Raw genomic sequence first — 144,179 nt, 5'->3', positions numbered from 1 at the left:
TTCACATTAGCATTGATTGGGGTAGTTATTTTATCAATATCAGATGTGGGGGGCTGTCATTAAACTAGCCCCCCCCCAAAAAACATTTCATTATTATTTTAACTAATTATCTTTATATTTCCTTAACGAGTGCGGTGCGATGAAATATCTCTGTGGTGCATGGTAGTGCATCATTGGTGCATTCTTTTAGTGACGTTTTAATTATCGAAATCGAAAGTGGTTGGCCTGTCGTTAACTTAGCCCCCCCAGAAAATATTTTCATTTTTTTAAAAGCTTGGAAAGAGCAAATACTATGATATCTCATAAAGGGGTATGGTGCAATGAGAAATCTCTGCGGTGCACGGCAGTGCATCGTTGGTGCAATCGATTAGGCACGTTGTTATTATCGAAATCGAAAGTGGGGGGGCTGTCGTTAACTTAGCCCCCACATGAATAATTTAAGATTTTTTTATATGGGAAAGAGCAAATTCAATGATATCTCATAAAGGGGTATGGTGCAATGAGAAATATCTGCGGTACACGGTAGTGCATCGTTGGTGCAATCGATTAGGCGCGTTTTTATTATCCAAATCGAAAGTGGGGGGCTGTCGTTAACTTAGCCCCCACATGAATAATTTTAAGATATTTTTTTAACTTTCCCGCCTTTTTTGACGGTGCAATAAAAATTTTGCTGGTGCATGCTGGTGCACCATTCGTGAATTCGATTAGACTTGTGGTTTTTATCAATACCGAATATTAGATATTACGGTCATTTTAGGTTTTTTTTTAAATTTCACACCTTTCATGACGGTGCAATAAACGATTTTGGTGGTGCACGATAGTGCACTCTTGGTGCAATAGATTAGGCACTCTATTATTATCAAAATCGAATATGGGGGGGGGCTATTGTTAACTTAGCCCCCCACTTTGATTTTTGAATTTCCCGCCTTTCCCCGATGGTGCATAAAATATTTTTGGTGGTGCACTAAGGTACATGATGGGTGCAATAAGGCGCACTAACTAATTTTAAATTGCTTTCTTGGGGGGGCTAACTTAATGGAGCCCTATCATTGGCAAAATAATGTCGTTATACGGCCTGGGCTAAGGCTTAACTTCTTATTCGAATGCCGTTAATATTTTGAATGGGAAATTCGCTTTCTGCCCGTTGAAGCGGTGCTAAAATTATTTGGCTTTTCGGAACCCCTCTTATCTCTCAAGAATTTTGAAAAAATGGAGAGCCAAGGAAGAACGAAAGAAAACTAAGAAAATGGGTTTTCCTCCTTTCCCGAAAAATCTGATTTTAGGAAATGAAAACACGACAGATAAATTATGCATTTTGTTTCATATTTCTTTTTTTTTTTTCGTTTTTTTCTTGTTTGGAACGTAAAGAAGGAATATCTTAAGCGCTAATAGTTTTAAAACTATTTGATTTCGGAAGGAAGTTCGTAATAACTTTTTCTTATTCTAGTTCCGGTTCCAAAGCGAACATTTCTCAATGATTAAAACCACGTTCTTCAGGTTGACCAAGCTTTATTTTAACTGTTATATATCATTGCTTGTTCCCCTAGCCTTAGAAAACGTTTCTATTGACGTTTTATGAAACCTTATCTAAGTCTATAGATTGTCTATATCATAAAGAAAATCTATTTAAAAATATACATCAAAATTTAAATATTTTTAATGGCTAATTAAAAATAAATGTCTATAGATTTTAGATAAATATTTTTAGAGAAAATGTAAATAGAAATTTTGTGTTATTTTTCTATTTAAAGATTTTTATTAGAGTTTTATTTAATTTCTAAATTAGGGAATCTTTTATAGGTTCCCAATTACAGTTCAATAATAATATTCAGCCAGGCACCTCCCTAGGCCCAAGTCATCTAGCGACTTTTAATGCCTTTATCTAAGGTTACCGTCTTATTTATAAATGGAAATTAACAAAACATTTTCCATAATTAAATTTAGAAAAATATTTATTTAGAAAGAAACAAAAAGAAATTGGATAATTTGATTATCTTAAATGCAACTTTTGGTTAATAAGCTATATTACTTTGATAAATTAATCATCGGGTAATTCGAACTCAAATTGATTCTCCCCTAGATTTACAAGCTCCATCACTTGGCTTTTTATAATTACATTTTCCCGCCGTTACGGTTGGTAGTATTTTTGAGGGCGTTTTCTCAAAATATTCGGTATTATTTTATTTAATTTAATTTAATTTAGTTCAATGTAGTTCAATTTAATTTAATTTAGTTCATTTTAGTTCATTTAAGTTCAATTTAGTTCAATTTAATTAGGTTAATTTAATTTAGTTCAATTTAATTAGGTTAATTTCATTTAGTTCAATTTAATTAGGTTAATTTATTTAAGTTCAATTTAGTTCAATTTAATTAGGTTAAATTATTTTATTAAATTAAATTTAATTTTATTTTATTTAGTTCAATTTAGTTTAATTTAGTTTAATTTAATTTTATTTTATTTTATTTAGTTAAATTTAGTTTAATTTAATTTAATTTAATTTAATTTAGTTTAATTTAGTTTAAAATAGTTCAATTTAATTTAGTTCAATTTAGTTCAATTTAATGTAGTTCAATTTAGTTCAATTTAATTTAATTTAATTTAATTTAATTTAGTTTAGTTTAATTTAAATTAATTTAATTAAGTGGCAGTTGCTATTTTTAAAATTTAAAGAATTCACTGCCAGAAATCGCGTTAGACTAGAGGGCACACGGGCATTCCGAAATACGAAATTTAAGGTTTAATTTATTTCTAAAATATTTTTAGTCACCTGTATGTCCCATTCGAACGGAAATCGCTGATACACCACTGCTTTAGATACTCAGAATAATTAAAATGGTATACCGTTATTCGTATAGATTTTCTTAAAACGAAGAGAGAGTTTGTTTGGTGTTGGGAGACTAAATCCCAAACAAGCGCGGTAAACACGACTTCGATACTGGCGCCCAATCGCATTAACAAAATACGCCATTTAAAATTCACCATATAATACGGTACATTTTAAATTACTGCATCGCGCATTTGAGATTACTATAGGGACGAAACAAGTCGCGATCGGGAGGCCCAGTCTATGAATAAAATAGTTACAGTGTAAACGGATTACTTTGAGAGTAAACAAAACCTCTCTCAACACGGCAACCTTTCGATATAATTCAAATTAAGAGTGTCGTTTTAACATATTTCGCCTCTCATCGGGAAATGAATGGCGTCAACAAATTAGCGAGACATATATAAAATTAATATCGAAATTAAAATATTCGAACGTGCCGTCGCTGTTTTAAAGATATTCAATATTTAATAAACTGTACCATTAAAGCGAGAGGTAGCGGGAGAGAGTTAGTTTTAGGCACCTCCACCAGGAGGCGTTTCATCATCTTCCCGACACCCGCCATTCATCAAGCTTGTCAAAACCCTTTGTTTGACCTTAAAGGGAGAGGACGACACCTACACCGACGCGGCGACAGTCATTTTAGTCATTATTATACGAAGCTCGTTGCTCGATCTCTTCCGCGAAAGGTCAACGAATAAAAGCTCTTGTTATTATCCATTGAAAACTTTGTCTAAAAGCCGATTAAATTCGTTCTTCTATAAATCTCTGTTAGATCTAAAACACTTTGTCGTTGTTGTTTCGATACGTATAGTAACGGATTTTATAACTTTAAAGGATTGGGACGATTTGAGAAAATTGTTTATTTCTTAAATGGATTTCTTGGCTAGAGTGAAAAACAGAATAACGAAAGCGCCGACGCCGCTGAGTCATTTATTTTTTAGAAATAGCGATGCCGAAAGGTTTTCGATTTTTTAAGCAACTTGTATTTTATTTTTAAAACAAAATCTGGGGAAAAAATAATTCTTAGAATTTTCGAAATGGTGAGAATATTATCCAACCCCCTCTCTCAGCTTATAATAAATACTCTACAGTCAAAATGTCGCTCGGCTATCCTCAAAGAATTGTCCCCATTTATATTTTATCTGAAATTTATTTCTTGTTCCGTTATAGATCATGGCAAGAATTTATTTATACTTGGGGTGAATCAGAACCAGAAGGGGAAGGAAAAACGTCACCGACGTGTGTCGGAAGACGTAAGCTGTATAGGGAACCAATGAAGTACCTGGCTGATTTGATTTACCTGAATGTTTTACTCCTATAGAGCTCATAAAATTAGTTAAATACCTAAAGTTGAAAACGATTTCGTGTTTACAAGAATGAAACCTATTTTAAAATTATCGTGAAGTTTTCGACCCGAAAAATTATTTCAGTAATCACATGCTTATGCTATTTTCCAAATTGTAAAAATTAGGGCGAGTGAGTTTTGGTAGTAACGAGAAGCATATTCGCATAAAAGAGTGTCAAATATTTATTATACAGGGTTTTTCAAAAGGTTATGCAAAAACTTGAAGAAGTTGTAGGGGGTGAGTTGAGGAGTATGCTTGTTTTTTTTTTCATTTTCCTACGATGAGTTAAAAGAGCACCAGAGAGCTTCAAAGTGTGGCCTACTAGCCCCTGGAAGTAGGCTGCATCAAGCGCAAAACCAAGCAGCAGGGACTTCAAATACTGTTTAATTTACCTTTTTACGCTGGTTACCTTTTTTACCTATCACACGAACCCAAACCCTAATGTTCGCGTTTCCCTGCTGCTTGGTTTTGCGCTTGTTGCAGCCTACTTCCAGGGGCTAGTAGGCCACACTTTGAAGCTCTCTGGCGCTCATCGTAGGAAAATGGGAAAAATAAGGCATACTTCTCAACTCACCCCATACAACTCCTTAAAATTTTTGAATATCCTTTTGAAACACCCTGTATTAATTTCCTATATTATAGAAAGTTCCATCTTCAAAGGTACTCCTCTTGAAAAACCTCCGTAAGAAGTCTTATAAAACTCTGCTTAGAATGTTTATCTTAAATTCATAAGTAGTATAGACACGACGCCTACTGTATTTAGTCACGAAATAAATATAATAAGTATCTCAAAGAGGCGGAGAGAAAGTTTCGGGCGTCGCGGAAGCGGAATTCTGTGCTAAAAGGATTAAAATGAGCCGCCGAAAGGTAAAGTTCTTATATCGTTCGTTTCCTTATCAGGGCTTAGCACATCTCGGTGGGCGTACGGCACCTCCGGGGGAGATCCAGAGAGACTCGAATCTGCTTAACACTATTGATTTCTAGCGAGAAACCCCGCAAAGGGTCAGCCCGGCTCTGTTCCTTCAACGGAGACTCAAGTTGCAGTACATAGCGCCTAGCCTGGATATGCATATATTTTTAATTTTCTCCCTGCTTTTTTTTCTTATTTTCACTTTTTTCTTTACTTTGAGATATAGTAGAGCCTGTTTAATTTTAGCCTCTCACCGCCAGCGTCTAAAAAAGATTGAAAAAATTTCTAAGAAAGGATTATAAGGGGGCCATGTTCGTACCAAGTCCCCCCGTTGTTTTTATATCGCTCGCTCCTAATTAGTTGTTTCTGACCCATTTGTTGTGCCTTTTTTTAACCCACGCAAAACAATGGGAGTTAATGCGTGACCTAAGAAACCGCAATGCAACGGGGAATTTGTCTAACGATGCTCCGTTGAAAGAGAATATTTTTATTTTAAAGGATAATGGTTTTCTCACTCGCTGAAGACTTTATTTCCTTCGAAACCGCTGACAGAATTTTTCTAAACCAGAAGCAGTTAGTCAAAGTCAGAATTCTTCTACTTCTTATAATATAGTTTAAAATGTTCGGAAATTATTTACCGTCTATAGGATGCTCCGTAGAAAATGGCACCAATTTAAGAGAGTGTTCGTTGGGTCATTTTGTATCTAACAATTGAGTAAGGACACGGACTCTGAAGCTTTCCATCGCTGAGATGAATCCGCAAAACCTAACTTCGCAAATTTCTTATCTTTAACACAATTTGGTTAACGGTAGAATGCGGTGCATCGCGACACATGTTGATTTGTTTTTTGATTGGTGTTGATATCTTGGGGATAAAATCTCCTCAATGGAAGCCCCATCAAATATTTCTTATAGATATATTTGCCATACTTGTTAAATAAAGTTAATGCTCAGAGCTATCTTTAACACCTAAATATGGACTTTGTCCCAGGAAATTCACTATCAAAGTTCCCTTTCCAATTTCACTACTCAAATTCATTATCCAAATAGGTCTTTCTATAAATTGGCATTCGCCTTCTGTTTTTGATGTTGCTGCGGCGTCACGGGGGACGTATCAATGACGTTTCACTACAATACGCCCTGGGCATAAGGGTAAATTTGACGAGGCACCAGGTGGGGTGGCGGAGTGGTTAGCACTTTCGCCTCGCAGCAAGAGGAGCCGGGTTCGATCCCAGCTTGTGGCACTGGGTGGAAACTCGGAACAACTCCTTTTGCGTTGAGTTTGCAAGTTCTCTCCCCACTGGTTTAAGTGGTTTTCCCCCGAGATCTTCGGTTTCCCCTTCCACAAAAACTTGTTGAGGTTAACGGTAATAGTTAGTGTAGGGAGCTGTTGGCTCGCGTGGCTTGCAGGGCTTGCCACCACCCTCCTACGCATTGTAACCTGGCCACCTGAATTAAAGGCTTTAAAAGTCGCTCGATGACTTAGGCCTAGGGTGGTGCCTTGGGTATTAGCCTAGCTGATTATTATTATTATTATTATTAAATTCAACGTTTTTCGTGACGAATGAGCTACAAAAAAAACAAGTTCAGCAAGCTTAGCTTATTCACTATCCGAAATTGCAAGGCCCGATTTAACACGAGTCATCTCAACAAATATTGTAATTAAATAGCAGCAGACTAATCACTAGTTTTCAAAGATATAAAACGTCACACGTGTGAGGCCATCTCGAGTATCACGCTGGAAACATTCCGCCTTTCTAAATAATCTCGTATTACTGTAAGAACACTGATTATTTAAGCATCTCGAAAGAAAATTATCGCTTGAACCTTTTATTTGATATTTAAAAAAAAATACTAACAGCCGATAATATATATATTAATGTTTCCAAATAACATCCTATGAACTAGCTCCCTCTAAATGTGAAATGTGGGCTTTTCCCCGGACACCAGTGCGCGACGGGTAGAACACTTCTACAGGCTTCTGTAGGTAACAAATAGGCCTATTCGTTCAGGAATCCATACCTCTACTTAGAATGCTTATCGCGGCAGATTTTCGTCTCGATGTGGCTGACGGTTTTTTTGACGTCACTATGTTAACTTAACAAACAACAACGTTAGAGGGGAGCGCGCGCAGAGGGGATTTGACTCTCGTAGGCGGGGCCAAAGCCGTCAGAGTGTTCCTACCATACGCGATACGGTAGGATAAGCATTCCAAGTAGAGGTATGGATTCCTGATTCGTTGTATAGCAATTAAACAAAACGAAGAAAAACCGCGAAAACGATAAATACACGCTTAGATGTAGATTAGTTGCATTCATTGGTATTACACGATGGCGGAATGAGCCAATGAAGTCGCCCGGTAATAAGATACAAACAACGAACTGGGAAGACGAACAGAGAGGGCCTACCCACCTAGTATTAGATCAAACGTAATTCTACGCCTCATAGACTCGGAAAGACATTTGGTGGAAAACCCCTGGCGTATTCTCTCTTATTCAGCGTAACACTTTCACCGTCTCATCTCGTTTGATTCCTGCTAGATATTCCCTTTCTGCCTCCCCCCCCCTCGTGCCACTGCTCTATCCTATCCCCTCTCCTGGCTAGAGTAGAGGCTAGCTGGCTTTTTGCCCTCTCTCTCTCTCTCTCTCTCTCTCTCTCTCTCTTCGCATCTCGTTCAGTCTTCTTTCTTCGGCGCTTCGTTCTTGTGGAAGGCCATGATCTCGAGTGCCAGCAAGAAGGGCGGATGCGAAACGCGCCGAAAGAATGAGCGAGGAGAGAAACCGGCGTCAGGGGGCGTTAAAGGAGGAGAAGGGAAGGGGGGGAGAAGACCCCCCTCCTTTTGGTGGCTCCGCTATTTAGGCTATAGATCGATGACCACCGCGAGTCCACGACGTCCTGGCTGGTTTTATTTCGAAAACTGATTTCGGGTAACGCGCTGAGTTTGTTAGAAAAGGGGACTCGGCCCGGTTCCTCTCCGATAATATCCGTCGCTCAAGCCGAACATTAGGGCCATTCGAAATTTGGCAATTTTCCGCTCTCCATTTGTCCGTCATCGCGTATTCTCCGAACGCGAACTGGTGAAGTGGCGACCCCGATGCTCAGTCTGCTCCCTTTCTCCGGCAAAGCGTTATTGCCGCTTTATGCTAATATCGTGCCATCTCCGAAATTATTCCGCTAGATGAGCGGGCATGTTGAGACGAATATGCCTATAACCCGCGGGATGGTGCCGAAAGCCGGCAAATGCAGCTCGTCCGCCCAAAATGACAGTGCCGCTATAACCGCGTGAGCCCGGCCGGATTAACACGCTTTAAAGCTAGATGAGCCTTGAATTATATAGGATATATAGTTCCGTAGCTCAGAGGGTGGGCATAGTCCCGGAGAATCTCGCGTGATTAAAGGGAGAGCGAACGAATTGGGCGTAAACGAACACACTGCGTTGCGCGCTTATATGATAGCCCCTCTATGGACTGACAAGCTGCGGACTCTCTCTAACTAAGACTGATTGAAAGGCGGCCTCTGTTCAATGGAACTACTATGTTTCGCGGCCCATTGGAACAAGTATTTAGACAAATACACGAAGTGATGTAAAATGCCCAATAAGACTCCTCCGCGATCAGTCTGTCGGATACTTTTTTAAGGCCGTTGTTCCTCTTGAGTTTTGGCAACTGGAACTTGCCGTCTTGTTTGGAATTTAGCAGACTGATTCAAATGAATATTCTCTATTGGGTGCTTGCTCGTTGCGTCATAGGCATACGTCAAAATTAAGCCCCGCCTTAAAACGGCCGCCATGACATTAATTTGACGTCACAGTTCAAGAGGCAAAACGCCACAAGATCCCGCGAAATAATCACGTGACCACCATGGGCGTCTTGATGTCATGGCCAACCTTTCCTCTTCACCATGGCAACGAACAACAACCACACTCACGAGCAACCTACGAATTGTTGCTAATGTAATTGTTAATACCTCGATTTATTAGGGAAATACGTAAAAATTAATATATATTTACAACCTACTGTAAATTACCATCATAGCAGCACCACTCCATTTCATTACTAGATCAGCAAAATTATATCAGTTTATTTAAGTCTTAAAATTTAATTTGCTTCCCAATAATTAATAATTGACGCAATAACAGAAATGTGAATTACGTGACTCTACCTATTAACGTTTCGCGATCGTATTGTGACTTTAATCTCAGTGCTGCTAATAATAATTGTCAAACCATACTACATATATATTACTTTACCAGATGTGATTGACACTAAAGAGATAATAAAGTAGAACAGTTCCTACTATCTACCAGAAAGTCACTAAAAACATCTTTATTCACATCACGCGGGTTCATTTTTGTGTGCAAATTCTATTTATTTCGGTAAAGACAACAAAGGTATCTTAACTATAATTGTAAGTGTAATAGATAAAACAGTTTTTGTAAAATTTACCTTTAGTCTAACTGACGTATAAAGTTAATTTTTAAGCTTGTTATTTATTTGTTTCATTTTAAACCCGCGCTATGTCAGCTTATTTCGGTATTAATATTAATTTAATTTAACCAAAAAGGTCATTACATTTCCTAGTAAATTAATAAAAATTGAACACTTTGATTTATGATGTAACATATATTACATACAACCGCCATTATCAGAAGTAAATTAACCGAAGTTATCAGACTGCTACACTCTTAAAAAAAGGGTTTATTTTCAAACCTTTAAGGGTATTTTCTTGTCCCATATTTAACACCTTAACAGGTTTATAAAGGATGTTATTCTACACCTTAAAAAGCAGTTTTCCTGCTAGGGTGTTTATTTACACTGTTTGGGGTATTTATGTCCTCCGTTTTGGTTCCTTTGTTAACAGTTTGTGGTATAAAACTATTCCCTTCAGGGTTATTATCTACTCCCTCTAGGGTACAAGACCACTCCTTTTAGGGTACCAAACGACTCCCTTCAGGGTTCTACAATACTCCCTTAAGGGTTCTACACTCTAAGAAATTGGGGTGTTGATTCAAACCGTTTTAACACTATTTGTACACTTTTTCATGAGTCGAAATTTGACACTGCTAGGGGCGTTTTATTACACAAATCAAACCCCGTATTAACACCTTCAAGATTTTTGTCTTAAAAATACGGTGTAAAAAATGAGATTTAAAACTCCTTTTCCACACTATTTAAACACTGTTTTGTCATTCTTTGTTTGTGACACAAAATATTTCCAATAACCATGTAATAACACACCTTTAAATAGTCATTTTGCAACTTGTAAGCTTTAAATCACACCTTTAAAGGTGTTAATACACCCATTTCAAGAGTAAAAGCCCACCCGTGAAGGAGTTAAAAGTAACCTTTAGAGGTGTAAATAAGCCATTTTAAAGAATAAAATAACACTCTTAAAGGTGTAAATTCGCACTTTAACTATAAAAATTGTACCTGATGAGAGTTGAATCACACCTCTAGAGGTGTAAATAGGTTCGTATAAAGAGTAAAATCACACTTTTAAAGGTGTAAAATCAGACCTTTAAAGGTGTAAAATGAGACTTTTAAAGGATTAAAATCACTTTTAAAGGTGTAAAATCAGACTTTTAAAGGTGTAAAATCAGACTTTCAAAGATGTAAAATCAGGCTTTTAAAGGTGTAAAATCAGGCTTTTAAAGGTGTAAAATCAGACTTTTAAAGGTGTAAAATCAGACTTTTAAAGGTATAAAATCAGGCTTTTAAAGGTGTAAAATCAGACTTTTAAAGGTATAAAATCAGACTTTTAAAGGTGTAAAATCAGACTTTCAAAAGTGTAAATTAACTTGGTAAGAGATAAATAATACCTATATAGGTGTTAAAATGCCTTTTTGAAAGGTACATTCCACCTACAAGAGCTCAATAACAATTTTAATGGTGTTACTATGACAAACCGGGCGCAGCGGTAAAATTATGCAGACAATTTTCAAAAACGTTAAGTATAACTAAAGCAACGCCACAACGAACATGCTTTGCCTAAGACGTAATTTTAACTGCGACAAAGAGCAATAATTCCCGGGTGTTTTATACCGAAAACCAAACGCGACAAAAAGTATTCTTATCTGCTAAAAAACAGAAGGACAGAGAGATAACATATGCATAAAAAACTACTGATTATTGATAGTTTACGAACAAAAAATGCCTTCATCTCATTTTTCTTAAGTGATCACCCTCGATGAAAATATCGTCTCGGACCAGGTCGGTTGTATAGAATTCACGGATGTTGATACGCTTGGCGCGATGGTGAAATTCGGGGTTATGGATCATTTCATTGGCCCAGGCGTTGTAGATTTAATATTGTGTGATTTAACTCTTAATAAAGGGCGTATTAACACTTTTAAAGGTATGATTTAACTCTAACAAAAGGGCGTATTAACACTTTTTAAAGGTGTGATTTCACTCTAACAAAAGGGCGTATTAACACTTTTAAAGGTTTGATTTCACTCTAACAAAGGGGCGTATTAACACTTTTAAATGCGTGATTTCACTCTAACAAAAGGGCGTATTAACACTTTTAAAGGTGTGATTTCACTCTAACAAAAGGTTGTATTAACACTTTTAAAGGTATGATTTAACTCTAACAAAAGGGCGTATTAACACTTTTTAAAGGTGTGATTTCACTCTAACAAAAGGGCGTATTAACACTTTTAAAGGTTTGATTTCACTCTAACAAAGGGGCGTATTAACACTTTTAAATGTGTGATTTCACTCTAACAAAAGGGCGTATTAACACTTTTAAAGGTGTGATTTCACTCTAACAAAAGGGCTTATTAACACTTTTAAAGGTATGATTTAACTCTAACAAAAGGGCGTATTAACACTTTTAAAGGTGTGATTTCACTCTTAATAAAGGGCGTATTAACGCTTAAAAGATGCGTCATAACTGATTAAAAGTGCGTTTACATGCTATTGGATTTATTGTTTCACGAACTGTGGAGAGTGCTTAAAACCGGTTTAATTGTTTGGTTAAGGTGTTGAATCTGGGTTGGACTTATCAAATTGAGTGGAAATGGTGTTAGAATGGTGTGAAATGAATCCCAATTTCTTGGAATGTTTATCTTATTTAAACATTTGTCACACTATTTTTACACCTTTAAAAAGTTGCTCCGTTTTGTAAGTGTTAAAACGGTGTGAACGAGGTGTAACACTTTCTCTTTTAGACACCCCTATTTCTTAGAGTGTATAATACTCCCTTTAAAGTTTTTAACTACTCCCATTAAGGTTCTAAACAACTCCCATTAAGGTTCTAAACTACTGCCGTAAGGGTGCTACAATACTCCCTTTAAAGTGTTAAAATACTCCTTTTAGGGTACTAAACTCCTGCCTTAAGGGAGCTACACCCTTACCAGGTGTTAAATCACTCAACTTACGGTGAAATATAACACCCTTTATACACCTTTTCAAGTTTTTAATTTGGGACAATAAAAATCCCTTTAGGGCGTTTAAATTAACATTAAAGAGTTTTTTTACAGATATTACACCCTTAATATACCATTAAGAAACTCTTTTTTTTTAAGAGTGTATACTCCCCATGTTGGAGGCGTTTTCCTTATGAAGTTACATGTTGACCTCGAATTTGAAATTTTGCGCACTCCTAGGCCAAAACAAAACGTTTTGGTTTTTATGAAACCATTGTTTATACATAGAAATAGCTATACCCACAATTCCCAAGTGCAATTTATCACGTCAAAAGACGGGGATGGAAATTCGCTTTTTCTTACTCGATTTTCTCAACATTTTCATAAAGAAAACGCCCTCCGATTCTGAGCGCTATTTCGATAACTTCGGTTCATTTACTTCTGCCATTATGAAATTTGGGTTATTGTTTCCTACGTCATTTATTCACAATGGCACCAAATAAAAATTTTAATGGCCAACTCTGGCAATTTCTTGAAAACCGACTAGTAGTATTTAAACCCCTTATTTATCCATGACGTCACGAAATTGCGCTAGTTCTATTGCGTCTGCTTTTCAAATTTACAGACAATTAGGTGATATAGTCATTGAAAGTCGCAAATCAGAGAACGTTATTTACAAATCAACGGAAGTTACCAAAAGTCACTTAAAAGTGCCACTACAATTCCTTGGAGCCATCCTCCATTAGACAATTATGAATTACTGTAACCCAAATACGAGTAATTAAAATAATTTTGTATCTTTTTCCTATTTGATTACCTATTAGTAGTGATTTATTTAATAAATTGTAACGTCTTATTTGTGACTTTTAGTTAGTTTGAAGATACAAATATTACTGAAAAACATGATTGGTTACAAATTATTTTGAAGAGTAGTGTTTGAGATCTTCGAAGGAACAGATTTTGAGAAATGGTTTAGATAAAAGAAATATTTCTTGAATAATCTTCGAAGACTAAATATATACAGAAGTTCATAATAAACCCCTTCGGGGGAAGTATTCCATTTCTCATTGAACCCATGTTAATTTGATGATACATCATTCTGCGACAGTTCAAAGACTGGCATTTTCCATTGTTTCTTAGTATTATGACGTTTTTTGAAAATAAAATTAGTACCGGAGTTAGGCCCCGGGCGGCTTTGGGGCTTTTGGGCGTTAAAAATAAAATGGCGCCTTAAGAACGAGCTGGAGGCAAAAATTATAAATATATTTACTGTTTTTCATGTAAATTAAATTGACAAGCTAATGTAATGTAATTTTTACGTTAAAGATTCAGTTAAACCATTAATATGAAACTATGACAGGGATCTTTGTCAGAAAAGAAACTTGAGTCAGCAGTCTGAAGGATAAAGTATATTTTTTTTAACTTTGGCTTGCTAAAAGGCCCATAAGTAGTCCATTATGAAAAGGGATAAAAAAAATAAACCAAAAACAAATTTGAAGAAATTTAAAAACTTACTAATAGCGCGTACCGATAGGTCTTCGAGCGAACAAAAAGACGCGAAACTCGGACCAAATAGATCTTCGAGTGAAAAACTAAATTAAATTAAATTAAATTAAATAGCCAGAAATTCCAACAGTAGACCGGTTTCGTCCTATTTGGGACTCATCAGTACCGTGCGGGAATTTTGGCTCGCGACTATAACACGCTACCTGAGAGCAAAAGTCAAGTAAGTCGAGATACGTGACTTTTGAAAGAAATTCAAAATAAGAATCCTTGAGTGTTTTTAAATTAGGGTGTCTCAGTACAAAATTTACAACATATATTTTCACTCTATTTTTATCAATTTTCATTATTAGATTATCATTGTTATTATGCTAGATTTCGAACTTAAAAATGGTTTTTCTCAAATAGGGGTTTTCCGACTTGCTTGACTCTTGCTCTAAGGTACACCGAATAGAGAAACTAAGCCTAAATATTAAAAATTTCAAAACGAGTTGCATAGCAACGGAAAGCCGAATAGGGGGAGAGTGGCGGAGATTAGTATATACGCAATGTTAAGTTAAAAGGAACCACCTATGGACTGCATAAAAGGCAGCCTACAGGTATTATATTATTAATTTTAACTTGTTTTCATTAAAAGAATGCGATAAATTTATTGTCTAGGAAATAAATGTTATTATTGAAGACTGTTTCGAAAAATTACCATCTCAATCGACTGAAGTAAAATAAATTAACAATATTGCGCTACCCGAGGAAAAATCTTAAAAACTCTTTTGGAAACAACGAGACCCGTTTCTGTTTAGTATCCAGTATAATGACAATGATAATCTAATATTGGATATATATTTCAAAACATTAATTCTTATAATATAAAAATTAATTATCAACTTCATGTAATGCACAATATGTTATTCGTAATTTACAAAAACAATTGAATATCATGTGACCCCACCTACCTAAGTATCGGCTTGTATTAGGAGGGGGGTTAATGTATCTTATAAAATATATTATTAGAGACAATATAGTTTACAGTGATCGGGTGAGTATATTATTAAATTGAATTTTCAATAATGGTTATAAAATTAGCAGATTTAAATAATGAGTGAATATCACAATGGAATTTGTCAAAGGATACTATTTTTCTCAACTCACAAGGAAACGACCCGAGGTGTAACCCACCGATTTTGCTTAAACTCGGTGAATTAGTAGACCTTAACGTAACTTCAAAATTCACAAAGGGAAAAGTTACGCTGGGCTTTCGTTTTGCCATGGCAACCGAAAAGGTTTTAACAACACAAATGCAAAATTTCTCTATGTGATTTAACATGGGAAAATCACATATTTCAAGGGTCCCCCCCCCCCTATGAAAAATCAAAGAAATTTCAAAAAATTAAAATTTCAAAATAAATTGAAAATTGGGAAAATTTTTGTATTTTTGGGTAGGAGAGAGTATTTTTGGGTGAATTGGTACGTCTTTGGGTAACAGCGAGCGAGGTAGGGTAAATTGAGGTAAGTTCAAATATTTGTGAATAATTGCTAATTAAACTAACAAAATATAAATTTATTTAGATAAATTCGACGAAATTGGACCAATTTAAAAAAATTGGGTAAATCCTAAAAACACAATAAATTTTGGTATATTTATGTTAAATACGAGAAATATTCGGCAATATAAGTAATAACGTGTAAATTTGAGTTAATTCGTCTGTATTGGACCAAGTCGATTAAATTGGGTAAATACTGATAATTTAAGGTAATGTTAATATATTACGGAAAATCCGAGAAAAATTCGGTAAGAGATAGTAAAGTTCGCTAAGTTACGACTAATTTAAGTAAATTTGTCTAAATTGGACAAAGACGATTAAATTGGGTTAATACTATTAAATTAAAAAATATTACTTTAGGTAAATGCGAGTTAAATACGATAAGATGAATAACTAAAAATATATAAATTGGGAACATTTTAGCATTTTTGGGTGAATTATTCTATCGTTGGGTAAATGCGAGCGAGCTAGGGTAAATGCTCATAAATTGAGGTAAGTTGAAGTATTTGCAAATATATGAACAAAATATAAGTTAATTCAGATATATTTGACTAAATTGGATCAATAAATTGGGTGAAACCGAAAAATTCAGTAAAATTTGGTAATTTTGCCTTCTGTTCAGTTTTAAATCTTGTGGATGTTATAATAGAACTTATTACATTAGAATTGTTTACTAGTGATTTAATTTTAAAGTAAATTAACAATACAGTTCTATAAAATAAGCGCTTTAAACGCAAAAACATTTAGTTCTTTATACAAAAGAGTAGTTGGGTAATGCCATGTTTTTTTAATTTAAAGGGGAAGGGTCAAGCTTTAACCAGTTAGATAGCCCTATAGCCCATTAAAAACTAAAATGTATGGCGAAAACCGCATCAAAAAATATTGAGTGGTTAATTTTTAATAAAATAAAGAAATTTCGGGACACCTGGTGAGAAGTCGGTGAGACAGAAAAACAACGAAAAAGCGCGCGCGCTGCTGAAGACGCAAAAAATATGTTTTGCACACGCGGCGCGTTCCAGTTATAAGAGACCTAAGCCTAAATTGCGCGATTTTAAAAGTTAGGATAGTTCGCAAATCGCTCATACGGGGTTAGGGGCGCTGGCGGCACCCCATAAGATGGCGGCGAAAACTCAAACCCAAACACCTGGCGTTATTTTTCGTTTCAACTTTTTGGGCCAAAAGCTATTTTTTTCAAGACAAAAAAAAAGGTACGTGTTGAACGTCTTGTTAATCTTTTGATACGGAAATAAGGCCATATTTAGAAAAGCTTGGCCGTTCCCCTTTAAGTTTAGTTTTGTAATACTTTTAAAATTTCTAGGTGCGAATCGTATGCTAAACCCCCGCATATTAACCCGTAATTAATAATAGATTAAACTAAACAGAAGTAAACTATTCGCGTAATGGAAGTCTCTAGAAAGTCCCGTAGTAAACTTAACCCAAATAGGGTAGATCGCAATCGTTTTGATAATTATTTTATATGATCATTCCATTTTAAATGTTTATCTACAATTAAACCAAGATATTTTACTGATTCTGCTTTCATAATTATGGGGCAAATCATTATTAATAAGTGACACACAATTTATATTCTCATGTAGTTTTAGATTATCGATTGATGTTTTATCAGTTTTAGTTAGGGAAAAGGTAATATAATTAGATTTATCACCGTTTAAACTCAGAAGGTTTATATCTATAGTCTGACAAATAAAAGAAGGCCCTGAGAATTTTTCCCAAATTGGGGTCGCTACCGTCGATTTTTATCTCTTTGTTTTGTCTGATCTTATGATTTCATGACTTTTGATGAATTAGTAGTGGTTATGTAATGTATTATTTATACGTTATTCAGAGAGAGGACTTTGCTGTACCACTAGCTTTGATCTAATAAAAAATTATGCTTTAAAAAATGTAATATCATTTTACTTTCTGGTTATGTAAATATTTCGACATAGGTAAAGGTAGTTCAATTCTTTGACAAGGGAGAGTTATAATCTCAAATATTCTTTGTATAGTTTATTACAAACATGTAATAAAAGATAATTGGACTAAAAAGCAACTATGAATCCTTATTGTTTTAGGAAAAAGTAAATTAGACCATAACCCCTAATTGCTCAAAAGTCGTAAAATGATAAGAGCAGACAAAAAATGAAGTGACAAAACAAAGAGATAAAAATTGACGGTAGCGACCCCAATTTGGAAAACATTCTCAGACTATAGTCAGTTTTTCGTATTTATTAGTCCTAAGTTAGCTTTTTTAAATACGTCTAGCTTCGTGTCACCGATGAATATGTGAACCGTGTCATCCGCAAACGCTACAGTGTGATCAGATATTTCTCTATCGGGTAAATCATTCAAATATTTTCCAAAAGTCACGTACAATGTCTCTCGACTTTAACTCGGATAGCGATTATTTGTAGTGTTATTTTGTTGGAAAAATGTTGAACACGGAAGCTATATTTATAACATTGTTGAAGCTTTAAAGATTTTTTCTATAAAATATTATATTCAGATATAATCATGTCAGAGCTGTTTGGAGGTTATGCAAATTTATTCATTATGGATGCAAATTTTAAAGAGCAGAAATAAATATTATTATTGTCATGCTGAAGTTCAAGACAATTCCAAAAAATAAGAAATAATTTAACAGTGTGTTTTAAGTTTATTTTACTTTCAAAATGTATTTTTGTTTTAATTAAAGGAAAAGTTCAGGTTGGGTAAGAGTAGGATTTATTTGAAAGATCATGTTTAAATATACTCAAAAATATCAGTCGTAAAATTGTATCTTTTTTTAATGACGGGAAAGTAATTTTTAAACGAGCCAAATTTACCCGCCAAACGGACTGCCATTTTGTTTCGCGGTGACGTTGTTCGCGCTATAACAGCGCTCTGTTCCCTGCGCGCGCTTGCTCCGCGTGCGGTCTGCGGAGGGAAGGCGAAACAAAATGGCAGCTCGCTTGGCGGGTAAATTTGGCTCGTTTAAAAATTAATTTCTCGTCATTAAAAAAAGATACAATTTTACGACTGATATTTTTGAGTATATTTAAACATGATCTTTCAAATAGACCCAAGATTTACCCAACCTGGACTTTTCCCTTATTAGAATTTATAAGAAAACAGACTAATGTAATTAAAAAATGACAGAAACACAATTATAGTCAGTGAAGTACGAATGCCTAGGTCATCTGGGCCTTTTTCAACTGTTTTTGTTTGACATAAATTTAAAATGTATCTCTTTATCATAGTTGTTCTAGTAGGATTAGAAAGATATATGTACAAACTAACTTTTCAAAAAATATGTATAATTCATCTCATAATTAAAGTAATTTTCTCAGCTGCATTTTCAGTCCTGGCTGTAACGTATTCACATTTTAAATCTTGAATTATTTAAATTGTCCATTCTTTCATTTGCTTATGATTCTTTGAAGTATGCTTTAAATTGTATTTCGACGACGCAAGTAGAAATTTGTAAGAATAATTTTAGCAGTGTTTATAAAACAACGCAATTTTAAGAGATAACAAATATTTAATTTACAATTATATTTAACTTATTAAAAAGGGTACCTTTCATAATTTTATCGCCAATGTTAAACGTCATCACAGCCAAGACGACTATATAAAAGATCTTTATGCATGCCGACAGCAGACGACGGGTGAGGATCGAGGATCTGGTGGAATACTACCCCCCAAAGGGTTTATTATGAACTTCTGATATATGTTAATAATTTCCATAGAGATTTCTCTCTTTCTGCAAACTAAAAATCATTTTTCTTATTTGGAAATGCATATATTAAATATATTTAACAAATTTGTTCTTAAATTCTGACTCTTCAAACTGTTACATCAAATATTTAATTGTATTCTACCTTACGTAGAGTACAATTAAATATTTGATGTAAAAAAGAAAATTAATTCAAATACCATAGTAATACTACTACTATTATAATAAATATTGCTATTAATAAATAAAAAGCAATAATTATTTCATTGTATAAATTAATATTTACTTCAGGGTGGTAAAATTTATGAAATCAAATTGCACGTTTAGTTAAGCTAAACAAAACTCAATAATATTACAATAGTATTGTACACAGTCTTATTGTGAACGCTATATAAACATTTTCGCCGAGCGTTTATTAGCGTGGGCTTAAACAGACACCCACAATGCAGAGTACTGATTGCAAACTACGATCTAATATAAGGTGCAGATGAAAATTATAAAAACAAGGCTTAATAATAAATACATCAGTTTTTTAAATTACTTAGCTAAATTTTCTCCGTTTACCGCAACAATTTGAATAGTCAGAATTCAGAAAAAAAAGGGTTTTAAATGTATGCATTTCCAAAGTAGAAAAATCAGTTTCCAAAACGGAGATAAATATCAATGGAAATTATAAAAAATATATTATATATTACAAACATTTCTCAAATGATTGATAAAATATTTTATTTATCTAAACAAATTTTTAACTTGATGCCAGGGCAGGAAATTAGAAATTAAAGTTATAGGACATTTGTCCAGTGAGCCCCCTTCATTTAAAATATTTTATCGGACATTGCCCAATAATTTTACATTTTTTTTATTTTGTAGAAAAAAACATTCCCAGTTTATTGAAAAAGTTATCGGACATTTGCAAAATTTATCGAACAATGTCCAGTGTCCTGTGCTTATTTCATTCCCTGCTTGATGCTACCTTTCAAACTGATTTGTAAAGAATGAATGGTTTTAGCAATAGACGATTGAGCTGGAAAAATGAAGACTTTTTGCTCAGATTCGGCCTAGACTACAGCAGAAACACGTTACCAATATAAACAAGAATATTTGAAGAAAAATTACCAAAACTATGAAGTACTGGAGGAGTAGATCTATAGAAATCTCGATTACTAGACACATGGGGGAAAATGTATTTTAATTTTCGAGACTGACTAGGAGATTAACTTTTTAGGAGTTCGGCTCTGCCAATACCTTTTTCTTATATTGGTAAGGCACGGCGGAAGAGCAATGCATCAGATAGGGATATAAATAGCAATAATGGCATACGCTTATCACGCGGGAAATAAAGCAAAAAAAACTACTTTCCGGAAACAACAAGCCAATATCTAAAACCCGGAAATATACCGTAACAATCGAATTACGACGAGAAAAACCCGACAAAAACAGGGTGGAAAACATCAAAATGTTTTTATATAACGCGGAGAACTACCCAATATTCATAAATCTCTTTTACGACGACAGAAATACACCGTCGTAGCATAACCAAAAAAAAAAATCAGTCCAGTATATCGGGAGACTAGACTATCGATAGATTTACAGCGTGTTTCAAAATAGCTCGTCGTTCAATCTCCGCGTCAACTCGGCATCGTATTCTGGTCGATTCATCTCACGCAGCTCCCTGTACACGTCGCAATACATTTTTCTTATTAAATTTAATACGCGAATTTCGGAGCCTTTTATTGTTTCGAAAGCGACTCTCTCCTTGTTTCATTTTGAAAACATTTATTGATTGGAAGCCTCGCTAAAGGGAGGGGGGCAAAATTAGGGGGGTATTTTAATAAAGCGAGGACTCTAGCTATTCACTGCTGCCTGTTCGCTCCGACGAATTCTTCAACCAGCCGGAAGCTAGTAATCTATGTTTTCCACTATAATATAATGGAGCCTGCCGCTTTGCTACTTTCATTTTTTATGCCCAGTATCACTCCGCGTTTTCGCGCAAAGACAAAAACGAAGCCCAACAGTTTCGGTATTCTTCAGACCCCGCAAACTTTACCCTAGTTCCCCGCTCGGTATCGAATCACCCGGTCAGTAGCCGTCCTCCACCTCGACTACCATCGAGTTTTGGGTTTTCTTTTTATACGCGGAGAAATAATAAATTGATGACATTTTTTCGGGTTTCTTTTCCCTTCTATCAATAGAAAAACAATTATTGAAGGCAACGAACAAATATGATTTTAATAAAAGGCACGCTTGTATTCAAAAGCCGATTATTTATCTTGGAGAGCCGCCCGAGATTCAGACAGGATTTGGTGACGTTAAGAATCACTCCCGTAAGAACTATGTTTTAGTTCACATGACGAAATAAGAAAATTTAACGCGAAGCCCCTCCGCCTCGTCCTCGCAAATTTGTGACCGTTTTCAATCTCGTCGGGTATTGCGAAAAAGAATAATTTGCATTTAAAATTTAATATTTTAGAAAAAGAGTCGACGTAATTAGATTTGAATCTCAGATTTATACAATAGAAACATCCCGCGATATTAAAGCCCTCGAAATTTTATACGCGAGCCTTTTGTATGAGGAGTAGGAAATTAAAATGAGAAAATGTGAATGCCATCGTGGCTTAGCTTAAAAATAAAAATGAAAAATATTATTAATTATTTATTTATATTCCCAGAGGATATTGCTCGCCTACTTTGGAGATAAACTCTGGCAGGAGGGACAGGTTTAAAGGTAGAAAGCCGTAGCGAGGGGCGTGGTTTGTCTTCCGAGTCTAGATCTATTAAGCGGAATACATTATTGATATTAGTCCGAGAATTTTTAAATATTAATTTATAAAAGAACAAAACTTATTCGAGTCCAAATTACATAGAATACAGAAATAAAACGGTCTAAAATAAACGTATATAGCTTCGGAAAGCCTGTTGCTAATCGACAATGACAGGAGTCCAGTGCCGATATTTTACCACAGGAAACGGCAGTGCTTTGCTTTAACAATAAATGGCTGTCCTTTATTTTGCAGTGGCTGTAAACAATGAAAACCCTCTATAGAAGAGCGCACTTCAATCTTTAACGTAAACGCCCTAACACTGCCGTATGAATGGAACAGAGCTCTAGGTCACGTGGTACGCTTGTTAATTTTTAACTTTCAACTTCCACTAATGTTTGTTTACAGTTTCGCGCAAACTTTCTCAATTACAACAACTACCCTAGTTGGAAATAAATAAAAGGTAACGCGTTTGGCGAAATAGACGCTCCGCGATAAAATACCCTCCGCTATATTTCGTACGGTAATCCTTCGCATTTAATATTTAAATGACTCGCTAAAATTATTCAATCATTGAAGCGTTTACAAATTGTCCGTCACCTCCACAAAAGGGGGCGCTTCGGTGGTGGGCGAGTTGCCAGCGCTTTTAACAATAAAACCTTTCCCTCCAAACCACCGCCGATGCTTCTAAACGAGTATTAATAATTCACGAAAACGCTCCGCTATAGCGTACGACTAATACCACCGTTACAGTTTACAGCGTATCGACGGGGGGACTGTGTCTCTACAAAGTTCAGATTCCTGTCTTAGACTTAAAATGTATGGTTTGTTGGAAAGCTCCCCTCGAAATGATTTATATTAGCAATTGCAGCGCGCACGGCTGCCTCTCACTCTCGTCTGCAATTTCATTAGTTTGGCCAATGCCCTACTTTTGCTTAATTGCCGCCGAGATCCGAAGCTTCATCCCTCCGCCGCGGAATTCTTTCTCGCGTGCATTCAAACCGCTAATTGTTTGGGGTGAGTCTTCTATTAGGTGTGTATGAAGGCCTGGGCGGAGCCTCAGTCGCCCGAAAGCGTCGATTACGTATACGCGCGTATCCCCCCCCTATTCCCTCCCCCCACGCCGATACTGAACGTATACGTACGCGTATTCCCTTCTACGCCGGCCATTATACGCCTGAACTGTATAATTCTAACGCGCTCGATCACCTGGAAGAGATATTTCTACGCGTTACTCTTTACCAAGAAATAGCCGTAACAGTTGAGAGTTTTGTAAAACGCGCGACAAATCCCATGACATTCTTTAGTGTCGGAAAGACACACTGTTATTTCATATTTTACGACAATCAAATTGAAGAATATTAAGCGATAATTCTAAATCCTCACAAATGTCAAATACGCTATAACGTTTTCTAGTTTATTTTTATTTACAACAAATTGAATGGTCTGTTCCATCTTACAATAATAATAATAATTAACTTTCAAATTCTTAGAACACTTGTTGGTCACTTTTAATAAATATTAATATGAAAAAACAACGGTAATAGATGATTTTATAATACTATATCGAGTATTCTCGTGACGTCAGGATTACTAAAATTGAAGGCTAAAGTCATCCATCCTGCTTTTGGTCTATGGCCGGATTTTGTCAAACATTTTCGTGAATACTGCCTACATTTGTATTATAAAATAATATATAATATAATACCTAGGAGCAACAAACGCAGCACCCCACACAAGGAGGACGCAACTCGTCAAAAACGGTGCATTTTATGGATTATGGTGTACATTTTTCATTGGTTAGACGCTTTAGCGCCTGCTGCCGTCGGAAGGGAAAAATTCGGAAATTATAAAACGTTCCGCGAAAAGGCTCGTCCAATGAAATTTGTACACAACACTGCGTTAGCGTGTTTAAAGGCTAGCTGCGTTCTCCTTGTGTTTGTTGCTCCTAGATAATACAATGTAATGTAATATATTATATTATATCAAATATTCTTAATATTCTGAAATACGTTGTTTTAATTTTTTTTAAATGTTATGAAATTGCGCAAATATTTACCCATAACTTAATAAATACGAAAATATACAGAAAATAATAAAATTTGCAAGTTCTTAATTCGAAGGGAGTTCATCGCTTAGCCGTATCGCAACCGGCTCGATTTTGCGAAGGAGCGGTACGCCTTTCGCCTATTGAGATACGTAGCTCGGTTCCATTTTGATAAAGTGTGGTAATTTACCAAAGAGTCAGTTACGTCTGACTTTTAACAAAGGGATAACCGCGTGGTGGCGGAAAGAACCGAGGGGGGGGGGGGGAGAGTTGAAACTATAGGAGAGCTCGTGTATATATATAGATTAAAGAGAGCCGCGTTTTATATTTATTTAGCCAATACGGGGCTTATAATGGCGGGAAATTGTAAAGGAGACGCCACCAACAATGGGCTGAAGCAGCGGCAGCGTGAACAAGGAGAGGGGGGCAAAATAGTTTAAGCCCATAAGCTTCATTTATTATAAGGGAATCGATTAAAGTTTCCGGAAAGTTTTGTCTATAGCGACGGCAATGCTAAGGGTCGAAAATAAATATAAATAGATGACAATGAGATTTGGCGACAATTAAAATAATGAGAAGCCACTTTACGGGGTTTTGGGGCGAGCGTTATTAAGAGGCTTTTAGGCAATTAGTTTGAAGGCCCCTTTTATTCCGCGAAACCGCCATTCCATTTAGTGTCCTCGACACGCGCTGTCACTTTTTGTCACATTGCGCCGAGACCAAATATACGTATATAAATAAATGTTTACTCCAACATTCATTTGTTTTTGGAGCGTAAAGAAACCTCTGTCTATCGCGAACCCTTTCGGATTAATCATCGAGAGAACGACTCCGGAATATGTGTATTAGGCTGAGATAAACGTTCAGTGTATGAGGATTTTCCGAGACATTTCCTAAGCCTAAAGACTTATAGCTCTAGACGCGTGTATTAAAATATCTCGTAAAATGGACGTAATTTGTAGTCGGATATCATTATTCTAGACGTATTCCTATATGGACGTAATTTGTGGTCTGATACGCGTAACAGTTTAATTCCCAAAATACAGTTTAAGAACCACGGTTCAGTGAACAATAAAATGACTGCGCGTTTAAAAAGTTCCAGTCTGTCTTTTGGATTTTTTCCAACGTCTAGTATCATTATTTGCTTTGGAACCGCTTTCCGCTGTTACATAGCTACGGTAAAGTGACGTTATAGTTGCAAATGAGTTGAAGTACAAATTTGAAGTGATGTAACACCGGGTGACCTACCCACAACTGTATGGATTGGAAGGAACAATTGATATGGTTTTTTTTAGAACGTTTTGTACAACAGTTGAGCGGGTGCCACAATATTCTTTAAATTCTTTACATCAATTGCAGCGAGTACATTCATTGGTAGTGCTAAATCTGTAATCGATTACGTAACTACTTTAATACAGTGAAAGCTACAGACGTATTCACCGATTACGGAGAGTGATCAGCACCTCGGGTGCTGCGCCTATTTTTATTTTATTTTTCCGCAGCTAACAAGTAATCTCCATCTATACATATTTTATATACACCCCGTTCAAACATATACATAAAATAAAATAAAATAAAATAAAATAAAATAAAATAAAATAAAATAAAATAAAATAAAATAAAATAAAATAAAATAAAATAAAATAAAATAAAACCAAGTTAATAGAGAATATTTAAGTGATTTCCTGGAAGAAAAACCAGGTCTTCTTCCTTTCCCAGTTTCCCTGTACTCTCACAGGCTCCATCTGTGTAAACCTAGGAGCAACAAACACAAGGAGAACGCAGCTAGCCTTTAAACACGCTAACGCGGTGTTGTGTACAAATTTCATTGGGTGAGCCTTTTCACTGAACGTTTTACGGGCGGGGGGGGGAAGACAATTTCCGAATTTTCCCCTTCCGACGGCAGCAGGAGCTAAAGCGTCTAACCAATGAAAAATGTACACAAGAAAATGCACGAGTTTTGGCGGGTTGCGTTCTCCTTGTGTGGGGTGCTGTGTTTGTTGCTCCTAGGTGTACACGAAGAATATGTTCCTCGAGTTTTCCAGGAATCGTGAAATCGAAGATAGTCCATACCAAGATTGCATTTAGGTGGATAGACAATATGTGGGCGTCAATGGAGGTGGAATAGGAGGTTAGAGGGGTATAATGTTCCCTCCTATATTTCAGGCGATGGTACAATCAGTGTATTGGTTCCCCCTCAAATTGCCCTTCCAAAAATTTCATAAATCAGATTTTGCTCTATAATTTTCCAAACTACACCGAAATAATAATTATATTATACATAATAGAACTATATAAATTAAGAAAGTGATTAAATTAAATACTGAAATAGACTTGTTATTTGCTAAAAATTGCTCTATTATGGTGAAGCCAACAAAACCCAAAATCATCAGCGTTTTTGGCTTAACAAATTTATGCTTTTGAACCAGGGCTGTGGATTTATGCAATCGAGTCGGGTTTCGCGTATTAATAAATTTTTCATCGGGTAGTCTAGTCGGATAATATTTTGATCTATTTGGGTTTTTGAGTATTCGATTATTTCAAAATTTTCCTTGTTTGAGTAGTCGAGTAGTCAAGTAGTCAGAAAAACCCGTTCGGATACTCGAGTACTCGAGAAGTTTGAAAAATCATTCGGGTACTTGATTAATCAACATGTTCTGTTCGGGTAGTCGAGTAATTAAGAAGAATTTAAAATAGCCTACTAGTTACTACATAAATGGATGTTATCATCATTGGCGAAACAGACTATCGTTAAATAAATAAATAAATAAATAAATAAAAAATAAATAAATAAACAAACAAACAAACAAATAAATACACAGACAGACAAATAAATACATAAACAAACAAATAACTAAACAAATAAATACATAAACAAACAAATAAATACATAAACAAACAAATAAGTAAATAAATAAATAAATAAATTTATTTATTTGTCAGACTGTTACATCGATTTCCTATACTTTGTTCATAAGTTATGGTATTCCACTACCGTTAAAGAACTTAGGACGTGTCATACTTATGTTTAATATGTTACTTATGCTAATAAGAAGAATGTTCTTATGATTACCGGGAGATATTCTCCTACTACAAGGAGAGAGAGAGAGCGCTTGCAATCATACCGGAGTGTCTTACTTATGGTGGATCAACGAAGTTTACATATTGGTCACCAGGTTTAATTGAAGCTTGGGGTGATTACGTTTAAACCCAAGTTAATTAATTTTGAGAAAGAAAATCAATTAACAAAACTTATATACGTATCTAGCTAGCCATTGAATTTATTTACCCCGTTTTTCTACACGTGCGACTGGCTATGACAAAGAGAATATTGTCAAGTACCCGATGAGTGGTCGATTACCCGAATATTGTCGGCGCGAAAAACAATTCGGTGAGTTTTGCAGGTGGCTTATTGGAGTATTCGAGTACCCCTTTAAGGTAAATTTCTAATACTCGATAATCTACGAGTATTAAAATTTTTCTTATTCGAGTTCGGGTTCCAATATCGGACCTCAAAAGTCTTCGGGTACTCGATGCTGCACAGCCCTATTATGAACCTAACTGATGGGCATCCTTGTTCCAGAAACAGAAACCACACACCATCGTCTTTCTGCTTCCCCCCTTTATTTTCAAAGAGGGGTGGGGGTAGATTCTCCCGTACGATCACACGCTCCTTTCCGTCTAGGAGAATAATATGAAGGCTGTTATCGGCAGTGATGGGCACCGCTCCTCTCATTGTGAGCGAAATTGAGCGGCAAAATGTTTTTTAAAAGAGCGCGAAACGAAAATGAGAGGAGTGCCAATTTAAGCGCTCAAAAAGATCGAAAAGAGAGGAGCGCTTATTTTACCGCTCAAAAATACGTGAGCGTGAACGGATATTATGCTAGCGAGTGCGAGCAGTGAGTGAGCTGAGCGGCTCTTTGACGAAAATGCCCAACACTGGTTGTCGGATCTACAAATTATCTGTTCACCTGTGTATATTCTTGGTCATACCCATTCAATATGAAACTATATGGTTCATCGATGGATGAGTGTCGCCTTTAGCGGGTTTACACAATAGGGCTCGAGTAAGGTTGAGAGTAAGGTATTGTTATTGTCGGCTTGGATTGCTATTTTGTCACGGGTTTTTCATATTTTGGTTGGGATTTTGGTAACTTTTTAATAGGCGAATTCCCATTCCCACTGTTTTCATTATAATGGCAAATTATTGGATAACAGTTTAAACACAGATGGCACACAACGAAACGAAATAACTGTTAAATAATTAAGAATTTCGGTTAAGGTATACGTTTTGGCGAAAAAAAGGTTTTGACCGAATGATCGAATGCTGTTTGAACGAAGGTTCATTCAGTAGTAGTTGCATTTGATAGAATTTTTAGTTGATCGAATAGTTGTTAAATAACGGTTTTAGGAGGAAATAAGAGGAGTTAAGCTGATGAAATTCTGCTAAAGGGAATAGTTGTTTGGGTTAGCTTAGTTTAGGTTTTAATTTATAGGTTTTTCCTTAGTTTAATTTAAGGCGTTTCTCGTGATATTAGTTTGCGGCCGAATTGTATTATAATTTTAAAATATGTGTATTTACACGTAGTACTGTCTAATCAATTATAAAATCATTTGAGATCATTAGATTAGATACACCTTCTAGCTTAAAATAGCAGGTTTATTAGTTTCCCTTAAATGTATTTTCGATCATTTAACGTTTGATAAAATTAATTTCGATAATAAGTTGATTCGATCAGTTGAAACAGTGTTTCATCACTTTAAATTCGATAAGACCCGTGTCAAGAATTTCAACCGTTTTTAATCGTTCCAATATCTACAGTTATAGACAAGTGAGGACTGAACGCAATAAAGCTACGCCTACACTCAGCTGCAAGTATCCTCTTTATTTTTACTTAAACTGTCTATTAACAAATAACATAAGTCAGGAATCCATACCTCTACTTGGAATGCATTATCGCTTCAGATTTTCGTCTCGATGTGGCTGACGGTTTATTGGGCGTCACTACAAACAACAACGTGAGCCGGGAGTGCGCCTAAGGGAATTTTTTCTCTCGTAGGCGGGGCCAAAGCCGTCAGAGTGATCTTACCATACGCGATACGGCAGGATAAGCATTCCATGTAGAGGTATGGATTCCTGCGTAAGTATGAGACTGAACGATTTCGGTTAATGATAGTCGGTCGTAGAGCTATTGGGTAGTCGAAAGTCACGTAAACCGGAAACTAGCTCCTTATTTCTCTCTTTGCTGGTGAAATAACTGATAAATTAGTTTGATGGTTATAAATACGAGTGAAAACGCGTTCAAGTGTCAAAATTGAAAATATCTAACTAATATAATAGTAAAAATAGTCAATTGTTTTGTTGGTCCTTAGTTACGTAATGATTTATTTCATCATTGGCGAAACAGACTATCGTTAAATAAATAAATAAATAAAAAATAAATACAAAAATAAATAAACAAATAAACAAATAAATAATAACCAAACGAATAACTAAACAAACAAACAAACGGATAAATACATACATACATAAACAAACAAATAACCAAGCAAATAAATAAATAAATAAACTTATTTATTTTTCAGACTGTTACGTCGATTTCCTATATTTTGTTCATAAGTTATGGTATTCCACTACCGTTAAAGAACTTAGGAAGTGTCATATTTATGTTTAATATGTTACTTATGCTAATAAGAAGAATGTTGTTATGATTACCGGGAGATATTCTCCTCCTACACGGAGAGAGAGCGCTTGCAATCATACCGAAGTGTCTTACTTATGGTGGATCAACGAAGTTTACATATTGGTTACCAAGTTTACGTTTAAACCCAAGTTAATTTTTTAATTTAGTTCATAATCCCTTTAATATGGAATAGACATTTTTCCCTACGAGATTAATCCATATTAATTAATGAAAATATGAAATAAAGTAAACTTTTTAAATAATGTTTAGTGTAGGCAATTTGTTCTTAAAGTTTTTTCGGCCTAGATTTTCGCCAAAACAGTTTTAATTGCTGAAAAATGTAAATGGTCCTAAGAGGCTATTACACGTTTAGCGCTGACATAAAGGTTAAAAATAAAATAAAATAAAAGGCCATAGCTCGAGGGAAATTAAAAAAAGACGAAGAAACGGAAAGAAATAAATTCTTGATGTATTAAATCACGAGAAGAATAATTTCCAAGAAAAAGAGAGTGAATTTAATTTCATTAGGAGGGACTATTTGGGACAATGTCTGGAAGTGATAATGCCCAGCGAAGGGAGAAAGGGTGACCCTCCTTATCCGCTCTTTTCCCCAGTCCGGAATATAGGCAATATTTTAAGGATTAGGAGAAACTTTTGCTTGTTTGTCGAGTACGAAACGGTCCCTAAAATATGAAAAAGAGAAAGTTTTCCCAAATGAAGCCCATTAAATGGTGGCAGAGAAACGTCGGATGGAAAACGGGTCGAGCGGAGTGTGAGGGGGGCAGAGAGAGGGCGCGGTGCTCATCTGTTTTCGTAAAGCAGAATTTATTAAGAATTCAGTCACCGTGAATAATAAATGTCGCCTTTTTGGAGACGCTTTTTACTGAGATATTTCGCCGAAATTAAAAGCTTCCGATCAATATTATACGCGCTTTTATTCTGGTGCCTTGAAAAGACGACATCGTGGTTACATTTACAAACATTACATATTTAAAATGATGCGGATATTGCTTTGGAGAATACGTCCTTTTACCGATCCGCGTATGTATTCTACATTCTTTTCATTCTATTACGCTCGTGGATTTAGAAATTGTTACGGAAAACGCTATTTGTACAAAGAACCGCGTGAAAGAATATTATATACAATTCGTTATTAAATTTAATTTAAAATTTGTTTATCATAGAGTATCTTGACTTTTCAGTGTACTGTTATAATTGGATTTTGTTTCTGCACTATTTGTTCATTTTCTGGTGATACTAAAGTTTCCAAGGAAGTTTTCCTAAACTAATCAAAATTAATAATTAATTATAGTTTATAATAATATAAATAAATCTAATAATAAATTACCAAGTATCAAAACAGGACCTAAAGCAACATTTACTAAGATTAGCGTAACTATTTTGGGAATATTACAAATTTATAATTTAATCATGCTGTTTCTTGATTAAAATTAATATTCCTAGATTAAGGTTAAATTTGAGCCTAACAAATAAAATTAGAGATAACAATATTTATGTATGTCATTTCCCATAAGCTTCCTTTAATTAGTGTATTTTACTATCTCTGGGGGGGGGATTAAAATTTAATACAGTCAAAGCAGGAGTGGCTCGTCTACACAAGGGTTCCACGGAAGGGTCACAGGGGTTCCGAGAATTCGCAGGGCGCCATCTTTGTTTGTGTCAAGAGTCTTTTAAGATAAGTAAAAAAATTAAATGGGGCTCCGCAAGAATTAGGCGGATAATTTAGGGTTCCATAGCAAAAACAAATTGGGAACCGCTGGTTCTACCTACACCACTGAACAGAACGAAATGAACTAAGATAATAAACTAAATATTTAAAGATAATACCACCATTGCTCAAGGATGGGTATACGAAAATTGGTTGCAAAAGGCGGAGATTTACATTTCGGCCAAATGGCAACGAATGGTTTTAAAGTCGCGCTTTTCACGGAAATCGCGAATGCAACGTCAAATCGGCATAAACTGAAATAAAAATTTAGTTTTGTAATTAACTATCACAGAAAAACATGCATTTATGCTTATCGTTCCGAAAAATGTGGTTTGTTCTTCGAAAAATCGTACACCGCTTTGTCGCGTTCACTAATTAGCGTATACACCCTGAAATGGCGTAAACCTATTTTTCGTACACTGAAAAGACGCGTACAACCATTTTTCGCTTACATCCGGAACCTCTTATCGACATACACCTAATTTTCTTACACCGGAAACACGTCTACACCCCTTTAACGTATACCCCCTGAAATCGTTCAACCAATTGACGCGTACTTTTAATTTACGTACAACAAATTTTCGTACAACGGAAAGACACGTACACCAATTTTACGCAGACACCCATAAGTCGTTCGGCCAAATATCGCATACACCTAATTAACGTACATCGAAGTTTCGTACATTGAAAAGACGCGTACAGCCATTTAACGCATACAACTATTTGTCGTGCGGTCAAATGATCAATACAACGGAAAATCGTGCACCCAAAATACTACAACTATTTTTCGTACATTGAAAAAGTTTTTAATAATAAGAGCTGTAGCGGCACTTATACAATAATTACGATTAAAGATAAATAAAAACCACTGTATGTATAATAAAACTTTTATTTTATTATACATACAGTGGTTTTTATTTCTCTTTAATCGTAATTGAAAAAGTTTGCAACCAATTTTCGTATACCCCTCAAAAAATACCTTTGTACTTGCACAGTCGCTATTGCGCATATTTTCCCCCTTAGAGGGATAGTGTTTCGCGTCGCTTGCTAAAGAAATTATACGGTACCGAAACCTCCTAGATACTAGTAAAAGGTGGTTACTTGGTTGCTATACGAGCAATCGGTGTAACTAGGAGAAAAACGCGCTTGATTGAACTTAATGATAATTTGTTTGTTGCATCAAATTGGGTTGTCCAATCTACGGCAACAAAGTCACACTTTCACGAATTATTTGGTCGCATTCTGACGGAATCTTAGAAAATTATCCTTACATTTTCCGAACTAAGCCAAATGTCCCGGTTGGGGAATAAATTCCTGCTATAGTATCAGTTCCCCGAGCCGTTCGAAATGAAAGACTAATCGCTAACAAACAAAAAATGTCACGTCTTGGAATTCCGAGAATAGTTAAGCGTATCTCGAAATAGTTGGTGGTTTCGAATAGATCGAGAGGCCGGTGGTCAAATGAAATTGGGACGATTTCCTCCACGATGGCCGTAGCACCGATCTATTAAAATGAATTATAGAATTCAAAGTTTAGGAGTTCCGATTTCCTAGTAGCGGGAGAGAGAGCTCTCGAAATCGCGGATTTGAATATGAGGATATATACTGGCGTATTTATAATTGTTAGAATTCGGGAAATGCGGAGAGATAGAGGGCGATAGAAGGCCCCTGGAATAGTTGAAATTGGTCCTTTGCAGAGGCTCTTTGATGGCGAACCTCGAGCTGTGGAGAATGCGCCGCACTCATCTTAAAAGCCGCTGTACAGCCACGGTTCTCGATGCGGTTTGGTTTCCAATAATATAAGCGAAATATCAAGTGGTTGCGCCATATCCCCAACCAAGTTAAGCAAACCGACCTAAAAGGGAGCTATAAGGAAAACGGAACCCCTTTGGTAGATTAGCGACACGTACCAAATGATGAATTTAAAAACTGAAAACTTGACAAATCGCGGACCTATGTTAAATGATAGAGGTCGGGGATGGTTAACTTTTATTCAATAGATAAAGCTCTCAAAATTATTCGTAAAACGTTTTAATCAAGTAATTTATATTTCTGTATTATCCGATTAATTTTTTGATAAATTTTTAAAATTAATCGGAAAAACACGTTTTTTTCGATAAAAAGCTCAAATTTTACGAATAATACATGTTTTTAATCATTTTCCGAAATATTAACCGGTAAATTTCTTTGTTTACATTTTTTTCCCGAAAAAAAATCAATTTAAACATGGTTAATGATTAACCGTCCCCGACCTCTATTAAATGAGATCGGAATTTTTACGATGCCGTGTATTATTATAAAACTCACCACTGATAATTTTAACTGGAACTGTAATATTTGAGCAAATGTATACGTATAGAATTATATAATATATTAAATTATCTAGCGACCATTTCGCGCTGACGCGTTTTGTTTATAAATGTGACATCCCTTATTATTTAAGCTCATCACTAATGCTGGAAGTAGTGCTCGGATTTCGATTAATTGTTATCCGTGACTAAAATAAGCTCGGCGATATTTAAATAATATTTATTTAAATAACCAATAGTTGAATAAAAATTGTAAAATGTTTAAATAATCGAAAGTGAATAAGCCTATTATTTAAATAAATGCCACTTTTATTCAAATAAATGCTTGGTTGCGAAAAAAAACATAATTAAATAAGTTAAAATTATATTCTTTTTACCTACGTTTTTTAAATAAATTGGAAAATTTGTGGATAATGAATAAACAATTCCGAGCACTAGCTGGAAGCTCGTTTCGCGTGTCATTGTAACGTAAAATTTTAATCCAAATTCGCGTACACCAGCGCTTTTTAGAAAATTGAATTTACATATTTCAACGCGTGTATTTTCTAATTTAAATACTTCGATGTTGACGTATACTGTAAACGCGATATAATAGAGTTCATATTCTCGGGAAATGCATTTTAATAAAAGTAAAAAAAAACATTTTTTATAAATTAATATAATAATGTAATATCAACAAAAAGTCACGTTCAGCATTCCGGGAAAAAACTGAACATTCCCTTAAAAAAATTACCTTTATATTCAAGATATAACAGCCGGGAAATTTTATAATCAACTACGTAATACATCCAATATTAAGCAATCTTAAATATATTCTTCGTTCTAATTTACGATTTAGAAAAAGAACTATAAAAAAGCTGCCATAAAAAATCGTTCCCTCTATTCTTTCCGAAATTTAATTAAGATTCTACTTAGTAAAATGAAAAATATATTTCGCGTAGCGATCCTAAGGAGAAGAATGAATTTATTAATAGCTTTATCAATAATTTTCCCCTTTTTCCGCCTCTCCAGCATCTGGACAAATTAGAATTGTTAAAACGAGAAGGGAAAAAAATGTGGAAACGGCCAAAAAAATTACTAGGAAAAATTTATTTTCAAAGGCCGATACACGATGTGCATTAAGGAATTGAGGTGGTACTTTTTCCCTCTTTCTCGCTCCCCCCCCCCAACCCCCTCTTTCTAGGAGCAAAGGGGTCTTGGCCCCTTCGTTTCTAGAGCCGATATATCCCGAGAGCGGCGCTGCGGAGTGGATCAGTCCAAAAATCGAAAGGCATCTCCGTGTCGGAAAGAGGTATTGCGGGGAAGGCGAAGGAGAGAGACAGAGAGAGAGATATCCTCCGTCACGTGCCCCCCTTAGGCCCGCCCCCTCCCCTTACGTACGTCTTCCCGGCACAGGCCGAGTATCGCTCACATTCGGGGTAGACCGTCGTACGCGGCGAGGTATCGCGACCCATTTGTTCCGTCAAAAACGTGACTTCCATGGTTTTGTTCCCCGGCCAGTCTCTTTAGTCCCCTCCCCCCCCCCGCATTCCCTCTTCAGCCATCTCTCTTAAGTCCACAGTCGCTCCGAGGGCCGAACGCGAGTTTACACTGGCCAGCAGCCGTAATTAAAAGACCCTTTCACAATACACGCCCTATCTCTCGACGAGCGAATGACAATTACATTATTGTCCCGGTACATTTTCGTCATGTAAAGCCGGCTCCCACCAAGATGTTGACGGACGAGAAACTCTCGTTATGGACTCTTACGTGTATCATCTTCGCGGCGCTACGAGGTATGTGTGCTCGGTGTCCGCACCGCTAATTTCGTACTCTACTCCTATTCTCTCCCATAGTCCCGGGGCACCGTTCAATTAGACATTCGGACACTCGACTTATCCTATTATAAGCCTTTATTGTTCGTGCAAAGATTTCGTGTACTACGTGTCATTTGAAAAGCCAAGCGCTTTAAATAAATTGTTAAGGGCGATCTAGCTTCGTCGTATTTCATTTATATATTATTAGCCATGAACGATTTTCGAATTTCTGGAGGCGTTTCCATATAGATTTCCGTCGTGCGTTAATATCCACCGACGGGAAATTGTAACTGCCAATTTAATTAAATAAAAAAAAATGTTTTTAAATTAAATTTTAGTAGACGGAAAATGACTATAATCATTAAAGTGAAATTTAAAGTCGTCTTTAAAGGGAATATAACCTGCAAAGCAATCTTTATGGAAGATCCCTTCAATTTTTCAAATTACCCTGTACAGTGGCGCCAAATATTTCTAAAGCCAAAGGCAAGAGCGGCCAGAGCTGCAAACGTTGGTGTTCCACACCAAATACCTGAGGTTATATTCCCTTTAAAGGGAGTATGAAATCAACGAATTTCATATTTTAGCCACCAGGTTTAACGGAATATAGGGGTGATTGGCGCTAGTTACGTTGAAAACGAGTTTATTTTTCGATTTAGTTTCTACTCCCTTTAAAGGTCATTTATAGCAGACGACATTTCCTAGCGGCGGAGGAAAACCCCAGCTTTGTTTGGGAAAGACTATCGCTTTTTCAAAGATCTATTGTTATAGTTCTAGATTTGGAAAAGGAAGGATTTGAAAGTAAATAAAAAAATTAATGAGACTGCTTAGACCTCCTGACCTTTTCAATTCGAAAATAAAACATCTTGAGATTAGAGGAAAGCGAATTACAAGAAAGGTTATTTCAGACAGCAATTTCAATTTAGTAACAGAATTACAAAAAAAATCGCGTTTAATTACAAGCGCTATTATCAGTAAATTATTTTAAATAAATTACCAAATAATATTAAAAATAACTAAATTATAGACTTTTTTGCAGAAATAGAAAATTAAAAATATACTAAATATAGAAGTTTAGTTCTTTATTTAAAATATATTACAACTTGTAAATTACTAAAGTTAATCATTCACTATTTTACGTAATTAAGAAAGTTTGAAAATATAATAAAATAATAAGTTAGTAAATTACTCTAATAAATAATTTAGCAATTTACTTTTATTCTACAATAACATTGCGTAAGTTGAAAATAATTAATATAATTATTTATTTTATTAATATAATAATTTGATTGCCAATAAAATAGTTTCTATGTAATTATATCGAAAATAACTTATGCGGTGTATGCTGTGACTTTTTATGCCTAATACTGTGATTATTCATTTGAAAAATTTTAAATAAGAATTTAAAAAAATACCAAATAGTAAGTTGGTAATTCATTTAAATAATAAATTAGTAATTAAATTGTTATTTATTTACTTAAATAGTAAATTCATAATTACATAATTAGTTAACTTATAATTATCGTAATTAGTAAACATATAATTATCGTAATTAGTATATTAAATAACTTGTAACTTGCTCAATTAATAGTTTTATTATTACATGAATCACTTGATGACTAAATTAATAATTTGCTCAATTAATAGTTTTATTATGAAATAAATCACTTGATTACGAAATTAATAATTTGCTCAAAAGGTATTTTTAATATTAAATAAATACCACTTGATTACGAAATAAATACTTTGCTCAAAAGGTATTTTTAATATTAAATAAATATCACTTGATTACGAAATTAATAATTTGCTCAAAATATATTTTTAATATTAAATAAATATCACTAGATTATTAAATTAGTAATTTGAGTAATTTGAAAGTCAATGAACCGAAGTTATCTAAGAGATTAAAATTTTTAATTCCTTTTCCCTATATTGTCCAATTCATCGGCTGTATCCCCGGCATTTCGTAGAGAGAGGGTCCCTTGTCATCCCCATTTCTCGCATGCAGGGACGTACACAGGAAATTTTACACACTCAGCTAGGAGGGAAAAGTTATAGAGGGAAAGGATATCGAAAATGCTATAGACTGATACGTATTTGTCAAGGGAGAAGCCCCTCTCACGGACGTAACGCCAACTGTGTCTTACCGAAAGTCTTACCAGTTGCCGAAATTCTAAAGTATCTAAAAACCGCGAAAAATAATAGTTTGTTTTGGGTTTTTTTATGCCTAGTTTTCTCTGTGTTGAACTTTTGTTAATAGTTCGAAGTTGATTTGTAATAAATCCGTAATTATTCTCTTACCGTTAAAAAGCATAAATTAGCTCAAGGTAGTATAAATAATAACAATAAAATCGTACTTAAATGTAAGTTTAGATGTAAATTTTACACAAAATTGTAATTACTGTTTATTTTGAATGGATTTTTTGCAAGATGATAAATATACTAAATCTATAAGTCAGATAGCTGTACAGTTGTGAAGCCTAGAAATTGATATATATATATATATATTTTACTAACTGAATATATCTAGATATCTGAGAATAGCGACCTGATTAACCCGGTTTAACTAACTGAATATATACAGATATTTGAGAATTGCGACCTGATTAACCTGATCTGACTAACTGCATATATCCAGATATCTGAAAATAGCGACCTGATTAACCTGATCTGACTAACTGCATATATACAGATATCTGATAATAGCGATCTGATTAACCTGAACTGACTAACTGTATATATCTAGATATCTGATAATAGCGACCTGATTAATCTGATCTGACTAACTGCATATATCAAGATATCTCAAAATAGCGACCTGATTAACCTGATCTGACTAACTGCATATATTCAGATATCTGAGAATAGCGACCTGATTAACCCGATTTGACTAACTGCATATATCCAGATATCTCAAAATAGTGACCTGATTAACCTGATCTGACTAACTGAATATATCCAGATATCTGAGAATAGCGACCTGATTAACCTGATTTGACTAACTGAATATATTCATATATCTGAGAATAGCAACCTGAATAACCACTAATATCAATACACCGCCATAAAAACACTTTGGAATAAAGGAAGAATGCCCCATTCCCGTTAAACTTGTAACAAAGCGTTGCTTAACCATACTAATACAAAACCAAATTAGGCTTACATAACGGCATAAGCATCTCTCAAAAAAGAAACGGCGTATTAGCAGACGAAACTACAGTTTTTTAAATTAAATATCCTGAAGCGGAAATAAAGTGAAACTACTACGTGGAAACCTCTTTGCCTTGGCCTCCACCTTTGAAAACTTTTAACGTGACTGCCGCTATCAAAGAAAATGTAGGTCAAAAACCCGCCTTGTACGAGCGGATGATTTTCCGAGATTGCCTCTTGCCTACTTATTATTATTCAACTCGTACATTCGCGGCGGGTCAATTTAAATTTTCACGCGTGCACCGTTAACCAAATTACCGTGTAATTTGGCTTCGGCGGAACGAATCTTGGTAAAACCGCCTTTCGTAACTTATTCGGACCATCTTTATAGTTCAATCGCGTCATTTTCGAGGGTACATTTTGTCTTAAGAAATAATTTAGCCACTACAAAGCCTAGTTCCCACTTGGCGAAAAAATCAGTTTTCGCGCTGTAAATTGAGGCGCACGAATAAAATTTGCGGAAATTGTGAAATTCACCACCATAATCGCGCCTCCGCGGTTCAAATCAAACGTTCCATTTCTTTCGTTGGCATCTTATCGAAATAACATTTCAGCCAATCAGAGAAGGTATCTGACGGCACATCCCGAAATCTGGTATTTTTCTTCTCAATCCTATTTCTCACTAGATTGAGTAATACATCGTATTTTTCTGGACTAATTCGAATGAACCCACAAAGCAAATAAAATTTTAATTTCATAATCTGTCAAACATTGTTTATTTCAAAGTATCCCTTGAAAAAACTTTATCGGTCACAATTCCTCAAGTCTTGTATAAGGTTATTGAAATAGCCTGGTTCGTGTCATTTTAGAAATATATCTCTAATCCAAAAACGTCTTTGATTTTTTTAGAAAATTTATAAAATATTGTACAAACCAATAAGAGATTAAGTAAAATTAAATTTAATTTATTGAAATTCTCAACATTACTCTTCATTTGGTTCATTTTGAAGCGATATTAGGCTTAGCGTTTTTAAATATTCGCGCCAAATAAGAACCTACACCCTAGCGATTAAAAAAATCGCGCTTTTTTTCTCTACGCGAGAAATTAATTCATCCATATATTTCGTCAAGTGGGAACTAGGCTTTAGAGGAAGAATATAAAGTTAAGAAAATGGCGACTGTGGCGTACGTCGAAACGCTATAAATATAGACTTTTCCCTCGAAGCGACGAAATATCATGCTCACTGCCCGGTTAAAAGGTATAAAGTTAGGAGCGGAGAGAAATTTTGTTAGCGAATAATTTAATTAGAGATGCGCATAATCAATCAAACGTTACGGCGCAAATATTCACTAAAACGGTAAACGACCTCGAGTTATTCTTCCGAAAATGATGAAGACCCTCGCGGGAATATAAATGTCCAATGCGTCTATAGCGTTAATAATATATAATAATAATAATAATAATAATAATAATAATAATAATAATAATAATATACGTATAATTAGTGTTGTAAGTCTGAAAATTTTTTTCCGAAAAAAAGTTACAATTCCATGATTAGTCTAATATATTGTTTGCATATTTAAATAAAGCAGCATTTTCACCTATTTTTTCTAATCTAAAAGTAAAACTAAACCACTAGACAAGTTTAAACTAGATAACAATGTAACATTTTGAATGTTTTGTAGTATATTTACTGATATTAGACATTTTATATCGATAAAAAATTAAAAACCTTAAAAACCCTTAAAAAGTAAGTGGTTTCAATTTTTAATTTTTCCGCTTTGCGGAAAATATTTCCGCATTTTATTTTGCCGGAAAATTAACAACACTACGTATAATATTGTATACGCGCCAACTTGTAAAATTGAAACAGAATTGAAGTTATAATGGGATATTGGAAGAATGGGTTACTTTAGGACACTCGCGTATACCAACGATGTACATTGAATGATTGATAGAACTAATATTTCGTTGGAATTTTTGGCCAGAGGAGGGGTAGGGCTACGTTGCGGGGGGGCATAAGGCTTTTATTAAAACAAACCCCAAACTCTTTACTCTGACGTGTGTAGCCCTTATTTGCCGGCAACTGCGAGAAGTATGTAGGCGTCAGCTCCTATGAAACGTTCTTTTCACCCGAATAGTCCCGAGCTTACGGCGATAAACAGGGACTATGGTAAGTAGACTGTACACTCGGGGTAGCCTCGGAAAGGATAACGTGGTGAGGCCGGACTGAAGCATAGGGGGAGTTCAGTCCAATCGGGCGATAGTCGCGCGAAACGGCTTGTGGCCGCTTTTTTCTGTGTCAAGGGTTTTGATCAATGGAACGCGGCTGGTTCGAACGTGCCCTGAATAAGACGCCCTGGAAATTTTATCCTCGATTCGCGCGCGCGGGGCTCTCCAGGGGTGGTTCCAGGAAGGGGAAGGGCATTTCCTATTTAAAGCAATCTACATAAACACGGTTGGCTTCGAAGATGGCGTGTAGGCGCTTATGATCTTTCCGTCAACTGTCGCGTTGGGACACTGCCGCCGTAAAACCTCATTCGTAAACACACACGCTGAATTTCAAAATTCTAAGCGTGTTCTTTTATGTTGCGTCCGCCAAAGAGGAAGCTAACTCCGAAGATATAATTTTAACGATTTATACCCTACCGGGACTTTCACTTAGTATCTTCTTGCGGAAGAAAGTTTAGTATGTTTACTCCGTCGTACCAGGGTATATGCCGAACGGCAGACTCACTATAATTTGGTTATAGACGCCGAGTTCGTAAAACCCGTGACTTATAATTCTTAAAAGTTCCGGAAAGACCCCCTGGTTTCATTTCACGCGTTTCCCGCCCATTTTAATAGCTCCCCGTTAAATTGTAGCTAGGGGTACACTGAACCACTAAATACGTTAAGGCCAAATTCATGAGTTTCCAAAGTTAAGATAGTAGCGAAAGTAAAGCGCAACTTAAATAAAAATATTCGTATAGGACTACAGTCAAAAGACTGTTTGACAATAAAAGTATAATAAATAAATTAAATAATGTTTTAATATTTATTTCATCTCCAATTTGTTTAGGATTTAGTTCAATTTATATATGTAACAGGATACCTAATCTTAATCTTCAACGGCTTATATATATTTTAAAGATATTTTTCTGTCAACAATATTACAGGATTATTTACTGATTCATTAACCAAATTTTCCCGTTGTACTTAATTATTATATTTAAATTACGTGGGAAGTTGCAAAGGTAAATGTTTGAAGCGAGAGGTGGATATGTATTATTTATACGACATTTTACGTACTTTTATTTATTAATATTTTTTTACGGTGCAACAGTTGCATTTTAGTATTAAACTAATCTTTTAGTAAATATCTCTTGTAAGTATAAATTAAGTCTAGCGTTTATTTTCCAAGCGTACATTTTAGAAGAAGGCCTTTATCAAATTAATTTTAATAGGTCATCTCCAAGCTCATCAAATTGCACCATCCGGGGAGTAGTCACAGCGTAAAATTTCATAAGGTATAAACCACTATTTCATCTATTAATCATAACGTATAAACCACGTTTTTCATCTATTAATCATAACGTATAACAATCACAAATAAGAAATTCATAAAATATAAAAATAATTTTAATAAAAAGTATCAATGTTTTTGGCCTTTCAGTCATAAGATATAAATTATTTTACCCATTTTATTCAAATTAGCAAAAAGTGCGCATGCTACGGCTGATACCTTTTCGAAAACAGGACATTTTTAGAAGTATTGGAAATCGTGTCTCAGCACAACTGGAAAATTAAACAAGTTGGCAAGCCAAAATATACCTCTCCTCGGAAGAATGGTCCCTAGTGGTATTAATTTCTCGACACGATCCCCAAAGATATCTCCGCAATTCAGAGTTATTTACGAAAAACGTATTCTTGGTTCCAAACCCTGCCCGGTATAAAATTTTAATTTTAATTTAAATAATTGAGACGAAACAATCGAGTTTAATTTATTCAGAATATTATAAATTAAGTAGTTACAACAGCGAGTTAGACTTACTAAAACAATGCACAACTGAATTTAACCCTTTTTACAGTACATGTTTATCAGTTGAATATAATACTAAGCAAATTTTAATGAAAGAAATATCTACAGATGGTATTTGTATTTTTCTCGCTTACGAAATACTTGCCGCATCTTTAACGCTCATTTTATTTCAACGCTCGTAGACTTCCAGTTGACGTTGTGACACATACCGCATGAAAAAGACCAATGCCGTCCAATTTCCAATATCATATAATGACTCGCACACCCAGGAAATCATTGACTGCGTTAGAAATCGTGGATATCCAAATATCCACACCAAATATATTTACAAGAAGCAAAAACCTTACCATCAACAAAGCACAGAAAGCCACTTGACTAACCGCCAGCTCTTAAAGCAATAAACGTTAAATTATCTCCTTTGAATTAACACAACTATATATAGGTCGTTAAAAATACCCGTAAATAAATAACAAAAAAACTAACAAAGTGGACCACCCACAGGGTCTACCCTTTAACCCTCTTATCTCGGCTGACTGCGCTAAAACAAGATTTAACCTTTAAAAAAACCAGATTAGGCCTTCATAAATTCATTAATAAAAAAAGACTTTATTACCTATTATGCTTACGATGCGTGTCTTAATTTCAGTGAATCTAAGGAGCTATCGGTGGTTCTGTGGTAGAGCGCGCGACTGCCAAGCCGAATGGTCTGGGTTCGAAACCTGGGTGGCGCATTTGTTTTTAATCAATAGAGAAACGCTAAGTTAGAATTTCTTCGATGCAATAATTTCAATTTCAATTCTATTTCAATTAAACCAAAATTTCGTACTCTATTAAATACGCTTCCGATAAAGCTGAAGGTCTAATTTTCCATAAGGCGTAACAAGTGTCGGTGGTTCTGTGGTAGAACGTCCGCCTGTCAAGCAGGAGGTCTCGAGTTCAAATCCCGCCCGATGCGATCGCAAATTGATACTAAGACGAATACCGTGTACAACTGGTGGAAACCCTGCCATTGGACGTTGAGAGGTAGCATTACACTCAGCACTCGGTCCGTCCCAAAGTCATTAAGAAGAAGTTGGAAAGAAAACGCCCATATAAACTCAACATGCACAACCATCAGAACACAAACACAACAAATTCAGCACTCACAACCTACGCATACACATTACAAAAACGTAAAACACCAAACCGTCACGACGGTGAGCGAAAAAACACCATCCAAACCAAACCGCAAATGCATCCGTTAACGCTCCCCGTCACACGGTGGTTTTGCCAACCCTTCGAGAAACTGCGAACGCAGTGATTACACTTTGCACCGAAAATGCGAACGCGTTCGCAGGCCTGACAGACCCACAGACCCACAGACCCACAGAACCACAGAACCACAGAACCACAGAACCACAGACCCACAGACCCACAGACCCACAGACCCACAGACCCACAGACCCACAGACCCACAGACCCACAGACCCACAGACCCACAGACCCACAGACCCACAGACCCACAGACCCACAGACCCACAGACCCACAGACCCACAGACCCACAGACCCACAGACCCACAGACCCACAGACCCACAGACCCACAGACCCACAGACCCACAGACAGACACGGTGGTTGTATAACCCCTCCACACGGAAAGAACGTTCTTGTTCTTTCATGTTCAAGACGCACTGTGCACTGCAAAGTCTTTTCTTCTGAACTTTGTTCCTCGTTCTGATCTTGCAGTTTATTACAGGAGCTACAATTCCTCCTATAAGTAAAATCATCAGAAACGTAAATTCGGGAGCCAACTCTTTTCCCTTTAAAATTGTTCATCATTCAATTCGGTTTATACTATCGAAATATTTTATTAATTCCATATGGAATTCTGATATTCCAAAAAAGGTAAAATTTCCGTGTTATCAGTATTGAAATTAATTTATACTTTATTATTAAAATTTTATATTTTATGTCTATGACGAATATAAAAATTATATTTTGTGACTGACGCGCCAAAATATATATTGTGATTTCATACTTATTGATTTTTATACCTTTTACAGTTTATATCTTTTGAAGGTAATATAGCCTCAGGTACTTGGTGGGGCAGCTATGGCTGCTATTGGTTTGGCTTTAAAAGTATTTGGCGCCACTGTACGTACAGGGGAGTTTGAAAAATGTAAGCGATCTTCCATAAAGATTGCGTTGCGGGTTATATTCCCTTTAAATAAATATTTTTATACTTTATGAAATTATACGCTATGTGGCCCCCCTCCCCCTCAACGTCCCGGTTAGATTCAACATTCATTATAAATTTAATGAATTCCTGACGACGAGCTATAACGTTCGATTTTCTGCCAAAATCATAAACAGCCTTCCATCACATTACATAAAATACAAGCAATTTTCCATAATATTAGGAGCTTAATCCAAGTTAAACCCTGGAAACTTTGTCACGTTCAATTGTTTAATATTGCAGAGTTTCCAAGGCGTAGTAAGCTTCTTATAGGTTAAACAGCGGCCATACGTATATCTTTAGCTTTTGTTTTCTATCAGAATGACGACGGGCTGGTGTGTCGCTATATAGGTTTCCGTACAATTTGCAAATTATCGCGGACGCCTGGGTTCTCGAGTTAGGCTTCGCGCAGTCTGACAATTTAAGTTAGGTCGAATGGCGCGAGCTCTCGCCCGACACAAACTATACGGGCTTAATTAGGGGCTCAAATTCGGAGGTCCTTTTCAGGCTTCATTTGCAAGATTGAATCCTATTGATTTTGTAAGCTCTGATTACGGGCTCTTTCCGAGAGAAACTACCGCCCTCAGACCCTCCCTTCCTCACTCCGGTTCCCCATTTCGGAGTCCTCCCGCATTGCCGCCAAGTCCTTTGATAAAGAGGTGTCACATTTTGATACGCTACGCGTCACGGAGGTGTGAAAAGTATGAATTAGAAAGGAGATAATGGAGGAAAAAATCCGCAAAGAGCTTTCATCTTTCAGCCGTAATCTTTTACTTTATTACAAAAGACCGTTCTTCAACATCGATTAAAATTTTCAACTTTGTCTTTGATTTATTATAAATTTAATTAAATGCATATTTTTAAATATGATGATCACATGGTTTGCACAGCCATCTATCGGCTTTTAAGAAACTATTTTGCAACGAGCTACGATATTGATGTTACTTTTGATAATAATGATAATCGTACGATGACATAATCGGTGATGTAGCTATGACGGTTTCGTGCTAGGAGCAACCAACACAGCTCCCCACACAAAGAGAACGCAACCCGTCAAAAGTCGTACATTTTCTAGTGTACAGATTTCATTGGTTAGACGCTTTAGCGCTTGCTGCCGTCGGAAGGGGAAAATTCAGAAATTATCTTCCCCCTTTCCGTAAAACGTTCGTCCAATGAAATTTGTACACAACACTGCGTTAGCGTGTTTAAAGGCTAGCTGCGTTCTCCTTGTTTTTGTTGCTCCTAGGGTTCATGGTACGGGCTGAAACTTGCTTTTGTATTTAAATAGCATTAAATTTTCAATAGTTGATTTTATAAAATAAAAAGTGATCTTGTTCAACATGTTGAAATGTTCCACAAGACCCAACTTTATTAGTATTTTCTTCGCACGAGCGATTTACACGCGCGCTAGGAAAAGCTTATCTACTCGTGACTGTAGCGCACGCTCGCAGACTTGTAAAAGTAAGAGCCACATTAAAACAAGAAGGCCACGTTACTTCATAAAGAGAACTATTAAAGAGTAAGTTGCAAATTATTCGTTGCCGCCTTAATATTACTTTTAAACGAAGAAATTACGTTTAAAATACCCGAATATAAAGTTTCGTAGATAATTAGATATAATTAAAAGAACGGGAAATGTTTTTTTTTTAATTTTGCCGTGGTCATTGACGTCATTGACAACGAGTTATATCATTGGTCGCTTTACCCAACATAGAGTTTAGGCTTGAATACAAATTCTTGGTGCCACTATAGTGCTACTAATTCCGTGGACGGAAACAAAAAAAACCCTTTTCTACTAACAGAATTTTTTATACGGTGCTCGTGCTCCGTGCGCGGCGCACGGTGCCCCGTAGAGTCGAGCAATTTGATTCATCGTGCAGTTAAAATTAGAGAGCGCGCTCAAATTTTTGTTTGTGTTGAGGTCGAGCAAAAATGCACGAGACCCACTACACGGAAATATTAGGAAGCGCGCTCTCCAAATAATAACACTTTTTATACATGTATGCGCCGCGTGATTTGAAAAGATAATTTCTAGGCTTTTATTTTTTATTTCGATAATAAGCCTAATATTACGATTAAAAATCTCTGGTTTGAAAACTTCTACAGGTAAACAGAATCGCTCCACTTCAGTTCCTTCCATTTTAGGAATAAAACTACAGCTTCGATTTGCCCCAAATTGCTCGTGTTACGGTGGAGAAAAATACGCGGAAAATTTCAGGATTTTAGGGAGCGAAAAAGGTCAGTTTCGGACTCAAAATTAGTACACTTAGGCTTGGAAATTTGTTTCGACAATGACATTTTTGGAACGAGAACGTCCAGGACTTCAAAACAAGCCCGCATTCATTCGTTTTTATTGCTATCGATTTTTCGTGCAACCAACACTTTAACAATTTCTATTGGTTTTCTTTGATTTTTACCACGCACACGCAAGCAAAGTTCTAGGTAGGCTCTAAGTTCTAAGAAGCTTAGTACACGGTCGTTCTTATATTTAAATATTGTAAGAAACTAGCTGCACAGCGTAATAAGTTCAAACAAAACAGCATCCATAATTATTACTCTTACACCTACGTATATAATTTGTAACTTTTATATTCAACAACACGTTTCTCATAAACAAATGAGAAGTGAGAACCTGCATACCAAAAATCACCAATGCTCAACCCCCGTTAGAATATCTAAATTTTTTCTACGCACTTCCGTTTGTCTAGAGCTAACTTGTTGAATTGGTAGGCTGATATCTCTCTGTAGCTCAGAAAAAAATAAGCAAAAAGTCTGTGAACATTACATTTTTTCTACCCACCCACAATCCCGCGGGTGGGCGGGTTTTTTTTGTTGGTTACCCAGTGTTTTGACTGAGTTTCTTGCGCTTCTATATTTGACCCGTAAAAACACAGCCCTCAGCAGTCAACCTCGTAGATCAGAAAACTCCGAATGAAGTTATTCCGTTTGAAGAAAATTGACCAAAAAACGGTTCGTTAGAGATAAATCAAAAAGGCCGAGATAAGAATATAGAAAGAACAGGCCACAGGAGCTATTTTTTGCCGGTCTATAAACGGTTGAATATTTCGCTTCTTAGATTGCCTGTACATTTCCGGGTTAGGAAACGTGCCAAGTAAATGTTACGTTTGCAAAGTATACCCGTACGATCGGTAGGCAAAAAAATAGACAAAGTATAGGTATAGGTAAAAAAATATAAAAACTCGTGGCGGCTCTTAACTGTCTACGAAGGGCCCGTGAATTACGAAGAATAAGAATGTAAGTATATAGGGCCCCGAGGGAGACGAAGGGGAAGTCGACGGGCCCCAGTTGGAATCGACAAAAGGACGGTTCCGGACGTATTTCTTTTTAAAATACGGTATGTAGAAGAACTAGAAAGAGCGTTGGTGAATTTGAAATTCTTTTCCTCCCTGGAATGGTCAAGATCGAGAGAGCGAAAAACCTTAACTCCATTAGTGATTGCCAAGAGCGGGCCCTGAATTTGAAGGATACGGAATCCCCGGTGGTTATACGGCGTTCTTCGTTTCTTAGCCGGCACTCGCGACTCGCCTAACCAAAAAAGAAAGCTAAAGTAACGTATCTTTGAGGCTGCACTTAGGACGGGATGGCTGTATGGGCCCCTAGAGACCCCGTCCTCCGGAAAAGCGAGGACATAGCGCCAGTTCACCACTCGGACTACGCGCCGACCAATTTTCTCCTTGTAAAAATACGACCACGAGGAGAAGTACTTAAGAACGCGGCTAAGCTTTACGTTACCGCTACACGCGCTCGATCATTTATCAGTTATACACCCGCCATTTTGTTAATAGCTTTCGTGATTAATATTTTTAATCCTATCTCTCCGTATAATTTCGGGTTGGAGCCGTAATGGAGTCCGCCGCGCTGGGGTTGAAAAATTATAAAGAATCGTTGGCGCCTTCGAATCGGCCAACGTCCCTATAAATTTGGAAAGCTGGCCCAGAAAATTACAAAGACGCGGCTTCTAAATGGGATATAAATATAAAATATGAAAAGACTAATGTTATACTCTCGTTATTTACGAGTGATTTATTTCGACCGTCTCTCGAGGGTATCGCGAGATACTAACCGACATGGTGGCTAAAGTAAACTTGGTCTGACTGTAGACGTAATTGAAAACGCGCAACGCGAGATTGAACGTCGGTCGATGTTGTTGAGAGGTTGGAGGCTGGGAGAGATTTTTCCACGAGACCGTGCAGACCGTGCAAACGTACGTTACTCGCTTGTTTGCATTTCACGGTCGGTTGAATGCAGTTCAAATCAAATTATCCTAAATATCGCGAAATAAAATATATCTATCTACTCAGCAGCTTCAATTATCTTTGGTGGTTTTTTCAGTTAGAAAAATAAAAAAAAAATTCCGTTTAAAAATATACTTGTACGGGATGAATTCAGTGAATTTAAAAAATATCAAAGTTCAATTTATGTCAATGTTTTGCAATCGATTCGTAGAGAAAATCGGATGTACCTAACACATGGCACCACAAAGCGAAAAGAACTATGAAAAATTTAGCGACTTTCCAATCTTCATCATCAAAATATATTCCTTCGTTTAATTTCTTAATTAATAATAATAATAATAATAATAATAATAATAATCAGCTAGGCTAATACCCAAGGCACCACCTTAGGCCTAAGTTGTCAAGCGACTTTTTCCGTGTTTACTTATTTCTGGTAAAATTTTAATTTTATTAACATCCAATCCATGGTGTGTTCAGAGAGATTAACTAGAACCGTTCATTGCTTAAGATCAAATGAGGCTTGACTTTTAGTCAATTTTCCTGATTTGTGAATTTTTATTAGGTTTGTTAGTTTTTTAAATTTTTGGTGCGTTTGCTGGTTTGTAAATTTTGGGTGGTTTTAATTTTTGTTAGCTTGTGATTGAAACTGGTCTAGGTGGACAATATTGGTCACTATAATTTGGCTGATCCAAACGCTTTTTCACAATCTCATCTTATAATAAATAGGGGATTAGTCGCCCACGTCTTTCCCTGGTCGAAGGAGCTGTTGGCTCCCCGCTCTATCGTGGGCGTAACTCTATCAAATTGACCGCAATAGACTATTTACGCCTATGTATCTTCCGACCAGAACACAAAATATAGTCACTTAGCTCGTGTTGCCACCTACATTTATAGCCGAAGCCACCCAAAAATACATTATAGCCCAGTGCTGCCCAAAAGAGCGATCTTGACTTTGAAAATAGCGATATCGACTCTCAAAATGGTGATATTTAAAATTGAAATTTGAGCAAACCTGGGGTAAAATAATCCCAAAAGGATGTTAAAGCGAGTGGTGACTCTAGTGTAGGCTCTCGATGGCCCAATAGATGTCATTGTCGGCCGGTTACTTGGGTATCGTCAAAATTCTAAGAATTCTTCCCTTGATAGTGAGAATTATCACTTCTCAAAATTTCCTTCTCGCAGGAAATGACGTAATCTCTTCTCACGAGTTCTCTTGATTCTCACTTGGTCAAAAAGGGCGGGAAATTATAAATACAAATGTCAGCTAATATTCTAGTCAGTTTACTTGATCCTGAAGAAAATACACATTATGATAGATAATACAGAATGGTAAGTTAATTTCCGATGAAATATTTCCTTTTAAATTATAAATAAAATGTTATCTCCCTTTATATATTGTCGTGAAATCGTGTAAAAATAATATTTATGATCAAAGGCTTAGTTAACAACGTTCGTGGGATTCTCGTAAGCCGCCATCTTTAGAAGAATCTTTTTACATTTGACGCTTTCTCACGGGTAGAAAAGTTCTCATGAATTTCCTTCTTAGAATTTTAACGCACCCCAGGTTGAGATTTGCGAAGCCTCTGTACGGGAACAAAATAATCGTTCAATATTTGCAACGAGACAAGTTCTATTCTATTCGGCGTCTTATGATCGAAGTTGAACGCCTAATTATATTTGGTAAATTATAACAAAGATTCGTAATAACTGCCTCGCGCGTAGCAAATAGCTGGAGCTCCGTCTATCGTTAAGATCTCTGAATTTGAATCTAGGGTATAGAGTTTTATATTATCTTTAGTTATAAATTGTATTTTCGGTTGTACAAACATTAAGGGGGAAGACTAGAGTGGCCATTGTCTACTTTCACGCTATTTCAAGCTGAACTCTTTTAATTTTGTATTTTAACTTAAAAAATTAATATTTCAGTGTAAAACAGCCTCTTGTTTAGTGACTAAAATATTTTTTACAATTTTAAATTTTAAATTAATTAAGTTTTAATTCGGACCCTCGGAGCTAAACAAGTTGGGCAAGCGCCCAAACTACCCTTTAGTTAGGACCTTATATCTCGTTAACTATTAATATTAGAATTATCAAAATTATTTTAAGCTAGTGTTCGGAATTCTTTATTCATTATCCACATATTTTAGGATTTATTTAAAAAACGTTGGTAAAAAGAATATCATTTTAACTTATTTAATTATGTTTTTACGCAACCAAGCATTTATTTGAATAAAAGTGGTATTTATTTAAATAATTGTTTGTTTTATTTAAATAATCGGCTTATTCACTTTCGATTATTTAATCATTTTACAATTTTTATTTAAATAAATATTATTTAAATATAGCCGAGCTTATTTTATTCATGGAGCACTATTTTAAGCACTAGAGGAAGGTTCAGCCTAATAAGAAAAATATAATTCAATGATGTAATTGTTAAAACAGAAGCGTTCAGCTTGAACGAAAAAGAGGCTTTTACTGTATTCTTCCCGCTTAAGGTTAAAAAAATGAAAAATTGCACACCTATAATATGTTTATCAACATTTAAAAAAAATCTGGTAGCTGCTCGTCAAGCCAATATTAAAATATTATATAAAGTTAGGGGGTGATATATTATATAACATTGAGAGGATAAACTTTTTATGGTTGTTTTTACTGTAATACGGAAAAGCATCCAAGGGGTTTTCTTTGAAACCGCAACTTTATTTAAAATAAATCACTCATACACGATTCATACAGAACCTTTTTTAATAGATGTCTTATAAAAAGTGTTATTTTAAGATAAATTTTATAAATAAGTATAATAACTCGCTTATAGACGTAAAATTTCCATATATAAACAATACCCTTTATATAAATTTACAAATAAGTTAATACATCAAAATAAAGAAATTTTCAACAATTTAATAGTACTTATATAAACCTTTAAAATAAATAAAAAAGTGAGGGGAAATTGCATGTTTGGCTTTCCTATTAAACGCACATTCATCTTACGGTAGGCCTATACTACCACTTAATACTACGTAACTACACCAATATATAAGACTATAATGACGGGAATTCACGCGACACCAGACCCTGCGACAAGTCTCTCAGAAATATTACTGAGATATAATAAACCCTGTTGGAAAAGTAAAAATACTCCGTCGCCTTCCAAAGTCACTATATGGCTCCTAACAATAGCGTTTGATTATAACTTTGCTTCGGATCGACAACGAGAATCGATCGACTAAATAGAAAAAAAATCAGCACACACTGCTAAAGAATAATAATCAATGGTAAAAACCAACAACGGTTTTCTAAATAATATTTGCAACGGCTGCGGGGGGGGTGGCAAAAACACACAAGGCGGTAACCGCTACTCCGCTATCTCGTATCGGCTGATACCTGTTCGGGAAAAAGAGGGCGTGTGACTGGGGCCTTCTCCTTCGACTCCTTCCCCCTCGCCCCCTTCCCCCTCGACCCCTTCCCCCAAAAGAAAGAAAATCGAATACGGAAGGAGAAGGAGAAGCCCACGCCGTATCTCATTTCTTGAAAGCCAGAAATACAAAACTATTCGACCCCTAAGGCATAACCCTAACATCGGCGCTCTCTTCGTCTCTTCCCCATGGGCCACCCCTGCCCCGAGCCCCGACACTCTTCCTTTCTCTATACATTACGCGATTCGGGCTCGCCTATTGTAACCAGGCTACCAGTTTCATAAAAGCCAGCGCGAGTGTGCGCTTTCGGGAGTAGAGTGTGCGGAATTAAGTTTTTTAGCCCCCGGGTTTACAACAGAGAGTAATTAAAATAAAGGAGTAGAAACGAGCGTTGATTAAATAATCAACGAGAAGATGAACCTGATATGAACGGGTTCTGGTTCCTCTTTAATTCGTGTCTATGCCTTAATTTTCTTCCCCTGTAGCAAATTAGTGTCGGCAAAAGGTATTGAACACTAAAGTCGGACAACGGTCGGCCGACCTTTGGATTTAGGGTCCAAATGTCCTAGGGGTAAAAGGGTCGGCCAACCGTCGGCCACCTACAAAACGTCGACTCTTTACCGATTTTTAATAGACCTAAGAACCGACTCCGAAACGACGTCATCCCGACTTAGAATGTACTGTATCATTACGTCGAAACGACTTACTTTTTGATATTTTAAGTGACTGAAAATGACCAAATAAAACCGTAAATATAGCTATATACATGTATGTAGTTGGTCAAGTCCCATGAACGGGAGTGAAACAATGAGTTTATTTCCGTCAATCGGAAAGCTCTTGAACCTAGAGCACAGAGTTCTAGAGTTTCTTGGGGCTTAGTAAAAAAGTCGAATAAATCTTCATTAATAATATCTTAGCCTAACATATTTAGCTATACGAATGTAACCTACTTGAGCTGAGATATTTTTAATAAGGAAACATTCTCAGATTGAATATATTATCTTTTTCGAAAAAATATAATACAGAAAGGAAGTGATTTGAAAAATATTTCAATTGGTTTTATTAAATCGCCAATGTTTCACAGTTTTGAGCGATTAATTGGCAAAGCGCGACCTTAAATCGAATCTTTATGCCACAGGGGTAATAATTAAATGTAAGGTCTATTTTAAGTCGGATAATGGTCGGCATACCGACCATAAATAGTCCCAAAAAGGATTTACGGTTTTAGTGTCGAAAAACGTTCGGACGTTTTTAGGTCGGCATTTGGTCGTCGACTATGAAGCGACTTTTCGACCGTACCCCGACCCTAAAACGACTTCATGTGCTACAGGGGTTACGCTAGAAATATATTCTTTAAATTTCTCAAATTTTGTTTTGTTTATAATTTCTTAAAGAAAATTTTCTGCACTTTAAAAGTGTTTCAAAAAGAGGTGCTGTCGGATTAACTTTGTGTTAATCTTTCCAATCGAAATAGAAGCATCAATAACATTTCATATTAGGAAATGTATTTGAAACACGTAGAAATTATATTTTCCGAACAATTACTTGGGCTTAGGGACCAAATTGTCGACGTTGGAATTGGGCTGCTTGTCCACTCGGGGTCGAGAGTGCATCAAAATGAATGACTCGTCTCGTCTCGCCCGTATGAAAAGATCGCGAGTGGAATTGGCTGAATGTCCACTTGGCTCAGCGAAGCGTGAAAGAATCGTTGCGTCTGAGCTTGATTGAGTCCCTTAAAGTTACTAAAATATCGTACATACTCGTAACAAAGTTTTCAGAGCCGACTGAACCACGTCCAACGACAGTAGATCAAATGACGCGATACTTCGTGTAAGTGAAAAAACACGACGTCATTTGTGGGTACGCAAACCGAGCGAGACCATGCCAAAAGTAATGATTTGGAAATTCGTGCGAAGGGTTTTTCTCTAAAAAGTTAAAACTCCCCAAAATAGTTTCATATATTTCCCACCAGATGACGCTGTATGCGGTTGAAGTCATATTTCATTCCTTCGCGGCTCTTAATCGTTTCAGAGGCTAAATGCAGTCTAGGAAAAATGAAATATTGGACCCGAATCTAGATAGCGCGCATTGTTCATTTATAGCAGCGCCGCTTGTAACGCCATGGTGTCCAATATTGGTACGATTTCCCCTCAAAACTAAACAAGCCTAATATCTTTAGCCAGTCATTTAACGATTTAAGCACGTTCTTTGTATTTGGGTGGAAACGTTTCTCGAATATATCGGTAGGAGCAGTTGTGGGCCAGGTTTTTATGAATGGGGGTTTTGCTTTTAATTTGGACAAAGCACGTGCCTTAAAACGTTTGGTGCATTTTTAAATCGATTTTCAATAATTTTTGCGCTTGAAAATATCGCTAAATGTTAGGTTCTAAGAAGCGACTAAATATTTCAAATAATAAACGCGAATTTGAAATAAAATATTTGTTATAAAACTTATTAGTTAATAGAGTGTTGTCGTCTGAAACCCTGCGACGTCACCATTGTAATTTGCCTATTGATAAAAAAAGGTAACTGTCATGGCGGCCACTATTAACACTACAGCTGTGACGTTACAAGTTTTCAAAATCGTATCAGACGACAACACTCTATAGTGCATTACCTTCAACATGTTGGTTCTTAATGGCATTTACAATAAAGGTATATTTATTTCATGTTCTCCATTTCTCCTATAAGTAATATTGCCAACGAACTAAAGATATTAGTCCTAACGTTCTATTATATTGCGAACGTGTTTAGTATTTGGGTGGAAATCCTTATAATATAAAACACCGAGGCGCTAAAAGCGGAGCAGCTCGAAAAGAACCAAGAACTCAATCTAGATTTCGGTCCAGTAGATTATTCGTCCAAGGTTTTATTTTTATCTAATCAATGAGGCCTGGCTTACTTTTTCTTCGAATTTAAAACTTCAAATGAAGCTTAAAGGGGAGTTGTCACCACCCTAAAATTGGTTATAAACCATTTAAATGGATAGAGGACGTCCGAAAATGGTTATACAAAAAATATTTCCAGTATTTGATTTATTATTAGCAACCAAATTTCGTGTTTTATCCCCCCGACTCGAGAATCGCAGAACCGCTTGGTTGAACCTATCTGCCATATCGTGAACGAAATATTATTTTCCCCGGTTTTATCGTTTTTCGGTCGGAACTGTCGTCTGCTACGACATTCTCCTTGGCTTTTTAACCGAGTTATATTCGTAGATTGTAGTTTATCGTGTTTTTAAAATGCCTTACACGCCGTCCTTTCTCAAATTTTTGCCGCTTCACTGTTTTGGCTCTGCTTGTAGGTTCAACCGCGATTTCTGAAAATTTTGGAGGTTGCGGGAAAAAAAACGTAACTTTTTAAATACTTTTCCAATAACTATAAAATTTCAGGGACAAAATCATTGATATATTTTCTATCATTCTGTACAAAAAACCTCGTAAATTTTGGCTTTTGTGACAATTTTCCTTTAATGAAAGATAAATTAGCCCCATACCAGATACACGCACAATTACATTTAATTTTTATTTTTTCCGGAAAATTAACAACACTACTAAAAACCTACAATTTTTATGAAAACTATCTCCTTAAATACCTTTAATAGTAAATTTCCGTTTAAAAATAAATGTTGGACTGGTAAAATTTCAGAGAAAAATTATGCTATTTTTAGAAAAATCTTGAGCGGTATTCGGGGGATATTGTAAGAATCGGTTGGCAACCCCTTTTGAAGAGGGCGGTAGCGAGACATTCTGGATATTGGCGACTGTCGTCACCTGACCTACATTAAGCAAAGTATATAAGGAAGAAAAATATAATTCAAAGGGAGGAGATCGGCGTGGCGGAGTAGGGGGAGTCTCCGGTACCGCTTTTTAGCCAGTCCCTTTCAAACTCTTTGACAAGCAAATTGTTAGTTTTAGCATCGCGTGCACGACGAAAAATCAACATTATAATACGGGAAGACTATATAAAAAGAACCCGAAGAGTTTCATACGAAGCGTAAATATTGAACTTTATAACGTACGTGGGGGAAATATGGGCCGAGTTAGCGCGATGTGTTTAAATACATGAATAAAAATCAATAAACTCAGACCTCTCTCTCTCTCTCTAGGCTCCCATTAAAAGCTATTTACTTATTTATTTCTCGTAGGAGAAGAGACTCACACCCACTCGAAACGAAGTTTAATCCTTGGGCCGAGCGTGACCCGCTTACAACGTGACATTAAATAGTGACAAATTCTAGGGTTACATTTTGAATAGAGCTAACAAACTTCCAAGACCCCTAAATCCTTCACCGGATTCTGTTTATTTAAAATAAAAACTGTAAAGTAATTAATAAAATAATCGCCGGAATGGCGTATATTAACCGCCTATCAATATCGATCTCCGAATAAGTCAAACGCCTGTAGAAATATTGCAGTGGCAGAGCTCCGAGGGGATCAAGGAGAATTTAATTTACAGGGCCTCGTGTACTAACACCAGAGGCCGTTTACGATCCCCAAGGCTGACTGTGACGTCTATGTATCTAGGCGTTTAATAACGCTGTCAACTGCTAGACCTTCACGTTCAAACGCGGAGCTTAAAATGTCCAATAAACTGATTTTCAAATAATATAAGAAGATACTCTTAAGGAAATTCCTATATCGTGCATTTTAGGTGCCAATAATGTCAACTGACAATCTGGGATCGGGAAAAAACGATTTTTAGAAAACTGGAAATCAACTTGAAAATTCTAAAACCTAGTGAAACGTATAGTTCAGGCCCGAAGAGAGAAGGGATGCCGGTACTAATAAACGGGCCCGTACCGTCTTGGGGACCCGGATTTGTACTTTTTGACTGAAATCTTGTTTTAAAGCAAGTGTCAGCTCAAGGATTCTATAAAATAGCTTTTTTTTTCAATAGATGTCGCTAGCATCGAAATCAAAACAATATGCTTAAAGAGATAGTGTCAGCTTCGACAAATTTCGAATTTTGTGATTTATAGTACATTATAAGATATATTTTTATGTACATAATTTTAAAATATATATGTTATGGCACTTAAAACAAATATTTAGTTATGAAAATTAACTTTATAATATTTATATTATTTACCCATTGTTGACGTCATAAATTGTTGTGGATAGAAAGAAATTTAGTAGATTTCCTACCTAATAGTTCTTTCTATAAATTTTTTACGCTTATCCAACTTGTTAAAAGTAGAAGTATAACATGTTGCTCTTACGTCACAAGACTTAGCTTTGGCAGAATTATTTTAGCACGCGCGATTTGCACGCGCGTTAGAAAATAGGAAGCTCCTCGTGATTCGAGCGCGCGCTCGTAGTGTTGGAGAAGGTAAAATATAGTGTCGTAAGAGCTACATTAAAACAAGAACGCCATGTTACTTTATAGAATAGAAAGAACTATTCCTACCGTTCTAGTTTTTGTTAGGATTTAATACATGTATAAAATTTTGTGTTGATTCTTTGGGCACGCGCTTTTAATATTTAAGAGGAGTGTGGCTCGCGTTATTTTGCGTGGTTACTTCAAAAATAAAAACGCGCGCGCTCAATAACTTTAACAGTGCATCGGAAAACAGCGAAAACCACCAATATTTTTCGAAAGATTATTACATTAACGTTTGTTTTGGAAATAAGGTATTGATTTTTGTTTATTGATAATTAATTTCCTTATATGTAAAACAATGATATGATTATATTAAAGGAATAATTTCTATTCCGATGTCGTATTAGTCTTCACCATAAGAGTTCAAACAGAGATATTGTCAGCTAGGAGCAACAAACACAACACCCCACACAAGGAGAACGCAACCCGTCAAAAGTCGTGGATTTTCTTGTGTACATTTTTCATTGGCTAGACGCCTGCTGCCGTCGGAAGGGGAAAATTCGGAAATTGTCTCCCCCCCCCCGCCCGTAAAACGTTCAGCGTAAAGGCTCGTGACGCTCGTCCAATGAAATTCGTACACAACACTGCCTTAGCGTGTTTAAAGGCTAGCTGCGTTCTCCTTGTGTTTGTTGCTCCTAGTTGTCAGTATCTCTGGTTGAAGTGAATTTGGAAAATCCCAAAGTTAGGCTTAAGATATTCGGCTTTCCGTTGCTATGCAACTCGTTTTTAAATTTTTATTGTTTAGGCTTAGTTTCTCTTTTGGGTGTTATAGTCATAGACATAATAAAGAAATAGACACCTTACGCGGAGTTTGATTTGCCAAAAATATACGGGAGCGATAACTAGCAGACAACCGGTATTTGTTCCGTATTCCTGTGGTACCACGTTTAAGCGACGCCTGTCGATTTGGCGAGAAAATAAAAATCATCACGTGACACGTCACACATGTTCGTGTTTGTAATCTTTTAGTTACTCTGACGTGATTCGCGAATATTTTGGCTGTGAGAATTTAAAATAAGGTTAATTTTTATCATAATTTTTTAAATAAGTCAATTAATTCTTTCAAAACCCAAATAAAAAGCAGCAGATGATCTTTTAATTAAAAACAAAAGAATTCAAATTGCGAAATGATATTTTGTCAAAGGCTTAAGTAACTCGTGTACTATCCGGTGTGTTGTGGTTATTGCTTGTTATGGGAATATTCTGAGATTCTAAATTGTAAACAAAAGTAAATGGAATTTTGATGAAATGGATGATTCTACTAAAGGTATGTAGCTATTGTCCTTGAAATAAAATTAGCTTTGACAATTTAAGTCTGATGGCTTGACCCTTCATTTCTAGATTTTTGTCCTTCGCTAATTTGGGGAGTCTGAGCTTGCAATATAAATTAATAACTTTCTTAATGATGATGTTCGATTCCAACTTCAGCAACAAACATGTTCGTGGTGATCTGGGAAGATGTCCATGCCAACAATATTTCGTAATACAGAAAGTTCTAGTTCTTAGACTACATTTCTTTTATAGAGATAGGAATATCTCTTCATAACAACTAAAAACCAAGGAGATCTTGCTCAAATTATAATAACATAATTAAACCTACACGAAATGATCCTTGGTCGAAATTTAAAGGTGAGAAGTTAGCATCACCGGTTTTTTCTATTTCACTTTCAACTGGATGTAATTTCTTTAAATTAAATAAAAAAATTATTTAGACTATTTTTACTTGTTTTAATTCTATGGAAACCAAACCAGAGTTGGAATGGCTTTTGGTTTGACCCACCTTTTGCCATTTACAATTTGTATATCCTGTTCTAAAAAGTGATCATAACAAATTAAATCATGATTTGAATGTGTCGCGATTTACAGCAATTGTCCATTGAGAAAGTATTGTAGGTTTAGTTATAAAAAGATTTTAAATAAGAATGAATATTCATCGAAATAATATGATAATCATCCTTGATAAATTTTTCTCTTACTATTTTCTCTCTGGTTTCCCTCTAAACATTCTCTCTTGGTTCATTCTTCTAGCAACCAACATAAAAAAAACTGCCCGCAAATGACGTCAATAATAGGCTCCCAAGAAATGCAGTAAAGCCAACCCTTCCATTTAAAAACTTCAATTTGCTAGTGAATATTTATTTTTCAAGTAAATCATCATTACCATTATTATTATCATTATATATTTATATACCTCATGCAAATATCTAATACACCAAAAATATTCTGACACTATCACTTTAAGCTACATTTTTACCCAAAAGGCGGGACATAAAATTACCCCTCGTTTTGATTGGCCCGTTTGTAAATTTGACCATAACTTCAATTATATTAATTTTTTACAATATATTTTATATGGGATGTATAATTTATGTGAAAGTTCACTAACAATGTAAGTAGATTAAGTTGTATAATTATAATACTCGATAATGGTTCTCGGCCGTCGTTATCGTTTCGCTGTTTTGAATTTTAGCTTCCTTTGCCATTAATAGATGGCACCACGCTCTCAAGTAAAGTCATTTTTTCGAAGAATCGGATAAATCATGGTCATCTCTAATAATAATATAGGTGGCAATGATAGAGCCCACAGTTGCTGTAAGTAATAAAAGTCGGGAATTTCGACAAAATAAAAGCGCACTTTAAACCTCAAAATTAGTTAAGGATTTAATTGACGTTGATATTCAATAATCCGTACAGAAACATTCAATCATTAAATTTAAAATATAAGGTTTATGAAACTTTAGAATCTGCTGCATGACACATTTTAAAAATTTAATTATTCTTACTTCAAAATTCTGAGAATCTAGATGGCTAGAAGATAACTAGAGGAAAATATGCCGGTTTTCGCCGCGGTAGCCCTCCTTAAAACTGTTCATTAAAAACTTCAAAACAAATTAAATATATTACTAAATAAAATTTGACAATTAGGGCGATAGTCAGATTGCGGATAAAGTTTGAATAGAACAATGTTGACGTTGCTTTCGCCTAACTTGGTAACATTAAGCAAACATGACAGTGAATACATATATAAATACAACATCTGTCTCGAGGCTAAAGTAAATTAAATCATATAACCGTAAAATGTTTCCACGTTGATGTCACTCGATTAGACAGTATCACTTTAAAGCTAATTTTAACATTCGGTATGTTTCGAGAAGATAACGAGGGAGTACATTTCAATTACCCGTTTGATAAGCAAATAACCACGGGATATATGCAGCTCCCAATAATACCGCAAACTGTATCTAGGTAAGATCCGTTTTAATTCTAGCCCCCTCCAGGGTCTATTTACAGGATTACCGAGCAAGACTCAAAACAGATATATATTTCCTAATTATAAGGAATAATTTTCAGCGAATTATCATCTAATCCGAGGAAGGCTTACGTATACACGATTCTAATAAAGGGCCTCTTCCAAATTATAAATGAGCGGATACAGCGGCTAATCAAAACACGAGTATATTTCGGACCTTGTGTCTACCACGGGTAAATTACCTTCTAGGAACAGCTGTTGGGTTTCTCCTGGGCCTAAATACTTTTCATTTAAAACCTTAGGTACACCGGCGGATCGCGGCGTATAGTAGTGTCAACCTTGAAGGTTGCGGGTGCCAGGTGGTGTACGCTGTTCGACTGAGTTACAATATAATTCAACTTGCCTGAAACTGGAAGTTAAGGGTCAGCGAAGTTGATAAATATCAGATACACGTAATATATACATTGCATCTCTGGCGTGGGTACGCCGTTTCGCTCCACCTTAGGGCGAAAATGCTCTAACTTGGATTTTTTAGAAAAACCGAGATATCCTTTGTGTTTAGTAAGAAAATTATTTTCAAAATTAATCCAGAAAAATTGAAATAAAAAAAATCCGAATATAGTGTAAATGGAAAAAATATCAACTCTAAATTCAAAACCAAGCAGCAGGGACTTTAAATACTGTTTCAGTTTACTTTTTTTCGCGGGTTACCTCGATTTGTTTACAAGGTCCTTTTTACCTATCACACGAACCCAAACCTTATTGTTCGCGTTTCCCTGCTGCTTGGTTTTGCTCTTGTTTCAGCCTACTTCAGGGGCTAGTAGGCCACACTTTGAAGCTCTCTGGCGCTCTTTTAACTCATCATAGGAAAATGGGGAAAAACAGGCATACTTCTCAACTCACCCCCTACAACTCCTTAAAATCTTTGCATAGCCTTTTGAAATACCCTGTATATAAAACTTCGAGTACTATTGACTTAGAAAGGGGGAATTAAATTACAATATTTTTTGACTAATATGAAAATATCCAAATTAAAAATAGAAGCAATTTGTTTTTCCATCGAATTAAAAAAATCGCAGATTGTAAATAAGAAAACTTTCGTTTTAAGTATTAAGATTTTTCTAGTTACCATATTTGGTCAGCGAGGGAGCGAGATATAAGGGTCTTGATTTAATTTAGCGATAGACGTAAAAGAGTAGGCGCGTGTCTGCGAGAGGCAGAAAGAACCAGCTGTCACGCTAGTCAGAGAAAAAGAACGGCCAAATACACACACCACGAAGGAGAGCCGGGCACGCGAGATAGACGAATCTCTATTATATAGGAAGAAGGCGATTATTAATACGTTACGCTATCTCGGTTGCCGCCGCCGAAACTGCCAGGATTTTTTGATATTTGGTCGCCACTGGCCGAAACACGGAACTAGACTCGAAAGAAGGGAAAAAACACTAGGAGAGGAGGGGAGACTTCAATACTGGATTCATAACCAGAACCATGTCCTCGAATTAAGCGGGACCAGGCTGTGTTGCGGTATATATAATTTTTTTTCCCTCGACTACAGTTAGTCCGGTACATGTAGTTGCTCTATGGAAAGAAATAAGTAAATAACGAGAAGCATTGTACTTGCTTATATTTATTTAGTTAGTGGCTTAAGCCTTAAAGTGTGTTTTCAACAACCAAACGCATTAGGTGAAAACATAATATGTTGGGAAAGTATTGGGTGCTTGTAGCTAAGCCCGCCTTGAGACGGATGCGTAACATTATTTCATCACGAATCAAAACGCCACACTATCCTACGAAATAAGCACGTGACAACCATGGGCGTCGTAGTGTCATGGCCGAACTAAACGCGTTACCATGGCAACGAACCAGCTACGAATGGTATAGGGGCTCTTAAATTTGGTTTTCTATAGTCTTTCGTAGACAAATTAATTTTTCATAGAATTCGTAGTCGTATACAAATATTAATTAATGTAAATTTCCTCGATATTTAAATTGAATTAATTCTAACTGCGATGGTTTTTTCAGGGTTTATATTTTTATGACTGATGAAAGACCATAGTCCAATATCTGCCAAAAAGATTAAATAACAAATAATTAAATAAAATGGTTTTTTCTTTAGTAGTTGTAAATTTGGTTTTTATATAAAGATATCCATAAAAGCTCGTTTTGTATTACCCGATTTACTTATGAAACCCGTCACGTGAGCATAACTGGAAGGCTATTCTGTAAAAATCGAAAATGAGAAGGGGCGGATATCGAAATATCAAACTATCGATTGTCTAAGCCTAAATTTAAGTATGGACAGTATCCGGTATTTTAGTTAAATATAAAGTAAATTCTAAAAGCGGATGTAAAATATCTGTTTATTTTTTGTGCCAAGACTTATTGACCGTATGTCTAAACATTTCATTAAAATCACTTGCGTCGACATTTTGAATTTGACCAATACTATCGATAGTTTGATATTTCGCTACCAGCCTCTTCCGTACACACGCATTGTCATTTCTGACTGATTATGATTTTTTTGTAATTTTTTAATTTTACAGAATAGCCTGCCCGAAGTAAATCGAGAACGCAGACGACCAAAATCTTTAAAAACATACTATATTAGAAAATTATTGGCGTATTACTAAGAAAATAAAGTTACCATACACCTTTCAAAATTATAACCTTTATTTTTTACTCAACATTGGCGCCATCTAAGTTCGAAAAGTGGAAATCGTTAGTTACCAGAGCGAGAACCATTTTATCGCCAAACCCTTTTCCGATTTTCAGATTTTGTCCAAAGAAAATATATAATTTTTGAAAATAAAAATTGGTTGAAATAAAAGAGCATTCGAGAAGAGAAATTCGGTCGAAAGGAAAGAATGGGGGGAGCAGTCTGAGGGGGGGGGGGCTAAGAACCGCTTCTTTTGCCAACTTCTCAAAACATTTCTGGCGAAACGAACGGAGGTACTCTAGTAACGTATACTTTCGCGGCGAAAACTCTGCAGGATGAGATTTCCGCTTTATTCCTTTCGTTCTCTCTCTCCCCTCGGAATGGAAACTAAAAATATCGGACTTTGGGAATTAAAGCTTCGATTTGCTGCGCCCGCGACAATACCTTTTCTTTCGAGATCCGCGTCTCGCGTCACTAGCCACTTCCGTTCCGTACGATTAAAGCAAACTGCACCCTTACCTTCGGTCTTTTGGAAGGCAGTCCGTTGACAACTGAGGCGACCAAACGTATATAGGAACGGATAAAAAGGGGGGTTGAAAGAACGGCAAAACAAAATTCCACGACATCAAAGTCAGTAAAACAAAAGTACGCGGGGGGAGGGGGGAGTTCAGAGTGAGAGAGAGAGAGAGAGAGAGAGAGAGAGAGAGAGAGAGAGAGAGAGAGAGAGAGAGAGAGAGAGAAAATCGTGGATGTGGTTCTACAGCGACAACGAAAAATAAAACGAAAAGAAACTAAAAGGCGTCCTTTGACGAAATTGGTTTTTTATGACGAAACATTTGTTTCCAAGACAATATTTATCCCAACTTATATATAAACATTTTCTTGAGTTAGTTTTTTTTCCCTGTTCTAAGCGCAATTTAAACTGGGTCAACCGAAAAATACTCGCCCAAACATATATATAAAACGAGTGGAGAAACAAATACATATATATATATATATATTATTTTTGGTTTCCCAGAGGTCTTGTGGAGCGATGTTTCTATAATATGTCAAAAACATAAATATTTTTATAAAGCCGTATACGCTGCGAGCCGTTTTCTCTTCTTAGCCCCCGTTCCAAAGAAACAAATTGAACGCTACTTTTTAATTTTAATAATATATATGGAATGTAATAATTTCTGTCGAAATTGCCCAAAGCTCAAAGGAAACCGAGAAGCCCTGGCTCCGTACGTAACGTCTACATAATTCATGAAAAGTGTGTTTGTAAGAGACACTTTGTAAGATAAATATTACAATCGCGGCTCTTACAAAAAAGTGACAACTCGGTTCTCAATAATTACACAAATTTAATTAATATTAAGACATACGGATACAATTTAGAGATTCCTGCCGTAAAAAGAGCGTTCCATTTTGAAAACTATTCCAAGCGGTGTTATTCATCTAAACCCTTTTGTAAAGCCCGTAGAAAATTACATAATTCCAACCAAGAGCTGATCTTTAATTAAGTTCCCAATGAAAAGACTGTTCACAAATATTTTATTTGCATTTTCGTCTTAAAGTTATATTTCGTGCTCTACGCGCCGTAGAGAACAATATGCAAATAACGCCGAGTTCATTTTATGTTTGATTATAATACGAAAATACGCTCTTACAAGAAAGAGTATATATGAATCGAAAAACGAAACGTGATTTGAATATTATTCATTTCGTGGCTGCGAGCGCTCCATATTTTCCCCGGAAAGAAACTGATGATATTCTTACTGTATCGTAAATTGTTCGCTTTTCATCGGCGTTGGGCTAAATTGAATATATTCCGTTCGAGAGAAGATGAAATATTTCAAAAGCGAAGTGAACAATGAAATTATTCTGATATTTTCAAGGCGAAGTTCCGTTCCTTAAAGTCAAAACATTTAGAAGCGATTTTGTCGTAATACACCAATACGCATATAAGAAAGGAGAAGACCCTTCTAAAGGGGTACCGACATTCTGTGTGAATTTTTAATAATCTTCTTGTTACTAGATGGCGTCATCAGTTCACAATCAGAAATATCAAAAATGATAAAACCCGCCCGTGAAAGTCTAATTTAAATTGTGGTTATTTAAAAGCTGAAATTTTGTATAACTACATTTTATAAAATATTTTTTTAAGCTTGAAATAGCACTTAAATTATTATAATTATATAATAAATATAATAATTTAATTTATTTTTTCAAATTTTGCGTCATAAATACGAATTTAAATTTTATACTCCATGGTGGTTTCTAAATGTTTGTTTACCTGTATGTAAAGGCGTTTATTTACGCTCGGAGTGATATTTTATTAAAATACTAAGTCAACATGAATACATTTTATTTTTATTTGCGCAGGTTCGATGTCCATTCAAATAAGTCGAATATCGGTACCGCGTTACGTGGAGAACGGGACGAAGGATTTTGTGATATTAGACTGCGACTACGCGTACAATCCCATTAAGGACAAAAATATTGTGGTGAAGTGGTTTTTGAACAATGATCCCGAGCCGATCTACCAGTGGATCACGGAATACGACTACAGGTCCGTCTCGTGGAGGCTGAAAGGATATATCGACATGAGCTACGTTTCCAGCCCGTCCACTCCCTACAGTAAATTCAGGGCTTTGAAAATCAAGCGACCGACGATAGAACTCAGCGGCAAGTACTCTTGCAACGTTGTCTCACTGGCCAGCCAAGATGACGCCGCCAACGTCATGGTTGTTTTCGGTAAGTCGATCTATAATCAACTACCAGTTAAATTTCAAATAGATTTTCGTTTACAAAGACACGTGGGAAGAAAATTGCCATTAGGAATCATTAACTTTTTCGTTCAAGCTTTTTAAGTTTTAACAATTACACAATCGACTTATACTTTAATTAATAGGCTGAACCTTCCTCTAGTGCTTAAAATAATTTTGATAATTCTAATATTAATAGTTAACGAGATATAAGGCTATAACTGAAGGGTAGTTTTGGGCGCTTGCCCAACTTGTTTAGCTCCGGGGATCCGAATTAAAACGTAATAATTAAATTACTTTGATATTTAAAATTGTCTAAATTATTTTAAGCACTAAACAAGAGGCTGTTCTACACATAAATATTAATTTTATAAGTTGAAACACAAAAATAAAACAGTTCAGCTTGAAATAGCGCGAAACTAGACAATGGCCACTGTAGTCTTCCCCCTTAATTCAGTAGAGATACGATAAAGATAGCATTATATATCAACGTAAGGCTTAAGGAGCTTAAGTTTTAGGCTTGGTTTGATGACGTTTTAAAAATGATTAATATATTTTTTAATTTAGCGATAGGCTTGGTTTGTTGGCCTTTCCAAAATGATGATTATTTTTTAAATTTAACTAGTTAATTTCCGCGTCGTATTCTACAAAATAGGCTATACCACGTAACAAGAGGACAGACTTCTTTTTTTGTAAAACGTATAGCTTAGACTAATACTTTTTGTTCGGGCCGTAGTAGGGCCATACGTCTTGGAATCCCCTTGTCAGAGTCAAACCGCTTGTTTTCCATTTGTTTCTGGTGGAGGCGAGATTGGTTCAATCTCGGGGCCTCGTGTCGCGGAGGAAGACACGGCGGTGGCGGGTGGGGTAGCGCGGAAGCCTGTTTGCGTAATAAACGTACCTTTTTGCAGCGCCGCCGCGCCAAGTCACCTTCAACTACACGAAGACTACTTCGCATTCCGCCAATTTATCGTGCCAAGCCGACGGGGTCTTCCCGATTCCGGAGTTCCATCTCTATCAAATAACGGAGCGAGACAGTGATTGGCAGCCCTTGACCGGGATGCCCTCTTCCAGTCTTCGCGATGACGGAACCTACGACGCGGAAAGCGACGTCGAGATCCACGATAGGGCCCTTCCATCGTCTGAAGCCGTGTCCTACAAATGTGTCTTAAAACTACCAGGAACGGAGTTTTCAGTCGGAAGAACGCTCGTTTATTACCCTGGTGAGATAGACACTGGCTTTCTCAGTTTCTCTTCTTTTCCTCGTCTCTTCGGTCCTATCTCTAGACGACACCCTCCGGATCCCGCCTTCGAACCATTTATTAGGACAACCTTACCCTCCCCCAACTTCGTTCGCGTTCAAAGTACACTCTTTAAGCCCATCTGGCGAGAAAGAGAGCTAAGAATGTTTATCAAAGAAACGGTCGGCGCTCGAGACTTTCCCAAAGAATTAAAAGTTGAAAATCGTCCTTAGCTACCTTACAGGCCCCTACTCGCCCCACGAGAGCCCTCCAATCTTTTAATCGCTTTGTACCAAAACATCTACCGGTACTTTTCCACTGGGCCGACGCTATTCCATCTCGGGGACTCCTCGGAGAACGTATGAAAGATCTCATTTATATCGCGTATACGGACCATCCCCCCGCGCTTAGAGACGAAAGTGTAATCTTTTAGGAGATCATATTTCTAGGTGGGGTATATGGCTGCAACAGGGTATAAGACCGCCACGTCCGAGCCGTAAATAACTTTTGAAACTTCTTCCAGCAGTTCTAAACTATAACAGCGGCGCGAATGGATGGGAGTTAAAACTGCCAAGAGTTATAGACCGAAGTAGACTCATTATACGCGTTAGAAAGACCATTACGGAACGCGTTACTATCCCGCGGCTAAATGTTGATGCTTAAAACTGATTAACGCTAAATAGGTGGCCGTTCTAATGAAAAAGAGAGAGGGACATCACGACCAACCAACAACGAAACGGACTAAGCGAGTTTCAATGTTGTCACACTCGACGGTTGGCCGTTTGCTCAAATCGTTTACCGCTGAATTTCCGTAATGTACTTCGCAGAGTGAGAATCTAGGTTAAAGGATGGTTTTCACAAACGCATTAAAAGCTGCAACGGACGCGAAAAAATTAATTAGGCCTAAGCTTTAGTTTCCACAAGGCCACGTCATAATGCTAATTTTGTAACGCGAGTAAAAACCTTTGTTTAGTAACGCGTCGTTACGTTTGCTAGTGGATATTAAGCTTTACACGACGTTTTGGCCTCAAGTGAAAATCCAGTGGCGTAGTTAGTATGGGTGGAACCCGTTGCGGATATCATAGTGTGCTACTTACTGCTCAAAACGTGTAAAAATGTTTTTTCGAATTTCTCTAGCTTGTATAAGTTTTTATTTTTTCACAGTCGGGTGTCACCCCCAAAACGGCCCCAAACGGGTGGCACCCAGTGTGGGACGCCCCCACCACCCCTCCCCCTAGTTACGCCACTGTGAAAAACCAGCCTTAGTAAATACAATCCAACGTGTTTTTGGTCTAGCTGAGCCGCTTTCGGTGCCAGATTTATTGAACTCTCTCATTGAAACTATTGCAAAGCATATTTATCGCACTGTTGTGGGGCATTGTTTCCATCTCGTGATTAAAAAAGATCTAGCAAACCAAGGTAGTGTAAATACTACAAATATAAGAGTGGTAAATTGCGTGTCTACGTTCAATTTTAGAGAGTTTCTTTAATTGTAGTAAAATCTGTAATTTTATGACAGGGTTCATTTTGTCATTCTGTTTTGCTGTAAACAAGTCTGCTACCATGGCCAATTCTTAATCTCTATTAGCACTCAACTATTAGGACTTTCTTCCCAGTTAAAATCAGATTATAATAGAATATATAATATAAAGTTTGATTATGGCAATTTCGGGCGGCCCCTGACGATAGATAGCGAAAGAGAATAACGATCTTCTTGCGGCATAAATATTCCTCCCCTCATATTTCTCGTTCAGTTTATGCCTGGACGGAGTACTTATTGTCTTAAGACAAGATTAAAAAACATCGTGGTCCTCGGGGAGTAATGTGGGAACACGTCCAGATGTCGCGCTCTACCAGAAGACAAACCCCGAGATTAACATAGCCATAAAACAAGACTTATCATCCAGCTTTCTGTGACAACCGAGCGTAAAACTTTATTCTTCGTGAGTTAATCAGTTGGACGTCTTCTGTCATTTAACTGATATGATATTTAAAATAAAAAATTATGTCCCCAATCGCCACAGTAAAAAAATGCCAGGTCAAAATTTCCAATTCATGTTGATTCTTAAACCGTTCCACCCTCGACCTAAAGTACATAAAGTTGTCATAATGTGGCCGCGCCCCTGGTGGAGGTGCTGCGAGACCCGTCCAAAAACTAAAGAGTGCGAGAGAAGAGAGAGAGAGGTAACGGAAGTGGCGACCACAGAATCGTAGAGACGTGAATTGTATGAACAACTTCCCGAGGTGCTTGAGGAAAACTTCCTACTCCACCCATTTTTCGCAGCGGCCCAAACTGATTTATCTCGGGTAAAGTCTGGTTATTTTAAATCAAGTTGGGATTACCGGAATTTTTCTTCCTTCTTCATTTCGTGTCCTTCGAGCTAGGTCTGCCCGCCCAACCGCTCCGTCTACCTGCTCCCCGATTTCCAGCCCCCCCACCCGTCCCGTCCCCTCGAAGGTTACGCTTTTTAATGTCAAAGGAAAGGTCGGTCGTGATAATATTTTTGTGGGGGGATCTCTAGGACGGTCCGTGCTTTAAGATAATGTGGCCAGGCTAGATAGAGAGGGTCGGGCGGGGGTCGATGGCTGCGGCGGCGGACCCTTCGCGGCTCACGGCTGGCTGGTCGCTATTGAAAACAGTACTTCAAACACGAGAGAATTAATGACTTACGTGAATAGAAGCATTTCCAGCCACGCCGGCATCCCTTCGAATAAAACTTGTCTCTTTCGCTCGCGGGGCCGCGTGCGCCGACGCTCGCTTCTCGCGCACTTAAAACTAGTTCCTCCGCGGTACTACGTTGTAAAAAGACGCGAGGGTTCCGAAGCTTACGTTGGCCGAGTTCCGGCCCGTTTTTATCTAATACTACTTGCGAGGGGAAAAAAGCAATTCAGTTTCTTTGGGGCTCTGGTTAGGGCCATAAAGGAAAATGGGCCCTCTCTAACGGATGACGGCGGAGGAGGAGAAAACCTTTTTATCTGGCCAAGGAACGGCCAAGTACAACGCGATAATTTTAAAATGTATTCGTCCCCTCCTCCCTTTCCCCTTTTCTATTACGTTTATTTGCATAGTGCCATTTTAAAAGATATATTTATTACTGGCATTAAGAGAGAAAATGTTAGTTTCAAAGAGAGACAGAGTTATTTCAAACCCGAACTCCCGCACTCTCTCTCCACGGAGTCGCCATCTCTTGCCTCGTACAAGAAGTAGTTAAATATGATTACGAGGATTTAAAAAATATTTCAGCCAATGCAGTTCGACGCTCTACTTTTTCCATCACGTCTGCTTCTTTCTTTCTCCATTACGTTTAACTGTCGAAGATTTTAAATGGCAACGCGTATCTGCAGTTCCTCGTATGGTCGCGGACATTTTTTTATTTTTGGGCCGATGTGTCCTAAAAATAGCCATTCATTTTGTGAGAAAAGCGATTAAAGATTCCCTAAAATGTGGCTTTCAAAGAAACGTGGACGTAATGGTATAAAGATGAAGTTCGGGTTTTGCCCTACTTTGGTCTATTACCGCCTGTAGAAGTGTTCCACTCTTCAGTGCAGGCTGAAGCCGAATACCCGGAGACAGGCTTTTCGTTAAAGAAAAGTTGATATTTTAGAAGCTTCTTTATACAGCGTATATACGAAAACATTATCTCGAATTAATATGTATGTCACGATTTATGTCGGTTTTGGATCAGTTTCCCTGACGTTTGGTTCTGATGGAATAATTATTTCTTAGAGATAAAACTCTCATGAGTATTTTCTAGTGTTGTTAATTTTCCGGAAAAATAAAATGCGGAAAAATTTCCAGTATAGAGGTTTAGTTTTACTTTCAGATTCGAAAAAATTAGGTGAAACTGCCACTTTATTTACATTTGCAAACAATATATTAGACTAATCATGGAATGAAAACTTTTTTTTTATATTTTTCGGAAAAATACGGAAAATTTTCCGACTTACAACACTAATATTTTAAAATTTGTTCAGTGCAATAGTTAAGGTTTCAATAAATCTTAAAATTTACGGACCGATTCAAAACCGTACATTTTGACAATTTCCAATCAATTTTTTTATGACAATGGCGTAAGATCAATGGTATGCGGCTTGGTTTTATTTTGTTAAAGAATTAATTATTTAAAATTTGTTCGGAGCACATTTCCAATTAACTTTTTCTCGCCTCTGGTTAGAGACAATTTAATTTAGAGTTATTCTAACAATACCGCACGATGCTGAGACAGTATTTACCCCATCTGGAGACAAAAATATTACTAAAATTCACAGGGTTTCGCCTTAACATAAATGCGAACAGCTGTTGTAAATAGCTAATCTATTTCATTTTAGAATTTATCCAATTATTGTAATTCGTTGTAGATGAAAAATTGTCGATGTTGTTGTTGTGCTTACACTTTCTATACTATACAACACTACAGTAAAACATATATAAATTTAAACTAAAACATTTCAAGCAAGCCGCCATGATGTTTTGATCACGTAGACCAAGTATAAGTGGGGGCCCCTATTTTATTTTTTGGGCTCTTAGTAATATTTTAGGGCTCTATTTTTTCTAAAGCTAGAAAACTATTTGTTACTCAAAATTTCAATTTCTAGGCTCTAGAATTTTAATGATTGTTTTAAATTATTATTTTTTTTACCCGTTTGGTATTATTTGGGGACCTCTTTAACATTCCAAGGTATGCCAGAGTCAACCAAGGTCACCTCCTGACGCACCGAATTTCATCGATCTCATGTTTCGATCAAAATTATAATCTCTCTTCCCACTGGATTACGGACTGCATGAAACATGCAAATTTGTATCGGGCGAATAATGCGAATCGTCATTAAAACGTGGATTTTCGAAAATATACAAAACTTTTAGTGATAGTTGGCAAGTTATAAAAGGTCGAGCTAGGTGGAAGCGCTTCGAGTCGACCGAATTAAGATATAGATTGAAACACGAGCCAGCCGAGCTTTTGCAAAATAAAATCTGAAATCAGGTAAGAGCGTAGCGAAGTATCCAAGGCTCTTCTCTCTAGATAAGATACGAAAAGGGTGGCGGAGAAGAGAACTTCCTTACAAAATCGTTTTCGAAGCGCTTTTCAGTTGGAAACAACTCTCATAATTTCCAGGGCGGAAAATTGCGAGTCAATCGGAGCGAGTCTTTTAAAATGTACTCCCTCTGTCCCTCTCTCTCTCTCTCTCACTCTTGCCTCGGCTCGTAGACCGTTTCCTTGGCGCGTTCCTCGGCGGCAATCTGGAACAAGCGTGTTATTTGAAGTCATTTATCATTTAACTTTTAAGCCTTCTCCAAACTTCTCCATCAAAGCCTTTCAAATCTCGAATTGTTGCTACATGTAGTATACTTTTCCGAGCAATCCACCTTTGGTAACTTCGTGACCTTTTACGGGACTTCATCGATATATGAATAGGATTTATAACGAAACACTTATATTTCGATTCAAGGTCGTACGGGGTGAAAGATGTAGGGTAAGAGTTTATTCAGAAGCTATCCCTCGCTATCAGTATTTATGTTTCGTAAGGGAAAACGCTCCCTTTAATCATTAATGGAAAACATTCAAGAACTGACGTACGAACTAATTTTGTTGGGTTTTAAAGCGATGGCTTTAGAGTTTTAGGTCAATTTATAGTGACAATCTCGATGGGTCTTAAACAAAAATTTTTAATATTTTGGACATATGTCTAAGCACAATTTAACATTAGTTATTAAACATTTTTAAAAGCCGAACTTACTTTAATCATCCTATATTTTAAACATAAATCTTTTTAAATATTTAAGCCTGGAAATTGTCGGCTTATGTTTAAACCATGTACGAGATGCTTAATGCAAAATACTCTTTTATTGTAATATATTTATCAAAATTTACAAGGCAATGGCTTACTGGCAGAAAGTAAATTCTCTAGAAGGGAGAATAATAATAAATAATCATAATAGGCTAATAATAATAATAATCAGCTAGGCTAATACCCAAGGCACCACCTTAGACCAAAGTCACCAAGCGACTTTTAAAGCCATTAATTCAGGTGGCCTGGTTTCAATGCGTAGGAGGGTGGTGGAAAGCCCTTCATGCCACGCGAGCCAACAGCTCCCTACACTCACTATTACCGTTAACCTCAACAAGTTTTTATGGAAGGGGAAACCGAAGAGCTAGGAGGAAAACCCCTTAAACCAGTGGGGAGAGAACTTGCAAACTCAACGCGGAAGGAGTTGTTCCGAGTTCTCACCCAGTGCCACAAGATGGGATCGAACCCGGCTCCTCTTGCTGCGAGGCAAAAGTGCTAACCACCCAAGGCACCACCATAGGCCCAAGTGCTAACCACCCAAGGCACCACCATAGGCCCAAGTGCTAACCACCCAAGGCACCACCATAGGCCCAAGTGCTAACCACCCAAGGCACCACCATAGGCCCAAGTGCTAACCACCCAAGGCACCACCATAGGCCCAAGTGCTAACCACCCAAGGCACCACCATAGGCCCAAGTCATCTAGCGACTTTTAATGCCTTAAACAGGGGGGACGGGTTACAATACGTAGGAGGGTCACACTCCGGAACCAAAGAGGTATCTTCCACTGTTTCAACGCCCCTTATATAGCGGGCCCCTCGGATGACGCTACCGGTCTCCAACCTAATGGGCTGGAGAAGAAAGCCCACCAAGAAATATTTGCGGATTCACTGTGATGCAATAGTAAGCGTCACCGGTGACTTCACCCCACTCAACCCTTCGGGTCAGAGGTCGCCACTTTCGGAGAATTCCGGAGGTGGACAACGCGAGGGGGGATGAGTCACCATGGCCTTCCCCGGAAGCGTTGGCCCAAACACACGAGATAAATTTCTGAAGTAAAGGGAAAGGCTGTCAGGGACAAAGCCTACATTTGCAAATCCAATTGTAGGCTTAACAGTTCTTAATGAAAATAAATGTAAATTATGCTTAAGCAATAAATTGCGCTTTAAACAAAACAATAAATGAAATTTTTCAACATTAAAATGTTACTAAAATTAGTGGTGAAGTTTAGTGATGTGAATTTGGCTTAGCGGAGTTGTAAAAATCTTTAAATTCATCGAACCAGCGCAAATTTGCCGCACTAAACTTGCCACGAAAAATAAAAACCCAGCAGCGAAAGAAAATCTAATTTGAACTTGGATTTTTACTACTCATTCCCGAGTGAATAAGTTCGGACATTTCGTTAGTTTTATTCTCCCACACACAAAGTAATAAACCTTACCATAAAAATCTAGGGTCAATAAATATTAGAATCACATTGTGTCTTTTTTTCCTCTCGTCTCGAAGTTCCCGGTGTTAAAAACTTTGTAACGGGGAACAGAGCGATGGAGAGATTACTTAGCAAGGACTCGAGACGGGACATCTTTCTTTCGCGGAAATTTGAGAGGGTAGATAAGAAAGTTTTAAGACTCCGCGTTGAGGCTGCGCAGTTACTCGCGCGAAACGACAACAGCTTGCATTATAAAATCTAAGAGCGCGTTGTTTTATTTTTTTTAAACCTTTCGAGAGGCTCACTTTCATTGCCAGCATCACACGGACCAAAAGGGAATAAAACGAATTTTATTATCCGTAGTTTATGAAGTTAGTACGTAATCACCCTTTCCGAGAGACCAAAGGACGAAAACCTTCTAGTTTTTCTCTCGGCTTGAAAGCCGAGAAATAAATCATGATCGGGTTATACAGAGCCACTTTCTCGGGAGCGAAGCGTACGGAGCAAAGCGAGCGACGTACGTCTAACTCGTAAAATAAACTATAGCCTTAAGTTTCCACATAAAATCTTTATTGAACTCGACACGGAAACCGTGATCGCGGCACGCTGTTGGAAGAATAGTCCACCCCCCCCCCTCCTCCCCTATAACCTTTTTGCGCCAGTTTTACGAGAGCCGCTAAAACTTTTCATCACGTCGACAAAAATAGGTTTTAACCAAAGACTCCGCTGAACGGATCAAACGTATTAGGAAATTTAATGTCCCCTTTGTCCCAAAGCATACATACGTGTGCCTTTTACAAATAAAAATTACTGTTATTCTTCATTGAATTACCGGCGCTTTTTGCGGTATACGCGAAAATTTGATCGCGTTGTTGGTTAGCGCTTTTACCTTATTGACATCCATATCTCCTTATTATATTGCAAAATACATTTTTATAGCAATATAGCTTAAGTCCTTTATAGCATCAATCAAATTTATTCGTTGAGTTGTGAAACCGTCTGCTCAAAATGATCTACATATACTAAAAAATGGTTTTGTAATAACTGCAATTTTATTCAAATATTACAATTTATATTATTGGCAGTTGATGTAAATCCGAAATATTGCGCCAAGTTAATACAAGTCTTATGAAACATTTTTCCGTGAAACAAATCTTTAAAATGAATTATTCGTTTTTTCCAGAAATTTGTAAAAATAAGACTGATACTACTTCAATCGAGCTTTGTAGTTTGTCAGACGACACGACTGTTCTTAATTAATCATTGGTTGTTACACACTATAATACTAGATAATCGCCCTAATCGTTGTTTAAAATGTGTCTTTAAATATGCGTTCGTTGCAGGTCCTCCAGAAGTCAATTGTGCCTCAAACAGCTGGAACCAGATTGCTTACATAATTGTGATAAAGTTTCTCTTACATATATATTACAATTTTGGAAATTGAAGGTTAGTATCTTTACATACCCTAGCTGTAAATGCGCCAGTTGCGCCCAACGAAAGGAGTGTCAAAATAAAATTGCGGACCGTCCGTCTAATTAGCTTCTTAGATTTAATTTTTGGTACCTAATTAGTGGAATGCTTCCGGTCTCTAATCCCCCTCGGCGGGTAGGATGAAATAAATATAAAAAATGTACAATTTATTATCTCTTTGCGAGAGTTTGGTAGTTATAACGTTAGTCCTAGCGTTACATCAATATTACCTTTGATAGGGTTATAGTGTAAACTTTTGCTATTTTCGAATCCTACCACGGGAAAATGCTGAGTTATCGAAACCATTTTTAGTGTCAAATAAAACTACTAGTCAGTCCTTCAAATAAGAAAAAAACCAAACCAGATTAGGAGCAGGAAACAGATTTTATAACAGGGTGTCAATGGCAAAGCCGCCCTTTAGAAATACCGCTGAATCCATATTTTTATTGTAATAATTCCGCCATCAAGTCTTTATAACTCGGCTGACGACGGAAGAGGCGGTATAATATCCGATGTCAAAGGAGGGGGGCCCTATCGATATCTGGTTTTGTATCCCCCACGCGCGCATTACCAGATGAGTCATTTTAATAACCCGCCAGGAACGTGGCGAAATCCCATAATCCTCGCGTCGACACAGCCCGCGAATGTTGAAGGGTATTACCGCGGCCGGCTACATCGGGCATAACAGTTTTACGTCTCTTCTCCGCCTAACTCGTCGATTCCCCCCTTTCTGCCGGCTTTCCTGCCATTTTCGTGTCGAGCGCTCTGGCCAAACTCATATTCTCCGATATGATCAATAACAACCGCAAATGCGAAAGGAGCTTTAGCCCGGGACGCGCGACTGAGAAACGGCGAGTTCTAATACCCACCGCTTATCCTTAAAATACATACGTGTTTTCCACTTATATCGGCGACGCCAACTCGTCAACTTTATACGACGTCTTCCTTATTATTCTCCGCTCATTATATTGCTTTCGCTGAGAGAGCCGCCACGACCATACGGGGAACTAATTACCCGTATATAACTATGTCTGCGGGGCTTTTTCGCGAATATGGCGCTATTTCGAATCGTATAGCGTTCGATCCGGATTCAATAAGGCATTTCATTCGACCTCGGATGTATACGAGCCTTTTGCCTCCAAATGGTATATTTCCGTTTTGGAAGCGCCCGATATTATTCCTCGGTAATCGAAACGCGAATACAAGAGAAACAAGCCTACAGCAGAAATAGCGAGCGTAATCCACCCGAATAGAAACATAATTACTTTTGCTATTTTTTTCTCAGTATCGCGATATAAAAGCGGTTTTCTGAGAAATATATCACTCGCTTTGATTAGGGTACGAAAATAAGGTAAATAAGCTTACTATAATATAACCAGAAAGTAGCCTACGAGATAGATTTAGGTCAGCACTCCGAAAATATCTTTATCGAAAGATCTACAACCCACGTACTCTTGATACCAGAAGTTTATAATATCTCTCTTACGAAATAAGTTTACATCTAGACCTTTAAAATTCGTATTTTCTCGATGTTATAACTATTTTTCTTGATAAACGTCTTTTTAAAAATTATTATAAGCTTAGGAAGACACGTATTTGAAACTTATAGCATTAACAGTATAAGGATATTAATACTTTAGTAATATATATATATATATATTATACACTTCTGTTAATAAGCGAAAAACATTAGCAGCTTAGGGAAAACAATACTTATATCGTAAGCGATATGTTATCTACTTCTGTTAATAAGCGAATAACATTAGCAGTTTAGGGAAAATCAATACTTATATCGTAAGCGATGTGTTATCTACTTCTGTTAATAAGCGAAAAACTTTAGCAGTTTAGGGAAAATCAATACTTATATCGTAAGCGATGTGTTATCTACTTCTGTTAATAAGCGAAAAACATTAGCAGTTTAGGGGAAATGAATACTTATATCGTAAGCGATATGTTATATCCTTCTGTTAATAAGCGAAAAACATTAGCAGTTTAGGGGTTAATGAATACTTATATCGTAAGTGATGTGTTATATTCTTCTGTTAATAAGCTAATAACATTAGCAGTTTAGGGAAAACAATACTTATATCGTAAGCGATGTGTTATATACTTCTGTTAATAAGCGAATAACATAAGCAGTTTAGGGGAAATGAATACTTATATCGTAAGCGAAATATTTTATACTTCTGTTAATAATAAACATTGTAATTAACGTTATTCCATCATTGTCTTTTCAGGTGTCATTTAAATGGTTATAAATCAAGAGAAAAAGATGGGATCTATATTATGGAAACAACTCGCGGTCGGTTCAACGGGAGATTGAGTCACTGGGTTACTGTACAGTTCTAGATATAAATATCTGTAAAATTTTAAAACATTTTCGAATAAATTAACGAATTTGATTTCATTATAAGACATTTTAAAATAAACAATAGCCGCGATTTTGGCACGGCTATTCGAAGAGTCACCTTTCCCGCAAATCCGTATGAAACTCTTTATTCGTATTGTAAAAATTTTTCTCAAAATATATAATTATAAACTTGTTAATAAATTACTTTCTTAGCATTTTAAATCGTGAAAATTTACATAAATATTCATATACACTTCAGACAGTAGCCAAAAGCGAAGAGAAAATGCAACCTAGATAAATTAACCCTTACACGAATCTGACGGAAAATATAACTTTAGGCCTTACTGATTTATTCCCAAATTTCTTTATAATTTTTCGCGCAAGGAACGAAGACAATACAAATGAGAGTCGTTAGCCTGGACTTGTTTATGCAATGTTGCCTAGAGGTTTGGTTTAAACCTGATGAAACACTAGGGAAACTTTACTTGCCTATTTTTATATTTTTAGCAACCATTCGTTACTTCAAGAATGTATTTATTGATACCATAAGTAAAATGATAACGCTAAGTATGACAATTAAGAAAAATTATCAACGGACTGATTTTTCAGAGCTATTGCGCAGTCAAGGTTTAATTCGCTCTAAATATGCCCAAGGCGAAATATATTACTATACCAAGCACGATCAAATACCTTTGCCAGTTCCAGTCGTGGCATAATAGTGTAATAACAGTAGGAAGTGTCATACTTATTGGTATTATATTACTAATGTTTATACTAAGGATAAATAAATTCGTTGAGGTGATTCGCCAGCGCCATGGTCTAGTTTTCGCCTGTCACTTGAGGGGGGAAGGGAAAAGGTTTCAACGACGTGAGAAGACGTCCGTTTCAGTTAAACAATCAGATAGCGAGTCTACCTGATTGAGCTTTAAGGGGAAGAGCATCATGGCAGCCCGTCAGACGGATTGGAAGCAACGCTAAAAAACATCTTCATTCTCACTAACTATAATTAAACACATTCTTGATTACGCCAATTTAACTATTTTATAATAAATTAAAATTACACTCAGTTGCAGGTTAAGAAACGCAAAATATCTAGTACATTTGGTGGAATGATACTAGCATGAATTTCCGGTAAATCGGTAGCGGGAATTTCGAATTCACCTATTTTCTTTTGATTTCCTAAAGGTTCCTACGAGTGCTCTATTAATACAATTTAGAAATTTCAATAGACCCATAACAAAGGAGGGGCCGCAGACGAGGCTTAAGTGAGACCTTTGGACGGAACATCCTGTTTGTGACGTTTTGAACCACGTGACCGCCATTGAAATATACAGGCGGAAGTAAGGAAACGGATGTTCCGTCCAAATGCTGAGTTGCCAGCTAAAAATGTTAATTTTCGGCCCCGCAACTTTCATCATCGGTCTATTGCGTAAATTTCAAAGTGATCAATAAATATTTAACGTTGATTATTATTTTGTAGCTAAACTATCATCAAAACACACGTTAATGTACGTCAACGTGGTAATCTCGGCATTACCTGCTGTATACTTACCCCGGACTCGCCAAAAGAAATTTTGATTAGGTATGCCTCACTTGTAGTATTAAAAATAAATTATTAGAACTGTTCTTAAACCTTATCAATGTTAATTAATTAATTATCACTTTGTGCCACTGTGTGAAAACTCGGAACCACTCCTTCCGCGTGGAGTTTGCAAGTTCTTTCCCCACTGGTTTAAGGGGTTTTCCCCCGAGCTCTTCGGTTCCCCTTTCATAAAATCTTGTTGAGGTTAACGGTAATAGTTAGTGTAGGGAGCTGTTGGCTCGCGTGGCATGAAGGGCTGTCCACCACCCTCCTACGCATTGTAACCCGGCCCCCTGAATTAATGGCTTTAAAAAGTCGCTTGATGACTTAGGCCAAAGGTGGTGCCTCGGGTATTAGCCTAGCTGATTATTATTAAATATTACGCAATTGACGGTATTTTCCCAAAATTATATAACAGGAACCTTTAGAAATTTACCCGTAAACAGGCCAAATTCGATATTCCCGTAACCAATTTACCGGAAATTCGTGCTAGTATCTTTCCACTAAATGTACTTGAAATTTTGCCTTTCTTAAACCGCAACAGAGTATACATGGCTTCAAATTTGTTTAAAAAATAAAAGCTTTATTAGAATTTCGAGAATAAATGAAATTGGAATCGTAAGAAATCGTAGACTTTAGGAGTATAAATTGACCATAACTAAGTTAGAGCGAATATGTCGAAAATTGCATCCGAGCTAGACTCAAGGGTGCACTAATACGTCCGTGTTCATTTTTAATGGTACCACTCAAAGCGAGAAAGTAAACGATTCTAATTACATGGTTAGCTAGGTAGGATAAAAATTTAACAAGCCCTCGGTTTCAGGCAAATTAGTTCAAATAGGAAGTTGCTTTTTCTTTTTTTCGACGAAGCCCTTGCAAATCGGAAAAATGCAATCAGAAGCTCCAAACAAAGACTTACTTAGGAGACTGAGATCGGGTAAGTATTGATCCTCCGATTTTTACCCCGTTCCAGATGGAAAGTTAACCGCGCCAAGTAGAGCCACCTCTCCCTGGGAGAGCGAGAGGGGACCTTGGTGATAAACTTAATTAAGACTTATTAAAGTTCCCTTAAGAAGAGCATTAATTAAACATACGCGAATGAGACATTTTCTCAAAATTATCCAGCGGTTCTTTTCCATTTCCATTTAAAAAGAATCCGCCGATGCCTTCCACTTTTCAGCGTGGAATCAACCTTCGAGATTCAAAGGAAGATAAATTTGAGGTGGTACTCGTTCGAGTTCGCTGTATCGTATTTGTATAGAGAGCTGCGGGAAAATAAACTTGAAAATCAAATCTTTCGAAACACCTTAATTTGGGACACCTTTGATCTATATTCAAAATTTTTTTTTACAAGAAAAATTAGATGATTTTATCGCGCAGTTTGGTTTTCACATAAATCAATATGCAATTGAAAAGTTATTCAAATATCTACATGTGTAATCTTCAATTAACACAGATAGATAAAAATATTATAATATTTTAATGGTCAAATGTATAAACTAAAGATAAGTTTAGTTTCTAAATTAAGCATTGTTTTAAAGGAATTATTTATATATCATTTTAGAATATTATACTAACAAGAACCAAATTCAATTATCCCTAGAGTTTAACTGTAGGGGTTACCGAAGTTTTCTGTAACATAGTCAAACCAGAAGTATATAGTACATGACTTGTACTCGAAGGAAATTTACTTCTGCTCTAGCCGACGCTCATACTCATTTGTTCATTGCGGCATAATCTTTTTAAATATAACCAGAAGCGCATTATATTTCGCTTAGAGAGAAGGAACCATCTTCTCAGTGGCGTAGACAGGATTTTGGTTCAGTGGTGGAACACCATTTAAAAAATTAAATTAAATTGATTTGTAAGTACAACTATACGATTCGGGTGGGTATGTGCCTCCTGTGCCCCCCTGGCTACGCCACTGCATCTTCCTATACTGCTCATGTTATTCGCTATAAACATTTACTATCGTCAATTTTTCACAATACAATCCAGAAGAAAAAATAGTGCAATATAGCAGTGTCACAATTACATTTTACTCCGTTTTGGGTTCTTGGACAACAAGTTTAGCGCCTATGACAAAATAAGCATGTGATAAGGTACACGATGGGTCAAGATATTTTTTAATTTGGTTTGCGATTTTTAACCAAGAACTGTTTGTCTTACGGGTCAAAGTGGGGGCTTTCCGGAAATACGAACCACGTGACGTCACTTCCGGTGACCTTGAAAATTGATATGTCCCGATATTGGTATAATTCGATTGGTCTCAACGTGCTCTTACCAAATATCGCTATATTAAACTTCAAATCTGAACCAAACGGCGTATAAGACTAAAAAACTAATTTTGAGCCCCTCCCAAATTTACATGTATAAGACAAAATTAGTTTTTTGGTCTTATACGCCGTTTGGTTCAGATTTGAAGGTTAATTTAGCGATATTTGGTAAGAGCACGTTGAGACCAATCGAATGATACCAATATCAGGTCATATCAATTTACAAGGTCACCGGAAGTGACGTCACGTGGTTCGTATTTCTGGAAAGCCCCCACCTTGACCCGTAAGACAAACAGTTCTTTGTTACAAATCACTAACCTAATTAAAAAATATCTTGACCCATCGTGTACCTTATCACATGCTTATTTTCTCATGGGCTCTTGGACTATTGGAGCCCAGATGTGGTTTGGAAATAAAATCTGCTTCGAACCTGCGATGATACACTACTCATTTGTATACTTCTTTCATTCGAGATGCGTAACAAATTTCCGATATTACTTTAAATCAGGTCTAATAGATGGGGCATCTGTTTCGATAATTTAATTTTTTTTAGTCCAATTTCTCACTTCAGACTTCTAGAATGTGTTATGAGATCTGTGTCCTTAATTAAACACAAGCTTCCAAATTCCTATACTCACTCTCTCTCTCTCTCTCTCCCTCTCTCTCTCTCTCCCTCTCTCTTTTGAAAATTTACAGATAAATGTAGTATCTAATAAAGGAAGAGAAATTGAACGAAATACTTGAAAGGGGCATCGGAGTTCATAAGCGCCTAGGCGTTTCCGCGAGGAGTATTAGTTAAGGGCATTAAAGTCAGTCAACTCTGAGATATGGAGGCAGACGGTTCTAACGATTCCATCGATTAACTTTTAACGAGATATTTTTTGTTCCTGCCTGCGAGTAATTAATGAAAGCCATTCTCGCTAATTTTAGTCATCTGGAAAACTTTTACAAAAGAAAAGAGCTCTTAAATATTGTTGGTTTTTCCTCGAGGCAATTTAGCTACCCTCCACCCTTCGCATTTTTTCGAACATGCACGGATGTAAAAACGTTGCCCGCCATAGCGGCGTACGCGACGAACCTTCTTTATTCGAGCCAGACACGCACCTAAGGCCAAAATACACATTTTGACGATATGTTTACGAATATTTTTATCAACAACTTTGCCAGCGTTATAACAATCACTTTTGGCGAAAATAATTAGAACTTAAATCGATGTACGTAAATTAAAAAGTCTATACAGGGTGTTTCAAAAGGTTAAGCAACATTTTAAGGAGTTTAAGGACGGAAAAACAAATTGCTTCTATTTTTAATTTGGATATTTTCATATTAGTCAAAAATATCGTAATTTAATTCCCCTTTTCTAAGTCAATAGTACTCGAAGTTTTATATACAGGGTATTTCAAACGGCTATGCATAGATTTAAAGGAGTTGTAGGGGGTGAGTTGAGAAGTATGCCAATTTTTTTCCACATTTTCCTACGATGAGTCAAAAGAGTGCCAGAGAGCTTCAAAGTGTGGCTTACTAGCCCCTGGAAGCAGGCTGCAACAAGCGCAAAACCAAGCAGCAGGGAAACGCGAACATTAAGGTTTGGGTTCTTGTGATAGGTAAAAAAGGACTATGTAAACAAGGTAACCAGCGTAAAATAGTAAACTTAAACAGTATTTAAAGTCTCTGCTGCTTGATTTAGCGTTTGTTGCAGCCTACTTCCAGGGGCCACACTTTGAAGCTTTCTGGCGCTCTTTTAATTCATCGTAGGAAAATGGGGAAAAAACAGGCATACTTCTCAAAACACCCCCTACAACTACTTAAAATTTTTGCGTAACCTTTTGAAACACCTTGTAAAATGTAAATGTATTAAATAAACTGTTAATTTCAATATTATGTTTTATTAAAACAATTCTTACGTTTACTTTTAATAATCCGTGAACTCTGACTGTACTTGGTAAGGTGGTCGTTTCTCACCGAACTAAAGGTGAAAATTATATAAGACATTTTCCAAGACGGTTCAAGACGCGCAATAAAAGTTCTTTTTCGTGAAAATCCTTAGAAACTTCTATTCTTAAAACAACAATGAAAGCACTAGACTCTAACAAATGAGATATTTCGGTAAATTTCTTACATCAACCGCGCCATAACCATAAACACTTTGGCGAGTTTGTCTTTCGGTTAAAAATTGCGTTTCGTATATAGACGTAATGTAATTTCTAAACCATTTTACCAGTTTGAAACTCATTGTCTATCGCGTAACGTCCCGGAGGACCACCTAGACTTAAAGGGTCGGCCGCCATCACATTACCGAAACGACCTATAATGTGGAGCATTCAAAACGGCGAAAGCCTGATGAATGGCGACTTTCCTTAAAGTGGAAGCGGCGAAACAAATGAGAAAACATCGCGAGAGGATCGTGATTCTAAGCAAATCACTCGATTGCATTTGGTGATCAACGTTGGTAGGGCGTCGAGAGTGTCCTTCGCGTCCATGATACGCCATCCGCTAAAAAGGAGGAGGTGAAAAAGCCATTTGCCTGAAAGCCCGCGGAAAGGGGTTATCGGCACGCTTATACCCAAATCTCCCTCTCGAACAGCCAGCCCTATTCTCTCCTTTCTTTCGGCCACGTAGAGCGCAATCATCGTCTCGCGGTAATACCGGGGCCGCGGCAGCGTCTGCTTCGGGTACCCGCGCGACCATCAAAAGGTTTGAGAAGAAGTCGACTAACAATTTGGAAATCCCCTTGGCAAACATTGGCGCTCGGAAGGCGTTCAAGCTGACTGCGGGGAACGAAAAGAACCAACCGAAGAGAGTTCCGTTCCTTTCTCTTCCACGGCTAGTAATTCTTTTACGACCGCGCCAATTTTTTTACTTCTATATTACCGGCTATAAAAACTTCACGTGTATTTTCTTACGTGATTTAAGGGATTAACCGAGAGTTTCTTTTTGTACTTTAGTCTCCCCCGAACGCTTTCTACTTTTGCCAGTCGCCGTTCCCGCCGTGGCTCCGGCCATTTCGGCGTTAATACTTTGAGACCACTCTGTCGGCGAGCCTGTCGTCGCCGGATTGACATCAGACAGTCGTTTATTGAATGTTCCGCAGTTTCGTGTCGTTAGTCAATAAAATTACATCGTGCCGCGTTCGCCATCGCCATTGTGCCGTGATCACTATTACGCGGAGGCACCCGCTCTATTAACAATAAGTCTACTTCTCCCTCCTTGTTCCTTCGTCTATAGCGAAGACCAACCTGGTCGCGTTATTTCGTGGAGGTTATGGTTTATTTTATTGAATCCCTTAATCGCCTACTTTGTCTTTCTTATTACGGCTATTACGGACTAAGGTGAACGAACTGTCGTCCGCCTCACGCGACAATATACGAAGAATTGTTATAATTACCGCAATAAGTTGACTGTATTTTGGTAAAGGTTTAATTGTGTCTATTTTACGAGTCTTTGTCACCCACTCTTTAAAAAAGGGGATTAATCTGCTCTCCAATTGACTTTGCGTTTTAGACAAGATGGCGGTATCTAACTGTGTCCACTTTTTTCTAATCAACGAGAAACACTTGATGATTTATTTAAAAATAATAACTTATGTAACATAATTACTCATAAGTATGCCACCAGCTCTATTTCTTCACTAACGGTTTATTTCCAAGATATTGCGTCATCCGTACCCTTCGTAATATTTTAAGTAGTGTTGTTAATTTTCCGGAAAAATAAAATGCGGAAAGTTTTCCGCAAATCGGAAAAATAAAAAATTGGAACATAAATTACTTTTTAAGGGTTTTTAATGTTTTTAAATTTTTATCGATATAAAATGGCTAATATCAGTAAAAATACTACAAAACATTAATAGTGTAATATTGTTAATCAGTTTAAACTAGTCTAGAGGTTTAGTTTTACTTTTCGATTCGAAAAAATGAGGCGAAAATGCCGCTTTATTTCAATTTGCAAACAATATATTAGACAAATCATTGTTTATTTTTTGCGGAAAAAGGCTCGGTCATTTGCCGGAAAAGGTTCTGACTTACAACACTAATTTGACGTCATCGAATCTCCAATGCCGATTATGCCGTCGCTCAATTAGCTCTACTTCTGATAAACCGACGGTCATTATTTTAGTAATCAAACCGGTTTGAACAACCAAGGCTTAGGAGCTAAAATGAACTACAATATACTGTCAAGTGCTGTTAAGGCAATTAATATGCAAATTAATGAAGTTTTCGGAGACTCAGGTTCTAAAATAAATTTGCATTGTCAAATAAAAGAAGCAGGTTTATTGAAAAAAATAGTTGAAATTCAGGTTGAGCTTTTCTAGGGCATCTACAGATTCTTTTGAGCCTAGGCCTAACTCTTCTAGGCTTGGTAAGGGTTATAATAACGCTGGTTGAAAATCCCACTTCGACGACTTGGTCCATTTTCGGAAACCGATCACTGAACCGAACCGTATTGGTCATTTTCCCCAACCTTTTCTTTTTCTAAACTACTCATTATTTAACTTCATCCGCACAAACCGACCGCGTTTCTAAATTTCAATAAAGCTACATTGGGCTGACTAAAATTCCAACACAAGAAGAAGACAAGGTTCAAGGTCATCGAAATTTTCATAATAGGTGTTCCCCCTACACAATCTATGCGAACCTGAAAATTTCAAACTCGTACCTAAAATACACAGAAAAAATGTGTTCAGATATTGAACACAATACATGAACACCATCATGCATCACTTTTCTGCTAGTGTTCAAAAAGGAGAACGTGTTCAATTAGAAATATGGTTAGGTTTTGAACGTGTTCAAGTAGAAATATTTTCGGGTTTTGAACGTGTTTATTATGTCATGTGTTCAGGGTTAAAAAGTGTTCTAAATGTATTGTGTTCAGGTTTTGTACATGAGTTACTGGAAATGTTCCGCTTGTAAACATATTGAAAATCTCCGGACCCTTATACTGTTGTAAAAACCTTTAAATTGAATATTTATTAATATTAAAAGACTAGTTACAAAACGAAGCTCTTGGATGGTCTAAAAAACTGTTAAAAACTATTTTATTTTTCAGTTAACATAGCTTAAATTATTAGATCAGGGTTTTCTACACTTTGATAAAGTAGTCACTAACACTTGTAGTGAAACTTTAGACCTTGGCGGGATAAAGTAAAAATTTTAACATTTATTCTGCATTTGTAAATTACTAGTACAATAGTTTCTAAAACTATTTTTAAGTTTAAACAAGTCAGTAAATAAACTAAAACCTACCAAACTTTACGACAAAGGCGCGAAAGAAAGTTCGTAGTGGTCAACTGTGTTCGTTCGTATCTGTCCTATGCGATTTTTTGCCGCGAATTCTGAAACTTTCTAGATAAGAGGCCGGAAATCGCGGTAAAGCCGAATGTAGATTTTATCGCTATAGAACACGAATTAACATGTTCACAGAACAAGTGTTCAGGTTTTGTGTTTAGGATATCAATTTTCATCTATTTCGAAGGGAATAACACTAGGAGAATGGCAATGTGTTCACAATAGAGCACATTTTAGTCTTCGTAACATTTTCAAGCGTTCAAATTCTAATGGTGTTACGTATAGAACATTTAAATGTGTTCAAAACCTAAACACAGTTTTTTCTGTGTAGATTTTGAGATATTCGCTCTGGTTCATGTTTTAGAGGACACCCTGTATAATATTTTCAATAGACGCTAAAATAAATTATTCGAGCTTGAAAATAAAAACCGTCAAAAGGAAGGGTTTTAAAATTTAAAACGCGTGAATCTCAATGATATCACGCATGTTTTCGTCGCACGTGTAATTATTTATTCTGATCGTAAAATCGAATCACGCGAGCTTAGAAATATTTATCCGCATTCGTCTTTGCAAATAAGATTATCCCTTCCGAACTGGGGGCCTATTCTTGTCTTGGCGATAGCCATGTCGTTATGGCGGAATCGATAAAATATCGCCATAACGACATCGACTGGCGAAAACCTTATTCTTGTCTACAAAATTCACTTCGACATCGCCGTATCGCCAGCGATTATAACGACAGGGCTGGGGATGTCGGAATCGCGTTTCTTTGTCGTTAAGACGTCATTTTTCGCTTCGAATCGCGGTATTTTCAAAATGGCTGCTTTACAGCTCGCATGTTTTGAGTTTTGGCGTCTGTCAGAAATGGAAGAAACGAAGAGTTTGGGGTGGGAGAGAGTTCTAAGAGATAGATCAAAAGCTTTTGAACTTTCGGAAAATTAGTTTAGAAGTTTATTTCACCTAGATAAGTATTTAGTAATAGAGATTTGTGAGCATCTAAAAGCGACGTTAGAGTCAAACGCGTCTAACGTAAGAGTTACGGATTTCCCTGTAGATTCAAAGGTGAGCCATGAATTTAAGAATTAAATTTCGTAATTATTAGCGTTTTAATAATTATATGGTTCATTAGGCGTTAGTGGCTGTTAGATTTTATGCTTACCAGAAAGCAGTTGGCCAAGATTTGTTTCTTGATGTCAGTCAGGCAATGGTCAGTCGCTGTCTGCATCAAGAAACCGATGCAATAAATAGCATTTTAATCCCAAAATGGATAAAATTTCCACTGAGTAAAGGGAAGCCACAAAGATGAGGTAATTATCAAATCTTCTCATAGCAGAGAAATATTAATTTAACAATGCGTATAGATTTATGGAGAAGACCAGATTTCCGGGGGGCCATTGCTCAATAGATTGTACGCACATTGCAAATGTTGCTCCAAATTCACGAGATTCAAATTATCGTGAACATTTGTACATTAACAGGAAAGGAAACCATTCCTTAAATGTGCAATTGGTAAGCTTTATTTATATATATAAATAATATACATGTACATTCAAAAATTTACATAGTTTTTAGGTTTGCGATTGTGATTTGGTAATTTTGATTGTCAAAGCCAAGTTTCCTGGGCGTACTCATCATGCCCACATATACAATGGTTTCAAAATATCTTTGAAAAAAGTTATATAGCAACCAAGAACTCTAGAGATCATTCCTAAGGTAAGTTTTAAGTATTAACTTCTCAGTATGAGGGTGTATAGGCAACAGAAAAACAACTATTTCTCTTTTCAAAACTTTATTAATGAAATTGTAAAAGATTCTTCAAAATAAAAAATTTGAATTTTTCACTTACTTTGTTTTAAAACTAAGCATATGAAACTCAAATAGTTTATACAATACAAATTCTCTTTTGAGAACTAGCTATACACTCTTTTATGCAGGTTTTCACCAACCCAGGATCAGTACCACAATTTCCGTCACGGGAAGCCGCCATAACTGTACTACACGTAGCTCTACCATAGAAATTTCTTTCCCCATAACCCGTTCTCTCGCGTGTAGCATCTTAACGGCGGCTCCCATGAAATACCCGCGTAAAAGAATCTATATGACACCAAGTTTCCAACTGATCTTCCATTATCTTAGTTTGCTTATCAAGATTTGAATTTATTTTCTCAAGAAATATGGCCCTGTTGCCTTTGTTGGTTGCGACCTTTAAACGGTTTAAGCCAAATTATCTTTTACAAATTTTAAATATTTTTAAAGTAAAGGATTTTCTACTTACCTCGTGCAGCTGGAGACATATTTTTACCTTGGGGGTGATTAGAACTCACAGACGCTACTGGTGAACTATGATTAAATCTTGGAGATCTGCGGGAATGGGAGCCAGTGGGAGAAGAATGGGCGATAGTGACTGAATATGGAGGAGCCATTGTGAAGAAGCTGCGGGACTTTGATCTAAAGTAGCCAATGCCGCATCCATTTTCTTCAATTATCTGTGGTTAAAACCAAGAAATGTTAGCATGAAATGTATTCATGAAAGAATACTTACCCCAAAACCAGCTTCTGGTACTTCGTAGTGGCCAAATGTACCCCCTAGGCCGCTCAATAAACGAGAGCTGCCCAACATTTGCTCGACCTTCCTCAGTTGTCTTAGTTCTAGTTTGGGAAGTTCCAGTCAGCCAAACTCTGGAATATTTATGTATAAGTGATAGAAGTAACAGTATTTCTATTCCAAAAAAAATACTGCACCTCCAGTACGGTCCACCACAAGCATTAAGCCTTTGGACAAGTCTAATCGACATCGCGGTGTACTGTACGCCTCATTTGTACAGTTTGCATCAAACTTACGGCTAACGAAACGTTCATTAGCCTCCATGTATTCTAAAATTAAAACCTTTAGATTTCCGCAGAATTTAGTGGCGCGACTCAATGTTATTTTAAAAAAAACTACCAATGAAGAACAAAAATGACAACTGCGAAAACGTAAACAAACGCCAAAATATTACAGCAGCCGACAGAAATAAATAAGTGCGATTCTTATTGGACGATTAGAGGGGCGCGTCACTGGATTTTGACGTCACAACTCACCTGGCGGTATTTTCGTTTTTATGACATTTCTGATAGCGACAGGGGGACAAGAATAAGGTTCCAAGCGAATGTCGTTATCTCGAATGTCGGTATGGCGAAGTGATACATCAGTAGAATAACTAATTTTTCCACTCGGTCCATTTCCATTGAGTCACATAATCCATGCCTCTACTTGGAATGCTTATCCTGGCGTATCGCGTATGGTAAGATCACTCTGACGGCTTTGGTTCCGCCTAAGAGAGAAAAAAATTCCATCTGCGCGCGCTCCCCTCTCACGTAGTTGTTTGTTAAGTTAACATAGTGACGTCAAAAAAAACCGTCAGCCACATCGAGACGAAAATCTGCCGCGATAAGCATTCCAAGTAAAGGTATGGGTTCCAATTCGTGGTTATAAACCGATTTAATATGCAAAAAAAATTAATTTTTAAACGAACAATTTTCGGTTATGGATAAAAACCAATGAAACGGATATATCTTATCTAAACGCTTAGCTCTGCTTCATTATGTATTTTTCTTGACGAAAGTAAGAACATTTGTACGTGCTAAAGTTGATATTAGCGCCGTTACGTTATAAATATACGAATAAAATGTTATACATATAGATAAATGAGATACGCTAATGGTAGATAATATTTTTAGAACGTTGCGTAAATGAATATATATTGCGAAGTCTCTGCTATAGAAATACGCGTAGTGAATGGGGCGAGAGTGCGGGAAAGATGAAAAGGGAAAAATCTCAGCCCGCGACAAGGAACAAAAGGGAAAATCTTCTCGAAGGACGCTTAATTAAAACGCGCACTCTTCACGCGACGACGACGGCAAGATGCCAGCCGGAGAATCGTTTCAAGAGCTGTCAACTTCATCCTTAGGAGAGGGAGGAGCGCCGGGTTACACCTGGAAACGACGCGCGAACATTTCCCCCGTCGAGACAACTCCGTCGAAAGAATCTCAATGATTTTATTAAAAAATTACATCCTCCCAGTTTATCAAGGACTCGCTTTCTCTTTCAACGGTGCCGCGCGTGACCGAAGTGACACAAACACAACGTCAGTTCCGAGTTTGATTTCCAAGCTCGGTGGTCGCCTATTTTATTCTATTTGACGAGGTTATTTTTAATCCTTTAGGTTTGCGAATTTCAGAGAAAAATTTACTACCTCAGTGCTTAAATATAGTATTTTGAAAGCGGACAAATTTTCACTTAAAACTTTTTGAATCGCTTTGCGGGATCAGGCTGCTTTTTCAATACTTAAAAATGTGATGCATTTAAGGGGCTAGATCACTGTAATACTAATCTAAGCTAATACCCAAACACCACCACAGGCCTATCAGGAGGGTGTGAACCAAAATTCGAAGTGTTTATTAATTGTTACTAAAGATTAGTAACATTTTTTTACTCTGGTAGATTAGTGCAAAGTTATCTCTCATTTTAGTTGGTTTGGATTTAATAAATAATCCAATGTCAGAAATCATCTATAAAATAAATACTTCGCGCAAGTTTTATGGGTGAAATTTATTTATTAACCGGATCTCGTGTGTATGTGATGTCGAAAACTGAAATTTATTTATTAGCCGGATCTCGTGTGTATGTGATGTCGAAAACTAAAAAAACTCTAGACGTTAATAAAATCAACGCGTACGATTCATTCCATAATTTATCTAGACCAAAAATCTAAAGGGCAAATTTATAATTGATTAAGGACAAACTTAGTGTCGCTATAGTCGATTTCTGTCCACTTCACGTTGCCATAGTTGGATGGAATTCTTATAGCGTTTCTTGTCTTGGTTTTAAGTGTGTAAAGTAGAGCCGGAAACTTAACCTCATTTCCGGTTCACCATCTATTTCAACCTCTTCTGATATAGAGATTATACTTTCTGGAATGTAATCTCTTTTTAGGCCAAGGCTGAGCGAAATTTAAAACACTTTCAATATGTAAAGTAACTTTGGCCAAATAATGATGAAATATTGAATTGAAAAATTAGTTGATTAATACAAATATTTGTTCCCCTCTCGAGATAAAATTTAACAATTTTGAGGTCTAAACGAAGCTGTATTCAACTGCGATGTATTATCACGCTGTATAGTCTGGTGTAACATTCTGCATTGCCAAGTAACTATCCCACATCCGCTTTTTGAGACTTCAACAAGGTTTTCATGGAAACTATAAAACAAAAATGACACTGGTGATTTTAACGCATCATCTATACACGCTAAAAAAGGTTGGGTCAAATTCTACCCATTTTGGGTCAATTGTTACCCACATTTTGGGTCAGTATTTCACCTACCAATAAATTTGGGCAAAATGAAAAGAGCCCAAAGTTGGGTAAAAATAAATAACTCAAAATTGGGTAAATTAACAACTGTCCAAATGATTTGGGTAAAAATAAATAACCCAAAATTGGGTAAATTAATAACTGCCTAAATGGTTGGGTAAAAATAAATAACCCAAAATTGGGTAAATTAACAACTACCCAAATGGTTGGGTAAAAATAAATAACCCAAAATTGGGTAAATTAACAAATGCCCAAATGGTTGGGTAAATTAACAAATGCCCAAATGGTTGGGCAAAAATAAATAACCCAAAATTGGGTAAATTAACAACTGCCCAAATGGTTGGGCAAAATTAAATAACCCAAAATTATGGGCTTTGGTAAAAAAAATAGCGCAAATAAAGGGTTGTGCTATTAATTTGACCCAAATAATTAGGATATCGTATTTACTAAATTAATTGGGTCAATAGCCTAGTGCTGTTGTTAACTATCAATAGATTGCAAAATTTCACTTCTCACCAAGAGACTTATTACGTTTTTTTTAATCTCTGCTCTAGACTAGTGGTTTCCAATTATCTCGTTTCTTCGGATAATTTTAAGCACATACCTAATTTCAAGAGCCTTTAAGACCACCAAGTATCAGAAACACCTTTAAATGACAATTTTAAAGACTCCATTAAAATTCCCGTGTTGTTGAAGAAGATGAAAAGGTAAATAATCTTTCCACCGAAAAAGTTCTAATTTCGAGCGTTGTAGATGGGGCAAGAACAACAGCTAATTTGGAATAATGAGCCACGCAAGTTAAATCAAGAGCCGATTATTTATTTCTAAAATACGTGCTCTTACTCCCTTACATTTTCTAGACATTCTCACCATGGTCATCTCCATTTCTACAGGCATCTTTTAATTATAAAAGTTTATTCTAAACCAAGGAATACTTCCGCGCAGTGTGACTGAGAAAAATCATACCTCCTTGGACCGGAATTGAACCTACAACCTAAGCTTTGGGTCACCATCCCAACGCCACTACCATTGGACTACCGGGGCCTCGAGTGAACAGGCCTCGGACATCCAATTTATGAATGACTCGATCCGGTTCACTTTATAGACGGGATACATTTAACCCGTTGTTGTATGTATCCCGTCAATAAAGCGACCCCGATAAAACTCTAAGAATTGGCTTTTCGATACTTTTTCGAAGCGCTCTAAGGTCGCAACTGCCAGTGTTCCTTCTCCATCGGTTTAAATCTTCACTAAAAACCTCCGGTTACGCTGTCGAAAGTTTCGTTGCCCCCTTTTCTGCTTTTTCGAAGTGCTCTAAGGTTGCACCTCCAAATATTCTTTCTCTGTCGGTCTAACACCGTGCTAAAATTCTCAGGTTACCGTGTCGAGAGTTTCAGTCTTCTATTTCGGCCCCCTTCGAACCGCGCTAAGGTCGCACAGACAATTATTCCTTCTCCGTCGGTTTAACGCCGCGCCAAAATCTGTCGGATGGTAATACGATCGGGTCGACAGCGACAGCTTCGGGTTGCGAAATATACAAAGGTGACCTTCCAATTATGACGGTCCGCGCGTTGATCTCACTCCTCTTGTTCTGGGAACCTCAACACTAAAATTGGATTGTGCAATTGGACTAGAATGCAAGGCCGTATTTAAGTGAGGGTTTTGGGGGTTCAATCCCCCGGAATGGATCAAGATGGGATGCTTAACTTAACATTAGTTTTCAATATCAAGGGGGATGGTCATAGTCAGGTAGCAGCTGTTAAGTACTTTGGAAATTTTGCCAAGTACGATTTTTCAAATGAAATAGTCTAAACACATGTTAAACTAAATATTTGGCCTTGTCTTAAAAAATTCTTTGGCCTCTTTCAATTAGTTTTAATCATTTAAAATATCGCAAATATTTCGAAATTTGTTGCCGAGTTTCGGTGTTACTTAGAGCCCGTAGCCTAATATTTAATAAGTTTTATCGAAATCGCTAAGACGCACTGTACGTCCGCAACATTGTTTTAGATTATTATAAAACTGATATGATTTAAATATTATTAATTATTAAAATATCAAACACAAATGTGAACATTGAAATAATTAAGATATTTATTTTTTACAATATTTCGCTTTTAATGTTTAACCGACTAAGTTTACATAGTATCATCTGTCGACATTTCAATGTCTCTTTTGTTTTGACAATTATCCCTACAACTACATAGGTCAGTGCATTCAAGATTGTTTTTGCAACACCCACACGATCGGTTTTTACATCCCTTTGTGCAATTACATTTTCGAAGCTCTAAAAGAGCTTCTGGTGCGGGAGGCAGGTTGCATTGTTTTGGCCTATACACATGTTCCAAATACTCCCATCCAAAGTCAGTTGCGAGTGGTAATCCCGGCAATGGTTCTTTGGATTTCTTTAAAACCAAAGTGTGAAAATGGGCGCGATTTGTGTGGGGAATTAATGTGGCTGTTGTCGGCGGAAGTTGCCTACCTTCCTTTCCTAACTTCGCAAACATTTCCCAACGAAGATGTCTCAACGACCCTGCACATTTTTCATCACGATTCTTATAAAGTAAACAAACGTATTTTTCCATTTTGCAATGAATGTCCTCTGGAACAGGCCCGGTATTATTTCCAAGGAGAGAAAAGGCATTCAAAATGTCTTGGTCACTGGCAAGAAAAGCTTGAAAGTTTGATTTTAGACCTTTAGTCACGAAACATCCAGTGCTGTCGCATCCTTTAAAGACGTACCAGCCAATTAACGCCTTCGATCGATTCGGACCTAGCCGAAAATAAATATCCTTTATATTTATTTTATCTTTATTTCTTATCATAGTTGTATTATAGGGTAATTGTTCATAAAAGCCCGTTAATAAGACGAGCACATCTGTGTCCAAAGAACATACGTCCAAATTAGTGTGCTTGTTTTTTTTTGCGACATCTAAAGCGTGTAGAATTATTTGTTGGTCCGCTTCTTCTAAAGAATGCCGACCTTGTTGCATTTCTTCGGTTCTTAAGGCTTCGTGCAATGGACGATTCGACGAGATAATGTTTTGAAAAGAAACTACGCATGTCTTGCTGCTTTCTTTATAATAAACCATTAGTTTTTGAGATAAATAAGTTGTTAGTTCCGATTTCGTTTTTGGGTGTAAAAGAAAATTTTTGACGTTAACTATTTTTGTATTGTCATTGACATGGTAATGTACGGCAATGTTTTTACCTACTCTTTTTGTGCGCGTTGCATTTTTGAAAGAATTTTCGATGTATTGATCAAAAAGAACTCTAACTTCGTCGTAGCCAGAAGACAAGAGATCAATTTTCTTCAAAAATATGTCAGCAAATAGAAGAGCTGAAGTTATTTCTTTCGAACTGCACATGGTCTGTACAACGCACATGGCATCAATTATTAGCGCAGTACTCTCGGTACAAAGATCATTCGTTGATTTAACTTGTCGTACCACTTTCGGAAGTGGCAATTTCAAGACTTCTGGTAAAAACTCATGCTTGCTGGTCAGCATGTGCAAACTGCCATCCGTCTTGAAGTTTGATGGAGGTGCGACTTGGAATTCATAATCACCTATAGCGTCTTTTGCTACTAAGTCTGGCCTTGACTTTGCTACAACTAAAAGCCTCGTTATCAGGTTGCGTTCTTGCTTCAGGGTAATTAGCTCACCTTTCACTTTTAAGCGAGTCTGAGCCCCAGATTCTTTGAAAAACTTGAAGTTATTTCTTTTAAGAACATCCCAAAATTTAATATGACCATCCAAAAATCGCTCTTTAATGAATTTTGTAAACGCCTCCTTTCCAAGCTTATCTCGGTTAAGGGTGTCGTGCCGTATTTGGGGAGATGGTACAGCGAATGTAACTAAATTATGTAGACCCTCGTCAAGAAATGGATTGCCTTCTTTTGAAATAGCTGCGGCTATGATAGAAGCGTTTCTTAAAATTGTGTTACTTTTACTCCCGAAGGCTTCGTGGTGTAACGCTGAAGATTCTTTGATACCAATTCCGGCGGCTTCTTTGAAGTCTTGTACCATAAAGCTTAAAATTGGAGCAACCATAAAATATCTGTCCAGTGCTGTAAGATTTCCGGTTATTCCAACGACTCCTCCACGGATTTTCATTTTCTTATGTTGCTGCTCTATAGCTTGATCGGGATCGAGAGAAGTGAATGGCACGCTTCCGTTCGTAATTACGAAATTCCCCTCGTTTAAAAAATTCCAGGATTCAGAGTCTTCTAATTTTAGTTCCCGCATGTCAGCAACGTAAAGTGGAACCCATCGAGCATATTTTTGTTGGTCATGAGCGTGAAAGTATACGCACATTTGCTCAAGGCAGGTTAAATGCAGCTCCCAATTAGCGGTACGAGTTGCGTAAATAAAATCCAAAAGATTAAAAACTTGCTTTACGTAGTTTTCCAAAAACGTTCCATTTCCTTTCGCTTCAGTTTGGTTTTTCAACTTTTGAAATATATTTAAATGCCTTAGTGCTTCTTGAGCTGCAGCTACTTCCGGTTTTAAAGACTTTTGTTCCGTTCCTTGGAAAAGATCACGAATATCGTGAATTATCATGTTAATTTGCTCCTTTTCTTCGTTACAAAGTTTATTTTCGAACAATAAACTGTAGACAGCCATTAGAGTTATGATATGCGCCTCCAGGCCTCTATATACGTGCCGACCTTCTAATATCTGTCGAACAGTAGCGGGCCCATAAATTCCAGTCGTCTCCCAAGCCACATCTAAACCGCTTCCCTCTATGTATTTTCCCAAGCATTTTAATGAGGCGATTATTGTGTGAAATGATCCCAATCGGATTATCCAATGTTTCTTATATTCTTTTATTTTAACTGCACGATCGTATAAATCCCCGTCCAGAGTTATTATGGGTCTGCAACTTCCACTCGTAACGATATCGTTAATTTTCTGGGCGTGGCTAAGGATTGTAAATAAAACGGGATATTCAGTTGGGCTGCGATTGTACAATGGGGCTACAATTCCTACTTCAGTCTTGCAAACCGATTCTGCAATTCTTGAGTGGTATGTTGCCCAAGTAGGTATCTTTTTCACATCTTTATCTGGTATAGTTGAAGTAATGATTCCACTTTCCTCCTCGGTTTCTCGTATTTCGTGTGCATCAGAGTCTTCTCGGTAATGAAAATTATCTTCAGTTATTTCACCGCTAGTTTCGTCAAAACTGTCTTTATGGGATTCGGTTGATGTTTCTCGTAGGGTGAAATTTTTCATGGCTGATGTCGCTAAAAGTAACCATATAGTAGATAACTCCAAATATGACGGGTCCACTGGATTATCCTCATTGAAAACACGGCTCAATGAGTTGCTTATTACTGGATTAACAGGCCTACTACACGGTAGATAATTAATTTTCGCAGATAATGGCAAAGATTTAGTTTCATCCACGCTAAGGAATTTAATGTTTTTCCCCAAAACAGGGGCTTCCGCATTACTTTTTTGTGCTATTAGGAGGTCAGCTCCATGAAACGATCCTGCGTCGCTACCAAAGTCAATGTTATCAATGGCGAAAATAGGTCTTATTCCGGATTTAACAAAAGGTGGTATTAGTAAACCATCTCTTCCATTCTGTGCCTCTGCGATAATTAAATCTTGAATTTTACTTGTTATCCTTTGAATATTTTCGTAAGTTATCGAAAGGTTTAGAGCATGAAAATATTCCAAATCTTGTTTTGATCTGTTCTTTTTGTACAGCATTAACGCGTTCCCAACAGTTAAAGGCGTTTCGCGATTTTTCTTAAAACCAGAGTGTAAAGGGGATTCATATGAGACTTGCCGCTTAGTTTTAAAGCTGGAGACTACATATTGAGCCAAATGTTTTGACGACGAATGAGCTTCTTCGCTTCTTTTACCAGTAAGAGATTGTTTTACGCCTGTTATAATCCACTCCATTAATTGCTGTAGTTTTACCGGATTTTTGAAGTCAGTAAAGGAACCATTAAAAGTCCACTCTTCCATTTCGAGAATTTCGCGTCTACAAATATTAGCAGCCCTCATCACACACGCCATGTCACTGTCAACATTTTCATTTTCAAAATATTCTTGTAAAATGAGGTTTTTCGCGTCGGAACAAAGGACCATTTCTGGCTTAGGACCTCTCTTCACAAATTCTAAGCCCTTTATATTTTCTTTCAATATAGACTTGATGTGCGGTTTGAAATTGCAATCGGCCGAATACGGTACATTTTTTTCCTCTAGTAAAGACTTGTATTTCAAGTGAATTGCGTTCATGTCTATACTTCGAGGCTTTGTTTCATCCTGAAGAGACAACAGAGAATATCTAACGATGTTAACTATTTCGAGGTCGCAAACAGCATTTTCAACAACCATGAAAATTTTGGTTTCTGGAGGTTTTTCGGATATTTCAACATTTCTTGTCTCATCACGAAGACAGTTCCTATGATAACGCATATTTTTGGCAAACGCGTCGTGCTCGTCTATCAGAAATGCTAATCTAGCTCGAACTTTTTCGCTTTTACTATGAATCTTGATCGATAAAAACTTCTTACCCATATCTCCTGATTTGACACCAAAGGTTTCAGGGCTATGTTCGCTTTGATCTTGACAGAATACACAGAGGTTTTCATTAAACGATACTCTTGCGCGTTTATATTGAGTTTCATTAAGTATAGTTTTCGTATGATCCCAGTTGCTTGGTCTACCTCTTTTCTTCCGTGCTAACTTTTCGATAGACACTTGATGCTGTTTTTCGTAATGATTAATGTTGCTCTTGTTGCAAAACGTTTTGTAGCACTTTCTGTGGTAGAAAATTAAATTTTCTTCCGTGATAGTAATCGCTTGTATTCGACTAAACGATTCCATATATTTGCCCACGGTATTCCAGCGTTTTGAGAGGTTTTTAATGGTTTCCATGGATACTAGCGTGGCTTTTGAAAAGTTATCGTCACGCTGTTCATAACAAATTACACACAATCTAACTTTTTCAAATTGGGCTTCCGCCATCGCGATTAATATTTAAGTTTCGATCAAAAATTAAGAAAAGTGTTATACTGATTAAAAACGCTTTAAAAATACGAATGACCGCTTTCTATACTTATAGCAAACCAGCCCCACCTTTTTCACCTTTGTGTTCTATTTCTACGAATTTCCCAATACTTCGGACAATAGACCTCTACTCTCATTCAATTTGTTTAAATAAACTTTAAAAAGTGGTTTTTATCTTTTTCTAAAATTATATTTTTTAAATTATCTTAATTATTTTAATGTTCATATTTGTGTTTGATATTTAATTAATTAATATTTAAATCATAAGTTTTTTTAATAATCTAAAACAATGTTGTTGACATATGGGGCTTTCTTTGTGAATGATAAAACATATTAAATATTAGACTACTGGTGCTAAGTAACACCAAAACCCGGCAACATTTTTCGAAAGTTTTGCGATTTTTTAAATGATTAAAACTAATTGAAAGAAGTTAAAGATTTTTTTAAGACAAGGCCATATATTTAGTTTAACATGTGTTTGAACTATTTCAATTGAAAAATCGAACTTGGCAAATTTTCCAAAGTAGTTGAATTATTTTTACACACACAACCTGACTATCAGTTAGTTATAGCTCTCAAATTGGGGATAAAATTTAGAACCCCACCCGAAATAAAATCCTAGATACGCCCCATAGATAAAATAACTTCGTATATAGATAGGAAACTTCATGTTGTAGAAGTGACGCCAGAATTTTGGCCGACATCTGGTGGTGGCACCGGAATAATATTATTTGGTGAAGTTCGCACTACTCGAAGTTCGTACTAGAACCTGGGTGTAACGCAATCCCAATTGCAAAGGCTTAAGGGAGCTATATGTATTAAAAGTACTTTTTCTTGAACTGAGAGCAAATTTAAGAAAATAGCACTAAAGAAATAGCATTCAGAAAAGATTTCAAGTTTGTTTTAAACGCTATTTCTGGTATATTTGAAGACATTTACCTTGCAAAATACGTTTATTCCCAAAACACCGACTTCAAATTCCTCAATACGTTCTACGCTCTTGAGAACACAGCCAACTGGCGCAGTCACTAGATGTCAGGGCAATCTCGTGAGAGTCAGTTTGCCCCATTGAAGTTTCCTATCTATATACGAAGTTATTTTATCTATGATACGCCCTTTCCAGTATGGTTGTCACAGATAAATAAATTTTATCGCAGATATTAACTGGGCGCTCAAAAGGAGAAATAATAATAATAATCAGCTAGGCTAATACCCTTGGCACCACCTTAGGCCTAAGTCATCAAGCGACTTTTATTCAGGGGGCCAGGTTACAATTCGTAGAAGAGTGGTGACCAGCCCTGCATGCCACGCGAGCCAACAGCACCCTACACTATCTATTACTGGGAAATAGTATTTATTCGCAGAATATATTGCACACCATTAGATACAAACATGCCATTGGTGTTAAAATGGTGACAATTCCCAATTAGAGTAACATTGTCAAATTCTCAAACATTTACCGGAACCACAGTCAATTGTAAGTAGCGTTTTCCCGGGTAACTTCCATTAAAAAGTCCAAAGTTTTAGACGCCGACAACTAAGGAAAAATAATTGACAAATATTCACTAAAATTGTTATCTATATAAAGAGATTTTATAATTGGCATACTATTTTCAGAATTTGGTTTTAGCAACATTTACTTATTCAAATTAGATTTTGATTACAATATGGGTAATGAACTACATTTGTTGGTTAAAGTTGGACTACAATACAGCTAAACTCTTGAACTACATTTGTTGGTTAAAGTTGGACTACAGTACAGGTAAACTCCTGAACTGCATTTGTTGGTTAAAGTTGGACTACAATACAGGTAAGCTCTTGAACTACATTTGTTTACAATTACCTAGCTGGGGCTCCGGCCGAAGGTCGGGCTTCCCGGTTGGTTATTAATTACAATTCTAACGTCAAGGAAGACAAGGGCATTATTGACATACAATTAGAGCTCGGCGAAACAGATAAATTAACCGCTAAAATTTCGATTAACCATAAAAATGTCGATTAACTGTTTATTCGTGGATATTATCCATACTAAAAAGCAATTTAACATGTAAAAATAATAGATTTTTTCGGATAATTTGTGGATAAATGTGTGTTTTGGATAAAAATAAATAAAGTGATTAATTCTTATCCAAACGCCGAGCTCTACATACAATTGAACCAAAGTGGATATCCTGACCGCACTATCCACATTATTAACTTTTCTGATAAAAAATATAAATTCTGAAAATACACATTTAAACGGAAAATAGCAGAAAAAATCAATAAATTCAACAAGTTCTGGATATTATCGTTTTTCCGACATAGTTAAAAATTGGTGTTGTTATAAATTTATATACTTCACCTACAACAGAAAAACATGTAGAAACGCGACGTCGACCGTCGACCGTCGTTAAGAATAAAATATATTTTAAAATGTGAATAAATAAGCGCGATATGACCGAAATGTTTTTTCTTGACAAAGAATCTCGTTAAGATTCGTGCGTTAAAAAGCAAATTTTAGTCACGAATTGTCTGTAACTAAAATATTTTTTTGCAACTATTTCATTTGAATCTCTAAGAGCAATTCCAATTGGGGTTCTTTGAAACTTTACGGTTTTTACATCAGAAGCCACCTACGGAGAACGGATGTCAAAGATCGAAGGCAACGGCAATAAAAAATTACAAATTGGTGGTAAGAGTTGAAATATTCTTATGTTGCACCGGCTATGAAGCGTAACCTGATCTTAGGCAGACTTATTGACCAGGCTGGTCATAAAGGGGTGATCGTAAATTCTAAGTATACAATAAACGATTCGGATGGCAAGCTCCAGTATCAGAAGATAATTTATATAAGATTATAAATGTAGCTGTAAATAAAGGCAGTAACGAAAGGGAAGCGCATTCAACTGAGAGAAGTTCAGCAATTGAGATAGACATTTGGTAGAGAAGATTAGGACATATAAACGAGGGCGATTTCAAGTATTTAGCATCGCATAAGCTACTGCTGGGAATTGGAAGTTTGATGGAAGAACTATACATTCAGATGTTTAGGGTCCAGCTCCAGTCACATCTTTGGGAGGTGGTTGTTACTATGGGTACGTTCAGTAACGCTTATCAAAAACATCGATGAGTTATCGATGCTAAAAACTATCTCGGAGATCAAGTTTTTTATGTCTGGACGTCAAACGCGTCGGTTTTTACAGTTTAGCAGGTAGACGAGTTAAAATTATACAACTGTAGTTTTAATCATCTATCATAGCCTCAGCTACTGCAATGGCCGTTTTCGCTTTTTTAATAAAAGACTGATCGTTGCAACAATAATGAATATTGTCGTCAACAATTTCGCCATTTAGCAACTCATTAATTATTGAAAATAATATTTTTCGCTTCGTCTGATTTTCGAGCCCCGTAACATTTATCGACGCCATCTTTAAAAACAGTGCTGACTAGAAATAACACCGTTCAGTACTTCTTACGTTACTATGACGACAAGCGCTCATCAAGCAAACATCAAGTACACATTTTTCCCAGATTTGCGTTACTGAACGTACCCAATGTAATATTTGTTGATGATTCCAGTAGACGAATTTGGGTGATCATTATGGAAAGGAAAACTGATGTTTTCAATACTTTGAGAGTTTTAAAAAACTCGTAGAAACCTATTTTTTGAAGTGAATAGAAGCAGTAAGAACCTATAATTAAAATATTACACATCTTTGTGAACAAGCAGGCATTAGACACGAACGTACTAATACATATTCGCCGGCTATGAATGGCGTTGCTGAAAGAGTGAATAGAACATTGTTGAACACTACCCACACTATTCTTGTGGATTCAAAATTACCACTAATCAGGTGGGCAGAAATAGTACATGTAGAAAGAAATAGAAAGAATAGATCGAAGCATACATTAATTGGGGATAAAGTTAATTCCTATGAATTTTTGGGTACATACGAAATTAAACATTAACCAATTAAGAAGAATTGGAAGCCTTACATTTGATAATTTACCAAGGGAGCCTAAGATCAGTAAATTGCATAATAGATCGAATATGGGAGTGTTAGTAGGATATGGTATTAGAATAAGAGTTTATCGAGTGTATTACCCATTCGAGAGAAGAAGTAATGGAATCCAAGCATGTCAGCTTCGATGAAACGGTAGCAGGAATGGAATTAATTACCAAAACAAAGAAAGATGAGGCATTATTTTTCATGTGGTCTCGAGACGATTCAGAAGAGGATGAGGGTAATAAGGGAGAAGTAAGTCCGAGACTAGCTAGAATAGTAACATCTCCAAGAGTCAAAACACCCCCAAGAGTAGGTACACCTCCTAGAGCCGAAGCACAGCAAGTGACAGAAGTCCAGTATGGGCCCCAGTTACCGGCAGGTTAGCGGAGAGATGTAACCATCGACAGTCTTGAGCACATAAAACCAGTGGTTTGTAAATTTTGAAACCAATTTTCTGAAATAGATGTTTTCAAATTGTTTCCTTTATCTGGAATATATATTAATTTATTGGTAAGTATTAAGTATATTTCTTTTGGAATATCATTTTGTTTATCGGTGGCTGTATCAGTAGAGACTGTAGAGTGTGAATGTTACAAATATAACTTAATATAAAGCAGAAGATTTGTCGTTTTGCATTGCTTCCTTGTTTTCCGCTTACTTTTTCTTAGGCTGTAAATGGTTAAATGGTGTTATCATCAGCAGTGTAATATTATTACTCGGGTGTGGGTTTAAATGAGCTTAAAACATTTAACTCTCTCCAAACTTTATTCTTATTCCAACAGTAAAAAATATCATAACATCCCTTTTTATATTTCAAAACACAACTGCCGCATTTTTCAAAAACAAAAGAGCATGCGCTCAAAACTTAACCACGTTTTACATAAATCCACACGCGCCGATCTCCCTATAAAAATCAAACCTCCTCGTTAATAAAATTTCGATAACAAGCCAATTCGAATATAACAATAATATTTTACACATCTCTCCCCTAACGACAAAACACGTCCTCGTTAATAAAATTTCGATAACAAGCCAATTCGAATATAACAATAATATTTTACAGCAGTAACATCAGTACTATGACTACCTAGGGCCTCTTGCACGGGACCACTGTCTTCCCGAGCTCCTTTTGGTTCTTTTCTTAACCGCTTATCAAATTGCTACGACATTGATATGCGTTCTTCTTATTTTTCTTTGTATACTTTTCGCTTTTGCTCAAATGACAGATACTTGGGCATGTTTGGTCTAGGAACAAAAAAAAAACACTACAAAGTGGGTTCGATGTATTTAAATATGAAATTATTAAATTGCTATCTAGGCCCAGGCTTAATATTAAAGCAACAAGAAAATTTCTAATAATACCCTCCGGAGTCAGCTCATAAGATAGTAATTTATGAATGCATTTGGATCACGTTAAATACACTATACCAAATCTTTATCAACGCAGATGTCGAGGAAAAATTCACATTTTATTACGAAGATAAAAATATTTATTGTCCAAAGACTCTAAACACCTTTTCGTCATGCTGGGACCTGCTTTTTCTAAATATTATTCTTTACGGCAGAATATTGACTTTCTCGCAGAAAATAGTTGAACTGGAAACGATGTTTACGTAAACGTTCAGGAATCCGCATTCGGTAGGTACAGGTATTTCCGCAAAATAAGAAATAAAATTATGGAAATATAAAAGGGTTTTTTCGCAAGTAAGTTTATCTTTATTTTCTCAGTAAGCGAGCTTGAATATCGTAGGTTCTCGCGAATTCAGTGCCCGCCTTTCCAATAGCTACAGCTAGTGGCGAAGAGCAAAATGTCACGGACATTTAAGTACACACAAGCCCCACGATGTATTAAATATATTTCGAATATTAAATTTAAATTTGAACAAATTTTCAATCATCTTGTACATTGAGTTAATAAACGTACTATGATAACCCAAGATAAGGTTGGGCGAAAGTGAGCGTTTTCTAAATCACTCTGTATTTTAAAACAATATCTCAATCAACCGGTCGTTTTACGTAACTAAACCACTAATCATTAACAAACAAAGAGTAATTTAATTCAAAGAAAAACCATATTTAAATCCAAAAGGATCGCACCGAGCCTTGGTCATTTAGAAAACCCTTGGCCTCGGCCCGACGCTCTTCTAAATGTAGCCGAGGAACCGAAGATCATACGCCTTTATTAAAAACCTTAATATTGCCTTAATTTAATAAATATGTTTTTATTAGACAAATAAAATACCGGTTGTTGACCTCTAAATAAATCAATATTTTGTTTTGTATTCTTTTAAGATTTATTTATTTATTTTTTAACACGATTTTGCGACCCTTTGTTCAACTGTTGCCCTCGGTTAAATGTTCCGTGCTACGACCGCAAAGAAACACGTTTCATTTCTATTTATGAGGAATTTATAATAATAAAAATAATAATCAGGTAGGCTAATACCCAAGTCGTATAACCTTTAAACAGCTGGCCGGATTTTGTTCCAAATTTCTTTGTTGTGATTCAAATATATTTGGTTAAATTACTGATTTAAAGTCCCTCTCAAAGTTTTCCGTAAAGTTAATAATTTGCAGTTTCTATATTTCGTCCATTTGGCGATTTTTAAACACAACATTTAAAACGATAATCCAAAATTGAATCCAGGGCTTTTTTTAGTGCGTAGTTCTGCCGTATTTGGGTAGTTCTAAAATTCTGAAATACCCAGAATTTTTATTAGGATAGTCATTTAAGGTAGTTCAAAAATTGAGTTTTGACAATTAAGTTATTGTTCTTAAAATCGGATTAGTAAACTGATGATAACGGCTTTTAACGATGCAAAACGTTTAACACTATCAGCGTGGAGTTGTCCATTTAGAGTAGTTAGTAGTGACATTGCTGATTCGTTTACATTTAACAACCGAATAACATTTGGCTAGTTCTGAAAAATCTTTAAAATAGACCCTGATGGACTCTCTTTTATACCTTTATTGCATATCATAAATCGTAAATAATGTACAATACAATAAATTAAATAATGTTTCTCGTTTCAAATGAAATGATATGCAAGAATTCTCGATTTTCAATTTAATACTTTAAAGGGGAACGGCCAAGCTTTTCCAAATATGGCCTTATTTCCGTATCAAAAGACTAACAAGACGTTCAATATACTAACACGTACCTTTTTTTGTCTTGAAAAAAATAGCTTTTGGCCCAAAAAGTTGAAACGAAAAATAACGCCAGGTGTTTGGGTTTTAATTTTCGCCGCCATCTTAGGGGCTGACGCCAGCGCCCCTAACCCCGTATGAGCGATTTGCGAACTATCCTAACTTTTAAAATCGCGCAATTTAGGCTTAGGTCTCTTATAACTGGAACGCGCCGCGCGTGCAAAACAAATTTTTCGCGTCTTCAGCAGCGCGCGCTTTCACGTTGTTTTTCTGTCTCACCGACTTCTCACCAGGTGTCGCGGCGGACGCGCGCTTTTCGATTTCCCGAAATTTCTTTATTTTATTAAAAATTAACCACTCAATATGTTTTGACGCGGTTTTCGCCATAAATTTTAGTTTTTAATGGGCTATAGGGCTATCTTAAAGCTTGACCGTTCCCCTTTAAATAGGAGTATTAAGACATTTAGGAACATTTGCGTAGGAGCAGCGTATGACTTTCGGATAAAACCTGAATAACCATCCAATTACATTTTTTGGGAGATTCGGATATGACGTTCCAGGAAGATTTGGATCTAAGATGACTATCCCGTGGATCTTGTGTGTTTTCTGGTTAGTGCATTAACAACAATCCTATTCATCTTGTCATTAATTCAGTAAAAAAATAAATTTTATCAATATTATCATAGTAAAATAACAAACACCCTGTATAAAAAATTGGCCACTTTAAAAATAAACTCCGAAAGTGCCCAACATAGCATAGCCTAAACCCAGTTTAATAATACCCAATATATCATAACATAGCATTTCTAATGTTACCTTCTCTAACAATAGTTGAGATATTAAATGTAGCCTAGCCAGCACCCTGTATAATAAACAACACGCCGAAATTATATAACGCTTAGTAGAAGACAATATGACACAGTTCGTAGAGGTTTCCAAGGTCCAAGATCAAATGTTTGGAGACAGATGGCGCTTGTATTCTGAATCTTGATTTGGTACGAAATTCAAGTGAACAACTAAATTAAAAATAAATAAAATAGCCAGAGTTTCCAACGGTAGATCGGTTTCGTCCTAGTTGGAACTCATCAGTACCGTGCGGGAAATCTGGCTTGCGACTATTAAACCGAAAAGAGAAACTAAGCCTAAACATTAAAAATTTTGAAATTAGTTTTTCACTCGAAGATCTAATGGTCCGAGTTTCGCGTCTTTTGTTTGCTCGAAGACCTATCGGTACGAGCTATGTAAGTTTTTAAATTTTCTTCAAATTTGTTTAGGGTTTAGCTTTTGTATCCCTTTTTATAATGGACTAATCTACTAATTCGCTAATTTTATCATCCTTTGCATTACAGTCCATAGGTGGTTCCTTTTAACGTTACATTTCGGAAATGATCAGCACTAACTAAAAATATAATTTTCAACCAAAGTTTTCAACTTAAAAAAGTATGTAGATTTAAAGTCGACAATCGCCAAGGATCACTAATATCTATTAGCAACAAACGCAAGGAGAACACAGCTAGCCTTTAAACACACTAACGCAGTGTTGTCTACAAATTTCATTGGACGAACGTTTTACGAAAAGGGGAAGACAATTTCCGAATTTTCCCCTTCCGACGGCAGTAGGCGCTAAAGCGTCTCACCAATGAAATCTGTACACAAGAAAATGCACGACTTTTGACGGGTTGCGTTCTCCTTGTGTGGGGGTGCTGTGTTTGTTGCTCCTAGCTAATATGACCAAACGTCTAATGTTTTGTGCTTCGATTTTAAAATTATTAATAGTGGCAGCGAGGGCCGAAGGATTGACATTTTCTGTCGATTGATGCATCATTGACCATTTTACTACAATGCCACGTACCAGGTGAAAATAGTACACAGAAATCCCTGTAAAAATATTGTTGAAGTTCGTATTCAACGAAGTAGTAGAATAGTTTTTAATAAAAAATACGCCCGATAGTCTACGCAAAGTATAAGCATTTTGTGTCAGTCCACATCGCTTTATTTTCAACAAATATTCACCTAACGCTATTTCTAAGAAAGTTCCAATAACAGAAAATATAAAAAATATAACCCTAGGGGCTAACCACTTCTTTAAATTCTGTACACCAATTACAGCGAGTACATCCTTTGGTAGTGCTAAATATGTAATTGATTACGTAATCACTTTAGTACAATCAAAGCTACAGGTTTGTACACCGATTAAGGATAGTGATCAGCCTCTCAATATAACCTTTAATTAACAAAACCAAAAGTCTCGGTGTCTCGCGAATCAAGCAGTTCTGCAGTAGAATGATGTATGAACGGTATCAAGATGATAGATCAAAATAAGACACAACAAAAATGGTTAAAGTAATTCTTTAGTATGTAAACTTATATTATTAAAAATGTTACGAACAACTTCAAAGTGTATTTAATCGATCTAAAGAATGAGTTTCGTTTTGGAAATTTGAACCGCATGAACGTCGTCAAAATTATTAAATTTTAAATTATTTGTATTTTATTTAAAGGCCCATTTTTATGGCACCTGCATCCAGTGTTGACTCACCTGTCGCAACGGCCCAGTTAAGGCCCTGGTAATGATCGCGTAAGAATTGGGCCAGCATTTTTTGATAAAATACAGACCAGTGGTTTTATTGGTTATAGCCGGTTTTTTCGGTTATACCTGGCTAAAATATAAACAGTACCTTTTACTTATGTAAGTAGAAATTGTCTGCAGTTATTGTCGTTAATAAGAAACTTAACTAAATAAAATAACTGAATTCTTTTGATTTCCTCTGGAGATTCCCCCTAATTTTTGTTTATGACGCGCCGACAGAAGCGAGGCAGCGAAACTTGGAACTTTAAACCTACCCGCTCAATTAGAGAAGAATTTGAACTCTCCCACGGAACAGCCAAAATTAAACAAAATTTCTAAATAAAAACTATCATTTTGACCCAATATGGCTTCATATTGTAATTTTTTTAAGCCAAAAAAATCTGGATTTTGTCAAGTGACTAAAACCGGTTTTAACCAAGTGGCTATAGCCGGTATGGCTGGTTCTATGCCAACCCTGTTGGTAAGTCAAGTACTGGAATCTCGAACAGAAAACCAAGCAAACTATTTGGTAGTACAACAGGTACGCCGAAGTTATCGAGGGAACAACTTCCCGTAATAGATGCACACTCTGTCTCAAATGATTATGGTAATCATTCTGCAGTCGCCCCGTGATCACATCGCTGTTGGTATAATCCATTCGAAATCGATTTAGTAGTTCACTACTAGAATAATCGGTGTGAAGAAAAAATTTCAGAAGTTAGTCCTTCTCAATACTAATGTCCTAAAAGACGGTGGTAGAGACTCTGGTAGACTCACAAGGAGAGTACCCAAGGTGTTTATTGCCGATTTTGTTCAAAGTCTGGCGTAATGTAAACCTATATGAGATAGGAAATTTCCCAAAAGGAGACGTTGCACTACCCATTCGATTTGCAATGGCAACCGAAAGTGTTTTTGATCAAGATGGCAGCCAATCGAGTGTTCCAGGCTCAGGGACGTTTAGTTTATTTAGTCAATAATTACAGGTTTATGGTGTCATTTTCAGTTTTATCGGAAAATTTCTAGCCTACAGTCATAATTTTCCTGGGTTATACTGAACACGAAAGTATCAATTTTAGCATTTTTGTATTTTTATCTACTTGATCAATTCTCAACCTATATGTTAATCATCGTAGTTTGTATTCATATTGTACACGATGTTGACATAATCAGCTCGAGCGTTAGATGTATTTCATCCAATAAAAGCTATTCTTGTATGAAGATTATCACAATTTACTTAAAGGAAAAGTCCAGATTGGTTAAAACTTGGCTCCATTTGAAAGATCATGTTTAAATAAACTCAAAAATATCCGTCGTAAAATTGTACCTTTTTTTAATGACGAGAAATTAATTTTTAAACGAGCCAAATTTACCCGCCAAGCGATCTGCCATTTTGTTTCGCGGTGACGTTGTTCGCGTTATAACAGCGCTCTGTTCCCTGCGCGCGCTTGCTCCGCGTGCGGTCTGCGAAGGGAAAGCGAAAGAAAATGGCAGCTCGCTTGGCGGGTAAATTTGGCTCGTTTAAAAATTAATTTCTCGTCATTAAAAAAGATACAATTTTACGACTGATATTTTTGAGTATATTTAAACATGATCTTTCAAATAGACCCAAGTTTTACCCAACCTGGTTTTTGTCCTTTAAGTATTATCTGATTTCTGAATAGAAATTTGGATGATCAATTAAAAAAAAACACCTTTAAATTTCCAGGTTATAGTTTTGTTAGAACAAAATGCGTAGACAGGTATCGCAATTACGGTACGCATATTACCCACGGTTTCATCAAGGTAAAGCGTATCGTTACGAAGCCTTACTAATTAACTTTAGGAACATATCTCAGGGGCCCTATCAATTCAATTTGCGGGCCCCGAGTGAAATGAAAAATAGGCCGTAGCTCGCGTAGTTTTAATATTTGTCTAATGTAATATTCACGCGGAAAGTAGCGAAACCCATTGGAGGGTTAAATAATGTGGGAATAAACAAATATCAGTTATTTACCGTTGCATTGAGGCTACTTTAGGGGATATTTCGGATGTTTAATATACCTTAAGCCATTCAATCGAGCTAAGTTGATTAAACCCGCGAAACAGGGTCAGCTTACGTACATAAATAAAACGGTACACTCCGTTTCGGTCGCGAAGGCGCGAGAGGATGCGCTTAAAGATCAGATGCCACTAGTTACGAGCCTGTTAATAATGCGAATACCTAAAGCTACACTCCGAGAGAGCCGGGTAATTGAAGCAGTCTGATTAAGCTATAGTTCGCAATTGGCAAAGCGGGCCTGGCACGTTCCGAAAGTTAGCGTTCCTTGATTGATGCTCGTCCTTCCAGAGCGCGCCCCCGACACACGCGACTCTCCCCGACTCTTTGGCGAGTTAATTTCGAGATACTCGCTACCTAGCTAGAGTCTTCGGATGTTAGTGTTTGGAACGCCGCTCTCCAGCAGGCCTCAAAGTGTTGAATGTTTCATTTACACATAATACCGAGCTTCTACATCTTCTCGAAGGTAATCAATAACGAGCTAAGACTATGACACGCGCCTGACGACGGGAATTTCAAAGTCTGAGCCGCGCTTCGCTGTCACTTATTCAAGCACCTTCCGTATAATTGAAGAACTACCTACGTACGCCCTATAAGAAGGTTTCGCGATAAATTTGATCAAGAAAGCGGCCCTAGTTCAACGCGTGCCGATGACATCCGGGTTGCGGTGGAAAGATTGACACCTTGAATACGATTGAGGCATCCGTCGCTAAACATTACAAATATTCTGTTTGTTCGCTGTAAACCGAATGAAGGTAAACAATTTAAATTCGGTAATCAACAAGCAGGCGTCTTTGCCAAGGGCTTTAAAGTTAGTGGAAAATTTATCGGTAATATATATATAATATATAATGAGCGAAACAACACCGAGATAACCATGTAACGTTAATGATACGTGTTTGTTTAAGAATAAACCTAGTAAGTAATTTATATCGCACCTTCTAAATAGACAACGAACCTTAGCTATAAATCACGCCTAATGCTTGAACTAAAAAATAATTTCAAATAACTCTCTGTGTGGTATATTCCCATTCGATCGAAATCCCATTCGACCGAATTCAATATGTTTCCGAAATATAGCCCAAAAGGCGGATTCGGTTCATTGGGACCTTTGGTTTTGTTTTTTTCTTCTGCCCCGAGATATAGCAGGGTACGCAAAAAACGTTATACCTAAACAAAATTGCTACAGGTGTACTAACGGTAAGGTTAGGTTAGGCTAGTCTCTCACTTCCCTAGGGTGGCGCGCTTTTATAAATATATTTATGCTTTGAACTTTTTATTTATATCAAGAATACAATAATAACTAGATTTATTTACCGTTTTGTTTAAGCGAAACAAATAATCATTCTTAATGTACAAAAACCCTCCTTTGTGAGCTATTTTCTCCATTTTAGCTAACTGGCTCCAATAAGACTATCAACACTTATTTATATAAGAAGTAAACCTATTTAAAAAACGTCTCATAAAAACGAAATTTGATGTACTATAAAAAATAATATAAACGTGCAAAATTGGGCTGTAAACCGCACAATTGGGGTATTTTCGATCGATTGGGACTCAATGTTAAATCGTTTTCGAACGAATGGGATTTCGGTCGAATGGGACCAAAGCAACTGTGTAGTTGAATATTAGTTTCTGGTTAACATATAGTTACCACTATTTTGCAACAGCGTAATAACAATAACCAACTAGGCTTGAGCCTAAGGCACCATTTTAGGTCTAAATGAACTAGCGATTTTTAATGCCTTTTATTCATTTAGTCAGGATATAGGATGGTGGTGACCAAATGGCAAGGCCTTCATGCCACGCCAGTCAACAGATCCCTACACTTACTATTACCGTTATCCACAACAAGGTTTAATGGAAACGATAACCCGACGAAATCAAAGGAAAAGCCTTTCAAAAAGTGTGGAGATAGCTCAAAGTGGAAGGATGAACCCCAAAGATTTTTATTAATTAATATTAACAAATATTTAGGCCTACTTAGAGCTCATAATAATAATGTATTTTAAAATCTTTCAAATGCTATACTTTATTATTATTATTATTATTATCTATATACTAGAAACGTTTCATTAATTAATTAATAATAATTAATAATGCTTTAAGGATCATCCTCTATTTTCAAAGATAAACAAACTAAATTGTGTGATCTGCACCTGGTAATAATTCAACGTTAATAATTAAGAATATTAAAAGAAATCACCGATTTTGTTTAAACTCGGGGTTTAGTTTTCCCATGGCAACCGAAAATGTTGTTGACCTCTTAAAACAAAACAATCTCCATTTAAAAAAGCATGAGATTTTCTCGGTTTCACACTTAAGTACCCAAAATGATAAATTTGACCTATTTTGTGTAAAATTTATAAATTATGGGTAAATTATATTAATAGAGTAATATTGAGATAATTTTAAGTTCAATTGGGTGAAGTCAAATAAAATAGTTTGAAATCGACTAAAATTGATTAAAAATTCAAAATTGGGTGAACCTAACAAAATTTGTTAAAAATTAGGTAAATGTGATTAAATTTAAACCGCAGAAAATGGGATAAACCTTATAAAGTTGAACGAAAATTCGGTAAACGCAATAAAATTCGTTAAAAATTAGGTAAATGTATTTAAATTCCATGCACATCATCTGTATCGTTTACAATTTCGCTATACATCAGATAAAATCGGTATCGGTTTAAATTCGCCAAATTGGTTAAAATATCTATATTGATATTGGTTTTATCCCTATAATCGGTATCGGAATCAGTTAAAATTGCCATATTGGCCATCCCTAAATTAATTTACCTGCTAGCTATTTCTCGTTAAATCCAAAACACTTATGTTTTATTTTTTACGCGTTGTTTTATATTATTATATGGTTTAATGCTTCAATTTGTGTAAATTCTTTTAAATTATAAAACTATAAAACTTTAATGATATTGTTTTAAAATACAATTAGATTTGAAGGAGTTCTGTGTCACTTTAAAGACCGGAAAGCTTTTCACTTGAGGTTTATGCTCAAAGTTCTTGTAAGGTTATCCATTTATCGGGGATGGTTATCCAATTAATGTTGTGCTTTCTTTAAAAGAGTTAGTAAAAATTGAATTCGGGCGTGCCAATATAGCAAAATTGTAAACGATGCAGACGAAATGCCTGGAACTGAATTACAAATACCTAAATTTTAACGAATATTATTTTTATATTTTTTTGCGGTTTATCCAATTTCATCGAAAATTAATCGTGTTTACCGAATTTTTTACGAATTTTATTAGTTAACCAATTTTTATTATTTTTACTCAATTTTGATATTTTACCCAATTTTGATTATTTTCCGAATTTTAGTCGATTTCAAACAATTTTATTTGACTTTACCCAATTTAACTTAAAATTATCTCAATATTAGTTTATTAATGTAATTTATTGAAATTTTTCCAAAATTTACCCAAATTTGATAAAATGTTACCCAAAATTTATAAATTTTACCCAAAATAGATCAAATTTATAATTTTGGGTAAGTTTTGAAAATTTAAATTTTTTCGAATTTTAGAAGTGTGAAACCGAGAAACCTCATTCAAAAGAATTTCGGTTGCCATGGGAAAACTAAAGACTATTGCAACTTTTCCCTTGGGAAATTTTCATACCACCATAACGTCTACCTAACCCCCGAGTTTCAACAAAATCGGTGATAATCACCTTTTCTCTGAAATTATATTTCAAAAGTAGATTTAAAACATGATTTGGAACTAAAGACCCGTGGGAATGTTTGTTTAGATTAACCTTATAACAAGACTATCGTTAAACCCGCCAGGAAATCAATATTCGAATACGTACCTAATCAAATATTAAAAACACGATGTGGAAGCTTTGTTATTATTTGAAAGTTCGAAACTCATTAAAATTCAGGATTCTAAAGAGATTATTTTAAAAACACCAACGGCATTTTGTAACTAATCAAAATAAATGTTATTAATGGAAACTTTTTATTAGTTGGCGGATTAAAACCTCAAAATAGATAAAACATTTTCCCGAAAGTTCGTTTCAGGCCAAAGGTGGAAAATTATATTATTATAAAAGGATTACAAAATTAAATTTCCCCTATATAAAATATTCACGAAATTTCGGTGCGAGACGTAAACAGTCGGTTTCCAAGACCCCTATTTGAAGGAAACCTATTTAAAAGCTTTTCATCCGGATAAAAGCATTTTCTCTTATCATTCTTGTAACGCTATATTGGAGCTATACATTAATCATCCAGAACCCGCAGCTCGCAACAAAATGCGAGTAAAAGGCGTTAGAAAGAGGCTGAATCGAATTAAAAGGATTTATACGCGTATAAGGAATGCGGGGAAATGTTCTATCATTGCCGTAAATCTTAGATCAGACGAGCTAATAATCTAATACAAAGAGCGGATCATTTCTTTGGTTCCTCCTATAGAGGAGAGCCATCTTCGTTACTGATGCGAGCGGCCTTTCACTAAACATTGAAAAGAAGATGGAACGCGATAAACGGCCAGAGAAATAGGTTGCTATTATACAGTAACCGAAGAAATCTTTATTAAATTAGGCGAACACTATCGCGAGAGGTAATTAGTTTGCTAGGGTACCGTAATATTAGCGAGATTGAAATATTATACCGTCTGGCTGCTGGTTACGTTCCCGGAGTTGGTCGCCAATGAATGGCGAAAGCGAAGGAGGCTCGACTTGAAGATGCCGAAAACAGAAGCGCCCGGGGAATTCTTTTGACGGTAAGTAGAAAGAATTTGGAGAAGATAGTACCTCTTGACATCGATTCGGTGGTCCCGAGGGACCGAACGAGCCCCCAGTCCCTTCCCGCTCGGCCCGTAATCAATTCCGTCTACACGGACAACCGCTCGGCTCAGTCGAGAATATCCGACTTGGCGTATCGAGTAAAGGTCGACGTCTCCGGAAGATACCTACTGACTCGCTGTGACTCGGGAGGTGGCGGCAGTTTGGTCTTTGTCATCGTACGAGGCAGACACACTCGAATCTTAATTAGGAAAAGCGCGCTAGTAGAAAATTTCCATCTTTCGGTAATGGGGCGGTGTCTTTGAATCTCGGCGCGATTCATTTTAATTGTTAATTTGTTAAATTGAAAGATCTCTCGACACGGTTTCGGCGTTAAGATCAATTACAAATTGTTTGTCAATGGTTGAGAGGCTCTAGAATGCAAATTAAATGCCGTCAAGGACTGAGCTCGTTATCAAAGTTTGAAATGACAATTTAGAAAAAATTTAGAACTTTTAAGAGGCTACGTACTAAATCGAGTTATGTTTACCATACGGTGCAATGACCTATTTCAAAAATAAAATTCTAAAAAATATATTTAGAAAAACTTCAATGTTGTTGGTTCAAAGAAACCGAGTTAATTTAACGTTTGTAAAATCGTATTTGTGTATTTGAAAAATAATATTTCTTCGACGGCTTTAAAGTGTTGGTTGCACGAAAAATCGATAGTAATAAAAACGAATCAATGCGGGCTTGTTTTGAAGTCCAAGACGTTCTCTTTCCAAAAATGTCATTGTCGAAACAAATTTCCAAGCGTAAGTGTATTAACTTTGAGTCCAAAACTGACCTTTTTCGCTCCCCAAAATCCTGAAATTTTCGGCGAATTTTTCTCCTCCGTAGCGCGAGCAATTTGGGGCAAATCAAAGCTGTAGTTTTATTCCTAAAATAGAATGAACTGAAGTGGAGGGATTCTGTTTACTTGTAGAAGTTTTCAAACCAGAGGTTTTTAATCATAATATTAGGCTTATTATCGAAATAAAAAATATTTTTGTTACGAGCGCGCTACGCGGCGCGCGCGAACCGACGTTTTAAGAAGAATTTACAAGGAGCCTTCCGTTTATTATCGTTTTTCTACTACGTATTTAGGCTTGTGTATGCCTATTTCAATTACTACTGCGTAGGACTTTTTCCTGGGTGTTAAATCAACCTGCTTTTAATCCCAGATGTAAAGAAATGTATTACAGACAATTAGCCAATGATACGCTTCGCATTTTCTGACGTCATGGGTGCCGAGAAGAGTTTTAGGTCTGGAAATTCGCCGAAAAACTTGATTTCCACCATTTCGACTTCTTTTTATAATAATTCAAAGACCACTTAACCGATTTTGATGAAATTTTCTGTACTTGGTATAAAATGTTTGCTCTTTCTAATGAATCACTAATTAGCCATAGCTAAAATTTCGTGCAACCAACACTTTAAGCTAAACGCATTTACGTCAAATTGTTAATTAAAATGATTTTATTAAGTGGCGTAACTCATTATAATCATCTTGCTGCACCACATGGTATTTCAACGTCGATAATTTAAGTTAGAACTAAATTTTTATCCTTCCTGAAGGCTGGGATAGTGAGAATTCGAGGAATATTTCCTTAAACTCTTTATCGAAAGACATACTACACATACATACCTATAGACTGCATTGCAAATAGTGATAAAATACGCGAATAGGTAGAATAGTTCAAAGTGAAGAGGAACAAAAAAGGTAAGCAATAAACAAATTCGTAGAAATTAAAATTAAAAAACTTACAAATAGCTCGTACCAGGAATCCATAACGCTACTTGGAATGAGTATCTCCCCATATCCCCTGTGGTATTTTGTGGCGGAACATTGTGGGAGGGGCTAGAACGCTTATACCGCCTTAAATGACGTCAAATTCAGTGACAAACAAAGGCTTATAAGCTCCGCCTACTATGTTCCGCCACAACGGCGGGGAATCGAAGCCGTTATTCATTCCAAGTAGCGTTGTGGATTCCTGCTCGTACCAATAGGTCTTCAAGTAAACATAAAGACCCGAATCTTGGACCAAATAGACGCTAAAAGAAATTATTCACTTGAAAATAAAAACCGTCAAAAGGAAGGGTTTTTAAATTTAAAACGCGTGAGTCTCAATGATTATTGACGCATTTTTTCGTCGCACGTGTAATTATTTATTCTGATCGTGAAATCGAATCACACGGGCTTAGCAATATTTATCTGCATTCATCTTAGCCAATAAGATTATCCCTTCCGAACCAGCGCGCGCCTTTTTATACAATGTAACCGTTGAAAACTTGAAGTTTTTCAAATCAATTTCTTTTAAGATCTATTATAGATCTTCAAGTTAAAATCTAAATAAAACTAAATAAAATAGCCGATTTCGTTATATTTGGGACTCATCAGTATACCGTCTGGGAAATCTGACTATTACAGCTAGTCCTGAGCAACAAACACAAGAAGAACGCAGCTAGCCTTTAAACACGCTAACGAAGGGTTGTGTACGAATTTCAATGTTAAGTTAATAACAAATGTTAAGTTAATAAGAAATGTTAATTTAATAAGAAATGTTAAGTTAATAACAAATTTTAATTTAATAAAAAATGTTAAGTTAATAACAAATGTTAATTTAATAAGAAATGTTAAGTTAATAACAAATTTTAATTTAATAAAAATTTTTAAGTTAATAACAAATGTTAAGTTAATAAGAAATGTTAAGTTAATAACAAATGTTAAGTTAATAAGAAATGTTAGGTTAATAACAAATGTTAAGTTAAATACACGCAAAGGTAGAATAGTCCCTTTTTGGTCTCTTTTCATTTAGGACTATTCTACCTATTCACGTATTTAATTTTATCCTAAATAAAATTTATCGACCAAATTGGCAGCGTTAAATGTCAACAAAATTGACAAAGTGTATGTAACGTATTTTAATAAGTTTCAAAAGTACTTCAGAAACATAAGGGTTTCAAAGACGTTAATCCAATATTTTGAAAACCGTCTTTTAAACTATCTAGTAGGTGGTATTCGGGATAGGGCGATATTCTAGCGGTATGTGGCGAGTGGAAAAATTTCGAATTTCCCCCTAAGTAATATTTAATACAAGTGGCCATTTTCTAGTTTGTTAGTTCGGAAGAGAAGTTAAGCGGTTCGTTAAACAGTTTTTGCCTTCCTCGTTCCGCCGACCAATCATAGAAGGAAATTTTTCATCCCCTCCAGCAGCCTTCTCCGCAAAGAAAGATTAGGGGCAATAGCGGTCCTGAGTATTCCGTGGATAAATTTTAAGTGCGGCAACGTAAGGGAGTAGGATTGGAAGGAGGGGGCGAAGTAGCGATGTTCGGTTACGCGCGGATCAATAGGCCTTTCATCTCTAGCTAGCTAATCTTTACAAAAGGGCAATTAGAGGATGGTCGGGGAGCGCAAAAACTATAGGCGATCCCTTCTCTCCAGTCTCTCGATCAGCCGGGTGCGCATTAAGAGAGGGGGATCGTTAAAGCGGGCTTTGCCTAAAGTCAATTACTTCCTCGACTACGGCTCGATCATGGTTTCCTGGAAAACAGCTCTTAAAGCGACGAACGTCTGCTCGTAAAATTTCGCGTTTCACCGAAGCTCTAAACAAAGAAATGAATACAACTTAATGTATCCAGCAAACCCGGCCTCTTTGCCCCCAATTATTTTCCATCCGAAAGAGACGAAACGGGGAAAGTCTAAGAGAACGCCCATTTCCCAGTGCGAAGGAACTTCGACGCTCCGGAGGGGTTAAAAGCACCCTCGGGGTATAAATAATAAACGGGAGGGGGATAACAAGCCGCGTGCTAAAACTGCGGGAATGTTAATTTTGGGTACCGAGCGTTTCTTTATTCGCTAACAGTGACGAGGGTTAAACGGGAACGGAGCGTCCAAATTAGTTTACAGGATCATCTTTCTCATCCCCGTTTACTGGCTTAGCAAAGCGTGATGACCTATAAAATTCGGGATACGAAAGGCCGCTCGCGTTACCCCCGCGTACGGCTACGCTGCGAATTAAACATTTTATTCGTGGGAAAGGTTCCACTGGGAATAATCGAAGAAAGTAGAAAGAGAACGATAGAAATTTCATTTACTCACTTTCGGAAATGTTTTAGCGTAAGTCTCGTTCAATTATTAACGTTTATGACGCCAAAACAATAGCTTCCAACGTTGAGATAGTTACCTGGAAGATACATTTTATATTCCACTTCTATATACAGGGTGGATGCCTCAGCCGTGGTGCAGCCTCGGTACTTCTCCTAGTACACCAGAGTACTGCGGGTGGAACACTTCTACAGGCGCTGGTAGACCAAAAATAGACAAATGGGAGGATTGGAAGCCTCAGCCGTGGTCCAGCCTCGGTACTTTTCCCAGTGTAAAAATCGACCAATGGGAGAATTAGAAGCGCATCTTACAAATGCTTTTTTGGGCGATTGGATAAAGATGCGCTTCTAATTATCCCATTGGTCTATTTGTGGAATACCAGTGGAATAGTACTCTGGTGTACTAGGAGAAGTACCGAGGCTGGACCACGGCTGAAGCTTCCACCCTGTATATATTAGAATAATGACTGCTGTAGAATAAACTATATAAGTGAACTTTGCCTATAATTCGGCTGGTTTGAAAGCTTAGTGGATGTTAAAATATCATAACCTATTCAACAGAGTTTATTTTATTTACAACTGGTACACATGAAGATTTGAAGATAAACTTTAAAAGTTGAAACGTAATTTCCCGAAACATGTAATTAAGATATTTTTTCGTGCGTATTCTTCAAAATTCAAAATACTAGTAATTTTGCCTATTTTCTTTAAATAGTATTTCATTTTACCACTGAATTTATAACTGTTACAAATTAAATAAAGCCGTATATTGTGAAGATCATTAAAAAAATACAATTCTACGCATTAAACACTTCTACACGAACACTCCCGTACAGATGGTGCTAGTTGACCAATGTCCTGTAAATTAACTTCTTCCTGAACACGGGTGCATTGCGAGTGGAACACTTCTACAGGCGTTTGTGGATAGCCCCCCCACTTTGAAAATGGAATAACTTTTTAATTATAATGGTGTGAAATAAAAACTCTTTGGTGCGTAATGGGTGCGTTTGATTGGCACCCATTTTTAAGGTGATAGGCGATATGGGGGCGCTATGGTTAAGTTAGCACCCCCTTTTAAGTTTTAATTTTCTACTAAACGGAAGTGGTGCGTAATAAAATATTGGTGGTGCATAATGGTGCATAATGGGTTCCTTTTATTTAGTCGGTTAATTTCTGAAAAAGAACACAAGGGGGCGCCAACTTAACGGAGCCATAATGACTAACTTTAATATAAAAGCTGCATATTTTTAAAATAGTAACGCTTCTAAAAAAGATGCCGAACCATTAGGAAACGATATCATTGTAACAAAGCTTGACATATGTCTATAAACCCTACTTGAATAGTAAGCGGGTAAAATTCTTTTCCAGAATTTCGTAAGCAAAAGCCAGCCCCGGTCGAAGCGAAAAAAAGTATATCATTAAACTGGAGCTCGATATATGGGTAATACTTTCGGCTATGGCGGATAAAAAGTTTCGTCAAAACTCGATTGAACAAAGTTGAATCGTAGTTGCGCCTTGGCCCGGGCACCCCGTAACCGAATAATGGACGCAATTTATCGGCGGCACGCGGAAGGAAGGGGTCAATAAGGCGGCCGCGTGTTTCGGGGAAAAGTAAATTAATGTCTTTTAGAATTGAGTTATAAAAGTGAAATACTTTTTAAGTCTACCCTCTATGGTAGGATCTGGCCTCTACGAGGGGAAAAAGAAAAATATAACGCTCATCTACGGCTCACGTGTTTCGACGCCAGGATTGGATGGAGGATTCCCGGATTCATATTATACGCTACGAAGAGGGGGGGACGCGGGGGAACGATGCGCGCGAGGCCAAGGGTGGGCTCGTTTGCCGATTTTGGACACGTCCGGGGATGCAGTCAATCCCGGATTTCACCGGTGATTCGCAAAGTGTCGGAAATGAAGCGGTCTATACTTTTATCAAAGGGATAAATCTTCATTTCCTCTAAGCCATGCCCCCCCCCCCCCTCCGAAACAAAGTTGCTTAAGTGAATTAAAGGTTTCAACATCGTACACTATCAAAGGAGCTACGCGGAGCTTGACCTTTGACCAGGATTATTTTTTACGGTTATTCCGAAGGCCGAAAATCATTCATCATAGCCGCGCCGCCGTTAAACGAATTCGGGGTCTGAGGAAAACGGCTGATCCCGTTTACGACACGAAATCCCTACTGCCTACTTTTATATACGCAATTGTAATCTCAGCTTTATTCACGTAGTTATAGATCGTGCGTATTTACGTCCTTCACCCTGCGAAGAGTCTCAATTCAAGTCTTAAATTACCTTATTATAAAATATTTCATGAAGTTTCTTATGCAGTCACAGATATTATCGAAGTTCTACTTACAAAGGAGACGACCCGAGGTGTTACACACCGATTTCGTTCAAACTCGGGGGATTGGTAGACCTTCATTTAACTTGAAAAATCCTAAAGGGAATATATTCAATGGGCAACGGTTTTGCCATGGCAACGAAAAATGTTTTGACAACATAAAATGGAAGTTTTCCTATTTAAAATAACATGGTATTTTGACCGATTCCAAGGGTCACCCCTGTGAAAAATTTTAAAAAATTGAAAAAAATTTAAAATACCAAACTTATAAAAAATTGTAAAAAATTGACGAAAAAAATCAAAATTGATCACATTTTGATCAATTTGAACCAAATGGGTGTAAATGAACCGATATGGCTTAAATTGGAAAAAATGTGAGAAAAAATACAAACATTGGAAAAAATATTGATAAATAATTTTTTTTTCAAAATTTAAAAAAAATATAAAATTGAAAACATATTGATCAAAAACAGTAGTTTCAATCGAAATTCATAGGAATTGACGGAAAATTATAAGTTGTGTAAAATTGGATTAATAAGTATTTATTTTGGTCAATTTGATCAAAATACCATGTTATTTTCAATAGGAAAATTTCTATTTTATGTTGTTAAAAACATTTTTCGTTGCCATGGCAAAACCATTGCCCATTGAATAAATTCCCTTTAGGATTTTTCAAGTTACATGAAGGTCTACCAATCCCCCGAGTTTGAACAAAATCAGTGTGTAACACCTCGGGTCGTCTCCTTGTTAGACTCCGTTTGATTTCATTTCTGAACATTTGAATCGAGATATGAGTTACTGGGTTGCCTTGGGTGGTTAGCACTTTCGCCTCGCAGCGAGAAGAGCCGGGATCGATCCCAGCTTGTGGCACTGGGTGAAAACTCGGAACAGCTCCTTCCGCGTTGAGTTTGCAAGTTATTTCCCTACTGGTTTAAGGGGTTTTCTCCCGAGCTCTTCAGTTTCCCCTTTCAAAAATGCATTTGTTGATGTTAACGGCAATTGTTAGTGTAGGGAGCTTGCTACCACCCTCCTACACATTTTAACCCCGTCTCCTGAATTAAAAGTCGCTTGATGACTTAGGCCTTAGGTTGTGCCTTGGGTTTTAGCCTAGCTGATTATTATTAGTGCGCAAGAACGTCTGTCGTTAGTTTAGTAATAAGTTCTTGAATAAAGAAAGACTTACTTTCATTAAACGTCGTACATTGTGATCAGAAACTTTAAGCTTTTAGTTTCTTTGAAACCCTTTTTTTCTATAAAAGTACGCCAAATTTAATAAACGTATAAAAAATCATTTGATATAAATTGAAATAAATCGTTTATGAGCGTCAATTTGAATAACATTTCAAAGTTAATGTTTCAACTCAGCCACCATACTTAATTCTTGTTGAAAACTACATCGAAATCCAACTTTTCAAATCTTTGTCGTTGTTATTTTTGTTTAAAGAAACAGAGAAGATTTTGCGAAACTTCGGGAAATATTTGGCTATTATTATTAATTCGACGTAACCCCAGAACTATTAGACCTGTTACTATTAGATCTATTACTGCAAAAATTTTATCTAACTATAAAATCTTGACTTTCAATATCGAAAAATAATTTATGTTCAATGAGCAAAGATAAAGTTGGCCGTGATACGACTATGGCAGTGACAAATAGAAACCGATTTTTCTGAGTTCACGTGCCGGAAGTGGGTAAACGCTTGTTTACAAAACCGTCGATCAGAAAGCTCTCAGAATTCGAATTTAGGGTACGGAGTTCTATATTATCTTTGATGTTATCTACTTTTAAGGAACAGATTTTGAAGGGTATTTGTAATACGGCGTCATCATAATATTTCTTACAAGTCTAGTAACATTCTTTCTTTTATCGTTCCAAAAACCTTTAAAACTAAACGAGAATGTAACGAAAAGTATTCGTTTATGAACTAAGCAGCTCGCCTATAAAAATATATGACCATAAAGTACATGTAGTAAACTTCGAGGCAATCTAAAAATCTTGTCCGAAGGAAAAATTTGAATGCGGGAAGCGTTTTAATAAAGGCTTCGTTATACAGTTTCCTTCCTGCGTTTTAAGGCTCGCTTCAATATCGCTCTACGCAATCAGTCGGCTAGAGAGAATGAACACGCTTGTCCGAGACACACACACACAACACGTCGCGTTTACTCGTTAGGAACAAAAATTGGCCTCGCAGCCCTGGACATAGGCCTCCGTAGAAGTTTTCTTCCAAAAGTCCATCCGTTTTAAGTAGTTGGGGGGGCGACATACGGCGGAAGAGAAGCTAGGGACGTGCGCCCCTGCGGGGAACGGAGTGGAGAGGGGGGGTGGTGGAGGTTGAGTTTTACTTTCGCCATCATAAAGCACTGTTTTTCGACGATGGCCCCCCGTTTTCTTTGGTAATGATAGTAATCCACTCATTAACAGCAATAAGCGACGCTAGGAAGTCATTAAAAGGATCAAATTACTTTCCTCTTTGTAGCGGCGTTTCTCGGCGAGCCAGGAGTTATAGTCGACTTTTATACGCGAATACGTTATCCTATCGAAAACTAAAAGCTGGCGTGTCCCCCTCTCCCCCGCGTCAACAGCCTCGAACGTCGGAAAAGCCTCTCTAAATCATTCGCTTACAACGAGATTTCATTAGCGTTGCAGGCAGCTAAAATAAAACGATAGGCCTAAATGGTGTCCTAACGTGGGAACGAAAGGAGTGATAGAATGCTCAGCGAGGACGCTTAAGGAACACGCGTTCTTTTAAAACAGACACTTTTCATTTAGCTCCTTCTGCCGATAGGCCGCGCTCGTTAAACGAGACTTAAAAAGCCTTACTGGCCTGAGCTCTTTCCTCCTCACCCTCACCGTACATAATACCTAATTAAAAATAATTACCGAGGGATCTTCTAATGAAGAATAGTTGCCTTGCCAATAAAGGTTGCCTTCGAGTACGGTCAGTCACGTCAAAATTATCTGACCGATACGTTCCACGAACTAATCCCGGCAATTTGCCCGGATTGGCCTTTCAAATTAATACGCCTCCATCTATACACTCGAAAATAAATATTTTTATATTTTATGGAAACGATAAATTAGCTTAAAGGATTTAGCACCACTGAATATTGGTTAGATCAAAAGTAACAGTCAAGACCTACACTCTTAAAAACGTTGGGTTAAATGATTTTGGTTATTTCATTTTTAACTACTTTTTGAGTCAAAAATAACCCAAATGTAGTTGAAAATCTTGAAACGCAAAATTTGGGTTAAACAAAATTAGGTTGTTTTTAAGATAATATAATAGCAACCCAAAATTGGGTCATACTATCGAATTTAAAGTTCCCACGCGCCAAAGACGATATGATCATCGAAAATGTGTCCATCGAACTTGTAGTATTTGGAAGACTGGAAATTAACAATTTTGCGCCATTCTTGCATCGTTTCCATGAGTGCCTGAAAGGATTCTTAATTTTTGATTCTAAAGGTATAGAATATTTTTAATTTAATTTACTATTTATAATTTAAATTTTTCCAATATTTTTAATTTATTTTTTTATGTTGTGTTGATATTTCAGCGGAAGAACGTAATGAGCTCCCTTGTTTAAATTTATTGCAAATTGCCAAGGCCCTACGATATTCTTTCCAGTGTGATCAAATTTATAAACCAAATTAATTGTTAATTTATAACCCAAAATTGAGTCATATATTAACCATATTTTGGGTAACTTATAAATTTAACCCAAAATATCGTTATTAAAATAACCCATTTTGGGTGAAAACGAAAACCACCCAATATTTTGTTTGGTTAAATACTGACCCAACGATGGGTAAAAAAAAACAACCCAATTAATTGTTAAATTATAACCCAACATTTAGTCATATATTAACCATATTTTGGGCTAATGTTCAACCCATATTTGGGTAACTTATAAGTTTAACCCAAAATAGCGTTATGAAAATAATCCGTTTTGGGTGAAAACTAAAACAACCCAATATTTTGTTTGGTTAAATACTGACCCAACAATGGGTAAAAAAACAACCCAATTAATTGTTAAATTATAACCCAACATTTAGTCATATATTAACCATATTTTGGGCTAATGTTCAACCCATATTTGGGTAACTTATAAGTTTAACCCAAAATAGCGTTATGAAAATAATCCGTTTTGGGTGAAAACTAAAACAACCCAATATTTTGTTTGGTTAAATACTGACCCAAAAATGGGTAAAAAAACAACCCAATTAATTGTTAAATTATAACCCAACATTTAGTCATATATTAACCATATTTTGGGCTAATGTTCAACCCATATTTGGGTAACTTATAAGTTTAACCCAAAATAGCGTTATGAAAATAATCCGTTTTGGGTGAAAACTAAAACAACCCAATATTTTGTTTGGTTAAATACTGACCCAACAATGGGTAAAAAAACAACCCAATTTGGGTCAAAAACAACCCAATATTTTTAAGAGTGTAGGAAAATTCTTCGTAAATTTATATAATTTTATTATCGAATAAAGTAACGCGAGCCAACGCAAACCTGAAGCAAATTTATATTTCAAATCAACGATTCTTAAATAATATAACTACTACGCGACTGAAATACGAGGAACATAGGCTAAGCTTTTTAATTTCAACTTGGTTTCAGATACATCGTGTATCGTATTTCATGGTGAGTCTCAAAATACCTTTCGTATACGGAATTCAATACCATTCCCTCCTGAGGAACAAAGATGATAGACAATTCCCAAGTCCCTCCTATCTGCCTCTCGCGACGAAGATAAAGAAAGAGATAAGAGAGACGTAGGGTATGTTCCAATTCGAGATGAGAGTAGGCTTTGGGATTATACTCCTCATAATAGATAAGCCGGATAGAAATATTACGAAGGCGCCAACACATTTTCCATTTTGAATGACGAGGATGCAAGGACAATAGGCGGCTTAACCCTTCTGTTATTTTCACCTCTTAGCGAGAGAATAGGGCTAAAAGTTTCAGAGAAAAGAGAACACCTCCCCTCCCCCCGTTCATATACAATATAGAAGAATATAAGTCTCGAGAACGAACTATAATTGGGGGGTTTGATATATCGTAAACCCGAGGGGCCCCGACTAAGAAAGGAATCGAATTGGATTCTGTTACAGCGCGGCTAAGGCCCGTCCGACCCTCACGTCTCTCTCTCTCTCTCTCCCTGGTCGTCATATACGAAACGAAACGAGGCTGCGAGCAAGGAGAGGCAGCGAAACGAAGGATGTCATCAACGAATCTATCTGGCAAAAATTCCTTTAGCGAGAGAACCGTGCTGGGAATTTCTTTGTGCGGAAGCGTCTAAGCCAAGGGGAGAGAGAGAGCCGGTGTCACTTCTCCCTGCAACGATCGCTTTATTCAAGGAGTCCAACTTCAGAAATATCTTGCTTAACAATAATCCAAACGGCGCTGCGGAAAGGGCCGCGGGCTCCGCGAGAACTAACCCATAATAGAGCGGCTTCCAAAGGAGGAGATATTCCGCCAAAAGAAACTAGAACGGACGAGGAAAATCCCGCGTCACCTAGTCAGCCATCACGCCTCCGAGGAATCCTTCGGCGCCCATCGAGTGAACTACGAGGTGAGGGGTATGTCGGAACGCTAATACGGGCCTGAAGCCGTGGATCAATTTTTCCTCAGTCAAGTTTGGTGGGCGAGCTTTAGAAAGAGAGAAGTTCTCCGGTGGCGTTCGAACGGGTGGGCGCGAGGTGGGCGCGGGGAAAGACGGCTGCTAACACATGTTCCTTTTTATCGGCATATTTCGCTAACTCGCTCCGACATAAACTAAGTTGCGGACGAATACTTGTCGTAAAGCTAGCCCCGTCGGTTTCTTTTAAAGTATCTCGAAAGCACGCGGTGAGTGAATAAGAGAAAATGTATAAAAAAGTTTTATATTTTTGGCTATATAAAAAATAAACTTCATCGCGAAATGGTCCTACGGCTTTAACAAGCACTGGCTGAATTTTTAAAAATTGTGAATTTTTTTTATTGTAAAAATCCAGTTTTCGGGCCTTTAGGAATAGTTAGAAGGGAACGGAATACGGGTGATTTACTTAAGAGGCACCAAATCGCTTTGGAAGTTGGAGTAAGTGCGTGGTTATTTCGAGGGATATCTACTACGGAGTTCTCGTTTAGGAGTCGGTTAAAGCGCGTTATATATGGTGTTCTACAAAAAGTCAGTTAATAATAAAAATAAGTAAAGCAATTCGCGTCCCGACGATGCCAATATTTCAGTAGCTTCTAGATACTCACAATAATCAAATTACAGTTGACATCTAGCGATTGTCCGTACTAACTTCGATCTAATATTTCCAACGATTAAGTTTGAAAACTTGTGAGAGTGAAAACGTAGCTTTATTACGTACAATCTAATGTCCTACAACTTAACCCTTCACGTTTTCAAGAGAGTTGTTTAACCTGTCTAATACAGAGTAACAGACTTATACTTGTGCAAATTTTTATGTTGAAAATATGACCACCCTAACTTTCAACACTGCTGCAATATTTTACTGACTAATACGCGAGTAATAACTGTACTCTCACGAGACGATCTTTACTTAAGCTATTTCTAATCAGCTATCAGCTAGGCTAATACCCTTGGCACCACCTTAGGCCTAAGTCATCAAGCCCTTCATTCCACGCTAGCCAACAGCTCCCTACACTAACTATTACCGTTAACCTCGACAAGCTTTAACCAGTGTGGAGATAACTTGCAAACTCAGCGCGGAAGGAGTTGTTCCGAGTTTTCACCCAGTGCCACAAGCTGGGATCGAACCCGGCTCCTCTTGCTTCGAGGTGAAAGTGCTAACCACTCTGTCACCCCACTATTATTATTTCAGTTGTGTTCGTACTGGTAAAGGAAAACTTGTTTCTTACCATTCGGATCGACGGGCCCCAGACACCCGGAAACCAAAGAGACACCTCGATTATTAACTACCACATGTATCAAGTGGACAAGCGTATAATTCATCGTACAATCGAGAAAAAAACCGTACAAATATGTAAAAAAAATATATAACAGTAATGAATATAGCATAGTGTATGGACCCCATCACGCGGCATTAAATCGTATGGATTGACCGAAAGTGACCATTACACTAGGATGGACGGAGGGAAATATAGTTCCCCTCTGGATATTCGCGGGGATAATATTCCTTAATAAAGGATTGTTATTTTTCGCAGAGAGAGAGAGCGGCCGTTGTGTCCGTCTCGGGGTGGATGTTGGCGCGTGATGCCGCCGCGATTGATAACGGGCAAGTCGCCCGGACTCACGGATCACGCGGGGGAGGCCGGCCCATCTCTTAAACAAGAAGAGGACCCAAGAAAGAACGCGGGAAGAGCCACTATCGCTATTAAACGGGCAACCAGCGACCATTAGGGGCTTTTACCGCATTTACTCGTCCATCACCCGAACCTAAGGGGAGATATCTCTGCCATTATCTCTCTACCGTGAGCGCCTATTATACTGCCCCCCCCCTCTCTCTCCGTGGCCCAGCTAGCGGAAGATCGTTCGAAACACCTTTTTCGGCGCTCGACCATCTCCATTATGGACCACACGCATTTCGTATCCGATTCGGCCTCTCAAAGTCCGAATATAGTAACAAAAACCACGCTAATAAGTCCCTTAAATCACCTCGATATGACGACCGTCGTATAAAGGACCAAACCAAATCGAGTAAAATATTATACTTTGTATTTATATAACAGGGCAGATATAAGATGGAATAAAATCATTCCATCTGTAATCGATAACGAAGGTGTTAAATGAAATTTTAAAATCTCTTAAAAAAAACATTTTGGTCTTAAAACATTTTGTCTAAAAAAATTTGTCTAAGAAAATTTGGTCCAAAAAACATTGTGTCTAAGAAAATTTGGTCCAAAAAACATTTTGTCTAAAAAAATTTGGTCCAAAAACATTTTGTCTAAAAAAATTTGTCTAAGAAAATTTGGTCCAAAAAACATTTTGTCTAAAGAAATTTGTCTAAGAAAATTTGGTCCAAAAACATTTTGTCTAAAAAAATTGTCTAAGAAAATTTGGTCCAAAAAACATTTTGTCTAAAAAAAGTGTCTAAGAAAATTTGGCCCAAAAAACATTTTGTTTAAAAAATTTGGTCCAAAAAACATTTTGTCTAAGAAAATTTGGTCCAAAAAACATTTGGTCTAAAAAGATTTGTCTAAAAATATAAGTAGAAAACTTTATGTCATGAATAATCGTAGATTTAAAAAATAAGTAATTTAAGAACAATTTGGATTTAGTTTCTCCTCAAAACGTGATAAGAATTTACTTTTCCAATAATCGCCTAAGCGTTCGTCTGACCTTAAAAGACAAATGACGTCACGTCGCATCACTTAGAAAGCTATCGCTACCGAAAGAGAGTCAAGGCGAGTTGCTAATCCCGTGTGAAATAACCACGCGCTTCATTTAAGCGGATCGGGCTCGGATTAAAATCGAATTAATTTGGGAGAGCTTTACTATTGAAACTCTACAGTCTGACGGCAAAACGTGTGGGATCATAAATTGCGTAACGAATGGGTTAACATGGAACACGAAGCCAATAGTCCATCACGGTAGGAGTATTCTATTGGACGTCATCGTCAAAATAAAGTGGGGGGGGCGGAGTGGTTAGCACTTTAGCCTCGCAGCAAGAGGAGCCGGGTTCGATCCCAACTTGTGGCACTGGGTGGAAACTCGGAACAACTCCTTCTGCGTTGAGATTGCAAGCTCTCTCCCCTCTGGTTTAAGGGGTTTTCCCCCGAGCTACTAAATAACTGGATTCATTTACAAAACAAGGTGTTTGAACGCAAATTAGTATTTTGAGATCAAAAGGGAAGTATCATGGTTTTTTATTTTAAATACCAAGCTGGTTTTATTATTTATAATGATAAAAATAGACCCAGATTACGATGATTAAAGTCTGAAAATGACAAATTCGTCGAATTTTCGGAGCTTTTCAATGGATAGTTGGGTTACTGAATTTTAACACAATTTAGAGGAAAAACAACACTTCTTAAGCAAAGTTAGAGAAACGTATAACTTGGTTTTACGCCATCATTTTGGACCTTGAAGATGTAGGCAAACAGATACTACACTTTGATCTTACCCAATAATAATAGAAGATATAAAAAATAACTTGCTATACAGAAACGAACACACGAGGAGAACGCAACCTGTCAAAGTCGTGCATTTTCTTGTGTATACATTCTTCACCGTTGGAAGGGGAAAATTTTGAAATTGTCTTCCCACTTTCCGTAAAACTTTCAGCGTTAAGGTTCGTCCAATGAAATTTGTACACAACACTGCGTTAGCGTGTTTAAACGCTAACCGCGTTCTCCTTGTGTTAGTTGCTCCTAAACAGAAACTTCATTTTATACTTAGACCAGGGACCGTTTAACGTAAGGGTCGTGAGCGATCAGCGTTCGGCTCGGTAATTGAAGGTCTCAAGATTGAACCCGGCTTGTAAGTGGGTTTTTTAACTTAAAATTAAAAAATATACACCAATAAATGCGTTCCAGCCAGCCATTCTTGGTAAGACGATAACTTTCGATCTTTAAAGTAAAAATGCTCGTATTTAGCTATTAAATTAAGGTTTACGCAATTTTTCAGTTGAGAGAGGCTACGAAAAGTGACCATTTGTGTTTGATTTTAAATTTCTTGCCTCAACAAAAAGCTAAACTTCATAAGCAACCGGTACGCAAATTCAGTCAAAATAGAACAAGCCACTAAAGGTTTCTTACAACTCAATACTATTACAATATAAGATTCAAAATAATGAGAAAACCAAGTACATTTTTAAAAGAAAATGTTACAAAGCATTAAATTCAATTAACCAATGAAATTGATGTAAAATCCAATTAAAGTAAGCAATAAATATAGTAATCGACATCCTGGTAACGTTGAAAGGAACCACCTATGGACTGCAATGCAAAGGATGATAAAATTATTAAATTAGCGAATAAGTAGATTAGTCCATTATGAAAAGGGATAAAAAAGCTAAACCCTAAACAAATTTGAAGAAATTTAAAAACTTACCGATAGCTGCTCGTACCGATAGGTCTTCGAGCAAACAAAAAGACGCGAAACTCGGACCAAATAGATCTTCGAGTGAAAAACTAAATTAAATTAATTAAATTAATCTTGGTAAGTCAACATACATAGCTATCTTGTTGCAAAAGATTGATTGTCACTTTTTATTAAATAGTAAAAATTATAAAAATACGTCTTTCAGAAAAGTTATAAGTAGACCTTTAAAAATACGTCTTTCAGAGAAATTAACCTTAAGGTGCGAGAAAAACCATAATAATAATAATAATAATAATTCGACAGTTTGCTCCAGCCAAATTTTCTAGAAAAAAAAACACTGATAGTTGAACAAATAAGATCAAGCGGCTTTGCAGAGCTATTGATTTTTTTGTTTGAAAAGTCTATTGTAATTTTTATTTCTAACGGAATTTCTAAGCGTAGACTTTTTTTCCTTTAAGATTCCATTCCCTGGTGGGCAACTTCGCTGCAACACGAAAGGGTCGAACCACTCGTAAAGGCGTTTTTGGTCCATTTTTGGTCTAAAAGGGGAACGAAAGTCGGCTGGAAACTTTCCCACCAATAAAGAATGTGTATTTTTGGCTACGATACGCTAACGCTGGAAAAAACGTCGATTTTGATAGAGTTATAGCTTTTTTCGAGTTCCTCGCCGGTCTTATAGATGGCCCCAGCTGCTCTATCTACCCAAAATGGGATGGCATTTCAGTCCAGAATTTAATTTCAAAGCTCTTTTGGCTGCCCCGCTATAAGAAAAGAATATATATTTATACATATATATATATATATATAATATATATTATTTTCCCACATATATATTTTTATCCTACGCGAAAAAGAGCTTGACGAGAAAATGTCGCGGCCCATTTTCATATCCCTTTACGTCATTCCGAGGGGCACCGTTAAATTCTAAGGCTAAAAATGGTTCAAAATTGATCAATGGCGAATAATTCTGAATAACTTTAAATATAAGACAATTAAAGATTTAAATAGCGAAACTATCAAGGGCGTTTGAAACCCGGAAAGAATCTTAATTGTCGCGTATAAAACCAGGAAAAAGAAACAGAGTGAGATGGTCATTCAAAACGAAAGTGGTGGACAAATTCCTGCAGGCGAACTATTCCCAATTGTCCGAAAACAGGTAAAGCTACGGAAAAGAGTAGAAAACCTAGAACAATAAGAGAAGTAGTTTCGCGGAAATCGCCTTAAGTGATGTAATGAAACTTTCGCTCTAGCAAAGAAAATCGACGTCTAGGAGAAGAGATCCGAGGCCCTTTAAGGAATCCACTCGTTAGTCGAGAAGAGGTAAATACCTTCGACCCGGCTGACTGAGACCCTCTCCGAAAACTTTGAAAAGAAACTCAATAAAAGGGATTTGGAGCTTTCCCCGATCCGGGACTGCGGCGGATCAGGCTTCCCTTTTACTTTAGTCACGGCAACTCTTTCCGCGATCGATGACCGGAGAAAAGTTAGAAGCTATCACTAATGGCGTAAATTAACAAAGGCACAGTATTAAAAGAACCGTTACTGTTCGCCCTATCTCACTCTCATTCTCTCTCAACTCTAGAACTATATAAGGAAAGCCCCGAGCGGACGACACAAAGTGGCCGCTAGCTCCGACTCGTGTGGCTACAAAACGGGGGGTGTACGCTGACAGCCCTAGGCTGCCGTTTAAAGAAACTCTATCCGGGTTGGCAGAGGAATCTATGTACGGCCGGGTGGGCTCTGCCCCCTCGTATAGCGCACCAAAAGCTAGATACACCTATAAACTCTCTTTCGTATAGTGTGAGGGACCATATTATTGCGAGGAACTAGAGTGCCCGAGATAAACCGAAGTCAATTACGAGGAGGCGCCTCGTACCTGACACCTCCGCAGATTTTACCGCCCTTCTCGTCACGTTGTAAGATGCCACGTCACCTTGGGCGGAGGTTAAAGAAGCTTACGGAAAGGTATACCGGCGCTTTTAACAGCTTAAAGTGAATCTTCAAAGGGACGAGCGCACCCACGAGTATTTTCTCAATGAAAACCCTCACTCGATAAGCCCTCATCCAGGCGCGAATGCTTTAGTCGCTACCAGTAGGCTTAAAAGGTCTATCTCGACGATAGAGTACCCTAAAACATTCGCGTAGATATTTTAAACAGCTTGTACACTATTGATTCTCTAATCGTCTCCGGGCGCCGTAAACGGACTGAAAGATTTTCAAAGGAACCGGATCTAAGTATTTGATCTCCACCGAATGCGTTGACAATAAAATGTTAACATCCACCGTGTTAAAAATGTAAGATAGATGCGATTTATTTTTTACGATAAATAAAACAAAAAGTAATAAAATAAATTGTTGGTACAGCATCGAGGAAGTATAGCGTGTGAGTAGTGTGTTGGGAATTTTGAGAATGTTTTAGGAGGGGAACCGCGATAGGTCGAGGGAATCAACTGGTTTACGGTGACAGATGGATTTGGCCTGTGAGCCCAATCCCGCACCCTTGTGGGAAATTACTACAACCGGTGGTACTATATCTGGCGTTACCCGCATCCGCATTATGTTATTTACAGTAAAAATATATATTGAAAAGATTTGCTTAAAACTTTACCCGTTTAAGGCACTCGTGGAACCCTTATAATTATCATTGCGTAAGTTGGTATCACACGCATTTTCAGGGCAAAAATAACAACATCTTACGTGATGTAAAAACCCCCACTGAGCCTCCCAACAGGCCGAATTTATTAAACACCACCGTTAAAAAAACGCCTTTCTTTCAAATTAAGAACTCTTTGAAAATTGTCAATTCCCGGTCCCTCCGACGTCGATTTTTTATCGAACCATTTTAATTTTCTCGTTAATTTTAGCTTGATGTGCCGGGGGTCCCTCGCCTTATTTTCCTGATAAAAAATCTTTAAATCCGTTGTCGCGACTGAAAAACTATTACCGGAACCAGGAACAGCGGTTTAAAAGGCGGCAAAGAAGAAAGCCCGAGAACGTTAAAAGGTTGGCTGACAATGAATTTCCATATATTGATCTCTCATCTAAAATCATCAATAAGAAAAGCCGACGAAAAGAAAAAGATCCGTCGGAGGCAAAGCGAAAGACGTTCAGTTTATTTTGGGCCAGAAGCTTAAGGGGGGGGGCGGACACAGGGCGACGCAACCGGGCTTACTCGAAGGGAACTTTTTATTCACCTTGTGTCGGAGCCCTATCGAACATCCGAGATGAGGATTGCCAATGTCGCCTTCGTCGACGAGGGATTTAAAATAGATCAATCACGGCAGCGGGCTCACCTATTTCCAAAAAGCGATACGAAGGGGTCGTTCTAGCAGCGTCTACCCCTGTACTAGAGGCGCGCGCAGACAAAAGACAAAAAAAAGAGAGCTAAAAACTGAGTGCGAGACGGAGAAGCTCCGAGACGGAGTGGCGTTTTGGGGTCAGCGATATATCGAGGAAAAATAACGGCAGAAATGACGAAAAGACTAAGCAACTGCAGCCACCCAGTCACGGGGGGAGGCGCCTATTCCGCTATAACAATAGGCCACCCGTCCCGATATCTCTCCGTGGAAAATAAACGAATAAAATCTGGCTTCTCGTTGCGATTTCTTTTTTCGACCCTTTTTCCTCCGACCGCCTGGAACGGATTTGGCAGACTCGAAAAGGAAAAATTTATCTTGTTTACATGGGTTATAGCGAGAGTCCATAATATACGTCGCGTAAGTATGGGGAATTCTTTACGCGCAATTTTAGTCGCGAAGTGACGTCATCAAATAAAGGAAGTTACCCCTAGCGGGAAGACGTGAAACCACGACGAACCGGGGGAAAGAGTCGCCCCAAAAGTGGTGGAATTTTTCCGTGAAATATACAAAGTGGCGTACTTATTGGAAACTTATATACTTATGCGTGTAGTATAGATAAAACAAAGATGGGCTAACTGATAGTTTTGCGGAAATTGGATTTGCGCGGCCAATTTTGGTATAACCTAGATACGATTTACGTCTACGCGAATCCATGTTGCGTATTTTATATAACTCTCTCCAAATATAATTTTACAATGCTCTCCATCTTGGAGCAAAGGTCACGCGGATGCTTTAGTCCCATTCGACCGAAATCCCATTCGACCGAAGGCGGTTTTTGAGGTGTCCCATTCGACCGAATTCCGCCGAAACGTGCGGTTTTTATGTGTCCCATTCGACCGAATTCCGCCGAAACGTGCGGTTTTTATGTGTCCCATTCGACCGAATTCCGCCGAAACGTGCGGTTTTTATGTGTCCCATTCGACCGAACGCTGCTATATAAATTGGCTTTTGGAATGAGCATGAATTATATTTTTATGTTCACCTAGTCAAGAAAAGTAACTGAACCAAAACTGAAATAGTAAACTTAACCAACTCTAACCTAACCTAACCTAACCTAACCTAAACATGGATCTTCGATAGTACATACCTTATAAATAAAATACCAAATCACCCCGCCAATTGGGCTACATTTTAAAATTCTTTCGGTCGAATGGGATTTCGGTCGAATGGGAATAAACGCACGCGGATGACTCTGATATAAGAATTCTTAGGTTGATTCATTATTTCATTTTTTAATACTTTTATGAAACCTTATGGTAACTTTATTTCCATTATTAGATTATTTATTCTAGGAACTGAAATAGATACTTTTAGACTCACTTTACTTTTTATTATTCCAATTATATTTTTTTTATTAAAAAATTGTTTACCTTTCCAACAGTATACAAGAAAGAAATTACGAACTTGAGACTTTACTAAACTTCAATTGGTAATTTTATCGGTACGATAATAATATCGGTTAATTAAAGCTCGTAATTGGTGTAAATCTATTCAAAAGATATGAAGGTACAAGACTTAATAACGAAACTTAAAATTTCAAATTTAAATATTATTTTAGATTTGGTTTAAAATTTTAATTGTTATAAAAACTAATGCTAAAATTAGTACCACTATTAGCAATATTTTATTTTTATTTGAAACTATACTATCGTAGTTAATTTAGAACATTCCATTGATTTCTATGTAAATTTTAAAATATTTATTGATCAACATTATCAGTCAATTAAAATCTAACGTCAGTATTCTATCCACACTGTCGAAGCGCCGAAATTTTTAGTTTACATAAGTTTCGGATGATGAAAAGTGAAAAATTTCGTAAACTGTTTAAAATTTTATTTAAACACTTTTTTTACCAAAAATACAAACTTTAAAAAGTAACGGCGAACGCGTTGGTCTTACGAATGCGTGGTCAGTTAAAAATATGATATAAAAATTTCCTACTTATAATTCCTATCTTGCCCGTTTCAAACGAATAACCGGGCGAGTTGCAAATGAAAAACACGAACCAACGCCATACGCTCCTCGGAATTTGAATATTTTCGTTTAGAACTACGTACGTGGTACAGTTGGAAACGAAGTTCGAAACAAAATACGGAATGAAATAAAAATGAGAAAAACGCGTATAGAGCTCTAAGCCCGTCAACAACAAAATGAAAATTCTTTCCTCGCTAAAGAATTGAGCAATAGTCAACCTTTGATCCGAGCCACGATGATGTGTTTTCGGCCCTACCGGAGAACGAGGGAACGAAAATGTTCCGTCCGCTACCGTGGGAATTTATCTAAGATCAATCATAACACACTTCAAGAGGATTCACACGATACTCCCTCTCACCTACCGACGTCGCCTCTCAGAACAACTAGCGCGGGCACTATTTCAAACGCTATCCCTCGCCACGACCCTTATTTCTATCGTTTCCTTTTTCTCACTCGTTTTCTCGTTCTTTTTTTCTCGGGCTTCTTCGATAACGGAACATCTAACAAAACTTCGCCATCCACTTTTTTTCCTCTCGGCTCGCTTCTGGCAGAGCGTCCTTTGTTGAGGCTGACGCCCTATTACAACAACGTGGCGCGCTGTGGTGCGGATGGCGCTGCGGAGAAACTCAGCCGCGGATCCATTCTCGCTTCAGGATCGTCGACTACAGTTACACTCTTTCATATTGCTTTCGCGCGTGGAGCTATAAAATAAGATTCGAATCAGAGAAAGGCACTATAGCCCCCACCCTCCCCGCGCGCCCACCTCCATCCCACATGTCATTTCCTAACAAACACTTGTACGTAAAAGGGAAACGGCTCTAGTTTCTTTATACCGAATCTCTAAGAACGCGTATAATTGTTCTTAGAGGAGACTACCCGAGGTGATAATCACCGATTTTGTTGAAACTAGGTGGGTATGTAGACCTTATGGTAACATGAAATTTCACCAAGGGAAAAGTTGCAATGGGCATTAGTTTTGCCATGGCAAACGAAAATGTTTTTAACAACACAGTATGTATATTTTCTCATTGAAAATAACATGGGAATCTGAGCACTTCTAAATTTTTTTTTTTAAATTTCAAATTTCAAAATAAAAAAAAATAGATCAAAATTGACGAATGAAATGAATTTTATGATATTTTGATGAATTTTGGTCAATTTGATCAAAATATGTAAAAATTGATCAATTGTTATTTTCAATGGGACAATATACAGACTTTGTTGTCAAAAACATTTTCGGTTGCCATGGCAAAACTAATGCCCATTGCATCTTTTCCCTTGGTGAAATTTCATGTTATCATAAGGTCTACATACCCACCTAGTTTCAACAAAATCTGTGATTATCACCTCGGGTAGTCTCCTCGTTAGTTCAATATACACTTTATCGAAGATATACTTACTTTAACGATTAGTTTATCGTTACAATTTCGTATATAAATTGCCATTTAAATTTATTCCTTTATTCCATATAGAGATTTTGAAAAGTGTGAAGCTAAAAACGTAATAACAGTTATTGTTGAATTAGTGGTTTAACGTAAAATTAGGTTACGCGCCAAAATCAAATTCGAAAAGTCAACCGTAAAAGTTTGGCAATAATTAAAAATTTACGTGGAATTTTAAAAGTATTTTTTGTTACGTGCGAACTGTAAAAAAAATTTTACCCTTGATTAAGATACAAAAACTGCTTTTCAGAATATCAACGAATTAAAATAAAGAAAACATAATTTATTACATTAAAATGAACAGCTTCCTAATATTTCCAGACAACCTTTTCTTAGCAGACGTATATCATGTGAAGTTCGTCGGGGTAGTGACCGGTTTATCCTATCTAATTTCCAAAATTCGAATTGACAAATTGTAGTCTAATATATATTTCCAAAAGTTTGAATATCTGTTAATTAACGTCCAAACTTTCCGCAAATGTTCTCACTGGATAAAGTAAGTGAAATTTTGTAAATACATGTACACTCTTCCAACCGGAAGTCCTCATACACCTACGGATTTCATTTACAATTCAGTAATCGAGTGAAATTTATGTTTTTAGTCGTCAATAAAACGCTTTTATTTTTAAGATCGTACCATGTGGATTTCCTTTTTTTATTTACTCGTTTGGTTTATTTATAAAGGTTTTAAACTTGCGAATTGCGTATTAGTGAATAAAATTTTAATTTAACTGCCACTATTGAAGCACACGTAGTGCTCGGCATTCGATTAATTTTTATCCATGAATAAAATAAGTTCGGCGATATTTAAATAATATTTATTTAAATAACCAATAGTTGAATAAAACTTGTAAAATGTTTAAATAATCGAAAGTGAATAAGCCTATTATTTAAATAAAACAAACAATTATTTAAATAAATACCACTTTTATTCAAGTAAATGCTTGGTTGCGTAAAAAACATAATTAAATAAGTTGAAATGTTATTCTTTTTACCAACGTTTTTTAAATAAATCGGAAAATTTGTGGATAATGAATGAACAATTCCGAACACTAAGCACACGATATCCCCCTCCCTCTTGTGCCGAAGAAAAATTCAAACATGATCGTCTCAACCAAGTCACTAAGTATATAAATTAATTAATTCTTGGTACGATCATCCGCATATATCGACTTTGTACCAAAATAATAAAAGTGGGACATCAGGGAAATGGAAATTCGAATGTAAGTCACGAGGACAACCACGAACCCGTCATCATAATCGGGGAACGCGACGCGGCGAAACCAAGTAAAGGAAGGGAAGGATCCAAATATTCATAGGAATGGATTTGGGACGAAATCGTCGCGAGATTATGAGCATTATTTACCTCAAACAAGGACTTTTGATTACTTTGCGGATAAACAGCTGTGGCGAAGGGCTTTGCATTGACAAGGGCACGTACCGAGGGAAAGGGTGCCAAAAATAAGACACAGTCCCGGAGCCTAACGCGCGACGCTGAGAAAGAGAGAAAAAAACTATTTGCATGGAAGGATGTTATCGGCAACGCTTTTCTTAAACCTCTTCGGGGATTTGTAGCTAGGTGCAATCATCGTCCGAATCTTTGTGGTAAATCTCTTCTCCGTGTTGCGGGAAGAGCCTCCCGATGATACCGAATATAGGCGCTCCCACTAAGCATTCGCTCGGAGCCTAACGGCAAACAATTCATACGAAAGGAGAGAATGCGAGCGGAGAGGGAAAGAAAAAACCCCTGGCGCTTGTACAAAGCCAAAATCGATAAGCGTTGTTGCTTGTCAGAGCCAACGAACGGAACAGGGAGAGAAAGCGCTTCCATTCCAAACTGTTTTTCCGTCTTTCATTGCGCAATACGCTTGGCCCCCCGCACCCCCAAATAAAACGCGCCCTCCCCCAAATCTCTTTTGTTATTAAAACGAAGAAGAAATCTCGCTTCCCCTCCAGGGCTATTATTTCGAATATCAAAATAACCAATCAAAGTTATACGCAAATATTTCCCCAGCATATATTTTGTCAAAATGTAAAACGTTTATATTAGAGATTAAGCTCTTACTAAAGAACGTGAAGGGAAAACGTGTACCACATGCGTGTCGAAGTACAGTCTACGCGTTCTCCCTAGACGTTTCCCGTACGGGTTTAATACTTATATTGGCTAATAGAAATATTTAAGATTTATAATAGTGGGATTACATTGACCCAGTTTGCTCGTTCTTAATGAGATTTGGAAACCATGAAATAAATTAAACGATGTTTCAAATAAATTAAATGCAAATTAAAAAACGTTAGAGAGACAATTAGGGAAATGAGAAATTCCATGTGGTTGTTAGAAAGTCGGATAATCTAAGATTAAATATTAATCCGATTACGCAATTTAAAATGGAATTACGAATAAATAGTGACTCTCGACCAAAAGGAAATATAAAAGAGGTAATTTAAAAACCGAATTATCTCAACGTTAGAAAACTATAGTAACATTTACCGCGTTGAAATTTTTATTCCGTTCTCTAGTTTCTTTGCTCTTCGTAGAAACAAGTTGAAGTGTATTGTGGGCCCAGCCGATAATTAAAAGTCAAAAAGCTGTAGAAAATATATGCATTAATGAATATGTTTTTTTTCTTCTTTCAAATGATTAAAGCATCCTGGATCATTTCAAAAGTCATAAATTTTAATTAAATTTATTATATTTCTATAGACTTTTTATAAAGTCTTATAGAATGTCTACTAGCCTTTCAATATCCTAAATTGTAATGAAATGTTTTTTATAGAAAAGATGATGAAATGTTTTGGTTATTTTTAATTACCCAACTTCTATAGATTATCTAAATATTTTATTTGGGGTAGGTACATTTGTTCGAATTTCAATCGTCCGAACGGTGGAAAATATGTTCGAATTTCATTCGTCCGAACCGCCGAAATAACAAATGTTTCAATTGTTCGAATTGGACAACTTGTTGGTTTCATTCGTCCGAATCGATAGCATCATTTGTCCGAATTCTGTCGCTAAATTAGTATTTGTTATTGCTGTTTTTTGTGGGAATTGCGTTGAATGTTGTGGATATTTTAGGTTAGGTTAGGATAGGTTCACGTTAATGTTACTATTTTCTTATATTAACAATATTTAAATGTTCGAAAAAACGGACAACCGATTATTCGAACAAATTATTTATTATTCGCCATTAAAGTTAACATAAATTGAACGACTAAATCACCAACAAAAGTTGTGATAAATTTTTCGGGCAAATGAAATACGTTTTCGGACATACGATCCTGTTTTCCGGCATTCGGACAAATGATCATTCGGACATTTGTACCACCGTTCGGACGAATGAAATTCGAACAAATGTACCCAAATCTTTTATTTAAACCTCTATAAAATAATTTCGTAAGAGATATAATATTTTAATATATATATATAATATAAACGACGCAAATGGCCGTGGTGCTACAGAATTTAATAAAATTATTATAATTTTTAAACATATTGCTTGCCCTAAAATAATGCAAAATTGGTTACCGAAAAATATCCCAGTTTGATAAGTTGGTTAATTATTTGTAATTAGCAAAAAATAGCGTAAGAAAAAAGGTTAGGTTGGGAATAAAATAATAAGTTTCGTATTTAGAGTGAAAAATAAATAAAATAGATAAAATATTATTGGTAATTTACTTCGATTTGAAATTCCATGTAAATTAATGAAAACAATATATTTAATATTTAGGAAAAAAATTAGCGAATAAGTAGATAGGTTCATTAAGAAAAGGGATAAAAAAGCTAAACCCTAAACAAATTTGAAGAAATTTAAAAACTTACAAATAGCTCGTACCGATAGGTCTTCGAGTAAACATAAAGATGCGAATCTCGGACCAAATAGATCTTCGAGTAAACATAAAGATGCGAATCTCGGACCAAATAGATCTTCGAGTGAAAAACTAAATTAAATTAAATAAATTAGCCAGAAATTCCAACGGTAGACCGGTT

At 36.6% G+C, this 144,179-nt stretch overlaps 1 protein-coding gene across 1 annotated transcript; it reads left to right on the top strand.

Moving 5' to 3' along the window:
- The first annotated feature begins 35,451 nt into the window (after positions 1-35,451).
- On the top strand, positions 35,452-79,031 carry LOC149933178 (uncharacterized). The gene is made up of 5 exons (XM_090157240.1): positions 35,452-35,515; positions 66,251-66,622; positions 67,545-67,856; positions 76,433-76,535; positions 78,797-79,031. The coding sequence occupies exons 1-4, from the start codon at positions 35,452-35,454 to the stop codon at positions 76,531-76,533; spliced, it is 849 nt and encodes a 282-aa protein (XP_090013366.1). The 3' UTR covers positions 76,534-76,535; positions 78,797-79,031.
- Positions 79,032-144,179: the final 65,148 nt, after the last annotated feature.

The sequence above is a fragment of the Leiobunum rupestre genome, chromosome 8, assembly GCF_980474605.1.
Source record: "Leiobunum rupestre chromosome 8, qqLeiRupe1.1.hap1, whole genome shotgun sequence".
NCBI lineage: Eukaryota > Metazoa > Arthropoda > Arachnida > Opiliones > Sclerosomatidae > Leiobunum > Leiobunum rupestre.
This window is presented reverse-complemented; position numbering and strand designations above follow the sequence as displayed.

What these genes read in the sequence shown, in the direction of transcription:
- LOC149933178 (XM_090157240.1), top strand. Translation starts at nt 35,452, where the DNA reads ATGTTGACGGACGAGAAACTCTCGTTATGGACTCTTACGTGTATCATC. An exon ending in CATCTTCGCGGCGCTACGAG is followed by an intron (nt 35,516 to 66,250) that starts GTATGTGTGCTC and finishes TTATTTGCGCAG; the next exon opens with GTTCGATGTCCATTCAAATA. An exon ending in AACGCTCGTTTATTACCCTG is followed by an intron (nt 67,857 to 76,432) that starts GTGAGATAGACA and finishes CGTTCGTTGCAG; the next exon opens with GTCCTCCAGAAGTCAATTGT.